The following is a 132139-nucleotide window of genomic DNA, read 5'->3' on the forward strand; positions in this document are numbered from 1 at the left end:
ATAGTCAATCAATTTAATATGTCACATTTATCATATAACACTTTGTGGGTAATTCATCATTCAATCATAGATCGGAAAATTCCTTTTCTCCTTGTTGTACCGTATGTGTGCAATTTTATCATATTCACGTTGTCTTTAAAAGAGAAAATTGTAGTCAATCGATAATCACCAGCAGGCACAGATTTTGGCAAATTCTGAGGATCCACCCAATATTCGAAGCTGTATGTACGGTTCTGAAAATGAGAAAAATTGTTAACATCGCTTAATTTCGGAGATTTATCGATCTAGTGAAAAAAATATCTTCTTTCCATGGAATTACATACACCGTGCGGACAAGGTTTCGCTATATCTTTGAACTTTTCGAACACCACTTTATATGCAATTTCTGAGGCAGGATCTCGTGTTTTTGATGACAAAAACTCACAAAGTTCCTTTTCTAAGTCGAAGAATAAAGGCCGAAAAGTAGTAAATTTGTATTCCAAAAGAAATTTCATTTTGAGAAAATTGAAGCTTTCCGGAACCGTTATTGACAAATTCAGAATAGTTGGTTGATTGCGCCGAACTACAGTTTTGCAGTAATGCAACACGCTTCGCTGATAAGGCGTATCAATGCATTGAAATTTAGTAATTCTCAGATCGTAATCCTTGTCATTTCCAGTTGAAACTTGTTGAATGAACACATAAATTAGTATTCCAAATATCATATACACAGTGTAACTATTCTCCATTTTGCACCAAAACTGACTTTAAAATTTAAACCGTCTACCACGTCTCACAATTGTTAGAGAAGCAGCTTTATTTCTGGTATAGTAATTTGGAATTACTATGGAATAGTAATTTATACCTGTATCAACGATATAAATTACAGTACACACAATTAGAGTAATGGTATAATTATACCTTCATTAACCTTAGCGAGGTTTGAAAAAAGATACAATAACAATTAAAGCTGATGATGCAATAAACGGTAAATTTTTATATTAATAATTACAGCTCCTATACTTTTGTAGCAATATATTAGAAATCAAAACATGTTATCATTGATTCTGATTGACGTAACGATCGACTAGACCGTTACCATCGTGAATTGTATCACGTAGCTGAATAGATCAATCTTTGCAACAGAGCAACTGTATAGATAGGAACTGAGCGACTTTTGTCAGGATTTAAGGGCCTACATATACACAACTGAGCAACCCATAATCCGGATGGTTTTAGAAGTCACCAGTCTTAAGACACGATTTACCTATTCTTGCACCTCCATGAACAACTAATAATGCAAGTTCTTAATAAAGCAAAATATATTTGAAAATGGTAATGCTGATACTGATAGAATTTTTTTCAGATATTCACCGTAATTAGTTTTTCATTAATCTGTTCCAAGACGGGTAAGTAATTGAAACATATCTACATTATTTTTGAGTACTAATAGTTTGATAGATTCACTGTTTAATTTGTTTTTATACATTCATCACTAACAACCATTTAACCGCAATAAATGAAACCCCAATAATCGTGGTCTAGAAATAATTCCACGAGCATTTAAACTTGCATGCCTTCTAGTGAACGGCTATCAATTGCATAGGTTTGATAAATTGCTATATTGCAGCATGTTTGTGACTGGCCGGCCGGCATTGTATGAATCGAAACCAATCACACTGTTGAGAAAATGTGGGGATGCGATCTATAATCAACCACAGTGATGTGGGGCTGGTTGCTAATCTTTAACGTAAATCACGATGCAATCACCAAGTCGAATCTTCAGTTTATTTTTCGTAATCAGTTCATTCAAAGTTAAGCGATTGTAGATTTGCTTTTGGTGATGGGACATCGTTAGAATGCTATCCATCTGACTAGTGTTGGCAAATGTTGTCATCAATTTGCCACCATTACCATCACCAAACAGCTTGACAATGCTTCTTCTTCACACTAATGAGGATCTGGTAGGGAGCTTTAGTACGTAGAGACTCTAGTAGGATTTTTTTCAATTGAAGAAGATCAATTGTAGATCATGATACTGTTTTACCGGTGAGAGGTATAAAGTGATTGAAATTGGAACAAGAACTTCGTATAAATAGTTTGGCGAATGGCTCCAATCAGTCAGTATTCGGTTATTTGGCTGCTAGATAAGTGAAACTAGCTAGTGCAGTATTGCATATTACCTTGTTTCTTACAGGTTTTACTGTGCGTGAACAAATGTGTAAAAAAGTGTACAGCATAATTGAATCTACTCAAAACTAGTTTCATAGTTGTGTGTGGATAGTTCAGCAATAGCTGATATTTGTGATTTTTGGGAAGAAAACTAGTTTAAAATACAATAAACATCATAGAAATGCTAAAATTAATAAAATGTGCAAGTGTGCCAAAGGTAAAAGTGATATAGTAATACTATAGCAAACTTATTCAAAGCATGATAGTATGAATCATAGAAACAATTCCTATTTTTTCATAACTCGTAATATTTTCCTCATCTCGTATCTCGAGGGATTTCGAGGGATAAAGTTTACAAAATAGTTTTCTTTGTTCTGCTACACGGATAGCCCAGACGAATTATTCATAAGAATCGAAGCTTTTTTAAAATTTGGTGCTTGTGTAGGTTGGATCTTATTCCAATGAAAACAGAAATGTTGTATTTCGTAAAGGATTTCTTTGTCAATTGACAAATATATTCGTTTCCTTTAGTAACACTATAAAGATTTAGTACGTAATTTTAGTAAACAATTCAGTGTTAAAGAAACTTAAAACAGATTTAGTGAAACTTGTCTCTAAAAATGTTTTTTTTTTTATAATATCGCATAACTACAAACCAGTTGAGAGTGAATGCAAAAACAGAAAAGATTTCGAAAGTTTAATAGGTACTTTGACACCAATTCTTCTTCTTTTGTTGCATGTCAACCTCAAAAGATCAGGGAATTACTGGCTTTCTTTGACTTATAGTCAGTTCGGCGTACGGAAGTTAGGCCCTTATAGGATTGTATTCCCAGTCCTGTGTTAAATTTAAGGGTTAACAAACGGACGGGTCATTTGTTGTGTTGGTAACTACCAATTAACGATTTTTTTTTATAAAATCAATACAAATTTTGTATACTCCAGTTAATAGACAATTTTTGTCGGACATTTTTTGAAAATTTTTAGTATTTCTCAACCATCTACATTTTTCAAGTCTCTAGCTGGATTTTTTTTAAATATTTTGTGAAAATAAACTCAACAAGAGGAGTCCAAATACGTAAAAAAATGAGTTTTGTTTGTGGCCCTACAATCTCAGGCACACGGGGAACGACGGTTGAGAATTTTCTCAGAGCTGTAAACTTCAGAAACTCACGAGAGATTTTGAGTGATTTTGCATTTTTAGGAAAATCTAGCAACTTTTTAAAAATCGTTTCGTTAATTATAATTTAATGCCCGAATTTGTTGTTTGGTTTGGTTTTTTGTTTCTGCAATTGTAAATTGTTCCTTGTGTGATCGTATACGTTTTAATAACAAACTTATACTTTTTAACCGAAATATTATCCTTGAATCTCGTTCATTTAATTGATAAAAAGTTTATTTACATTCTTTTTCTTAACACAAATTTTTATTGAGCATATTTTCCATTCCAAGATTTCAATTATATAAAATACATAGCATTTGTAGCATATTGTTTGTTGTCGCTGACGAAAAGAGAAGCAGAATTGCCGCCATAAGTGATTGTTTGTGAAACCAAATTTGAGGGAAACCTCAAAAGTCCAAGGACACTTTGATTTTGAGACGCTTTTTGGGGGATTTGAGTAACTGAGGGAGTTTGAGGAAAAGTCTCAACTGTCGTCACCCGTTAAGGCACGTCAAAGTTTACTCTATACCGCATAAAAGCTTAGCAAAGCACATGAAAAGCTTTCCTATAATTGAAAGCTTTGAAAGAAAGAGCTTTTTCCAAGTTTAACTATTATAGCGAATTATACTCAACTTCTCTGTAGCATTGCTGCTATTTTCTGTTGGTTTCTGTAATTATGAGAGTTAAGGCCGAGGCTCCAATCAACTCATACTTACCGCCCGCTCATGGTCATGGTCACGGTGGAGAAGGTGGGCATCATGACGATCACCATACGGATTTAGTACCACCATCGAGCAGCTATGGAACTCCCGATTCAAGTTACGGTCCCCCTCATCATCAGTCTGGGTTTCATCCAGATCATCACGAGTACGAAGACCATCACGATCACCATGATAACCACGATGATAGCGGATCCTTTGAAGATGTAACTAACAATTGTTGTAGTATATGTTGTACACCATTCTAAGCTATGACCTCTATATAATGTATATTTCGCGTAATTAAAGGAACCGGCCAAGTATGAGTTTAGCTACGAAGTCGATGACGAAGATGCTGATCTGTCTTTCGGTCATGAAGAAATGCGTGATGGAGACTACACCACTGGAAAATATAATGTGTTACTTCCTGATGGTCGTCGACAGGTAATGTGTCAGAAGCATTGTTTATTCAAGATATGAATGTCATTAAATACTTTTATTAATTGCTGTGAATGTACAGATTGTAGAGTACGAGGCAGATCACAAGGGATATAGACCGAAGATAACCTACGAAGGAGGAGATGAACATCCGCATCATCATGATCATCCTCATGAGCACGGACACGAGCATGGACATGATGGGTACCCAAAGGAAACTCCACATACACAACTTGGTTACCCTAGGGAATCACATCACGATTTCGAGCATAACGGTATTGGACATGGCTCGAATGAGTACGACTCGCATGGCCACGATAATGGACATAGTCGAGCTGATCACGGAATTCACGACAGCCATCGGGGCTATGATAGCAATGCTCACGAGAACCATGGAAACGGACATGGTCATGGACACGGGCACGGACATAACGGTCACAACAGTCATAATGGGCATCACCATAACGGACATAATGGTCACCACCGCAGAAGAAGCAGCAATATTAACAACCACCAACACTCCTCGAATCACCATAACAGCAATAATCATCGTCACAATGGCTATCACTAGATCTATGAAAGCCTAGAATGCATTGCGTGCAAAATGCTTTGGTGAAACAGAAAATACGGATCAGAAAACGGATTAATGCATTGGAAATAACGTTTAAGAATCGAAGAATCGGATATGATGTTTCGAAAACATGAATCACTCAGTTTCCGTTTCTTATGCTTCACTTCGCTTGTCCCTGTAATAGACACTGAGACAGTATCAAGACACTGTACTAGACAAATGATTTGTATTATATAGGTCATTAACCAACGCTAATGTAATACGAACAGCAGCTAATTTATAAGCTTATAAGCATATGCAATACATGCGTCCTCACATAACGAAGGACTTAAAAGCAACATTAGTGTACGGTGTGTTACTTTTATGACTTGATGACGTTAGCTGATAATGTTGTATATAAATAAGAAGAAGTGTTCACAAACGCTCAAGAAGCTAAACCATTGACCTAACTTGCTGGTTATTCGATGTATGCTATACTTACATCTGCGCATAAGTGGAGAAACATACAAAAATTCAACAATATCTTATGATGCCTAGCTATTCCCGTTACATGGGCATTGGTTCTAGGGAATTTGTAACAATACTTTCTATAGCATGCACGTGATTCAATCACCTATAGAGACGACTCTTTGGTAGGTTTAGCCCGGTTCATTCACCATCCATTGCTACACCTGAATCAAGCAGCATCGAGATTTAGAGTCCATCGTCGACGTGATTCGTGCTGTCAAAACATAATTGACGTCATATTTTACAGGTAAGCGCGCAAAGCAATTCGTTATTTGCACATTCTTTCCAACTGCAATCTGTACGAAACGTTAGAAGCCAAATAGGTTGCACAACTGTGATGATGCGCCAGCATAAGTCGTTCGAAATTGTTCGAACGAATTGGAAAGGAGACTTGTGCTTGTGCATCCGAAGATCATCTTTTACAGGAATAGCGAGTGCGTCATACCTTTTTTTAACTCAGAGCAAATAGTTATTTGCACTACCAAATCAGGGAATTCAACAATTTGCACTGTGCTACAGTAATATGTAATTATAATGTGAAATCAAACTTTTGTTGAGCTTTTTCCTGTGTTACTTTTTGTGATATTTGGCAGTCTGTGTGTCTGTTTTATGTCGTTGGGTATCTTTTTGCCATTAATTAAACTTTTCTAGTTTAAAAACTTACCAAACGATAAAACTTTTATACATTAACTAGTTTACCCGGCATACCCAGCTTTTCTCTTAAACATGCGTTTTGTAATTAAAGTTTTATAGCAAACAGTTTGAATGTTCAATTTTGATCCGTGTGGTGATTAGAGAAAATCGTTGATCAATTGAAATTTTTTAAATAACCTATTATCATTCTTGATCAAAATGATATTACTAAGGCCCACTACAGACAGGCCGCGACAACTTGTGTTGTCAATGTCATACTTTTATAACAGTCTGGCTGTCAAATCGACGCGCCTCCAAACGCGGGTGCTGTTTCGCAGAGCTGTAGATGTTCAACAATTTTGCGTTTCCGCGGTACCGCGTTCGGATGAAATGCCTGTTTGACAGATTTTGTACCGAAGTTATACGTGTTTTCTGCGGTACAGCATCTACCGCGGCCCGTCTGTAGTGGGCCTAATAAAAACAACTTCTTCTGCTTCTGTTGTGAAACTTCTTCTCCTTTTCTGGCACTTCAGGAGGTATTTCTGGCTTTCCTTGACGATTGGGATTTAATATCAGGTCCTTCCGTGCAAAGCGCCAATTCCATATGCAAATCACTACACAACTTTTTTTTTTATTATTCACACACTTATCTCGATTTTTACTTACTTAACACTCACTTTAGGTTTTATTGAATTACTGAAAAGTAAGTAGTATTACTGAAAACAACTATGAATTATAGTTAACGTTTAAGAAATTAGTTTAATAAAGATTATTGCTGATTAATTACTAATTACATGCAAGATTTAACCAGGGAATTTCGCTTTATTGGTAGTTATGGAAAACATTAGCATTAATAATCTGGTCCTGAGCGTGGCCTAAGGAATATATAACTTATATTGTGGTTTAAAGAGTATGTTTGCGTCAGAGTTAAAAGAGTTTTTTTCAATTAATGTATATTATTCGATTCTTACTTCAGCCCTCTGCGGCTGGTAATACGGCTAAAGCTGTGATCATGTAAAATAAAATAAAAAAATAAAATATTATTTGATTCGACAATCAAGGAAAATATAGAAGGTCATTTAATGAAATTCAATTTGTCACGCAGTTCCTTTTACTATGTGTCACAAAGATCAAGGGCATTTTTATGATGCCGATGAGTCCCTTCCATGCTAGTTTATTTCTGATGGTAGCATGAAAATTATGCTCTTTTCAGTGCGCCATAAGTTACATCCATTGATCGATAGAAATAGTGTGTCCGGTCGTTAACGAAAACAACTACTTCCTTTCCTCGTCTTTGGTATTTTCAGTCACCCATCTCAACATTTCAAACCAGTATCGCATTCACTGTATTAAGTGAAGCATTCACGAACGCATTTACTATACTTCTACCGCACACTCAATTCTACCTGTATTAACGATGCGTTGCACAGTCAAAGCTTATATCGAGGGTCAATTAAATTAAAAATAGTTTAAACTAAACGTCTAAACAATACATCAAAGCTGCACGGGTAAACTTCGATAATTTTGTAAAGTGTTTTTTAGTAGCACTGTTCACTAAGCTCAACAAAAAACATTAGAAGGATGGTACACATAAATCATTACAAATCTTCCATTCTCTTCACCTTCACAATGATGAAAAGTGCTTTGAAACATTTGTTTTAGCAAAAAAAAAACATGGCAAAGGAAATGAAGAAAAATATTTCCGGCACCATTTTTAACGGATACTATTTAGATAGTTACCACTAGTTGAGCATGTCGTTATTTTAAAGCAGTAAATATGTTTTTGCATTTACATCAATGAACTCTATACTACTAAAACTATTATTCGACGTATTCGACAATCACAGTTATGATTGTTTTTCTAAAAAAATACTTTTCATTCATACCCATGATTCTCCGACCGCCATCTGAAGCTAACGCTGTGTTGAGAAAAATGATCAATTAACACATTGTTAAGATTAGTTCAGCTTAACATTTTCTTTAGATGCTTGGTATTGTATCTTCTTAGTAACGAAACTGTCTTATATATTATATCACAACTTATTATTAAAAATATATTCTTTAGTATAATTATTTTGTCATGTAACGCATAACGTTACTCATGAAACTTGCGCCATATAGAATAGCCACACCATATTGCACAGTACAAATGGTGAATAGACTGAATTCCAGTATAGGTAAAAAAATCGTTATTTGTTAGTTATTAAATTAAATTCAGCTGACCATATATTTGCTCTCCTGATGCGTTTTTTGTCATTTTTAATATAACTACCTGTCAAAAGTAAATCATCATCTCGTTCAAGAATCATCCATATTGGTTTATTAAACTGTTGAATGTGCTAGAATGGAACTGAGTCTGCGGAATGGAACGTTTTGCGATGACGTCGAGTGATTTCGATTATGACAAAAAACGACATTTACCATCTGAATCAGAGCACACTTCTGTGAACCTTGACCTGAACCGCATCTTTTTCTAGACAGCTCACTGCGTAGCTCCGATTCCTCAGTACGTTACGAAGCTGCGAGATGGCATAGCACGTCTGCCAGACTGCCATAATGGTAATCATGAAGCTTGTAGGAAAATACTTTCAAAATGTGGCTGTTTAAGTCCAACTGAGTCTTCTAGCAAAGGGAACCTTCCGTTCTGTTTGCTTACTTAGTGCATAATTTGGAAAGTTGCTCCATTTGCACTGCCTGCCTTGCAAACGATTGCAAAAATTCACTCTAGTCTATTGCTGCTGACGTTCATTGCAATTTGTTGGTACCCTTAGGGTGGGTCACAAGGTTATGAAAGAAATAGCTTTGACACTCGCATCAACAGCCTATCGAAAACTCATCGTTTTCTGCCCCTGTGTAGCATCTGTTTTTAATGGTTGATGAGCTGATGGTAGATTAAATTGTAATTATTAATTAAATGGGTATAATACATCTGCTTTTTGGTGGCACATCGACGATATATACGATGTACAAGATGTATGTACAAGATAATGCTTGTATGTGCATACCGGTAAATTATAGCAAACAGCGTGAAATGTATTATGATTGAATTTGTTTTATATCGACTGTTGTAAATTTGGAGAACAGTCACGTGAAACCATTACATGATCAAGTTCGATATGCTCAGATTAGGCGAAGATCACCTTAGCTCAAAGACGTAGCTTTTTACGCACGGAGAGACCTCTCACTTAACATCAGGTATAGATTGTTTTTAAGTAATTTGGATTCCGTCGAACTCGCATACCTTTACATTAGCTGGCGTTTTAGCTGATCAGCACGGCATGAGGAGAATTAGAAAGGTGAGAAGAGAGGGGAGCTAGAAATAGACTTCGGCAATATGAAAAATCTGAAAGTATATGATTGGTCAAATATTGGTTACAGCTTCCCTCTCGGCAGAAGTCTACATTTGTTTAAACAACTAAGCACCAAATGAGTACTAATTGAAGGTTGTACAGTGATGATTTTCGCGCGCAAATGTCAGATTGAACATGTTTCGAAACGGATTTGGATTTGGGGGCGATGACGACCGCCCGTGTCGTGGGATAACCCGGTTTCAACCAAACTATTACAGACTTTTCCCAAGCGTTTGACGCCGTCTAAATCCCAAAACTAGTTAAGTTCATGGACACTTTTTGGGTTCAGACGAGCATAATTGGGTGCAATATGGTTGTTTTATTACATGACAGGTGCTGAATTAATAAAAATGGTCAAGAATTGCTCTTTGCATGGTAAATACAACACTATTTGAAAAGGAATATACCATTTTAATCAGAAGAACACCCAAAATGAGACTACCTATATTATATTAGTTTCTAAAATCACCAATTTGAATCATATATCGCACACCAATCAATATTACTGAATGTTTCAATAAATAGTAAGGAAATGAAATGTGTAGTTAACAATCAATATCGTTCTTCATCTCAAGTTTTATTGTGCTTTTTCATATAGAAATGTTGCTATTACTTTGTATGCTCGAAAATACTGTTATTTACGATATATTCGCGTTATTTAGACCATTATCCATTTTTAGACCATTATCCACATTTGGACCACTCCAACAAATTAATAATTTTCATTTTATTTACATTCATGTATGCCACATATCCTTCCTTTGTTTGTGCTTGATGTGAGATGTGTCCATACAATATCTTACTAAACTTACATGAATCGCATATTCGGATCATTCCTTCCTATGGGATATCAGCTAAAATTCAGACTTCGGTGTTACGAAGAGATACGAAATGACGAAAAGACCACCCAGAAGCCTTTGTTTCATATTTATTTTATTGACGTAAACCTGTAACGGCATCTGTCCAGATGCGACTGGAAACTGTTGAAAATGTTGCACTATATAACTGTCTGTGGTTCTCAGTACGAGCGTAACGTTTAACGCTCGTCGTCTTTTATGTTTAAGAAACTCGAATTGAAGTTGACTGGAACCCTTGACCTTGAAATTCTTACTGAGAACATTTGTGCAATAGGATTCCTTAATTTTATTATACTTTTCTCACAGTTGGATAGATTGGTAACTTTCAAAATAGCTTACAACAAATGAACGCAGGACTAGAGTGCATATAGCAGCTAAACCTAATATTTGAAATAATTCATTAGATTGATAAGTTGAATTGCATAAGAATATTACATACACTATTTGCTACATATAAATACTAATTGTTAAAACTTCTCAAATGAGGTCTACAAAACATAGTAAATAATGCAAAAATCGCAAAACCTCTAAGCAACAACGTACATTTTCTGTACCCGTTTCAATTAAAAGTTTTACTTTATTTTGAATAGTTCTTTAGTTATTCACTTTCTTGACGCAATGATGGTGGCTTTTTATTTTACGGCAATATTTCATAGAGCAGCTTGACGTGGGAGTTGCTAGAAACGTTTCTCTGTCAGTTTTACTGAGCTTCAATTTGCTACTCGTTGCATACCACAACCTTGTTACAACAACCTTACCGTCACATTCATAAAACGTTTTCCCTTTCGTTTGCCGTGCCGTTCGAGCAAAAATTTCTGCATTTGTCCCAGCATCACGTCACATCACTTCAACACTCTGCTGTACCGCAAAGTATTAGTATATGGCTCAATCAGATTAATGATTTCAATTCACAGGCACAGGTTTCTTGCTCGGTGCCATCAACTCTATCGCGATCTTGGGCAAATGCAAAGCATTAACAATGCAAGCCAGTGCATCACTCGGGTGAATGAGCGAGAGTGACATACAAATGAAAGACTCCCTAATCTTTTGCTACAATTTTAGAGTGTAAAAATAGTCCAGCAAAGTCGAATCGGATGCTATCGGATGCATGATTGGTCCCATCGCTTTGTGTAATCATTAAAAAAATTGTTTAATAACCTATTTGATTGTGCTAATCGGAACAATGTACACGCTATTATTTATTTATATTTCAGGCAAAAATAATAATATTTGTAAGGCAACCATGTAGTTACTCTTTCCAGAAATTGGTTCGAGATTTGTTATGAACCCATAACCCACGAGATTATCTACTTGCGTGTATGCTGTAACAAAGCACATAAAATGTTCCATGTTCCAAAATAATGAATTGAATACTTCATCCGGCATGAATGACCGTATTGCTTTTTCACATTCACCATTTGATGTATCTAGGGTCAGCGTAGACAGGTAAAAGGAAATCTATTTACCAAACACTCTGAAGACATTCAAATAGCGTACGAACTATTAGCACCGCGAAGTATTTCAAGTTCATTCATACTCTACCACCTTCTTCAGGGTCACGTTCTGTGGTATCTGTAAACCACTTAGAGCCAAAACGAAACAGAGATCTAGTCCTTCGCTGGGAGAAGAGCTTCCTTTCATGTTCAACCTCCAACCATGCTCCGCGCAAGAATATCATCAATTATTGCGTTAACTAATTGTTGTGATCGTGAATGAAACGTTCATTGTGGTAAAGCAGCTTTGATCGATCATTGCAATTGTGTTCATATACCTTACATTTTATAATTTATGTAGGATATCATTGACAGGTTTCTTTTCAGTTTATTTATTATTTATTTTTATTTTTTTGAAAACGTACATATCATGTTTTTCTACGACCATTAAGCGCTACGAGCAACTTCAAACAAAAAAAGATTATACGCAGATTTACGCTGGATGTACATGTTTTGCTCGTAACACTTATAATTTCAGCCCCGAACGGTATTGGGTTGGTTTTTTTGGTATTCGTTGCGGTGCAAAATTGACATCGAGTTAGGTATGCTAGATAGGTTTGTAAATTTGTGATATAATTTTGCTTTCTGTAAGTATTATTTCGTCAAATTAAAAGAATGCCATGAATAAGCTGATAAGCACGGTTTTGATGTACTGCAATACTTCAACGCTTGACTATCGAATTATTTTTATTGACAGCTTCGGCGTAACGAAACAGGAAAATATATCTTTGAAACGCGGAAGATGGAGAAAACTAACTGTACACGATATCGCTATTTTACGATTGCAGTTCATCTGAAGGTCGTGGTTTTCATGTTGATAAAAGTAGGAAAGTTATATGACGATTTTTATTAATAGACCAACATTAATTTAGATCCAAAGTACTTCTATAAACACAACGAAGTGTTCATATACTTTATTTGATGTAATTCTCTCATTACGCTCATTCCTTGTCCACTCGGTGTATAATTAATGTTCATGAGAAACTAATGCACTAATTACACTCGATGGAGTCTCATCCACATCTTGTTTCGCTTCTAATGTAATGGAAAAAAATGGCACAGAGAACAATTGATGAGGCGAACTGTCTTGGAATCAATCCATGCTCCTTTTGATAAATTCGAAGCATTGTGTCATATGACCATACGTAGTTTTCAAGGTCATCTGCATTGTGTGATAGTACCTTCTATGGGTTTCTTAACGGCAACAATCTGTCAATAAAATCATATTCCTTCGAAACAGAGAGATAACCTTACTGAAAATGAAAGTACCTCTTAAACACATGCGCTAGGTAATTGCATTGCAACCATTCCCAACGGACACGGTCTGCATTTTTTCCTGTCTGCTGGTATGGTTTATTTTGATATTTATTAGTCAGTTTGTCGCATCACAGACATCTTTCAATATTTTTAAGCATTTTTCATACGTTGGGCAATGGAAAGAAATGAGCTTACTTTTGTTGTGTCGTTTTTGAATGGATGGACCTCAAGCACGCTAAGGTACAATTTCGATACTTCTATCCCTCCCAATCTCTTCTCTCTTTCTTTTTTTTTTTCTCTCTCTCTCTTTCTCTCTCTGTCTTTTCCTCTCACGATAGGCAATGTTACAAACTTCGTATTTCAAGGAAGAGAATCGACACTTTAGCACCATTTTTGGACAATAAATTATACGTTTCAAAATTAAACGATCAATTAAGAGTTTAGCGAAAGACTGTCCTTCTGACTGAGGTACAATAATTGAACTTCATTATAAACATTCCGTCACCTTACTGCGCATGGCTTGCTTCATACAGGCGCTACGATTAAAAACGCCACTACCTCCTTATAATCGGAAACAAATAATATTAAATGACAAAGGTAAATTACCATCACACTTCTGGCCAGTAGACTTACAATCCTCCTACAAATCTGTGAATTATTAGAGTGGCTATTTTATTGTATTTAATCATAAATGCACACGTTTCAATTAGACAGTTTTCTCATAAAATTTTATATTAAAACTTTTTAACCCATTGTACCGCATTGTACAGAAAAGTGATGTGTCATCAATCTGATGATTTATTTATTTTCAATTTTTAAATCGCATCTATTTATTTGAAGGTGTAAACTACGTTACGTGAACTACGTAAACTAAGTTTAGTTAGTTTTGCAGTATGAACACAAGTGTAATTCACCTACCAAAAACCTCTGATTTGTCAATTTGATTTGTGTATTCAGCCACTCACCTGCCGCCAAATTGTTGATATCATCGATATAGAACTAGTGCTTGTTTCTCCAGCATGTTACTCCACTTTTGATTGTCAGCAGGAATGCTAACCTAGGTTCAGTGATTCTCATGATAATCATCATCAGTATGGTTCAACTAACCCCCATCAGTTCAAATCGCCATGCTTGGGTATCGATTGTTCCAGTTTCAAAACGTTGGTTTCATAAATCAAAACAGAAACACAACAAAGAGTATTACTGAAAGGTCAACTGTAAGATTCGTGATTTCGGCAGTTGTTAACCTGTTGGTCAGTGAGCTACGTTCGGTAATTTATTTATGTTTGCAATAATGCTTTTATGTTTTTTTTTTCTGCTGACATGGCTTTCACAATACATATGAGGTAAAATGAGGTACAATGAGGTAAAATAACTGAAAGATCCTTAGGTGAAAACATTTCAGTTGGTGGTTGGTTTTCATTATTCGAGTAATAATATTTATTATAATCAATATAACTATAATTAATAATAGTAATAATATTTATTTAAATAAATTAAAAACTCGATTTGAAACCTGCAAACATATAATCATTATTTTATGCTACAAAATTGTCTTATTCAAGCAACTTGGCGGTTACAATCACCTTTTACGTTGCCTGTTACTAGATTGTAAAATATCGAGCAAAATATTAATTTACGTTCGAGTAATTGACTAATTCAATGACACCACAAAATGACAGACTTTCAGCCCACGCTGTTTGTTCAAGTTCAACCGGTTAGTGGATGTACTAATAGCAATTGAACACACAGATTTTCGTAACCGTTTATACGCTCCGTTAAAAGGGATAGCGTTTGGAACACCTGTTGCACATTCTATTTCATATCAATTTGCACGTACGAAGATTGCTCCAGAAGATGCAATCAGAAATACGAACCGCTCTTCACGGCTGCTGTTTTGGATGCAGACCATCATAAATTTATGGTGCAAAGCTATGCACCCATTGAGGCTTTAAACACATTAAGCACATTTTACGTAATTTTAAGTTTCTTACGATTCTGGTCGAACAGTTAGTTTTCTGAGAATGGTAATAGTTTTGGAAAACTTAAGTGAACGTTCAACGTAACACTGGTAACCGCATAGTTAGTTATTTGTGAACATTTTTTATTTCACCCTAATGGTTGAAGTTAATTTCAGACGTTTTCTCTGGTATCGCACCGCCGTAATCGCCTTAAATAAATTGCCGCTCCATTTTCAAGCATGAAAGTACAGACTAACGAAGTGGTTCATTCAGTCGAAAGAATTAATTAATAATTACTTAAACATTTGCACGGATCAACACCAAACTGTGCAATGCAATTCATGCCGACGTCTATACTCAAGATTATAAAAACAATAGAGGTGGAAGCGATGCGGATTGTGACTTTAAAAAGTGGTGTCAAACATAATGGGAGTGTTGGTAATTACAAAATAAAATATTTCATTAAATTTCGATGTAACACAAAGTAAAAATATATTATAAGTTAAATAAACATTTTTCCAAGATATTTAAACATTGAAGTCGCTGATAAGTAAATGCCAAATTACCTGCTTATGCTTTTATAAAATATCTCAGTAAGAAAGATGTGTAAAAAAAAGTAGTTGAAAAAGAATGTATTGGAAAAAAAATTAAAAAATGAATTTGGTTTTATAGAAAAATAAATGTGTAAGTTAATGTTTTGCACTTTATATTTACCTGTTTCAAAGTCCTAAAATCTCATAAAATTCTTGTCAAAAACAAATTTCATTTTATTAATTCAGTATTTGAATGTTTGATGTTTTAGCATCAAGTTTCAAAACATGTATGCATTATTTTTAATTAAAAAATATGGATAATATTTTGAATGAATTATTTTTAATCAAGAGGTATTGATAAACATGTATGCAACGAAGAAAAAACGACGGCTGCACTACTGGCTTTTTAGGCAGTAACCATATCGCCTGATCATTGTGTGAAAAAAAACTATATAGAGCGACATAGCTTCAACGTTTTCGTATTGTTCAAATACATAAAGAATAAACTATTACAAAAGAGTTGTGAAGCTTTTCTACACAGTGTCCCATGATTATTACAAGTAAAATGCTTGCTGTACGCCACACATGAATGCTTCATACGAACAGTTTACAGTACTACCTAGGGCACTGTGATGACCCCACAAATAATGTCATATGGTCTACTTTTCCCATAGGCTGTTCTGTGAAAGATTCTGCCAGACCTAATCTTACTGCAATACGTTGATACGGATGTGTGGACAATGAGTGAGAGCTTCGTTAAGGTGTCTGATAATCTCTTAAACTGATGCGATGTTTAAGATGAAAACGGTGAGGTTCTCGCCTTACGAAGCTACCCCAAACTTTTTGTCTGGCTTAGCTTTCGGGTTGAGCTCGGATTCCTTCCCTTTGCGCACGACAAGCGCGTGTTGCGACTAGTGCTCGTGAAGTACTCCCTTCCTTTCAGAGAGTGGTCTGATGAGTACTCCATTCTCTTTTGATCTTCTTCAATCTCTACAGCTGATGTACAGCCGGCGAACGTTCTCTAGTTTTTATTCATTTTTTTAGATATGCAACATTTTTTACTTCTTCAAAAGCGAGATGCACGCGTTTTGCGATGGCCATGCTCGTTTATTCGTTCCTTCCTTCTCACCCAACTCATTTTTCAGCTCAGTTTGGGAAGCCTTTCTCGGCACGCTTTTAGAAGGCGCGAAAATGCCCGTTTCCCGTAGTAACTGCGTTCAACCGAATCTTTTGCGGTAAGCCATTGACCAAAAAGAGACAGCATTTGCAAAGAAGATTCATTTACTTAGTAAACTTTGTTGGACCGAAAGTACACTCAGCTCACATTTTGTGATCTTGCGCCGAAACCACGTATATATACCGCAGATATGATTGTATCAACCCATAAACAAATTAACCATCATCAAGAGCACAAACTCGAGCGCAGTACAAACAGTGCAGACCAGCAAAGTTTCACATTTGTTCTATACATTCGTTAGCATTGTTTTAGTGTATTGTTCTAATTTGCTATACTGATTTCAACGAGCTGTTTGCTCAAAAGTGCAGTGCAACTAAGCCAACGATTAAGTCAATTGACATAGTAGTTATTTTCTACGAATACAAACAAAATGAAGGTATGCAATGAAATTGTACAACGGAACGTATTATATCGAAAATAAATAATACGGACAATTTTTTTAAAATTTGTTTTTAATAGTGATTAGTGTGTGTCAAATTGCAATGAAACATTACTTCAGCAAAGTCTCCAACGTTTTTTTTTTTGTTTGTTGCATGATATTCCTATGCATTTAAAAATTAGTTTTAAAAAACAACTATTTCAAGTTAATGAAACCATATAGCTACTAAAAAGTGATATGAACTATAAACAAATAACCGCAGTGTTGAAAGCGTATTAAAAAATAACTACAAGCATAATGTGATAAATGCACTCTTAGCATAGTGCAATTTACAAGTAGTTGTAAAATTGAATACACAATAATGAAAATTTTTCGCAATTACTTTAAGCAAATCACAACCTCTACCACGTGTTTTGTTGCAGAAAATTAATCAAGACAGTTAACTAAAATTACATTTTTTTTAATTAATCATCTTCATTCATGAAACTAAATAGTATAAGCGAATGCAACCGATGGAACCGAATTTATTCTTTGTTCTTTATTTAAAATACTGCTGGTTATCGATGGTGAAACACATTTAAACTATCGTTGAAAGTAGGTGTTCTGTATAACAGAAGTATTCTAACAAAAGAAAACGATAGTTTCACACGAAACATGAAATGTTTCACGTCAGTCTTGCAAACAATTTTACATTATTCCATACCCACCCATTGATGAACAATGTTGATTAAGTGACGTAAATTGAAGCAGCCTAATGTGTTAAACAACACATACACATGGGTAGATATACAAGCAAAAACAGTTCTTACGAAGCACAAGCGCTCTCAACCATGACGCCAATCGCCAATCGGTGAAGGTGACTGAATCATTTAAAATCTGAAAAATCTTCATTTCATACCGAAACCTACTGAGCAGCTTACCTATCTTGTTCTCTCGGTAGAATAACAAAAAAGTCATTCCAGTTTGTTTAAAGATTGCAAATCAAAAAGTTTTATTTTTTTGCCTACAAATTACAGATCTTTGTTGTCGCTACAATCTTCTTGGCTGCTCTAGTCACAGCCGAACCACCTGCCCCACGCAACGGGTTTTCCTCTCCTTCGAGCAACTACCTGCCCCCCGGTCAGTCGTTCAATGGGAATAATGGTTACAACTATAACTCAAACGACAATGGTTACAACTACCCCTCGGCCTCCAACGGCGGAAACTTTCCTGCCCCATCCCAACAGTACGGATCGCCCTCTGGCAACGGTGGAAACGGCGGATACAACTATGAGGACGCTAATGCACAACCAGCCAAATACTCATTCGAGTACAACGTGCAGGACTTCGCTTCCGGTAACGACTTCGGACACATGGAATCTCGTGATGGCGACCGAACCGTTGGACGCTACTATGTCCTCCTTCCCGACGGTCGCAAGCAAGTAAGTGATCCTGTTGTGTGTTTTACGTTATTGTTTGCCAGTTTACTTTTTTTGCATCAAAATGTTTTTAAAGAGGCTGATTTTTATCGTTAGAAAATGTTAAAAGAAACCAAGCTTTAGTTGATTAGCATATTGTTTGTTTTATTTTTCTTTGTAGGTTGTAAATTATGAAGCTGACCAGAACGGATATCGTCCAACCATTACCTACGAAGATGTTGGTACTGGAAATGGAGCTAATGGTAACAATGGTGGATATGGAGGTAACGGCCAGTTCAACGGATATCAATAATTTTCCGGCAATCCCAACGACGACAACCCATTGGTTATTGTAGATATTTCCAGACAGTATCGCTGTAGTTAAACGAAATTCATAGGTAATAGACAACATTGTAAGTACTGCACTCGTCATTTCATGAAGCACAAGAATGTTGTTATAGGCCCCAGTCATTGAAGTGTCAACTGATATGCGCCAGTTATCCTTTAGTCAGCATAACCACACTTCTACGATACGACCCAAGCGATGTTTAAAAGAAACTTTGATCAACACGTTTAATGAAGGAGTAGAACATAAGCGTTTCAACTCTGCAATACAATTTAAGTGAGTTATTAAGAGCAATGTGAAACAAATCTAAAAAAACCCCCTCTGCAGAGGATGGAGTAAAAAAAGACAAAATATTTAATGAAAGTAGCATAAACTATCATGCTTTTTTTCGAGGAAAAAGAATAACGATGATGAAGGTACTGCCATAACCAACAAAAACAACGATAAACACCATACGTCAACGCTTTCCAAAACAACAACACCATAGAGCATGAAAGAACATTGTCATTAGCAAAACAACAAACACTAAATCAAACACCTATTCTCAGTAGATGCCACTGTAAAAATCATGAGATATGTTTTAGATTTCTGTCAAATTGTTAATATTGTTTCACCGTTTTGTTATCGGATTGCGGCGTCCCTGCTGTAAAGTCTATATATTTGTACATGTACTAGGTTGTAGTAAGTTCATATAAAAGAGGAATGTTTTGTTAATTGTACGTGAAAATAAACTTTCCAACAAGTCTCATGAATGAACTCAACAATGAACTATAATTCAACATTAGACTGTTTTATTTACATTCAGAATCCTTTCACTTTTTGTATATTAACCCTCGTTTCCCTCAACACTTGGCCAATGCAAAAGGGTCAACAAAAATGCCATTAACCTACGGGTTTAAAGAAGTTGATTGAAGAAGTTGAACGCGTTTTAAGTGTTTCACGATATTTTTGACTTACTGTTGTTTTGTAGTCGTTCTGTCGTCCTTCAGTCAAAATCCTGTAGTCGCTCAAATAATTTCGTCTTTTAGTAACACGATGGAATTCCTGAAAAAAAGACATACGCCTATCAAACTAGTGAAACGTCCAAGTTTATTGAATGACTTCAGAGTATTATCATATAAAATAGCAGAGAACTGAACCTATTCGATTTCAGAGCGTTGTTGTTCTACATGTGACTGCAATAATTCAAAGCTCAAAGCTCCAAAAAAAGCTTTCGCCTTTTTGCCGAGAACAGCAACCTCGGATCCGCATGTAAAAATATCAACACGCGTGTTGATTCGTTTCGATTCGTCAATTATTTTTCACGAACTGCGTAACGAGACACGAAATATTTCAAAATTGATCTATGAATTATTTCATTTTAGCGATAATCTTTTGAGTTTGTCGTTTGTAGTAACGATACAGCTTTTCATTATGCGTTATGTTAAGGAATTCAAATTACTGTAAAGTCGATTAAAAACTTGCAGTTAATATTTAAAAGTCAGGTTTTTAAATTATACGTAGTTAATGATGGGCAGAGCCAACTCTTTTCAAATTTGATCAAGAAACGGTCACACAATTTAATTGGTCAAAGCATACTTTTTTGAAAGCTACGGCAGTTTTCGTTACAAGACTTTACTGATGAATCGTTATTCGTGTAGACGATAAACAAACACCATATCTGATTAATAGAAACAGTAGTTTTTCAGTTCGAGGCGGGCGGGTGGTGTATGTGATAAACGGCGCCGGTCCACACGGCAGGGCCGGGTTCAAATCCCATCCGGACCGTCCCCCGTAGCAAGGGCTGACTATCCGACTATGTGGTAAAAAAAAGTCTAGTAAGCCAGAAATGCCCGGCGTCACCTATAAGGTCGTTAAGCCAAGAAGACGAAGTTTTTCAATGATTTCAATGATTCAGTGATTTTGTATTTATCGAGTAAGGTAATTAAAACGTCTTTTGTCACCCGAAGCTATACAAATCAGCAAACTAAAAGCTGTTTAAAAAATAACAATAATTTACACGCACAATTTACATTTACAATAACACACACGCTAACATGAACATACATGAAATGTATGATCTCTCTCTCTTTCTCTCTCTCTCTCTCCACTGCTTAATCACTTTAAGGTCGCGCAGGTCATTTCTGCCTTACTAGACTTATTTTTAACAATGTAGCCCGATAGTCAGTTTTTGCTGAAGAAATGTATGATATCAATGTTGAATGGCACCGGACGACGCAGCGCGTAAAATCCTTTCCAATAGTCCACAAGAACAGAGTAGGCACAGTGAGCTAAAACTGAGAACGATAAAAACTGATAAAAAAAACCGAGACCGTGTTTAAGCGGAAGAGAGGTGCCTTAAGTGGACCATTCCATTCATATGGAATTCTTAAGCCGAGGATCCACGACAGTTGAGACTTTTCTGTAAACTTCTTCAACCATTCAAATCCCTCAAAAAGCGTCTCAAAACCAAAGTCTTCGTGGTCATTTAAGATTTTCCTCAAATTTGGTCTCACAAACAATCACTCATGTCGGCCATGCTGCATCCCTTTTCGTCAGCGACAACGAAGAGTTTGTGACAAATGCTATGTATGTAAATGATAGGGATGGCTCTTTATTGATCGCTTGAGCTTGACTCCTTGACGGTTGTTTCACTACTAATCTTTTTAGCCGTTTCGGGACGCTTTTTACAACCCTGATCGCGAGTGCCGGGCGATGCATTTTTACATGTATTTGATGTAATTGTAATCTTTGTTTAAAAGTGTTTTTGATCAATTCAATCAAAAATCTGGTCAATAAAATGTTGTTTTAGGAAAAGAATGTATTCAAACATTTTATCAATAAAATGCACGAGATTAAATGATAGTATTTTTAAAAAGTTTAGCTTAAAGTAAAACATATACACACTGTGTCACACACTGTGCATAAAATGAATAATTTACCGTTGGAGAAACAAAACAAGTAAACAAACAAATAACGTGGTAATGTGAGTTTTAGTTCTTCAGGAGCGGCCCGGTGGTGCATGTGATAAACTGCACCGGTCCACACGGCAAGACCGGGTTTCAAATCGCATCCGGACCGTCTCCCCGTAGCAAGTACTGACCTTGCAGCTACGTGGTACAATAAGTTTGGTTACGTCAAGAAGAAGAAGAAGTTCTTCAGTAAGTATTTGCATTAGCAATGGCACACGAAAAGTGTACTTTCATTTAAAAAAACGCAATCAAAAATATGTTTTGTTCATATCTGAACAGCTGAGGCATCGGATCTATCGAAACGATTACTTTGTTAAAATCTGCATTTAATGACAATAGCAAATTATAATGGTAGATTATGCGACACGTTAGAAAAACATCTTAATAAATTTAATATAAAATAACACTAGATTAAAAGGTTTTCAAGACATGTCAGTTTTTGTAATGTACATAAAATGTCCACTCTATTGGCCATGGTGCAATGGTTAAGTAACAATGCAAGACGTAAACCAGTGGCTAATACTTGGCAGGAGTTGTCCTAAAAGCACGATAGTTCAAGGAATCGCGATCAAGGAATTATAATCGTATGAAACATGTAAGTTGCAAAGGGTGCAAATTAGAACTTTGATATTCTACAACGAGTAGTTGTAATACAGAAAGCTGTAGATTACCTACTGTTGGTTTTACCCACGAAAAGACACAATTTCTATAATACGTCGTCGGTTACCCAACGGCTGCAGTTAGAAATTGAATGAAACATTAGTTAAACATTAGTTAAACAGTTGTTAGTAACCTTGAAGTAAGTTGAACAGGTTAATAAGAATGGCTTTTGGCTATTATGAATTTTTACTACTTTTCATACATATCTTAAAAAACACAGAAATACGCAAACACAAAGAAAAAATTACACCATAATAACTCCTATAGCTTTCTCCTAATAATGTGTCCTACCTATAGATCGGTAGTGGTGCAGTGATTTGCTCTTTTTTCAAATGTTATGCTCCTAAGAAGCCACTGCATAGGACTCATCCAACATCGTAGATTATGCTCTCATATTTCTCACAACACCTGCTCATTTGTTTGAACATGCTGCCGGGTTCCGATGTCATTTCAATTGCTTGCTCTTGTAAATTCGCATACTCCGTTCTCCCGAAACGTCTCAATTCTCCGTTTACTCTCCGCTGCTTTGCTCTCCTATCGATTTTATTACTCGCCAACATCCCCGTGAGAAAATTCCAACTACATACATAGTAAGTGGCCTCGAAGAATTTAGTTTTTCAATTGAGCTAACACAGGAAAAAAGAGTGATAAGTGAACGCATCGCAGTTAGTTCACCTGAAATATATTTATCCCGGGGCAAATACAGTGCTCCTTGTTTTAGTTTTAATAAGTTGACTCGTTGCAGGGCCAAACAGACGGTAATTCATTTAAATTCGGTCAATAATCCAGTGAACATATACGATTGCACCATGTTCAACATATTTCTATCGCGAAATGTAATTTTACAAGTCAGTTCCGTGCCTAGGACTTGAATAATATTTCTCCCCGGGTTCAACAACAAACGGAAACAATCAAGCTACTCGAGGACCTAGTGTGTTTTGATTAATCAAATCTACATTGTTCGTAGTGGCTACAGTAATACTTTCTTCGTCTGCTTTTTTTCGGCACAACCTTAAGCCAATTTTATGCATAACATTCGTAAAACAATATTGTGTATCACGAATCGATCCAACGACAAATGTCACATGTTATGATGAAAATATCCTTCCGCTAGATTAAGGTTAAACAGATTGAAGATACAAATATAACGCTGGCAGTATTATTTCCTTTCAGCAGACTGATGGTGTAACCATAAATGCAGTGATTGTCAACGCAAGTGCATAGCAAGTGTTGGTGAATTGTCCCTGCATGCTTAAACGATATTTATTAGCGCATTTTGTGAAGTATCCCTAAAGTTTGTGCCAGGTGCACTTGTTTTTGGTCTGAATTAAAACCAATAATTATTCGTTTGTAAATCCGGTGTACTGTGCAAACGATCACATTTAAGCATTTAATGCTCAACACAAAGTGCTTCAAAAGTCCTAATATATCCACACCGTTGTTTGTTAATCATGATAATAACCTATTCAAAGTTATACAAGAAAACATTAGCAGTGCCCAAAAATACAAACAATGAAAACTAATAAAAAAATGCGGTGACTCACTGACACTTGGCGACTTCATTATACGGATCAATAAGGAAATAGTCGGTGACGGAAAATGAATATCACCTAAAAACGACTGGTATGTAGCAAAAACATATCTACATATATTTATATGACTAAAAATATTAAATTATTCAGATATTGACTGACTAACAAACAATGCACAACAAAATGATATTAATGTAACATAAAAAGAAGGGTTTCATGTGGCATGTTTAAACATAAAAGTGTATTAAATAATTGTAATGTGTTGAAAATATACAAAATGTATACTTTTTACATATCGTTTACATTTTTGTTCAGTGTTAATTCCGCTCGATTCGAAACGTTATTAGAAACGGAATCCGGCCCACGTGTACTTTTTTTTGGAATACCCTTATTGCATCGAAGCAAAATGCATATAAAAATAGAGAACCATAAAATGTCACTGCCATTCACTTAATCTTTACATTTGTTCGCATTTCCAATGGTGGGTTGCGAACGTATTTAACATTATTAAATAAACAATGAAAAAAAGTATGCAATCTTAGTTACGAATGATGAGAATTTTTTAAATGTCGATCCATCTTTAGTACCTACAAGCATTCACCGTATTCGTAAAATATCGAATGTTTGCAGTATCGATGTTTTATTCGAAAAGATATTGTCGATATACATACTTGATTCCTTTGAGAGCATAAATCCGTGACGACTCTATCTTTTTGTCTTTAGCGTATTAATCGAAAAACGATCGATTGTTCCTGCTCAGCCTCTTTTATATAGCCAAACATATTTTGTTCTGTTAAATTGCATTTAATATGTTCAATTATGAGCTAAAATTCAAGCCACTTTACAAACCAAATTTCATATATGTGATATTGTATACATGATTAACGCTTAATCATTCAGAAAAAGGTGGTCTCTTTCGCAAGATAAATAATTCACGCTCTCAGTTTTTACACCCTTTTCATTGTAGGAAGGGCTTACTAGCTTTATAAACAATAAAGTAAAAGCACGTAAGGAGTGATGGCATATTGATTTATTGATTTTTTATGTATCAGCAAATATTATTATTCACTGATGTAGTCGAACAAGGACTGATCCCATGGTTTGGTTGAATGGTGAATATCCCTTATAAGAAAATATAAGAACTATAAGAAACCAGATAGACCCATACTCATTTTTAATTGAATATCAAAAGCTTTTGTAACTACTTAACATGTAATTTCAATTGAACCACAAACTTTAACTACTGCATTCGAAACATTAATAACATATAATTTTACATCACGCCGACAATTTTAGACAGTAGCAAACAAGGACGACATTTTGGTAGTAAAATTAACACCCCAAGTTACGCCAGAAAATGACTGAATAATTGAATTATATAAGAATATCGGGTATCAATCGTCTATCATAATAAACCAACAAGAGGGGAATTTAATAGTACCAAACAATTTTCAACTATACAACTACTACTTTTTACAATATTCGACACGTACCAGGTAGACAGTAGAAAGGCAGTAAAAAACTATTACTTATTAATATAAGTACTTGCTTTGGTGAAACAGTGGAATATGTGTCCGTTTCACAGATTAGAAAGTCCAAACAAACCTTGGATTATACATAAACATTCATTTATTCTTGATAACCGTCGTTATTCATATCACCAGCTTATTTCATTCGGGTGATAACAAAATAATAGCAGACAGACTTTCAGTCGCAATCCAGCAAACTTAGTTGTAAAAAGTCAAGTGCCATGTACTGTCGTTTAAGTTTTAGGTCTGTAGTTGCGTTCATTATTAATTTTGTTTTATAATCATGGTGTTTTTATAACAAACGGAATATTCAGAGCCATAATGTTTAATACTCAAACAAGATTCTAGGGCTGAAAAAAGTAGGTAAGGTTGGAGTGTTGTTATGGTCAATCTTACTTTTTCATGTACACAATTACGCTTTAGCCAGTTCTACTATACATCACTACAAATGTTTACTATTCAAATACTTATATTGTATAGTAACGAGACAAATGACAGTGGCATAAAGTGTGTTAAACAGTTAAACTGTATCTGGGTGCCTCTTCCGATTTGCTGATAAAGTGACTCGAGTGGTTTAATAGCAAGCGAATCAGTTCACGAACTGTAAGATAGTTTCCGGATTTTTTTAAAAGTCATTGGGGTGTCAACTTTACGCTACATATCAACAAACAATATTAGTACTATTTGATAATGCTACTAGGATCCTCCAACAACCAATTTTTGGGCGAACGGTCCAATACATCAAGTATCTAGTATTGAATTTTACTAGAATCAGCTGTTCCGGCAATGACAAGCCAATACGTTAGTTATGTCTAATAAACGATTATATATGACAGACATATAACATACTTAGAGCACGGAAAAGATGTTTCAATGGCACTTTTACAAAAGTTCGAAAGGTTCGTTTATCGATTGTGTGTAGGCACCCACTTATGTACCCTTCAAGACACTAAACTAAATCGATGCTAATTTAATTTGTTTACCGATGCACATAGCAAGAAACATGTAATCTAATATTACTAACTAATGACATCACACACGTACATATGTAGTAACGAATTAGAATATACCTGAACCTTTATTCTTTTTTCAGATGTACAGTACCATCAGCAGGACTCAGTGGCACAGTCGATTGGTATAGAGTATCGCACAAAGAATAAATTTGCATTGCGGTAAGTAATGAGCATTTGACATATACAGGAACTGCAAGCATGGTGAACTTTATCTCTCCTATTTTCAGATATACAGAATGCAGTTCAGTTGGGCGTACGATGGCGTTAACGGGTCTGTGCCGCGTAATACTGGGCCGGAATGTGCAGATTACCTATTACCGAGCCGAAAACTGATGGAAACAATCGTCATAATACCGCTCTGCCTGATCGCAATCAAGTGTTCTATAAGCAAGTTGAAACCGATCACATACCGACAGCTAGATCGAGCGACTGGTAGTGCTCTCGGTGTGAACAGATCACTTAGTAGCAGCAACCATAATCTACACCATTTACACTACCAGCGAAATCTAATTGACTCAGAACCGCGAGATTTACTGATGCCTCACCATCGAGAGCGATCTTTCTCCTCTGCTTCAATTGCCAGCGGAATGCTAGAGGATCTTCATTGTCAGCGATGTGTTCAAACGGTATCAGGTCGCGGTATGATTTTCCCTGGAGACATCCTTGCACCTAGCTGGGGAAAACAATTGCTGCTTGTTACTATGACGCTTACGTTAGGGGTTGAGCTAGGCTTTAAATTCGCTACTAGAACAGTGATTTACATTTTAAATCCATGTCATATAACTACCATCATACAGGTAAGTGTTCTTAAAAGTGAACGATGATTGCCTCATACATATTTTAATGTCCTTCTTTACTCCCTTCTTTAGATATATCTTTTAGCTTGCAATAAACCGACCAAGAGCAGTACAGTACTCTTTCGACTACAGATGAACTTTTTAAATGGGCCACTGTTAGCTTTCATGTTTCCGGAAACCGACAGCCGACAGTTACCATTAGAATCATCTATCTACTGGATTCAACACGCACTTATGTGTATAATACCTGTATTCCTATTAAGAATTGGAGGTACGCGCTTGGGTTTTTTTCCGCCATACATTTGTTTTACTGTTTATCTTTCTGCATTACATTTCAGGAGTATATAACATGGAAGCATTAAATGATTTCACTTGGAATATTATTGGCTACGCTACTTTAATAATCTATCACTTTGGAGTCCTACAAGTTGTAGCAACTGTAAGTAATTTACTTTTCCGATATAAACAATTATTTCATTTTTTTAAGTATGATGCGTCCAACGATCCAGAATTAGGTCCTATAATGTAATTCAATTTAAAAAATTAACGATAAATCGGACGAATATATGGTTTATTGGGGCGGCCCGGTGGTGTATATGATAAACGGCGCCGGTCCACATGGCAGGACCAGCGATCAAATCCCATCCAGACCGTCCCCCCCCAGGAAGGACTGACTATCCGTCTAGTAAGCCAGAAATGGCCGACATGATCTCAGAGGTCGTTACGCCAAGAAGAAGAAAAAATGGTTTATAATTTCAGATCTATAACCATTCCAACCCTTGCTAGGACGAAATATTGTTGTTGATATAGTATTTACAACGTCGTTCGTGATTCTTTTAGTTCACGACCATTGCATGCGATTTTATTTTTTTTTAAATCGTGTTTCTTGCAATCGAATCCCGTGTAATGCCTTTTTCTATTCAAATGCTCTATCTATACAGATAATTTATATACCGTTATACTTATGCCTATACATATTCATCACGTTATTTTAACTGCAGCAGTTGCACAAAGCATCGCTAAACAAGAATGCTTACATTGTTTACATTCGTTACGGATAGACAGATGTATTACACAACATTCGACCCTATTCTACATTAATGTATTAAATATATATCGTTACTTTTCAAGATACTTATCTCAATTATTTTCGTTTACAGCCAGTGCAAGTTAATCTGAACCACATGCTGTGTCCCGCACTAAAAGATCCGTTTGAAGGTTCCAACTACCGCATATTTGCCGTTTTTCATGAGGCAATTTTGTGCACATTACTGTGCAAACTAGTCACATTTTTGTTTAGTCCGTTACCTTTTTCAATTGTAAATCATCCAACGTTCAAGAACGGAAAGCCCACGGACTCATCACCAATTGTTCCTGCGAATACCATAGGATCCTCTACGTCTCTACCACCACATATAATCTCGTCATCTCGTCCATCTTCACGTTCATCGTCGCCAGCAAAATCCACTTCAGTACTGCAAGAAAACAATATAATTATAAAGACTAGTAAAATCGATTAGTGCAGCTTGCATCTTTCCAAATTTCTTCCTTCATGTTAGGACTAGGGACGATGGTCAATACTAGTTAAAAATTCTTCGCGTCAATACATATAAAGGCTGTTTGTAGATAAAAGTAGATACATTTTCAATCTTCTACCTTCCCCATTAAAGGATTGTAGTAACGTAGTCCAGATCAGTAACACTGACTAGTTCAATAGGTGATATATTTTTAATTGCAATGGAACATTCATTGAAAAGTTAGAGTAAATATTTGCAGATGACGGGCCATCAGCTGATCTCTTGATAAGAGAATAAACCGATCGAAAGCGGCGCAGTATCTCTTCTGTAAGGATATAGTGAAACATGTATTTATATGGCTTGGAAAATTACCTTTATTTCGTTCATTTATTTGGCGTATCGAACTACTCGATTTTAAATGCCTTATATTTGCTTCATAGTCTTATTATGCGTGCTACACGGTCAAATAGTCAGTCAGGCTTAAATAGGGTGGTTCCAAATAGGGTGGATTTGAACTCATGAACCTTAATCGACTAAACTAAACTAAAATAAATACTTAGCATAGTAATATAGGACAACTTCCGTGAAATAAACAACGCAATAAATCTAGCGTGTAGAAAACGAAATTTCGTACTATTAGAAATTTCTTAACAATTATAACAACAATTGATTTCTGTTTCGAAATAATCATTATAAAAAATTGTCCTAGTTACCTTTTCACAATTTATTTTCGATTTATTATAATAATATTATAAGGTTGATTACTTCATGCTTTATCATTATATCGGTCCGTTACCTGAACTCAGCAATAAATGAAGAACGGTCGTCTTGTTTGTTCGAAAATGAAAATATTTAAAAGATATCATCTTGAAGAGATAAATTGCAAGTCGCATTTAAAGAATAAGATATATATTTAATTTAAGCCAATCATGATTTACATCCAGGCTAATTTAAAACCAGCCATACCTTGTAACTAATGCGATACGCATTGATGAATTCTCTGAACACACTAGGTTTAGATCATCTTTATATTGTAGTCCTAAAAAGTTAAACAAATTTAAATAAAGCAAAGAGTAACACAACATCGTAGCCAACACACACGTAAATGTGATGGATGTGCAACTTGTGTTAAAAAAAGATCAAATAAAAACCATCAAAACCCCAATCATTTCACGTCGTCATTGACGAAGGTTCCCCAAAACTAAAACAATTTCAGTAAACGAGTTTATCAATGATTCGTAATAAATATGAAATAATTATTATGGATATTTTGACACAAGCGTTTAAATACATTTGCCTAAACTGCTAGGTAATGTGTGATATTAATGTGCTACAGCATAACTACAGTCGTTTGTTGATATTCCTTACCGTTTTCATATTTTGCATCAGCCGTGCAATGGCTCAGAGAGCCTATGAATTGAAAATAGATTTAAAAAACTCAAATATCTTTGCAATAAAAAAATCTCAAAATATAATCATAGTATCAACTCAATGAGTTAGTGAAAGTTAACACTCTTAAACTACACACAATATAAATCAACTTTATTCAATATTTCGCATTTCGTAGGAATGATGATTTTAAGTAAATTATTATTAGAATCACTATTTTAAGTAACAGTTATTTACAATAAAAATAATCGGCCTGACACCAGACAATACCATTTTAACGATACATGATAATCCCACTATTAATCAAGTCTGCGGCTTTCTGTTAACACCATTTACACACCAGGAAAAACGAATGTATTCAAGTTATTTTAATATTATACAACATTTTATTTTTGAGGTAGACGATTAATGTCCCCTGTGCTATTGCGTGTACAAACAATAAAAATAAATTACTAATGCAAGAGTGAGACAAAGCAGCAGTTACAAATAATCTCTTTGAACAAAGTCAATTTTATTTCAAAAATTCTCTGTATAAAATAGGGGAAACTTTTACTTCCTAATTAAACTGTGCCATAAGAGCTGTTATATCATTTTTGCAGATATAAACATGTATTTCAATCAAATGTGTACTATCATGTAAATTCATTTCATAAAAGCTCGAATTGTTTTAACAGGAAACTTCTATCAATTCGGCGTGCCTTCAAAAAACCCGTCTAATATTCAGTAAAGCGTTAAAAGAAATACGTGTAGCATATGTGACATTTTGCATGCATTTTACACCCACAATCTTCTCTTCAAAAACACATCCTGATAACAACTGAAGACGTTGAACATAATCATGCTATCGTGTATGGAATTCATTTAAATAAAACAATAACTACTATGTAAAAGCTTTTGAACTGGCCCCACTATGTTCACTTGTTCCTTTTTGTATAACGCCATGTGCATATGAGAGACAATGTTATGTAATATATTCCGCTACAATATTGAGATTGTTTTACACATTCCAAAAGGACAATTCTTAACATTAAAATCAAACAAATGTAACTTCACTGAAAACCTAAGTCAATATACAAGAAAACTAACAACACTAGACGTAAATCTTAACTGAATCAAAGGAAAAATTGGTTACTTCTGATAAAACACCACAGAGAACCAAATGTTGATGAATAGATGAATTATTGCAGCATTTAGCGCTACTATAGCACACTCCAATTCACCTAATAAAGAGCAACCATTTTAAACCCAATATTTTATATTAGTTTCATTGAACCAAAACCTGGTAACGAGCGTTTCCACTTAGCAAATGTTAAACGTATTAAATTAATGTTGCTTCTATTCATTTGATTAGTGAAAGGTTTGTTTTTTTTTATTTAATGTGTTCTTAATATTTTTATTGTGAACCTTCTGTTTAAGAAGCGCTGTCTGACATGAGGCGTTAGAATAAGGAATGCTAGTTTGGGCTTCACTAGGATTGTGCTGTCGCTTTAAGACGGTATAAGACGGTGTCTGATTTCTGAACAGCTGGCCGCGTGGGATCATTTATTTGGATGATCCAGTTTGAGGTAATAAGTTTGGAGGTAACAAGTTTGAGGCTCCCTGGAATTATGGGGCCCTGTCAATGTAATCCACAAAAATAAAGAAATTGAAAAAGCCGAAAAGCAGAAATCGGAACACACAGATCAAAGAACAGGAAATTTCCGGTATATACGCACTTTGAAAATGTTGCACAAACTCGACACCTTTCCCATGTTTATAAGCTATATTTATTTTAACAAAGTATAAAAGATGTACAGCACTAAAAGAAGTAAGAGAGATTTCAATTTTTTCCGCTGACTGGCCCATTTAACGATGAAGTCCGAAAAAAGGTCTATCTCTCCCGTTTTCCACCCGTAACATAGTCTGGTTTGCGATTTGTGCTACTCCCTTTCCAGTTCTGGAAGGGTACTGTGGTGTGCGCAGAATTGCTTGGCACAAGTCCTCATGGAACTACCATTGGCACGTTGGTTTGGCTTATTTCATCGGGCATGCATGTATCTCAACAAAGAACTTAGTTCTTTTTGGCGATTGCTTTTATCGATCACTAAGAATGTTGCCACGGTTCATAGCGATCCGTAAACAAACACTGACAGCACAAGACAGATCGCGCCAGGTTGTGATACCCACCGCTATAGGTCAAGAGGGCACAGGTTCGTGTCTCGGGGTCGATTATCCTACGGCTCGGAACCTGGCGATTTTGGATTTACGCCATTGCTTTTAGGCCAGTACGACAGGCGAAAAGTGATTTAGTTAAAAGGGGTTTTGTAACAATAAAAAACGACAAAATACAAGCTTTTGTAAAAAACCCAGCAACAGTTTTTTTGTACTAAAAGAACGGAGAATACTCCTAAAAAAACTTATCGGAACGTTAAAGTTCGGGTGCTTACAAAGGAGAACAAAGTGCTAACAAAGGCCATTTCTGGCTGACTAGCCTTATTTTTACAACGTAGCTGGATAAGCAACGGGGGATGTTTGGGGGTGGAATTTGATACTCGGTCCTGTCGCGTGAAACTGGCGCCTTTTATCACATACACCGGCCCAGTAGTTATTATTATAACTTAGCTAATAGTGTCTTCTTTTCAAACAGAATGAAATGCGACCTAACGAAATATACTGAACAACGATAGACGCAACGGTAGACGCTTACGAAACACAGACTGCGGCATTCCAAATTCGTACATGTTGTAACATTCTTCAAAAACGAAACACGATCAAAAACGATGCATTTAAGGGATCACAATGTCAAAATATTATCGTGTACCGATCGTCCGAACCGTCCCCCGTACCAAGGATTGACTATCTATCTACGCGGAAGATAGTCTACATACGACCCAGCCGGTCCTAAAGCAAAAAAAAACAACTGTTTCATCTGATCCACGAGGCTAACCATACTATACTTGCATACAAGCACGAATGCCAAAAAAATATCCTGCGTTTCGTACCTCCGTCCCTAAACAATGGACGCACTTCGTTTTTACACTGCTTTTTTCACCGCGTTTTAGCTTTGATGCTCCTGCGTAGGTTCTGCAGACAACAAGTGCGGTACGCATGTATTCAAACAACCAGCATCCGATCAAATGAACAATTTCATTAAATGAAAATGTTTGCACAAATTTTCAGTTAATTTTTAACATATAGTACGAAATCTCAAAGTAAATGCGTATATGAATTTAACTTTGACACAACCACTAGTATAAGATCATACAACATTAAGCTATTGTAGAATATTAGCGCCGATGTAAACCGCTTGCATATAACAAAGATCTAATTCAATCCCGATAGGAAAGATTAAAAAAATCGGATATTTAATAAAGTACTGTTTTTGATACGGTAAAGATATATTGCTTCAAACTTATGAGTGGACATATGGGTGTTGCAATTTTCGACGGTCACGAAGTAATGATGTGCTGTTTTGAAAATAAAATTAATAATTGTTAAATAAAAAAAGCATAGTGCAACATAAACAATCCTAAGTATAAACACGATATGTTGTCCCAAAATTTGAAGACACCCCCATAGACGATAGATAATAAAATACCTATTATTTTAAGTCTCGTTATGATTTTCTGTGGAGAGGATTGTTCGTTCACAAAACAAACAAAACAAATGCCTGCTTTCCGGCAGATACTTTATTTGTGAGAAAATCAATATATCACCTATGATTGCACCTACAAACGTAAAGCTGCCCAAGAGAATGAGCAATGGTGTATAAACATATCATTGTTACTACAGCAAAACAAAAAAAACAGATACTAAATTTTATTAAACAACTGCTGTTCTAGAGAAACGACCTTGCCTTTGTCAAGTCCACTCATGAATACTTCTGAGTGCTTTATCAATGTTATTGCCATGCATTCAGATTAAACTAATAACCTTCTCTTTCAACTGCCATAGATGCGTTTAGGTAGTTGGTCGTATACTGTCGATTGGTACTGCGAGGAAATAGAGCATTTAATAACTACTACTTGCCATTAAAGCACGCATCATTCGTGAACAACTTGATCTAATTGCAACTATAATGAATGTCCCAATGGATATATGACCTGTATCCACAACTATACTGTTTTTCTAATTCCGGAAGCAATCCACAATAAGAAAAAAAATATGTTTAATAAAGCTAAGATGTTAATATATTAAAATATGCGTACCAAGAAGATAAATAAATGTATATCGTTCTAGAAAAGCCACTATAGCAAAACAACTCACTTGCCGGGTGTATACTATTAAATCACTATACGTGTTTAACACAACACATGATCACTAGTGAGTAGGCTATTTAAGCCCTAATGTGTTGCAAAAATGTTCTTATCTTGTTGCACTGTGCTTGTATTTGTTTGCTGCATCGTACACGATCCGATATGATCAAAGTTATGACAGACAGCTACGACGGAGATCATCAACTCTCGATTGCGTGTATCGGGAACAGTCGGTCAACATGCCTAACCCCACTGGATGCCACTTATTAGTTTGTTAGATGACCTGTCTGTAACGTATGGTACAAAAACAAGGAAGTTAAAACAAAGAGAGTGAGGGTGACGGAAGGGCTTGGCAATGCATCTCTAACTATAAGCACAACTGTACAATATTTATCGCATGATGTGCACGGCAATGTTCTTTCATTAGTCTGAGAAAAGTAGCGCTCAAGTGTACAAGCATGGCAAGCTATGGTGTACTGTAAGTGACCGGTGCGAAGCTAAATGATCTTAAAGCATCTGAAATCATTTTTGCTTTTATATTAGTGTACAAATTATGTATTCTTTCTTCGAAGGATATTAATGATCGTTACATCACTATGTGTGATTGTGCAAGGACGCTACAGTCACGTTTCCTGCCAGGTAGTGGAAAACAAATGGTGCACCGTGCAGCGGTTACGAATCACAGCCCGAACAGATGTGCGCGGCTTAGTGTTTCCGGATGATCGATACGAGAAAATCCGCATCGGACAGTTCTATGATTTCGTCAACACAGACAGCACGATCGTAATCTTTTCAGGCGAGTTATTCTATCGTATGCGCCGCGTTCGATACCTACAGATGAACGGAGTTCGCATGGTAGGACTTGATATGCCCGACACCGTCATCGAACTGGATGTGGCAGACAACTGGCTCTCCCGGGTGTACATAGACCCAGAAAAGAGCTACACCGTACGAAAACTGATCATGCGCAACAATCTTCTCACCAGTATTACTAGCTTCAACTATCTCAACATGCTGGAGGAGCTAGATCTCAGTGAAAACATGCTCCACACGGTGAACTTTGACGTGTTTTCATTCATGCCTTACATCCGACTCATCAATCTGGCCCGGAACCGTATTTTCAGTACTACCGCTGGTAATGGCGTCATTTCACTTGGTTTCCTTGAACAAGCAAATTTAGCAGAAAATATGCTAACAAAATTGGAAGTTGGAGTATGGCTGTTCCCTGCACTAACGACATTAAACCTCACCGGAAATCCTATTAGACGTTTATCATTGTCCAGTCAACAGTCCTTTCCAAGATTGAAAAACGTTTTATTATAGGACAATTTGCGTTAATGTGCAACTATCAACGCGACCCAGTAACACTGAAATTGGATTAACAGACTGCTATAAACTAAAATAATAAAATTTCGTATAACGTGCAACTAGGAATTATTTCCATAACGCAATGCTTCGCAATACAATCCACCGGGTATTACAACCACCAGGTATACAATACCATAAAGGTATTTTCAATTTTGTTAAATTGATAATATGAATTATGTAATCGGCACACGAAAACATGTATCTTACCAACATATACAATAAAACTAATTCCACCTCATGATTTTTGAGTTTTGTTCTATGAAAAAAAAAATCTGTACAATATGGTATCATACATTGTAATTGTAGTGTAAGGCTGTGTAATAAATGTTATGTATTTTCATTACAAATATAACTTTTGTCTCAACAGTACCATCGATCATAAAAACATTAAAAAACACTCACTCGTTGAATACGTAGCGTAAAGTAAAAGTAAATTTCCACAAATTAACATATTTATTGGCTAACAAGATTTGTTGGAACGAGTTTCTCCATGCCGTTATGTTCGTAACCACCGCCTAAACTTGGAATGGTTACATAATGTCCATGGATTTTTTAGGTAGACTTTGAAATTATTATAAATTTTTACAAGAAATTTACTACACATAACACAAACAATGTGTACACAAACACTGAAATATATATGCTCTTATATTATAGATATATAGTTCATATGTGCGCTGATCTGAGCCTCAAGCAATTATAAATGTGATTTAAAACATGTTAATATATTTAACAAAGAAATTAATTATACTATTTCATAAATTTCCAATGTAATATCTGATGGTCTTAAATACATCAATGAGATGTATTTCACATCCGCCGCACTGTCGCCGAGACTATGCTATTAACGAGGCTATGCGGAGAGATATAATTTAATTTCGATTTGTTAATTAAATCATCAAGTCTCTGCGCAAAATTTTGCTAGATTTCTTCCAATGCAAGAAAATCATTTGGGCATGTGAATAAAGATATATTTGCCTTGGACATATGAAGATCTGCATGCAGATATTCAATTAAGCGAGATACGGCAGATGTTAGGAAAACCAAAGTATGAGGGAGAGATTGCGCGGGAAAATTCAAAATGTTTCTCACGCATACTGCGTCATTTTGACTCCTCCCGGATGTGACACAAGACCAAATGCAACGATAAGAGCGCGCAATGTCGCATATTTCTTATCATCAATCCAGAGCAACATTTTGTGTATAAATACCACACACTTTACTGAAAGGATTGTAGTTTTCCGTTAGCCACACGAACGGCAGCAACAACAGGTGCGGTAAATATTCGAACATACGAATATCAGTCGAAATGGGTGACGATAAATAAATGAAAAGTTACCAAACAGTGAAGGATCAATGTAATAGTGTGCCAAATAGTAATCTTGTTGTATGGTGTGGTTTGAATCGTATTCAACATTCCTCAAACATCTTTTAATAAAAGCAACCGTTAGTGTATCATTATGAATTCTGCGGCTTATGTATCAATAATTTTAGGATGTAAGTATTTCCAAGCTAATTACACATTAGCAATACAAATAAATCTTTTACAAGTTTTATATGAAAAGTAGTATGCAGTATTTTTTGTTTTGGTAAATTAAACGTGAAATAGAAAGTTACATAAATGTATGTAGGTGAATAGATTTATGTTATTCCTTAAACATTATATTAAAGGCCCTCAACGACCTGCTTTAAATTATATTGTTATATGTGTTATTATTTATGGCTTAAGTGAAGTTATTTTTCCGATATTATTTTGCAGTAGTAGGACGTTTCAAAATACTATGTGCTAAATCCGGCCGTGATTCTACCTAAAATTTGCTTTTTATACATTTAACATGCATAACAAAACATATAATTTAGATGTATTTCTACTACTGATATTGTTTCTAGCACAATAGCCACCAAAACTATCTTCGTGGATGATTAATTCGTTATTAATCCGGATCGTGGATTATGTAAAATTAGAATACATTTGTACATGCCATAGCTTCGTTACAACAAACAGCAATACAGAATTCGTTTTTATGTACTTCAAATAAGAATTTGAACTTCTAGTCTATCGATGTAGAAGTTTTTAAGATAGTACACCAATTTCCGTTTACTTTTGTTCCTTTAACAGCAATGATTTGTTCGCAATAGATTGAGCAGTATAAAAATGGTTTGGTTTTAATACAATTCTAGTAGAAGTAATTATTAAAAAAAAAAAATATTTATACTCAAATATTATGCTTTTTACAGTCAGTCGAACAATATGCTCAAAATCTTTTATTGATTTTTAAAATGAATGCGGTTTAATCACAACAACTTTTGGAATAAAATTAAGACATTTCTCAAACCTATTCCTAAAGTGCTAAACCTAACTTTTATTCCTATAACAACGGCCAGGCCAGTCCGTACATTTGCAACCAAATATATCATCAATCATGTATATCTGGTATGGTTATCATGAATTAATAGAAATCCCTACTATATTCAAAATTTACGACATAAAACTTTTATCCAATGTTAAAATTGAGGATGGACCAAATAACGATAGGCAAATAACAACTAGTGAAATAATAGCATGGGAAAAGGCTGTTGTACAGTTAGTTTTCTTACTATCTTTTTTTTTAACTTTAGCTTTATAATCATATTTCGGTTGGCCAACTCACCCTTTCCGAACTCACCCTCACCGAAAAATCCTTTCGTGAAGTACGAGAAGCGACACAGACATGTCAAGGTCTGAAAGAAATTATACCAAAAAGCTTCGTCTTGCGTGTTTAATACGTTACACAAATCAATTACAGGTGTCATAAAATTGTATTCATTCATTTATCTTACATTTACGTGCAGTTGTATAAATTGCTATAGTTAAACAACAGCCATATCTCAATCATAAATCATATGTATTCATGATTATCGCACAGTTTACCATTCTGATTCAGCGTACATTTGTTTCATTTCGTTATTTGCAGGCTGTGTTTTGTGGGTTGCCTGCTCGTTCCCGGTAGCACTGTCGTGCGATTCGTGTGGTCGAGAATGCGCATCTGCATGTGGAACAAGACACTTTCGGACGTGTTGTTTTAATTACCTTCGCAAACGCAGCTCACCACCACCGCGGGATTCTGTTGGAACCGATAAGCGATTGGAACTATGGTACGGGACAAAGGCAGCAGAACAGAAGCCCCAGGAAAACATAAGGAATTTCAATAATTTCTTACTCAAAAATGCTGAGGGAGATATAGACTACGAATATATACCGATCGTGTCGACAAATCATCTTGCACATGGAATATCCCAATCTGCTGCACGAACTACCTTACAGAGAAGCCCATCTATTAGTACACCTGAACATGATGAAATTAATGAGAAGTCTTCTGAAGAATCACAATCAGGATCATTGCAATTGCTTTATGAAGCTTAAATTACACTAATTATGTGATGGATTAATCACTTTTTAAATTTTTTTTTTTTCAATATGCATATACCATTATTATCTTAGTTCCATTCCGATGATTGATAATTTACAATATAATAATTAGCATACTTTGGCGATTAACTTCACGCTCGACCACAAACTTACATTTAGGCTGGGTAGATGTAAGCTTACGGTCGATAATCAAATATTAGATTGACTCACATATATGCTCACCTTTTTTACCATTTTTTGTGTTACCTTCAAACGTTTGCCACACAACTAAACGTATATCTCCTTCCTGAAATACAAGAAATTCAAAATCGAATTGAAGCCTCATAAAAACATTGTTCATGCATCCTTCTGAAATATTCAATTAACCCCAAAAATCGATTATCCAAGTAACCGGTGCTCGTCATTCCCTAATCACCCGTCCCAAATGAAACACATTCACATTGTGACAAACGGGTGTGCTTTATAACCGTTTACTCCGTGGGATTTCACAAATTTACGTACTTCAAAGCACAAACACAGAGATACGGCAAAAGGGTTTCATCGCAGAAAATATCATTAGGACAACAAAGAGAGCAAATAATTGCTACCAGAAGTTATTAATAGTTAACTCAACAAAACGCTTGGATCGTGACGTGTTGAAATTCGTAAAACAGTTGAAGTGTATACTTTAAATGAAATAATAAATGCAGACATCTGTAAAATACTAAACAACGCGTTTTAATTGCCAGTTAATATTTAATATTAGTAGTTATTTTACGATTCGAGCTGCGCTATACTGTCCCATAAGAATTACTTATTATTATTTATATTTTTGACACTGTTATGTTTTACTCGCGCTAAATGTTTCTTTTCAATCTTCACTAGGTGCATCTATCTGTTTCATGTCAATTTCAACTTCAAATGTGGAGGACCAATCCAAAGACCAAACGTATATCCATGCAAAAACACATATCATATTTAATGTTAAAAGTCATTTGTCTCTAATCAACATTTTGTAAGTCGCTACCTAGAATTTCTTGGAGACCTGTGAACCTTTTTCTTCTTATGTGGGAGTACAACCTAATAGCCTGTATTTCTAGCGCTATTCGACTTTATTTGCCCTTAGTAGTATAATTGCTGTAATAGCGTGGCGGTGTACGGTCGGGATGGAATCTGATATCCGTTCTTCTCGTGTTAGTTAGTTTAGTTAGTTAGTTTGTTTCTTTATTGAAATGATTTCTATTATAATAATTGCCTTAACATTGGTGCCGATCAATTGATCTCTACTCAATAAGGGAACGTTATAACGCATTGCGACAGTGGAAATTGTGCTGCTACGATATGAAGTGAGTTTTCTTATATGTATCGTATAGTCTAATGCCTTAACCTATTTTACTATCTAACTATTTACAAGTACATCGGTATATGCGTTATGGATATTATGTTGGAAAAAGTTCAAGAAAGAAAGTTTTTAACTAACTGAATTCCTGAAATTCTATGGATTTCATGTGTGCTATGCCATGGAGGAAGATTCAATATTCTTTATAAATACTTATTTTGCAATATTTTTTATTTCTTAATATGGACATTTGCACAATTCGCCCATATCTTAGGTGAATGCATAATTTTTGGTCTAATAACGGTAATGTATAACAATAGTTTGTTTTTTAAATTTAATTTGGAATACTTGTTAATGAAGCTATATAATGTTTTAAGTACTCTCGATCCACAGACAAGTTTTTCATCAATATGTTTCTTGTATGTAAGCCTCTTATCTAAGTATATCCCTAAATATTTTACATTGTCAGTCCAGGCAATATCCCAATCACGTATGTATTTTCAATTTGCTATTTGGAAGTTTACTTGTACTTGTGCACCGGGAAAAATAAATGGCTTCTGATTTGTCACGATTGATTTTTAATTTCCAATTGTTGCAAACATTTTCGTAATTTTTGATTCCATTGTTAAGGTTCTTTATAATTTGTGTTGGATCCGAATCTGAACAACTCATGGCAAAATCATCCGCAAAGCAATACTTTTTAACCGACTTAGTTTTGGGTAAGTCACTCACGAAAATTTTGAACAGGACGGGTGACAATACACTTCCTTGTAGCAAACCGGAAAGTGGAAAAAATATATCAGATTTTGTGTTATTTAATTGTACAGAACAACTCCGTTCGGATAGGGGCGGCCCGGTGGTGTATGTGAAAAACGGCGCCCGTCCACACGGCAGGACCGAATTCAAATCCCATCCGGACCTTCCCCCCGTAGCATGGACTGACTATCCTGTTACGTGGTAAAATAAGTCTTGATACGGCCAGGCCGTTCTAACCGAGAAAAAAAAAAACTCCGTTCGGACAAAAATGACCTAATAAGCAGAATAATGTATGGTGGAAAATTGAAACTAATTAGTTTGTGTAGAAGTCCATTGTACCACACCGTATCGAATGCTTTTTCCAGGTCAAACATCACAAACCCAGTAGATTTCTTTATTTTACGCTGTGTTTTGATAGTGGTAGTAAGTCTATGGATTTGTTTCGTGGTTGAAAGGCCAGGTTGGAAACCATATTGATATTTTGGATTTATTTTGTGTTCTTTAAGGTGTTTGACTATTTTCTGTAATAAGATTTTTTCAAGGACTTTTCCTATGCAGCTGGGAAAACTTATTGGCCTGTAATTTTTGGGGTTGTTTTTGTCCTTTTTGGGTTTAGGAATCGGTATGATTTTGGCAATTTTCCAGACATAGGGGAAATAGTTAAGTTTTATACAAGCGTTGATGATACACGTTAAATAAATGATAGCTTTGTTGGGCAAATGCTTCAATAAACGATTGCTGATTTGATCAAAGCCTTGAGATTTTTTTGTTTCCAAGTTTTTAATGATGTTTTTAATATGTTTTGGTTTTGTCCAGAGCTTTAAGTTGGAGTTTGTGCTAGGATGAGTTTTGTGATAAGTAAAGAATCGATCGATTGTGGATTGGACATGTTTTTCTATAGGACTTTGGTCATGAAGGGTGGTTTTGTAGGCCGATTCAAAGTGATCTTTAAGAATATCGCATTTTTCTCTATAGGTAATAAGATTTTTGCCATTAAAAGTTAAAGAAGGGACTGCAGTAGAACCACTTTTAATCATTTTAATAAATTTCCATAACCTAGACTTATTTGGGTCATTATTCATTTTTTTAGGTTATCGGACCAGCAGTTGTTTCTAAATAGCTGAATCTCCAGTTGTATTTCATTTTTTAATCTATTGTATGTTAATTTTAGTTGATTATTTTGTCTGTCACGTTGCCATAACCGTCTTGTGACAATTCGAAGTTTAATTTTGGAAAGTATGCTTTGCGGTAGAATTATTTTAAAGTTGTCAGGTCTTGCCAGTGGAACACATTTTGTATAAGCGAGGTCAATGGTTTTGTTGAAATACTTTATCATTAGGTCTATTTTTTTGGTTGTAGTTATATTTTGAGTATTTAGATTAATTGTGTTAAACGAGGAGTTTAAGATTTCTTTAAATAAAGTCTAATTAGCCTGTGAGTAGTTTGGAATCATAAAATTATGGTTGTTTTCTACTTATGTTGTGCTACATTCAAAGTAAATGGGTAAATGGTCGGAAGTAAATTTTTCCATACATTTGATATTACAGATTTTCCCTGGTTTGTTAGTTAAGGCAAGGTCTAAAGTTGATGGACTACGGTTTATATCGCGAAGGTAGTAAGTGTGCTCTTCTGACTTTCCCCATCTGAGTAGCATTGTTACAATTCCAAAAACGGTGCCGTGCGTTGAAGTCACCACAAATGATAAAATGATTGGGCATATTACCTAGTTTTCTAATGTCTTTTTTAAAGTTGGCATGATCAGTATTTGATCCACGGTTATAAATTGATATTATATGTAATTTACTGGTTGTAGTGCTTTTCTAGATATCACTAGTGCTACTCCACCTTTTTCTCCATGCGATCTATCTAATCTATAGGTGTGGAATTTTGGGTGAGAGAATCTTGTACCATTCTTTAGAAATGGTTCACTTATGGCAGCGATATGTATATTCTTTTTTAAAAGAAAGTTGAAAAATTCGTCTTTTTTATTTGAAATACCGTTGGCATTCCAGTACATGATTTTTAATGAATTATTTAAGGTGTAGAAAGCAATATTTCGCTGAAATCTGCACGATGACTGTGACGAGATCTTTTTTTGAGCTGCAACGGCTCAGGTTTGAAAAAACGTCTTCTACGATTTGCCCTATCTCGTTTAGGTCAAAATCTACATTCTGACTAAAGTTTCTTTGTTGTTGGTTGAAAAGGTTTGCGTATGTGTGTTTTGGTTGATTAGGACGATTTGGTGGTTAGGGAGGCGGGGGAACGCAGCTTCGTTGTACGTAAATTCAGCACGAACACGAGGTAGTGTTGGAGTTACCTTTTTAAGCCTCAGTCTTGCTGAGCAGCCTGAGAAATTTGCCGTATGGTGTTCACCACAATTCGCACACTTCAATTTGGTTGAAGCTATTTTGCCATCTGAAGAGGTAGTAGTTAGGCTTAGCGGACATGATTTTGATGCGTGGTTATCAGCGCATTTAACGCACACAGGGGAAAGGTAGCAGTTTGCATTACCGTGCCCGTAGCGCTGGCAGTTTATACACTGCTTGGGACCGTTTTTTAGAGAAGCACTCAAAGTAGACACGATGATGGTCTACTGCTCTAACTTGTTTCAGCTCGCTGAGGGTTATTGATCCTCTAGGGAAGTGGAGGAGATACATACATTGGTCGTCGTATCTCTTTTTCTTTATCTCTAGCTTTTTAATCACGATTGGTGTGATGTTGACTTCGGCAAGCGCAGCTTTGATGGATTCTGTATCCTGTTCAGGTAACCCGAAGATTACCACCTTCGTTGTTTTGCCTTCTGCTAGTTGGTGCGTGAAGAACGATCTGTTATTCCGTTTTAGAACGTCCACTACGAGTTTGAAGTCGCTGGATGTGGTCGTGTTCACGACAATGCCCTTACGTGTACTGTTAGTGGTATAGTTTACTACTCCAACGGAGGTGATTTTTTGATGCACATCTCCTACTTGTGTGACGGTGACGATAATTGGCGGAATTTTTGATGTTGGCTGTTTTGATGGTACCGATGTAACCGGCGTCGATGGCGCTTCTTCGTCTTCACTAAGGATTTCGTAGTTATTGCTCGTCGGGATACTCGACGGAACGTTGAAATATGAACACGAGGGCACTACGTCACCTGGTGCTATTTTTTTCTTGCTACGGCCCATGGCTGGGCCCCGAGCTAGCTTTCTCTTTCCCCTCACTATTATTGTTGTTTGTATATGTTTTATCTCAATATCACTTGTCGCAGATCACGGTTAGACACGTCATATCGGATCGGAGTCTAATAGAGGACGTTCTTCTCGTGTAAAAACTATGCTATGAACCGGTTAACTTGAAATTTTCGGCTAAAGTCTGAAATAATTATTTCAGACTTTAGCCAAAAATAATACCATGAAATGGGGCGGTTTGGTGGTGCATGTGATAAACGGCGCCAGTCCACACGGCCGGACCGGGTTCAAATCCCATCCGGACCGTTCCCCCGTAGCAAGGACTGACTATCCGGCTACGTGGTAAAATAAGTCTAGTAAGCCAGAAATGGTCGGCCGTGACCTTTAAGGTCGTTAAGCCAAGAAGAAGAAGAATACCATAAAAGGGGTCGATGAAATAATATATGGTACGCTCTACATGATTCTACATGATGAGATGGCAGTCAAAATCATTAAAGAAATTAACGACATGTACCGAGAGGGACAGGTACCACATAGATTACAAATACTTAAAATCATCGCAATCGGCGAAATCGGTAAAGAATTAACTGAAGTTATAAACTTTAGACCGATAGCATTAGTGATAACAGTTTTAAAAGTAGCAAACATAGCCGTACCTTAAAAAACGATCACAGATTATCTGGAAAAACATTTACATCTGCCTGAGTCCAGTTTCGGCTTTCGTGAAAACAAATCAACCACAGACATGATTGATCTGTTAATCAACACCATTATGAAAAACAATAGGAAAACGGTGAAGTGGATTTTATAGACGTGCGTACAATAGTGTATTAACAAATGAGCTAACAGCAATAATGCAATCCCTGTTGATATCCAACGAAGATATTGCTAGGATAAGCAGCGTCCTTAAGAACAGGTGCTTAGAAATATCCGTTGATAGCGAAATAATCAAAAGAAGTGCGTCGGACGGGCTCCCCACCGGGCAGGCTCTCTTCAACATATACACTACCAGATAGCGGAAAAATCAAAGTGCTGCAATATGCAAATTAATTTGACATTATAGAAGCGGAACTTACACCAAAATCGGTTGAAAAATCCCTTCAAAGGGACTGAAAACAACACTCAAAAATGCACATACATACATGAAATTCCTAAAAGATAACTTAAAAGCGAACATACACATAGCAGGAGTTAACATACAGAAAATCAAAGAACATTGGTTGTTGGGAGTCACAGTAGACAGCCAAAAAAATTCCATCAACATTCCGAAAATCGAAAAACTAAAGCAGCAAAGCGAGTAAAAGCCATCAAAACAATTTGCAATTTTAGAAACCATATAGACCCTGAAAAGACCATGCAACTTCATAAGGCACTAATCCGAGGTAGTATGAAATATGGTATTGGTTGTAGCTTAAAGGCCACACAAATAAAATTAAAAACCATAGACACCAGTTTGAATTGTAGGGCTTGCGCGATACCTTTTATTGCGTGATGGGCGTAATATCTGGTTACATCCGTGCTGGTCGGCGGTCGAAGGATATGAAAGCGACGATCGGCGCATCCGATCGCTCGTGTCTTATGCGTAGTACTGCTAACTATTATTTACATAATAACGCTACCTACACTAACTTACATTATGGGGTCGAGGGTGATACTCCAAAGTGGTTAATTTGGCAACGCCGCCAGTAGCGTAGCGTTTGCTCATCAGATGACACTGATCAAAATGGATTACAAATGCTCATCAGATGGCACTGATCAAAATCAATTACAAAATCAATAACTAAGAAGAGTAGCAGGTTGCTGAAGACCACCGCCAAAAATACGCTTTAAGCCATTGCTGCAGAAATACCATTTTCAATCAGGAGTACATCAGGAGTACAAACAGCTCATCATAACGATAGCATACACTTTAAAACTTACTTTCAAAAACAAAAAATCACATCCTAACTAAAGTACCTGAAATCGTACATGCACTGAGACCTTCACAACACTCAGCTGATAAAGATTATTCGAATTACATCATATCAACAGAATGATAATGGTTCAAACATTAAACGCGTTTGAATTACAAGATATTTTGTACGAAAAAAAAAACAATCTTGAAGCTACAAAAAACAAACCCTAAAAAAATAGAAACTAGATAGAAGAACTAGATTAGACGAGCAAATGTTAACATCCCTCATGAAGGAATTCTTTGAACCGAGCAAAAAATTTGGAGTTACTACACGACCGAATATGATCGACAATCTCTACACCAATACAACTGCAAGAATCTCCTATCCCAAATTTCCCATTCGAAATCATACATTTGGACATTTACCAAATCGAAGCTCAACTTTTCCTAACGAATATTGACAAAATTTCAAAATATGCACATATGATATCCAATACATCAAAACATACAATTCACCTACGTAAAGTTTTCCATAACACAATCACTTCAAATATAATTCCATCATCAGTTGTAATGGACAATGAAAAAGCTCAGCTCCTTTCCATGTTTTCACAAGTTTTCACACACCGGGCTACGTGACCAGCATGGACCATGGGCATCATAATTTCCAGTACCATGGTATTAACATTGCTAAACCACCAATCAATCGCAATCTCTACCGAAACTGTAAGGAACAACAACGAAGAAACCTTGAAATATGTACTTTCAACCATCAACTCTGGCTTACGCTCATTAACCACGTTAACCAGGAGGTTCAACGCTCTAAAAGGGGAGCAGTTACCACGAAGTTTTAACATGCTGACAAACGCATCTAACTACAGCGCGTGTGCAGTCCGATGACACTACCAGTACCAGATAAAATAAGGTAAAATTTGTATCTTGTATAATTGCAGATCCTCTTTTTTATGATGAAAACGTTCAATCGAGTTTAAAACTCTTCATCTTTATTATGATCATTTTGTATGGTCACCGCTAACTGAATAAAAAGTATGGGGAACGTTTCTACTAGGATTAGATGCCGGTCGTATAGCGCTCTACAGTATAGCAAACCAAAACAAATAAAAAACGATAATGATATGAGACACAGGTACGGATTACAAGGATATTATGGAACACATCAACCGTAAAAATTATATTGCAAAACGCCACGTGATTCATGAAACCATTTCGACTCCAGAGTCGAAAAACCGGATTTGACTAAAAAGAGTCGTTCAAAGTTCCGGAGAGAAGTCAAAGTCGACTGCGGACTAACCTGGATTCCAGGCACTACTTCGACGCCTAGGGAAAAATAAGGATTTAAAAAAAAATCTTTCGTAATATTTTGGTTGAGGTAACTAAATGTCTTTTCAAAGCATGATATTATAGTCGTTAAACCAAGAAAAAGAAGACTTCAAAGAATCAACAATTTAGTCAACTGAACGTGTGAATATTCGATTTTTACCTTCAACTTTGTTTATAAACATACACAAATTAAACCAACATATAACAAATCATCAAATGCTTGTTCCTCAAATTTATTTATCTATGTCACAATCAATTTATACATGGAATGATTATGTCAACTTTACACCTCAGTTGAGGATGCAATAAATCACGCTGAATAAAAACTTAAACAAAAATGTAAATAAACATTTGCAAGACATGTGTATTGCTCGAATAAATAATTATCTATACTGAAACTAAACAATGAAATCGGTACCGAAGTTAAGTAAGTTAATCGCAGTTATTTAATTTTATTTAAAAAAAAACAATATTCCTATCATCTATAGCACAAACAAACGTATTCGTGCCATTGTCTTTGGTCAAGTTATAACAGACACTTCTTCCATGTTATCTGCTTATAATACTTCTCACATTAAACGGAATTATTTTATGGCTAACAAATAATTTAATTATTATAATAAATAATAATTATTGCTCTATTACCGAGCGAGCGTCGACTAAAATCAAATTATTGTTGAGAAGGAGGAATTATGCGGATAAGAGTTATGAGTATTCTCAGACCTCATATAAACTTCGTTGAAAAAGCTACACAACACAGCTGTTGTTTTCTGTTAACTAAGCCAGTCTACCCGTCCAATGGTGGGCCTAAGTATACCATCGAAATTTCCGTGTTTCCATACACTGCGGCCACAGTTGGATAGTACATTTTATCAGGTAAATCTGTTACGTTGAGTTAAAGACTTAGGTTATTACACATTTCTTCACAGTGAGATATGTAGGACAATTACCTGTAAAAGCTACTCCCAGAAACTCATAATTCTTTTCAAACGACAGAGTATTATCATCGCAGTCTAATATAACTCGTATTCTTTCTCCTACCTGTTAAAGGTTGTTTTTTTTAAACAATAATTATTAACGTTGTCATAACAATTTCTATCACACTGTACATACCTTATACTTTGGGGCGTTATTTAGCAGAGGATATATTCCATGGGCATCTCCATTATGAAGTAAGAGGTTATCTACCAGATTCCAACCCCAGCTTTGATCATCGGCACCTGCTCATAAGGAAATCAGTAAGATTATTTTATGTTATGTTATATATGATATGTTATATTTTCTTACCAAGCAGGGCATAATATCCATGGCATTGGATTGCTGCGTCCTTAGTAGCAATTCCAACGACAGCAACTGTTCCAAGGGGACCTTCCCATCGTACTTCCCAGGCATGTCTACCGTGTTTGAAACCAATTTTTCCTCTGGATCCATCGGTGCTCTGTGCCACAGGATTCCTGAACAATTATTTGCGAGGAAAAATAGTTTATCATTCTTCGAAAATGAAAATTACACCGTCCACTTATCTGATTATTCGCTAACCATACCTGTGAAGAGTGAATCCGTTTGGTTTGATATACACATGACGACTACAATCGAAAGGATTCCATGCATGGAAAAACGCCCGCAACTTTGCTTTGTACGATGGCACTACCGACAGAAGGTCATTTTTGAACGCCTCCGTCGGAACTTTTTGTAGACATTGCGCTCGCCAAACCTCATTGTTTTCATCACACAAAAACCGGTACCAATTTTTGCAAACCAAAGCACAGTTTCGTAAATCCTGCAGTTTCAGGTAGGAGAATATTAGCTCCAGCACATTATCCGGAATATTAGGAGCATATTCGACTAGATCCTCATCCATCGCATTCGTCTAGAATAATGGATGTACAACTAGTGCACTCCAGATTTGCGGAAACAACTATTTTTTAGTAAAGAGCGCCACAATAAACAGTACTTGTAAAACAATAAGAAAAAATCGGTAACACCGTTTATCGAGACATCCGGGAGTATTTTTTTCTATCTTGGCTTGTTTTGACATCGAAAATTATCTACCAAATGTCAGGCGTACACAAAGGTTGTTGCTTAGGTCAAACGTATAGAATTTTGTAAAAAGTACCCAGTAGGCAAAAATATTTTCCAGAACAGAAGCGCGATGAAATTCGATGCATTTAGGCTGGTGTCATTGCTCGGTCGTATACGACTAGTTGCAAGGCAAATGTATGGGATTTGACAGATAAGGTTGCACGACCAATTTGGTCGTACGACCAAATCAAATGATTTTGATTTGGTTGCACGGCCGCATGCAACAAGTTGAACTCGCTTGTATAAACGCGAAATAGGTGTTATTTTCTCGGCGTTCATGTAAACAAATTGTTTTAACTGCCAATTCAAAAAAAAATCGTACGACCAAATCGTACGAGCAATGACACCCCTTGCAATTTGGTCGTACGATAAAATCGTATACGACCGAGCAATGACACCAGCCTTAACCGTAATGTCCAAAGTGGGTAAAGAGATTAGGTGGGCTTATAGCTTTGACGCGGTAGCAAAGTCTGTAGAGTAATGAGGTCTCGTAATAGAGGGGTTTTGGCAGCTCTTGGAATAACAATGAAAAATAAAACTGACAGATAGGTGTCCGAAGCTCCTACACGATGTTGCGTAGTTGTATGTGTACGATTGTTTTGGAGGCTGCTTCAGCTGCTCGTGTAAACATGATTTTGTTTCAAGATATCCTACGATTAATTGTTGTACATTTTATTTTAAAACGATATCTTTTAATAGTGTAATTATCGTGTAATACAATGCGCAATGGAAATTTATGGAATAGTGCATATATTCCCCACATTTTAACGTTGTAAAGACTGTCGCCAAAACTACGAGCGCTGAAATTTGCTCAATAAACAGTTCACCAATGCATAGCCAAAGACGTCTAACTGTCAAAATGAAAATCCAAGATGGCAATGTCAACAAAGCCTATTCCGAGACCTCATTACTCTACAGACTTTGGGCTTATCCCTAACGATTTGACAGCTGCGCTGTAGAAAAAAGAATTAAAATTTGACGTTTATGGGTTCGATTTTTTGTCAATGTATGTGAGCGAATCCTTTTTAATGTGCTATGTGTGTGAGTGAAAATATATGTATCACAATCGAACCCACAAACTTCTAATTGGTTTTCAATATGTCTACCGCGTCAAAGCTATAAGCCCACCTAGTCTCTTTACCCACTTTGCTACAGACTTTGGGATAAGCCCACCTGACATCTGATAAGCCCACTTTGGTAATGTCTACGACCGGCCTACCCGGGTATGCCATACATTTTGTCTTAAAACTGAAATAACTCAGGCTGTATTGAATATTAAAATTTTTTCGTAAATTTCGACACATTCGTACACAGCTACATACATTAATTTTCTTTATTTTGGCAAATAATTGGATTTTTTCTAACTTGTTTATTACTGCTTTTTTCAACTTTTTTTAAATGACAACCACGATTTTTCGTGGTTTTCTTTTAGAAACTGTATTCTGTAAAACTGTATGACATAGAAACGATATGACTGGGACTGCGCGGTGGTGTATGTGATAAACGGCGCCGGCCAACGCGGCAGGACTGGGGTTCAAATCCAATCCGGACGTCTCCCCGCAGCATAGACTGACTATCCTGCTACGTGGTAAAATAAGTCTTGATACGGACAGGCCGTTCTAACTGAGCAAAAAAAAAACTGTATGACTGTACAGTAATTACCCGAGATACGCGGATGATGCTTTCCAGAGAAATCCGCGTATCTCGAAAATCCGCGTATCTCGAATACTGGATGACATGTAGTTTATACCTCCTATTCAGGGATCCAATGTGTGCGCAAGAAGAAAAGGTATTTTTTAAAAACACAAAACAGACCGTTATTTAATCATATTTAACACGTTCAACGATTTAAGATATACGGCCTGGCCGTTGTTAGGTGAAATAAAAAAAACATGTTCAACGCCGTGTCAAAAAATGCAACAAATCTACGGCGATGAATGTGTTAAACATAATTTTCAATAACATTTTATTCATTACAGGGTATCCCGCAATTTTTTGACACTTTCCCAGAGATTTTTGATTTCGTCCCATAATCTTTTGACACTTTCCCAAATATTTTTGATTTCGTCCCATAATCTTTTGACACTTTCCCAAATATTTTTGATTTCGTCCCATAATCTTTTGACACTTTCCCAAATATTTTTGATTTCGTCCCATAATCTTTTGACACTTTCCCAAATATTTTTGATTTCGTCCCATAATCTTTTGACACTTTCCCAAATATTTTTGATTTCGTCCCATAATCTTTTGACACTTTCCCAAATATTTTTGAATGTTACTTTATGGAGCTAATTTCTTCCGTAAAGTTCTTAGCACGCATAGTACTTCTGAGTAGCTATTTAAATATTAGATTGGAAAAACTCAAATAATCAGGGTGTGTATAAATATAGGTAAACAAAATCATCTCTATATTTAAAAAAAAATTATTTCAAAAGAACTTCATATTTCATTTTCTGACACGTGCAACAAATCAAAACAAGTACAAACAATTTTTTTCGGGGATTTTGTTTACTACTACTGACTTGATTATTTTCCTGGTGGTGGGTCATGTTGCTTCCATGCCCTAAGTAGAATGATAGTTAGCGAATCACCCCTAAGTTAAGGATCTTAGGGAACAAATCGCCAAAGAACTGATCGGGTTGAGGCTCATGTATGGATTTCAAAAGGAGTGACCAGGGGTCAAAGGAGGAAGGGAGGTGATGATCTTGCACAATCGTGTGTGACGATTTTGAAAATGGCGAGGGTCCAATTTGAATGCAATGTTAAAAACTAGTCTTTACTTTTTAATGAACTTTTTCCCGTAAATTTTCTTTAAAATTGCATGTTAACGTATGTAAAACAGTTGTCAATTGATGCAAAAAAGGTACATAAAAACCTAGGTTAAACAATCTTAGGGCATGGAAGCAACATGACCCACCACCAGGAAAATAGTCAAGTCAGAAGTACTATGCGTGCTAAGAACTTTACGGAAGAAATTAGCTCCATAAAGTAACATTCAAAAATATTTGGGAAAGTGTCAAAAGATTATGGGACGAAATCAAAAATATTTGGGAAAGTGTCAAAAGATTATGGGACGAAATCAAAAATATTTGGGAAAGTGTCAAAAGATTATGGGACGAAATCAAAAATATTTGGGAAAGTGTCAAAAGATTATGGGACGAAATCAAAAATCTCTGGGAAAGTGTCAAAAGATTATGGGAAAGTGTCAAAAAATTGCGGAAAACCCTGTATGCATGGAACGAAAAATTATGTTATTGATGTAATAAAAGTTTACAAATAACTAAATTCATAAAGAAACGAATAAAATATAACTATAAAAGATAAAGTATAAAGTATAAGTTATAAACTCCTCTTTCTGTCAAATTTTAAAAACCGCGTATCTCCAAACCGCGTATGTCGAGAACCGCGTAACTCGGATATTTACTGTATTTTACGACAAATACTTTCGTAACTCGGGGGACGCCTGTACGTTATACACCTTGAGAATTTTCATTGGTTTGATTAGTTGTAGGTGTCAAATAAGATTTGGTATCGTTTATACTGTTCGATGTACTTCTTAGCAAAATAAAGGTTTTTGTATTTTACTTTTGGGTTTTAATCATTATTTCCATATTTTCATGTCATAAGAATCTCAAACTCTTTCATATCTTAGATAGTGACGTAGTAATTCTTTTTGTACGTAATTCACAAGTTGTTAATGAAATGCATTACATAGAATGTCATTTTTATGTTACCAACAACGCATAGTTATCCCATTGTTGCCAAAGCGAAGATGAAACATCGAAACTGAAAACCCGCCGAACTCGGTGCTTCTAGCATCGTTGTGCGGACATTTTTGCATAAGGAGGTGGTTTTTTGTGAAGTTCTGGGGAGTCTCATGTTTTACGAATCACAACGCAAATTAAATCAAATGATTGCCTAAAGCGTCTTCTTTCTACGGGTGTTAAAAATACAATAATCGTGTGTGAACCCGATTGTCTACGCGGCGAGGAAAACTGACCCGCTTAGCTTGCAGTGAGACTGTCTCGAATCGCCATTTTGAAGTGTGGTATTCATCGTTGTTGAGGCGCATATTTTAACGAGGAAAATTTTCACAACACCAATTGTTTATCAGTAAGCAGTAAGGCATTACTTCAGAGACTTACCATTTAAAGCAAATATAGCCTACAGCGCTTGGTCTGGACTGTAGGAATTTGGGCAGTGCATGATGGCTCAGCAAACCAAACCGGTTAATTTTTTGTTGCAGGATCCAAAGCCAGGTATGTTTTACATGCGTTATCCATATCAGTATTTTCATTACACTGAATGCATTGCCGTTTTCACAGTTCATCGACCAACCTGATAAATGTGATCAATGTAATCAATTGTAGAAAACTAATTTTATATCATCCAGCTTGCCACTATATGGCCGAGAAGCGCTGTAAATGTTGGACTCAATGTCCTTGAACATTTGTCGCTTTAATCAAAACTTGACAACATTTCAGGATGTATTGCGTGAGAAAGCAGTGGACTTCATTATAAGCAATGCTGTTATAAAGTTTATTTTTCGATTTATCATTACCGTTTCATACTACTTTCAATACATGCTGTGGGCTGGCTATAAATTTGATATAATTTGCTTTTCCGACGTCCTCTCGGTAAGCAACCCATTAGGCAAAAAATTATATGTGTAAACAATGTATAATTTAATTTTACTTTGCCATATCTGCCATTTTCGTGCGACGGAGAAAAAAAACCTAATCGTGTGATTATTTAATGAAACGATATATGTAATTACCAAGCCTGGTGTATCACGCATAGTCTACATACATAGAAAAAAAATAATATAACCATGTTTCTATTGGGTTAACAACATTATATGTTTTGGATATCGGAATAAAGAGATGGAATAGAAAACAATTAACAAATAGTTATAACAAGAACAACAAAATAAAATAAGAATGGTTTGATCATTGTTCATCAAGCTTATGACAGCTTTAGCTATGGTACAAGTAAGAATAAGAAATTTAGTTTAAATAATGGATTTATTATTTCAATTGAACACATTTTACGATTGTTTGTTTCAAAAGCTTTTGTTCAAAAGCGATCAAAAAATGTTCTGCTTGTTAATATTATTAATTTGGTGTGAATTATATTCTCCAACACTTCCGAAACATGGGGATGTTTGCGAAGTTATTAAACACAGCTATCGCCCCGAAATATAGAGCGAACATATGATTTATAGAACATTTAGCTAGAAGTTATACACGACATGTACTTGTTCGAATGAGATAATTGGCAGCAAAAATAGTAATATATTTAAGTCACACATATTTTGTACATATTTTTCCTTTCGTCTATGTTTCGTTTTTTTTTGTCAGTTTAACATTTGGTTTTGGTCTGACATTTCCACTGTAAGTAGTGTAATGAAGTAGATTTGTATCCTGCAATGAATGATTTTATCCTGAAATTTGCAATGAACGGGTTCCTTGTAAAGAGCCGCTATCAAAAAACGTCCTTTCCAAATAATCCCAGCAAAAATTAAATCAATTGTTTATGGGTTTTATAGGCTTTTTAGTTAAACAATTCCAGCTATGAAGAAAAACAAAGTTGCAACAAAGGTAAAAATTCGTCATGCTGCATAGCTATTTAACAGTAACAGTAACAAAAAAAGGAAAGGACTTTCTTCATGTTCATAATATTACATACTTTGCTTCACCCTAACTTCCTGTTATGGTTGATATTGTATACATTCCTAGCTTTACATATAATAACTTATATATAATTTATCTTTTATTTTGCCACAGGTCAAACGCAAATTTTTCATGTATTAAACACGACCACAGGTGCGCGTACACCATTACCCGCAGGAGTGACCACGATGAAAACCATTGTCACAAAGGATATTAACATAGCCGGCATGGCAAATCATGGACCGGATGCAGTAGGCATAACTTCCGAAAATGTCGGAATTGTAGGAGCAGTGGGAACTGCCAATACCGCGACCGTTGTTGGTGGCCAGGTAAGCTGCCTTGCTAGATTTATTTTTAGCCCGTAGCCGGATAGTCCGTCCTTGTTTGGATTGTCTGTTTCAATACCCAGTGCAGATTTTACAGCTTATTCGGCATTTTGATAAATGTAATATTTTTATTTGACATTCAAAATATATCATATTTACTACACACGTGTAAGTAGCGACACCTACTATATATTTTGTAAAATGATGTACATCATATTAACCATGATAGCAATACGGTCAGGCCGTTCTTTATGAATATAAAAAAAAATATTAACCATGATCATGATCAACGGAACTGATCAGTGTACGGTATCGGTCTGCAATATCCCATGAGTAAATAGATCGTTATTAATTGTTTTTAAATGTTATGCCCAAAAATATAAGGGGTTTCTTATACAAGAGGGTATCTCCATACCCTGCACTGCAGATGTCTAAGTGATATTTGGAAATCAGTGCTTTTAACAAGCTGAACACGTAGCAAACTTAATCTAGTCAATAAAATCAACTAATTGCTTATCATTGTCATTTATACAATCAGATTAACTTAAATAACTCATTTTCAGTAAAGAATTATAGGCGTGATCTGTCTGTACCAAATGTTATGTTTATGACATCACTAGGATAAAGATCTCTGTTTATAACATAAATACTCGAACATTAACAGAGGGTCATTTTTGTCGATCTGAATAATCATTTACTGCACTGAATAGTGTGTTCCTATAGTTGCAAATGGAACGGAACGGCGCAAAGATTGCACGGGTTTAACTTAACATTTTATTTGTCTCATATTTCTATCAGTAATTTGCGAATATTTCTCACGTTTTTGTCCCATATGGGATAAATAATAGCATGGATAACAGAATTAGAAAATAAAATACATAAACCTTACTAATTGAGATCAGTGTTGCTAAGTTTGTTTGAAATGACAATTTGCAAATTCCATACCTTTTTGTGTCTCATTTTCATGTAAATATTCAAACATGTTGCAAAAAAAGACACAAACCCCGAAAGGTTACAGGTTTATGAGTTGTTAAACATTTTTGTTATCTGTATCTAAACCAAAACATATACAACTGGAGTATATTGATTCGTTTAAATATTTTCAACTTGAACATCCCTCCAATCCTTTGTCAAAAAAAGCAGCGATTTTGTCTAGCAAAATCCTAAAGAAAATAATCGCAATTTAAATAAGATGAACATAATGAATATTTGTTTCTGTTATGTTATGTTATGTTATTATGAATTTCTGTTATGTAAACGAACAAGGCACACGTTATTTAATTGTTATGAAATTGTGTAAATACGAGTTTTTGTATTGATTAATTTTTGAACAATTATCTAATACAATACAAATCCAAATTCTGCATCGAATATTTTCAGAGTTTTACAATGCCTGTGGTGCGTAAACTTTCTCCTGGACAAAAAATAATCCCCATCGCCAAGCACAGTAAGTTATACTTCTTTACGTAGTGTATTTTGTGACACTGATTTTTTTATATCTCTGAACAGAACTATTTCTTCCTACATCGGCATCTAACAAAAACGTTAATGGAAAAGTTGTTATATCTCCAAAATTGGTAAGCGTTCATTGACGATATTACGATATTGTTCACGTAAAAACATAGTGGTTTAAATATGTTCTACTAATATGGTATTGTATTATAATATCCCATGTAATGTGTTATCTTTTTAGTATAAGGTTATCTCGACGACTTCATCGCATTCCGTCAGCAGAAATTTAACCTTTTCCCCTCCTGCTAACAATTCAACTATAACAGCAGTTTCAGCAAATAATGTAACCTTTGCTAAAACATTAGGTATCGCTACAACTAATGCAATTCCATCTACTTCGGTTATGACAAAACCGCCGTCATTGACATTACCCATCAGCGCAACTAGTAACAGTGGCCGGTATAACACCAGCAGCAAAACGCCCTCAGTTATGAACAATTCGTCAAATACGATCAACGAAATAGTTTCGATGGGCAATAAAGGCATCAATAACGGAACTATTACTAAAAGTTACAATGAAAGCGGCAATGATTGCTCAACCTTCCCTCAGGTTTCTTGTACGTCTACTCTGCCGGTGGTTGTGAAAACCTTACAATCGAATCACAACAATAAAGAGCATTCTCAACAGCAATTGCATTCATACAGTAAAAAAACACCCTCGAGCCAGATACATACGCCTGCGTCTCGTCGCCAGAAAACAGATAAAGCTGGTCGGGGTCTTCGGCACTTTTCAATGAAGGTATGTGAAAAAGTGAAAGCTAAAGGCACTACGACTTACAATGAGGTGGCCAATGAGTTGGTTGCCGAGGAAACCCAAAATCATCATCCGGGAGTGGATCCAGCAAGTTACGATCAAAAAAATATTAGACGGCGCGTATACGACGCTCTAAACGTGTTAATGGCCATGAAAATAATTTCTAAGGAAAAGAAAGAAATACGTTGGCACGGCTTACCGACTAGTAACACACTGCATGAGTGTGAAGAGTTAGAAAAAGAAAATGAAAAGGCCCGTCGCAGGATTGAGCTAAAACAGCAACAACTCCTCGATCTGGTACAGCAACATGTTGCACTAAAGTCTCTAATTGCACGGAACAAATCAAACGAAGAACGTGGTTTGGTGCCCAATCCCAGTTCTGCCGTGCAGCTGCCATTTATTATTGTAAATACCGACCGAAAAAACAACATTAATTGCAACATTTCGAACGACAAGTAAGTTGCAATCGATCAGTCAATCGTGGATGATAGTGGTGTAGTGAAATTTATAATCACATTGTTTAAACATTGCTTCTTCTTCTCATAGATCGGAATATTCTTTCAAATTCGAAGATTCTTTCGAGATTCACGATGATGTACAAATTCTAAAACGAATTGGATTATCATTAGGTATGTATATTATTAACCCACGTATATAGTATGTAAGTTAAACTTATTAGGAACTTTCAATCATTTATTGTTGTTTCAGGTTTGGAAAAGGGTCAGTACTCTGAAGCAGACCTCAAAAAGATAAAATCTATGGTTCCGAAATCTGTCGAGAAGTACATTGACGGTATGTTGTTGTGTCATACATAAAATGAAAATGATTTATCGATCTCTGAAGGGTATTAATTCGAATGTATTTCTATTTTTGTAGCATATGGTCTCGGGTTCGAGCACGACGATATGGATGACTGGGAAATGAGTTCATTATACAACGGTCCTGATAATGACGACAGCTTATCTACTCAGGATATGCTCGGTTTTAACGATACCACGAACGACATGCTCGATGATGACATGAAATTCGAAGATGACGAGGATGACTAAATTGTTTCATTGGGAAAATGATAATTTTCAAATTTTCATTACAGTTAGTATCACAGCAATGAGACATGTATAACCTAGAAAGGGGCCATCTTGGCTACTTTTATTTTACATAACGTTTAAAAAGGTATCAACATTCTCCAAAATCGGAAAATTTATATTTTTATTTTCTATTGTTAGAGAGAAGTATAATATAGGGCATGATTGTATGGTTTCTCAACCAGGATCATATGGTATCGTAAGTTTAAGTTTACTTATTTTATAATTTTACTTATTGTATACAAATTTGAATTGTATTCGAAAAGTTAAATCGCATACATATACAACATTGTATTCAAAGTAATACCATCAGTTGATACACAAAACACACTGATTTACAACTGTTTGTTGTCGATTTTAAAGGAAAAATGATTAAGTTTGCTAATTGAGAACATGTGAGAAATGTCTATCAATTGATCACATAGTATTGATTAGGGTTTGTATTCTTCCTTGTGGTTCTTTTACGCGATTGGTGAAAGCACTGGAAATGATAAAAATGTTGTGGATAGTATTCTGCCGTAGGGTCACAAGGGCGTATAATTTAGATAGCCATTTTATGAATGCACCAAAAGTACAGAAAACAAATATCGTTCATCATAATAAACTATCCAAAGTTGATTCTACAGTAGCGGAAAAAGAACAGCTTTTCTACGACAACTGCAGGCAACAACTCATCTCTTGTTTAGTTTCCTTGTTTTATTTTTTACAAAGTGGCTGTACATCGGTTATGTCTCGTAACACTTTTTAGTTGATTCTTCTATTGTTTTGTATCATGTATCATATGCCTTCGGAATCCTTTTTGAAAGATGCTATTCGATTTTGGTTTCGTCTATTTGATTAACATTTGGTGTCATTTTTATTTTAAAACTATGTTTATTGTTTTCAATAAACAGAGATGGTCAGAGACATGACCAATTTTACTAATGTAGATATACTCTCGAAATGCAGCGTTCAATATCAATCTACGATCGCTTGTAAAATACAACTACATATTCTTAGAACAGATTGTGAGATCGTAAGTCAAAATACACTATTATGAAATTTAAAACGCTGTTGTATAGCAATCAAATAACCACTTTTTAATTTAAGTAAACAACAGTAGATTGTAGACTTCGAATAGGATTTCTTCTGATTTCAAAATAAGAATTTAATTAGGAATCCAAAATTATAGTTTATCGCAAAAAAAAGTTCAATGGCACTTTTGTTTTATCTCAAGTCCTTTGGTAAGCAGTGATTCGCTCCACGTGCTATTGGAGGTTCAGACACTATATTATAAAATCATTAAATCAAATTATGTTTGTATCACAAAAAACCGCCTAACGATTTACATAATGAAAAGACAGGAGTATTGCGTATGACACAAATTAGCAAAAATTTGGAAAACTAAACAAAAGAATATGCAGCAGTGTATATGATGCATTCAACAGTGGTTTAATGTTAAAAAAATGATTGTTTACACATACAAATTCAAAACCGCTGTACTGAAATGTATGATTTCACAAGCTGTACAAATGAATGCTGGGGGTTAATCTGAATGGAATACTGGATCACCTTTGAATGCGTCCGTAAAGCAAACGTCTTTGCAAAGTTTGGCTACATTCACAAAAAGTAATGAGTTGATTTTGTATTAGAATGTGGTATTAACATTATCGTGCATAATATGTAACTTACATTTGCATAAAATAATTCGTTCAATAACGTCATAACGAAGACAATTTAAGAAATAAAAAAAAATCATGTCTAACATATTCTTAACTGATTTGAAGTCCGATTTGATTACTTTCTTATGGTCTAAATGAAACAGAACGAATCTCGAAGAAATCCAAAATGATTTATGAAGTAGCGTTGTCCTTCAAAATTATTTTCAATTCTGAATGAAAAAATCTTATCTTGAAGAATCGACCTACCAAGTCATATGTTTGATGTAAGTGATTTACTAATTGTTCACCACGTAGTTAAAACAAGAATTGCCAATCCTAGCTGTTGTGGGGAACGGTACAGATCAGTTTTGATGTCGATCCTGTCTTGGTAATAAAACAGCATTCGCTAACCATCACTAACCAACTGTACCGCTCTACAATGCAACAAATAAATACCAAACGGAGACAAGAAGTAAAATAAACTACACCCTACTTAGTTTCCATAACATCGTTGATAGTTTATGCAGAATATCATAACTATTAATATGAAGTTAATGGCAATGGTGTGAATCATAATTTTTTTTAAACCCGTGTGCAGAGTCTAACTATCGAAATGCGCAAAACTGTGAAGAACGTATTTTTTCAAAATTTTCCTAGAATTCCAAAAGAAAATTCAATTGTGCCTCCATGCCTATTTATAATTATCTGTGAATTACAAATGCGGCAAACTAGATACCAAATACCATTTGTTATATAGAATTGATCAACACATTGGGATCTGTATACTGATTTTTCAGTTCAGAAGTAGGCCGTAACCCTACAATGCTCTATTGGCTTTTGGAGAGGAGCGTGAAAAACAATCTTCATGTTACAGCGACAAGGATTCTGAATACACAATAAATCTGTCATACACAATTAGAACGATGTCATAATGAAAAGTGTTTTACCACTCTCACTCAATGTTTTAGGCTGTCATCATCTTCAAACAGTTGAACATTTAATTTTTAGCACAATTCGTCATATTTTTTCGCAGCAGCAGCAAATCTCACAGTAGGTACAAGCTCACCATCGTCTACATTTGTGCCTCTTCGTCTTCATCGAATAAATCTTCAAATTCTGCAATGTAATAGAAGGATGAGCGATATACAACCCATTTTGCATAACATTGTTATTGGTCTGTAATAATGTTACCATTAAAAAAATCAGCATGTACATCTTTCTCGTTCGCCGCTAGATCCATTAGCAAGCCCGACGATCCCCCTGCCTAACAAGAGAGGAAAACCCTTTATAAAATCACAATTATTCTATCAACCAAAATATACAAATCACCTCTTCAAGGTCCATAAACGGTCCTGGACCTTCTGGGAACATTTCATCGGCAACTACAATCGGCTTCATAGTATTATTATATCGCAAGCACACTCGACCTTTATATTGTTAATCTCAGCGTTGAAATTGTTATTATCAGCTGTATGCACATTTTCACTGTTGCCTGCCCAAACAGCATATAGATGACGCTTCCCAATAAGCAAATTTTGACATTCAGTTCCCTATGAGAACATTTTTTCAACGCTGTTCGACGCCAAAGTGAGTACGCCAGTCCTTCCAAAGTGAGTACGCCCCGGTGTGCAAAGAATGAGAAAAACGGACCAAAAAATGAAGGGGAAATGGTCCGAATTGCCATGTAAAAAATGGTCCGATGGAAGACAAGTTTGGACCTTTTTCCGTGTGCTAGCATAGGCCAAAAAAGAGAACCACTACTAGCATTCATAGCATTCCATTGCACCATGGAATGCACACGTACGAATGATGTCGAAGAGGATGACGAAAACACGATCCCTCGCTGCACATAGGGTTAGAGTGCGCAAACGATGCAGACAAACAGCGTAAGAGGAACACGTACACACGATCCTGCACTGCACATAGGAATACAGTGCATACGATGCGGGCAAAACCCACAAGAAGAAGACACGATCCTTCACTGCATGTAGGATTGAGGTGGGCGAAAGGCGAACGTCGCCGGCAAGAAGCACAAAAGGAAGACAATCCTGTGCCTGCGCGTACAGGATATTTGACATCATTTTTCATCAAAAAAAGGAGAAAACTAATTTGCGGCTTGTTGATCGTACTGCACTAGATCAACCAGCAAGTTTCCGCAACATGTACCAAAAGTTTTTTTCCTCACTTCTGTTTAATGCGCTTGCCGAAGCAAGCACGTAGTGCAAGGAAAAAATTAACATCACACATTAATGGTTTGAAAAGGCACATAAATTCTACATAAATCGCCACACTTGTTTGAATATTGCACTGCACAAAACAAATGCGCACATTTCCAATCCTCCGCGCATCATACACGCACAAACAGATTCAAAATTTTCTAAGTCTCACAACAAGTCCGCCCTGGACTTAGCGCACAGCAAACTGAGCTCTTCACAGTGTGGGTTTTACGCTAGAGGAAAGAGGCAGGATGAACAATTCAGGACGAGATGGAAATAATTCTAACTTGATCAAACTTTGTCGGCTTACACAAACAATCAAAGAACCCTTCTTTTTACACGGATCCGCTCTAAAAATAATCACGTTTCGGAGAGGAAAACCGTCGCGATCAACTTTTTCCGAAACTTTTACCGAAACTACATTCAACGGACCAAAATGGTCCGTTTCTCTCGCTCTTTGCACACCGGGCGCAGTCATGAATCCACTCCGGAAATTCCAGAGTTTACTACGGAGTTGATACCCGATTATTCCGGAACTACGATGCTGCATCCAGAGTTAACTCCTGCGTAATCTCCGATTTGACCTTCGGATTCATCTTTGGTTAGTGGATAGTCTCCGGTTCCGAAATCGGTTCCAGTTCCAGAGTCTACTCCGGAACTATTGGTTCTCGCTCCGGCAGTTTCCTTGCCGGTTCCAACACTTTTTGGAAACTTTTTTACCATCACTAGTGGGCACTTTTTTCCTGACGGCATTTGTGAAAAATATGTTGCGTGGGTAATTTACATATTTGTCAAATTGTTGACTCGCATTTTCTAACGTCATGAGTAGCATAATGGTGCGATCCTCCCTGGTTGGCTTGGATGAAAAAACTCATCCATAGTTTACAATCGATTTTCCTCCCAAAAGTTTTGTTATTTTCTCGTGCTCTTCGTCTTATCTTGTGAAACATTAAACCGATACAAAGTTTTGCTCTGTGAGACCCCGCGACAAAAATGAACCGAAATCGAGGAAATTTTAGTTTTCAGATGCGTCGTAATCGAACAATACAGCCGCAAAATAATACAAAGGACCAAAGCCGCAACTATTCCCTTAACGCTGTTCCCCCACCTAGTTCTTTATGCGGAAGATCATCAGGAGTACCTCCGCCTAAGTCGTTCAATCAAGGTCCAGGCATTTCAAAACATGGTTATCATACAATAGAATCCATGCATCAGTTTGCGAGCCCCTCTCAATATTCGGTAGGAAAACGCCGAGGCAGAACTGAAGACGAGTAAGCAGTGCCATTATGAATTCAAGATTCTCATAATCTCGACTAAACATTTTTTCAAACATGTTAAGGTATTTTGACGAGGAAGATGAACCTGTCGGACAGCATTTAGAATATATACCGGCACCTGGTTCTCCATCGGCAGTCGATACAAGCGTAAGTATTCGAATCACATATATATTACAACAAATTTTACTTGCCATGAATGTTAATGTTACGAATAATGTCTCTCTTATAATTAAAAATTTAGGCAAAGGCCAATAATTCATCCGACGAAGAGGAAGATCCGCTAGACGCATTTATGGCTGGCATCGAAGAACAAGTGAAAATAGAAAATAAGAAAATTCCTCAACCACATGTGGACCCTAAGAAAGGTACCCGCGGAGACATTGACGATGAAGATGACGAGGAAAGCTATTATCGGTACGTCCAGTGAATGAATGTCCGATACCAAGGACCACGAGTTATGTTTCTTTCTTGTTATGTTTCTCTTTAGCTACATGCAAGAAAATCCTCATGCCGGTTTAATGGATGAAGGATCCGACGCTGAACTGGAATACGATGAAGATGGTAATCCAGTGCCTCCCCCCAGACGCAGGGATATTGATCCCTTGCCCGCCATTGATCACTCGGAGATTGAATATGCGAAGTTTGAAAAAAATTTCTACATCCCTCACGAAGATATTGTCAATCTCTCGGGTGCCAAGATACAGGAACTTCGCCAAACGCTTGGTGTTAAAGTAAGCGGCCCAATGCCACCACACCCTGTCACGAGTTTTGCCCACTTCGGATTTGATGAATCTTTGATGAAAGCAATTCGGAAATCGGAGTACAGCACACCGACACCAATACAGGCTCAAGCGATTCCAGCTGCATTAAGTGGAAGGGATATCATTGGTATAGCAAAAACTGGCAGTGGTAAAACAGCTGCTTTTCTGTGGCCGATGCTTGTACACATTATGGATCAACGTGAATTAGGTCCCGGAGATGGTCCTATAGGGTTGATTTTGGCACCGACGCGAGAACTGTCACTGCAAATCTACAGTGAAGCAAAGAAGTTCGGAAAGGTGTACAACATAAGTATTTGTTGCTGCTACGGTGGAGGTTCCAAATGGGAACAGAGTAAAGCACTCGAACAAGGAGCGGAGATAGTAGTTGCTACGCCGGGTCGCATGATAGATATGGTAAAAATAAAAGCAACCAATCTTCAAAGAGTAACGTATCTGGTGTTGGACGAAGCTGATAAAATGTTCAACATGGGCTTTGAACCGCAGGTTCGTTCAATTTGCAACCATATTCGCCCAGATCGACAGACACTGTTGTTCAGTGCTACCTTCAAAAAACGAGTGGAAAAACTTGCTCGTGATGTTTTGACGGATCCGGTGCGCATTATTCATGGCGACTTAGGAGAAGCAAACTCTGACGTGACGCAGCATATCGTTATATTACCCAATGTACCAAGCAAGTGGAGCTGGTTATTAACCAATCTGGTGCAGATGCTTTCTGAGGGTAGCGTATTGATATTCGTTACGAAAAAAGCCGACGCTGAGCAAGTAGCCAACAATTTACGACTTAAAGAGAACGATGTCGTCTTACTACATGGAGATATGGACCAGTCGGAACGTAACTCTGTCATCACTCGGTTTAAGCGAAGAGATGTGGATATAATGGTAGCTACCGACGTTGCAGCTCGTGGTCTCGACATTCCACACATTCGAACCGTGATCAATTACGATATTGCACGAGATATCGATACTCATACCCATCGTATTGGTCGTACGGGACGCGCTGGGGAGAAAGGTACGGCCTATACATTAATTACGGACAAGGATAAAGAATTTTCTGGCCATCTAGTGCGTAATCTTGAAGGAGCAAACCAAGAAGTACCAGAAGATTTGATGAAACTGGCCATGCAAAGCTCCTGGTTTCGGAATAGCCGATTTAAACAAGTGAATAAAGGTAAGAATTTAAATGTGGGTGGAGCAGGATTAGGATTCCGCCAACGAGCAGTTCATCGTGGTCCGATGGGTCGTTCTTTGAATCCTGCCCCGGTATCGGAAGATGTCGAATCTTCTGAACCTACTCCAGGATCTTCGAAGGGTCCAGCAACCGATCGTTTGTCTGCAATGCGGGAAACATTTCGCGCACATTACAACGCACAGTTTAAAGCATCGAGCGATAGAACATGGGAGAAAACAGTACCGGAGGGTGGGGTATTCGTTAAACCAACGCTTTCACGATCTGAACCGACAGGTGAAGTTGAATCATACGAACAAACAGAAGACAATTCAACCCAAAACGATATGGTTCCACGAAAGAAAAAAAGCAGATGGAATTAGACGCGGCAATTAGAGTTCGATAAGGTTTCGATGCAAAAAAAAACAAAGAAATCTATGTAATTATGGATTATAATTTCGTTTCAAAATAAACTGTCTTATTTTCAGTACCTACTGAAATTGGAGATTCTTCATTTTTTTAAAATAACGTATTAAAATAGAGCGCATATAAATTTTAAGCATCGATTCCGATCACTGCTAGCGATATATTGAATGTAATGGGGACCAAGCAAGTTAATACATGCGATTGTTTAAAAATGGTCACTCTAAGGAACAGTCATGTACAATTGCCATGCAAAGCAGGTTTAGGTTAGGTTTTTACGAATTCCCGGGGAGGAACCCTATTTTTATGAGTTCTAATTTTAGGCCCCACTTTGCCCCATAACTCGGGCGGTATCCAACGGATCGCCCATCTTTGACCTGTGGTCGATAGATGGCACCGATTGCTACATTTTCTTTGACGGCCATACCCTCAGGTGTCTGTGCCTCGGAACATTATATAAAAAACACGCAACCGATTGCGAACCACCCTGCACGAAAAATAGTCACTTACGTGAGTGACCGTGAGAGGTTCTTTATTTCAGACTTTAGCCCTCACTTGAGTGACCGTGAGAGGGGGAGTCCTTATTTCAGACTTTGGCTAAAGTCTGAAACACGACCCCCCCCACTCACGGTCACTCATCTGCGTGTCAATTTTTCGTACAGGGTGGTTCGGAGACTATGCAATGTGGCCTGAATTTGATTTTTTTTACAATTACTATTAAATTGTAAGGAGGTTTTCGCATAGTGAAAAGTGATTTATTCATCGAGGAACCAAGTTCCATACGCTGTTTGTGAAACCATAAAATTTTCCTCATTTTTGGCCCGAATTTGCCCCATAGCTCCGCCGGTATCCAAGATATCGCCAAACTTTCTTCTGGCCATGGCTAGATGGCACTTGTGGCTAGATTTCGTCCATGCACCACTAATCGCTACCATGTCTGTGGCCGGAGCTATTCGCGAATGTTACGAATCTAGTAGGTTGGCATTACAAGTGTTGCAATCGGAAAATGTATAAGTAACCGTTGTGAATGGTTAGGAAGTTAGTTGAGCTCCAACCGTGATCCTTACCACAAGTTAAAATATATTGAACTAGAATACTACCGAACTTCTACAGGTTATGGGCCCAGGACACAAAGAAGTAGCCGCTCACGGTATTCCCCAGTTCGCCGGAACTGGCTACGATACTTGGAATTTCCGCGTTCAGTGTGTTCTTGAAGCATCGAAAGTATGGGATGCTGTGGTAAAGGATGTTCCGGCAGAGGCCGGTGAAAATGCCAAGTTTAAGGAAATGGATGCCAAGGCCAAATCCTTACTGGTAAGTCTGATTTCGGATGAATACCTCGGTTGTATTAGAGAGTGCGGCACGGCAAAAGACATATGGAAAACTCTAGAAGATACCTTTGCGAAAAAGTCAGCTGGAAAGCAAATGGTTATTAGAAAACAGATCGCTCGTCTTCATTTGAAGGAAGGGACATCGTTGCGTTCCCACCTTCTACAATTTGAAGACCTGATTCGGCAGCTCCGAGTGGCCGGTTCAAAGTTGGAAGAAAGCGATGTTTGTGCGGCCTTAAGTTTGACTCTTCCGGAGTCGTACGATCCGCTCATGACTGCCTTGGAGAATCTTCCGGAAAGCGAATTAACATACGAGCTGATGAAAACCCGTTTACTGAGTGATGAAGCTAAGCGTTTGGATCGACAAAATAGTAGTGACGAAAAGCCTACTGCGTTCGCTAGCAATCACCGAAAAATAAATGTGAACTACAAGTTTTCCGGGAAATGCCATGGCTGTGGTAAGAACGGTCATATGAAAAAGGATTGCTGGAAGAAGACAAACGCCAACGTTGCTAACGTGTCGAAATCGGTTGCATTCATGGTGAATGATGCTAGAAGAAAGAAACTATCTGGTGGAAAGGTCGAATTCTTACTGGATTCAGGCGCCAGTGCTCACATGGTTAATTCGAAGCATCATTTCATATCTGTGAAAGCCCTGAAACAACCGGTATATATAAACGTAGCAAAAAATGGAGAAACTCTCGTGGCTAAAGAAGCTGGTGACATCAGTGGATTGAGTAATAGAGGCATACCGATGATTGCGAAAGATGTTCTATACATTCCATCGCTAAGAGAAAATGTCATGTCGGTAAAGAAGCTTACTAAGGCTGGTGTGGAAGTTTGCTTCAAAAGTAAGGAAGCAATTTTGAAGTTGAATGGCGCAACGATTGCAACAGCGAATCAGCTAGGAAATCTCTATGCTTTAGAGATGAAGATCCATCGTGAAAATGCTTGTATGATTGAATCGGAATGTGTTGACCTCCGGCATCGTCGTCTTGGACACATTAGTGAAGGTATCATGAATATTCTGGTGCGTGAAAACTCAGCCCTCGGTGTGAAATTCAAGCCAGAGAAGCTCAAGTTTTGTGACGTGTGTGTTATGGGTAAGCACTGTCGTGAACCATTCAAAAGTGCGAGAAACAGAGCAATCCGAAAGAAGTCGGAAGTTTTTGAAAAATTTCAAGAATATTGCGCAATGGCGACTGCTGCATGTGGTACGAAAATTTCAAAACTCACTGTGGATCAGGAACGCGAGTATTGTTCGAACAACCAGAAGAAATTCTATAAAGCAGAGGGAATTCAGGTGAAGCCAACAATAGCTTACTCGCCTCAACAAAATGAAGAAAATTTGGTGTTACCATGGCTCAACGAGCAAGAGGGGGAAGAATGTCTAGAAGATGTCGTTGAAGAAGAAGAAGAGTACGAACAACCTGTTGTAGAGAATGCCCCGGATGAACGTTTACGATTACGTGAAGAGGAAGAAGTCGAACCGTTAGATGAATTCGAAGATGCAGTGGATACGAATGATTCCGCGCTCCCTTCGCGTTCAGGTCAGGACTTGCCTTCTAGTTCGTATGATAAGCAGTTCTTGAGGCGCTGCGAACGGGAGCGCCGTTTTCCAAGTAAGTTTCGAGATTACTTTACTGGATTCAGTGCTTGTGCTGTCGGCTTTCCCTTCTCATCAGACGTTCCTGAAACATTTAATGATATCGACGGTCGAGATGATCGTGATCTATGGTATCAGGCTGTGAAGGATGAACTCAACTCAATGAAAGTTAACAATGTGTGGAAAATGACCCCATGTTAGGTACAAGGCGCGTTTGGTAGTAATAGGATTCCTGCAGCGTACCGGTATCGACTTTGAGGACACGTATGCACCTGTTGCGAAGCTGTATACGGTTCGAGTGTTACTGGCCGTTGCTGTTCATCATGGATTTCACATACACCACATGGATGTAAAAACGGCCTTTCTCTATGGAATTTTGAAAGAAGATCTTTACATGGAAGTTCCTAAAGGAGTGGAAGCGAGACCAGGTATTGTTTGCAAACTTCAGAAGTCGCTGTATGGTCTGAAACAAGCTCCACGATGCTGGAACGAACGGTTCAATTTGACGTTGTTGAAGCTAGGTTTTCGACGATCGAACAGAGACTACTGTCTGTATGTGTCTACTGTTGAAGATGATGAGATGTACTTAGTACTATATGTTGACGACCTGTTGGTAGTTGGAAGAAATATCCGAACAATCGAGAAACTGAAGAGTAAACTTGCTGATGAGTTTGAAATGACCGATTGTGGACCAACAAAATTTTTCCTAGGGATGCGAGTAGAGTATAACCGGGACCATGGTTTACTCAAGTTGTCACAAGAGGCAGCTGCTTTAAAAATTTTAGAGAAATTTGGCATGACTCAATGCAATCCCACGAAAAATCCAATGGAAAAAGGACTGAAATTGAAACGTGAAGGAAGGTATACAACGCAACCTTACCGGGAGTCATTAGGCAGTTTAATGTATCAAATGTTATGCGTGCGACCTGACCTGTACTACCCTATTGCCTATATGGGAAGATTCCAGCATTCACCAACGGAGGATCACTGGCAAGCACTGAAACGCATTATGAGATACCTGAAAGGAACATCTGCAATGGGACTACATTATGAAAAACAAAAGCGTTGGATGTTACCAGTTTCCAACGTATTCGAGCAGAAATCGGAGTTACCGATTGAGAGGGGGTGTTACGAATCTAGTAGGTTGGCATTACAAGTGTTGCAATCGGAAAATGTATAAGTAACCGTTGTGAATGGTTAGGAAGTTAGTTGAGCTCCAACCGTGATCCTTACCACAAGTTAAAATATATTGAACTAGAATACTACCGAACTTCTACAGCGAAAGCTCCAACGGATCGCCAATCTTTGACCTGTGGTCGATAGATGGCACCAATTGCTACATTTTCTTCTTCGACGGCCATGCCCTCAGGTGTCTGTGTCTCGAAACATAATTAAAAAACACGCAACCGATTTCGAACCACCCTGCACCAAAAAAAGTCACTCAAATGAGTGCCCGTGAGTGGGGGGGGTCGTGTTTCAGACTTTAGCCGAAAATTTTACGGTTTCCTAATTTTACGGTAGCCCCAATTGCTACATTTTCTTCTTCGACGGCCATGCCCTCAGGTGTCTGCGTCTCGAAACATAATTAAAAAACACGCAACCGATTTCGAACCACCCTGCACGAAAAAAAGTCACTCAAATGAGTACCCGTGAGGGGGGGGGGTCGTGTTTCAGACTTTAGCCTCTTTGACCTGTGGTCGATAGATGGCACCAATTGCTACATTTTCTTCTTCGACGGCCATGCCCTTAGGTGTCTGTGTCTCGAAACATAATTAAAAAAACACGCAACCGATTTCGAACCACCCTGCACGAAAAAAAGTCACTCAAATGAGTGACCGTGAGTGGGGGGGGTCGTGTTTCAGACTTTAGCCAAAAGTGGTCCGCAGTACTAAAAAGGTTGGGGAACACTGGTTTAGACAACCGCGCGGATTGCACACGATGGTTGTGTACAGTAGTACAAACATGACTTGTGCGAGCAGGACAGCATGTGTGGAATGAGTACGAGCGAGAGGGCATAACGCAAGAGAAGCGAACAGCATGAGAAAACTTATTAGAGCGGCTTTCGCTCAGTGTAAGTGCGAGCAGGCACGGGATACTGTTTAGAGGGAGACATTCCGCCATTTGCTTTTGACAAGTCGAAACTTTTTGCTTGGGTTATATTGTTTACAACTAGCGCCGAATTGCTGCATCAGTCCAGCGAAGATCCCAAACAGTGCGAACTATGAAGTGATTAAAATTGAAGTTTTAAAACAAAATAGATTTCAACTGTGTAAACGAATGCAGTTCTGACAAACCGGAGACATTGATAACTAAGTGGTTCCAATTCTAAGTTAAGGTATCGTTATGGCTGCGAGAACGGTGCATCGAAAACTTTTACTTACTAAATGTACAAACATAACTAACTATACTCCCTCAGCGCAACAATTTGCCGAAGAAAGAAAAAATAAACGAAAGTCTATCGTTCAATGGATAAACCGAATTGCAAATATGGAGCCGATTGTTATCAAAGAAATCCAGCCCATAAAGAGAAATATGCACATCCCTCGAAATCTACAAACGGTGCCTCGACAATCGAAGCGTCTTCGGCACAACCGACCAATAGCTTGATTAACAAAAGAATGAAAGAAGAAACCAATCAACATTTGGAAGACATCAAACGGTGCAAACGTCCTCCGACCCCTGAAAAAGATGTTCACAATCCTGAGGAAAACGATGCTTCTTCCGAATACCATGGTATACCTCGTCAAAGCTACACATTGCCAAAGATTCCATTAAGCGTTGGAATGATGAGCGATTTATACGATCCACAAATCGAATATTCCAAGCAAGCAGAGTACAATGAACTGTGCGATGATCCTAGAAATTTCATCAAACACAAATTTCTTGTTGAAATGGCGCCGTGTTTCGATAGTGTGTGGGAGTTCTGCACCGAACAGGGAGTAAAAGGAGACATTAAGGCGGAAGATATATTTTTGCCATTTGGACTAAAACTGGTCGGTCCTTACGATGTGCTAGCTGGAAAGTTTAAGAATGTCAAAGTTCATGAACCGGGTGATTATTTACGGCATTGGCGTTTCTACTATGATCCTCCAGAGTTTCAAACTGTGATGGTACAGAAAGGGACTGGTGTACATTACGGATACTGGAGAGACAGCCCAGATGATGTGACTGGTTTGGTGGCATGGAACGATGTCAATAAGGGGTGTGAGTTTAAAATTGTTGGAGAAAACATGTTCGATGCACTAATGTAAGTATATATAAGCAGAGAAAATATTGTTTTTATTAATCTAATAAAAAATTTCTACCAACACTATTAGGCACTATTTGGAACACGTTGCCACTGTTACTCCATTCAACAAAAACAAAATAACAGAAATGAAAAAGCATATCAATGAATGGACACGGGAAAAAGGATTATGCTTGAACGCTAACAACGAACAAAAAGCTCGTAGTAAACTTATTGTTTGTAAAACATTTCACAAAGTCGGGTTAGTTGTGCCTTACGATAGAAATACCGACGTGGGCTACAGACCACTACTGGAGAGTGATGCTAATCTTCGTACTATCCTGTCAAAGTTCGACAGACTCGATCGATCGGCCAATGCAAACAAATATCAGGAGGCAATGAAAGAGCTACAACCCGTAATAACTGCTGCCAATTTGGCGGTAGATGAATGTGACTTCGGAACAATTCTTGAACTTGCGACGGATTTATTCTGTTCCGGAGCGAAATGTTTAACCGAAGTGATGAAACCACTATTTTTTACTGGCTACTCCATGGCTAAACGTCCACAATATATAGCAATCATTAAGGTAAGTAAGTGATTGAAAAATATAAGTAGATTTTTTTTCAATTATATACAATTTTTACACTTTATGATTCCAGTCTCATTTAGATAAACGCAATGAAGGAATTTCTTTGGATTTGTTGGCGAACAATTGAACAATGTTTAATATATAATGTTTTCTTACTACAATGCCTCAACATATATTAACAGAGGCCTAATAAATTTACTGTTGCTACTTAATTGTATCTTTAATCTATATACGTATATAAACTTCTCGTGGCGTTATGTATGTTACCGAATTTGTCCTAAACGGCTGCACCAATTTGTTTGAAATTTTCGCTACACATTCGGTAGATACTAGAATAGGTGTTAAAGTATTTTTCGTATCGCTTGGTGACCTATGGCTTCTATTTTTATAAGAGTAAGTCTATAATGAAAATGTGGTGATGTGTGAATCGCGACATGTACATGTGGCAGGGGAAGCCCGGTGGTGTATGTGATAAACGGCGCCAATTCCACACGACAGGACCGGGTTTCAAATTCCCTTCGGATCATCCCCTCGTAGAAAGACCTGACGGACGAACGAATTAGCTATCCTTTACCATGCCAATTTTCGAGAAGGACATTAACATTCTTCTTCGCCTGCTCATGGTCGAGCACGTTGCGAAGACATGGTCAGGTCACAATCCGTTTCAAGGAATCTCGATCTAGGGCTGCAGTTCTCCATTCACGGCTGCATCCGATCTCCAATAGGTTCGACTCCACCTGATCCAGGCAACCAGCTCGCTGTGCTCTTCTACGTCTCGTGCTAAGCGGTTCGCTGACCAGCATCACCCTGGGGGGTGGGGCATGAGTCCAGTATCCTCATCATGTGCCCTAGCCCTTCTTGAGTTGGTACCTGCCAAGACGGACGCGTTGATGATCTCGTCAACGAGGAAGAACAACGAACACATCCCACGGAACACGGATGACTTCCTCCAAGTCGATTCGGTACCTTGGAGTCATGCTTCACGATCACTTTTCCAGGCGGCCACATATTGAGTACGTCACGGAGAAAGTGCTTCCCCTCTGAAACTATAGTCGAGGGAATTCCGAAACGTGCAAATCAAAGAATTTGATAACGGAAAAGTTGACCATTGATAGGACCAGCAAAATCGATATTCAAAATTATTTCGGAACCATTAATACTAACGAAACTTTCAAGAAAGATGGGTTTTTTATTTGTCCAACTAATACCATTTAGTTGAGAATATTAAAAATTCTGTTTTTGTTTTTTTTTTTTTGCAGTTTTTACAAAACTAGTTAATAGGCCCGGTTACAGGGCTACGCAAGAGATCTACGTAATGCCGATTCTATTGAGTTTTCGTCACATGTAGAAGGATATCATTGCGACCTGTTATCGGCATGGATTTGCCTGGGTTCTAACCTCAAACGCGTTCCCCAAACGAAACACTTAGTTAGTTATTAAGCATCAAGGGCAGCGTTTTCAATACTTGACCAGTGTTGTGTCGATACAACGGTAAACTTTGACGATACTACGATACTTACAGTTAAATCCAGCCTTACAGACTGAGTATGCCAATTTACTTCGAACATCATATGTTTTTCATCTGCTATAACCAAAAGAAACGATCCGATTTGAGAATTATACGTTCTTTTTGCTGATTTGAAAGTTGGTCACGGTCAATTTCAATCCGGCCATAGTGGAATTGCATCTTTTCAACCATCTAAAATTTCCAATTTACTATCCATTTGCGCAACGGACTTGGCTCCGTCAGAATTGCGCACAATAATTCTAATACAATCGCCAAAATAGGGAAAATTCAAGTATGAAAGATTTTGTTAGAAACCTGCGAAAACTACATTTGTGGCACACTGCCCGTCTCTTCAATCCTGATTTCATGGTGCGTCATTGTAGGATCGACCACGGAAAAGGAATATTTTCGTAGCGCAGACATGTATTCCGTTGTCTACAACCAAAAAATATAGAAACTTGTTGAATAAAATGTCTAAGGAGATTCCAACATTCCTTACCCTTACCGACAACGCATGAGATCAGTTTAACTCACTATATTAATGGATGTTTTCGCTGTTTTTCAAAATTGGCTGTGGTCAATTGCGGCCCGGTGGCCCGGTTCCCCGATCCTAGTAATTTTATCAACATCTTCACCAGCTACTGCTTTCATCCTGGACAGGCAACACGTGTTATTGATTTCATTCTCCTTCCTTTTTAAAATTCCTTACAACTTCAACTGGTCTTGGCCTGTCATTGCTGCCTTTCCTTGACTTCATTTACCCGTAGCGAGACTGTCAGTCCTGCGTACGGGGCTTTGGCCCGGATAGGATTGGAACCCTGGTCCTGTGGTGTAGATACCGGCGCCACAACCATTCTACAATTCCGCTGAGTAACTCAAAAATGTAAAATCTTCGTGTAATTGCTTCCAAATAATATTCTGGTGATAAAATGCGGTTCATTTTGCGTTCTAGAATACTTTCACTTGGCCAACACTCTCTGGAAACCGCACCACTTGTACCATTTGTTGAGCCAGCCTACTACGGAATATTAAGCATCGTCCTACCTGAAACCATCGTTCTGAGCATTTAATCGTATCGATTCACATTTCGATAAGTTGAAGTAGGCTTAGGACCTGTACAAAAACCAAAAACTACATCAATCTAGTGGACATGCAGGGTTGGTTGATTGAGCTTTCATATTGGGCAAATTATAGTTTTACTACAATGACTTGGAAAAACAGCTATGCCAACACTGCAGTAACGCTGCGTTACTGCACGAGTAGAATTTATATAGCGATTTTCTCCATATATCTACGACCGCCTACTCTGATAGGCCATGCGATTTTTCAGTTTTTGGATTCTAAATCATGTATAAAGCATATATATCTAGTTTTTCGGGGTTAATTGTAGCCAATTAATCATATTTAATCTTTGTGTATTATTTTCACAACTCTGCGTTATTAAAAAAAATAATAAATCCATTTTTTCTATTTTATAATTAAGAGCTTTCCACGTAAGCTATTATAAACCTCAAATGTTATCATGTTACTAACACTAAGTGCTAATATTTCAAACTATTTACATTTGGAGAAATATGTTTTAAATTCAGAACGCGAAGAACAAGCAGGTTTTTTGACATAAATAGCAATTTCCAAACATAAATGTTTGGTTCTTCCTGAGGTATCTCGGCTGACGGTTGTCCCAGAAAACTTCCGAAAAAAAATGAAAACTCCCATATATCCTATAAATCCTTTGGCATACCCGGGTCAGGCGGTCATAGATATACGGAGAAACATTTATAAAAAATTAAAAAAAAACCAGAAGTTTTTTAAATTCTCAGCTAAATGGTATTTGTTGGACAACTAAAAACCCCATCTTTTTTAAAAGTTTCATGAAAATACAACGAGCAGATCAAAAGATATACGCTTTAAAATCCGAAAAAAATTTAAACCCCAAACAAATCGTATGGCCTACCCGGGTAGGCGGTCGTAGATATAAGGGGTATTAATCGAAAAAAATATTTTAAAAAATGGTAAACATATTTTTTTTTTTGCCTGGTTAGAACGGCCTGGCCGTATCAAGACTTATTTTACCACGTAGCAGGATAGTCAGTCCATGCTACGGGGGGACGGACCGGATGGGATTTGAACCCGGTCCTGCCGTGTGGACGGGCGCCGTTTATCACATGCACCAACGGGCCCTGGTAAAAATAGTTTTAAAATTTTTCTTTTTGTACGAAATGGAGAAAAACATGTTTTTCTAGGCATTTTAAAAATTTAAAGTCTGTACGACTTTCCTATAAAAAAATATTAAGAAATAAAAGTGCAAAACTTACTCAGGTAGGCGGTCATTGACAATAGGGTTAATGGAAAACAGACCACAATATTCTATTCAAAGTCCAAATTGAAGATTTTGTCAGCACGGCCCAAGTTTATGCGCCGTTTAAGATCATGCCAAGATTTACATGCTAACTGTGTACTGGGATTGTACTGTCAAGGTTTCTGTGTGCTTAATATGTCATATGTCAAAACTAATTCGTCATCGAGCCTGGCTCTGCACGCACTTTTTGTTTACCATTGGTGTAAGGCGCGTTTGTGATCGCGGCAAGAAAGAATTTACTGACTCCAAAACTCCATTAAATATAAGGATGGCATCAGAGCCGACTACCGCAGAGTTTTCTGCAAGTTCTGCAGGAAATAAACCAGCTAAGAATGGCCCCGTATGTATCATTGTTCTTGGAATGGCGGGATCAGGCAAAACTACTTTCGTACGAAAATTAGCTCAACACCGGCATAGGAATGGTTCCTTGCCTTACTTGATTAATTTGGATCCTGCATGTCACGAAACACCGTATCCAGTAAATATTGGTAACAAACGCATGGACATTGTTTAACCTAATATTGAACTGAAAATTGGCTTTTCATTTAACTAATTTTCAGATATACGTGACACGGTAAAATACAAGGAAGTGATGAAACGCTACAATCTGGGACCAAACGGAGGAATCGTGACAGCGTTGAACTTGTTTTCCACCAAATTTGGAAAAGTGGTCGAGCTGATTGAAAATGCGAAGGCAACGCATGAATACTGCGTCATAGACACACCAGGACAAATTGAAGTATTCACTTGGTCGGCATCAGGTACTATAATTACCGAAGCGTTGGCCACCGCTTTTCCGACCGTTATTGTATACGTAATGGACATTGTTCGTTCTACTAGCCCTACCACATTTATGTCCAACATGTTATACGCTTGCTCCATCTTGTATAAAGCGCGTTTACCTTTTATAATTGTCATGAACAAAATAGACATACAAGAGCACAATTTTGCGGTGGAGTGGATGCAAGATTTTGAAGCATTCCAGGAAGCACTTGCAAACGAAACAGCCTACGTGAGTAATCTCACTCGTACGATGTCGTTGACGCTGGATGAGTTCTACCGAAACTTGAAATCTTGTGGTGTTTCGTCAGTATCTGGAATTGGTTTCGAAAAGTTTTTCATGCTGATCAGCGAAGCAGTAAATGAATATGAAAAGTATAAGCTGCATGATTCAATTTTTTAAGCAACCTAACTGTATCCATATCTCTTTGTTTGCAGTGATTATAAACATGAGTACGATAGATTGCGTAAAGATAAATTGAACAAAAAAGAACACGAACAACTAACCACAAACGATGGCATGGGCGAAGAAGTGGCTCTGGGTAGTGAGAATACGGTTTCTTCTGTTCCAAATGATCCAATTTACCTAAAACACCCGGCAAATGAAAGCTCTGATGATGATGAAGGACATGAGTGTGATAGTTCGGTTGTGGCTGTGGGTAAGTCTATTAGATATAATTTTTCCTATAAGGAATGACGTTACACGTAGTATATTGTTTTTATGCGTATAAGCCAGGGGTCGGCAAAGTCCGGCCCGCGGGCCAAATCCAGCACGCTAGACGATTTGATTTGGCCCGCGAGAAAAATGTTATAGGGCTCACGAAGAACAAAATATTCAATTATCACGATATCAGATTATTTGTAGTCCTACGAATCCAAATCAACACCAACTATGTCGTATCTATCTACATTTTTTCGAAAAAAAAAATCATCTAATCTCTTGGGCAGAGACCCTGTATCCACATGTTTCAAGTATTTGGCCCGCAGTTTCACGTTAATTTTTACTGCGTGGCCCTTTTGGTGAAAACTCAGCCGACCCTTGGTATAAGCCTACCAGATTTTACCGCTACAACAAGTCGCATTATAAGGCAAACTAAAGAAACTGGACTAAATTTATTTAATTTGATTCTTGACCGCTAATGACAAAAACAAGAAGGTTTTACGATCAGTAATTTGTATTTAACCTTTTTTTTTATTTGATACATATTCCATAGGGGACGATGAAGCTGAAGAGATTAACTTCAATAATTTTATCCTTCAACACCGTCGACAACAGGCCGAAAAGCACCAAAAACAAAATAATAAATAAAGCCACAACACGAAGGTTCGACAAATCATCGCAAACATCTGGTTTAGCTTCAATTTTCAACACTGAAGTCTATTTTTGCCATTGTGTACACCTTTAGCTGCTCTGCGAAGGTGTCGATATCTTTTATATACTGGCAATTGTCATCTAACTGAACTTGAGAATCAATGTACTTTAGATGAAAATTCGTACCATCATATGTATCCATCTTGCTGGTAGGTAATGTTACGTTGTCCTCAGTAGGATTTTCATTTTTTCCAACGACCTGTACGCAAAGTTTTCTTCTACTGCCTGAATCCACCACTAAACGATGAAATAGTTGCGAAACGTCCACTTTTGATAATTTCTCGATTTGCTCTACTTCGAGCTTGTTGCGGTTGAATATGTACTCCTCCGTTGTGATTTCTCCCCAATGACGAGAAGCTTCATTTTTCAGCTCAGTATCAACAACCTGTTTTCTGTGCTTTAAGGATGTTTTCACAAGTTCAAAATCTTTCTCGGTCATTTCATTCAACACTTGCACAAAATGGTTATTGAATAATTCGATTCGCTCATCTATGTAACGGTAACTGAATTTGTTTTCTTGCGAATGTACCGTTATCGAAAATCCCAATATTCCAGCATTATCGCGCAGCGTAGTTGACACATCATAGCCCAGTTGTTCTTTGGTGCGCAACACATCAAACAGTGGTTCTTCCAACAACGAAACTAGTAATTCTAGGCAGGCGTGTAAAAATGGTGTAACTGGTCCTGCTTGATAGAAAGTTGTAGTTACAGTATTTACATCCCGTTCCCGGAAGTTGGAAACTCTCAGATAATTATCACCGACAGGAATTTCACGTGCCTTCGATTCAATGGTTTTTAGCTACAAAAAAATAACACTGGTGTTAGCAAAAATTCATAGCAGAGTGCTATTAAACAAGCTTACATCTTGAATTGGAGATCCGTTAAAATTGTTCAAAACTTTGTACATCACTTGTTGAGCCCCCTCTTTATGCATATTACCCTGCACAAGGGCTTGGATTCTCAAGCCCTTGAAGAAATCTTTTGCAAATTGACGTACATCGCTGGCTGTGAAATTTTTCATATGCTCAAATTTCTCCCACGTTGTCCAGTGGTTCAACTGCACTAGCTTCAAACGAACATCCCTATCAGGATTAAAGTTGAGAGAGTGTTGAATTATTCCGTTTTTAAGCGACTTCCAAATTCCAGCGACCGCCAGTACATTACCTATTTAGTTTATTAGGCTTCATCAGCTCGTTGTAGTATGCTTTCTCCAGTTTTACTTTAATCACATCGAATACGCTTTCTCGGAAAATTTCTGCAAATCGTCCCATCGTGGCCGAAATCTCATCCACTATGATGGGCAATTTTTCATTGTATCCATCAATTTTTAGCACCAGCCCCTTCTCAGCTGGATATAGCTCATAATTCAAACCCGCTACTTCGGCGGGGTACAGTTCCTCTGCTATTTGAAATTTAACCATCGATATAAAGAATCCTGCCAAAGCTGAGCTAGTGAAATGGAATAAAAGTAAGGATCATTAATAACGCCAAAAACAAGCAATTCTGAACAGCAATACCCAAAGGCTAGATTATCCATGGCTATCGGTGGGTATTATTACCTTCTTGGATTGTTGAATGGCAATGGAGAAATAATATAGAAATACATAAGCGCCAAAGGCAGTCTGAATTTGGTATCCTGGCGGAACCACAGTTCACACATATCATTTTCAACTATTTTCTCCGGATACAGTGGCACCTAAAAAGAAAGAAAAATAGTACTACTTTCAAATATGTCCTACCGATCCAATCCTTCATCCTACTTGTATTGAATCGTCTTCATCCGCTAGTATACTGAAGTTAGTCGAAATGTATTGATTTTTTTCCTGTAGTTGTATTTCTGGCATAGGTTCAGCTGTTTCCCACAACTGCTGCCATTCTTCTGGAACATCTGTCACAAAAAGGAATTACTATCTTTAATTAATAACCTGTGTGCATCAATTATTTAAATCTAGGGGAAATCTGTTGCACCATACCTAGTTCTACGTATTCAGTTCCAAACCAAGTCTCTGTACGGTTGTACGTAACATTCCTAAACGGTTTTGTAGATGATATCATAAGATTAAACTTTGGCTCATTCAAGTTGTTGATAATTGTCCATATTTCACTAGGATCATATTTGAAGTAAAGTTCCGAACCAGTGATAATATGTTCCGGTGGGTAGTATCGCATGTTAACAACCAACTCTTCTACATTATCACTTGCTTCTTTTTCTTTACGGTAACGAAAGGACGTTGCTTCCAGTTCTTGCAATTCTTTGAAAATCCATTCAACAGGTCCCTGGAACTTTAGTAAACGTATGAACGAGTAAACGGCTTTTAAAATTTGCTCGACATTTTGCAATCCATGGTCGGTCATAGTTATCGAAGTGGTGAACAGCGTGTAAAGAGAATTCTTCTCGAATCCTGAACTGGCACCCGTGTGCACATCTAGAGCTAACGAGCTGAGGAAACAGGCAGACAAAAACGGATTAATTTCGAAGCACGTAATTACCTAACGTGTTCGTGTACTTACTTCTTGCGAAGGTAGCTAGTTAAACTGTGTTTTCCCTCGAAGCCCATAACATACGAAATGTAATCAATTGCTTTTACATGGTAATCCTTTTAATCGATGAAAGAAAAATATATAAGTTATGCATGACGGTAACAAATTATTTCATTAATTTACCTTTACACAAGGCGGTAAACACCAGGTTATATCCAGTTGACACACGTCTGAAATGGGCTTGACCACATAAAGCTTATTGTAGTATTCCATTCTAAATGCGTTTGTTTCGTTGAACATTGATGATAAATTATCCGCCGGAAGCCAGTTCGAAGGAATGGCCGAAAAATACTTCACCGTTAGAGCCTCAAGTTCGTCTAGGCTCATCCGTGCTTGCACCGCAAAATGCATACGATGCGCAGAATAGTGTCGGCGTTGAAAGTTATGTAGTTCGGTATACAACTCGTCATCTGTGATATTTTTTTTCAACGTTTCCAAATTGCCCCACGAAAATAGACTGATCGGATGATCGTCGCGACCGAGCGATGCTACCAGCTGTTCGCGGGCTGAAGAAAAGCGATTTTTGTTCGTTTGAAACTCACTTTCTACGGCATCGCGTTCACGACAAACGGAATCGCGCAACATAAGTGGTTCCGTGAAAAGGCTGGCGAAACGGTCCAAAGCACCGTCTAAATGTGCTTCGTCAATTTCAAAATAGAATGTTGTTTCTTCCAAATCCGTTACTGCATTGTCAAAGCCGCCACATTTCTATAAAAATAGGAGTTTTGAAACTATTAGTTATGTGAACACCACGGGGAGGCCCGGGGGTGTATGTGATAAATGGCGCCGGTCCACACGGCAGGATCGGGAATCAAATCCCATTCGGACCGTCCCCCCGTAGCAAGGACTGACTATCCAGGCATGAGCCGGCATGACCTTAGAGGTCGTTACGCCAAGAAGAAGAAGAAGTGATGTGAACTATGTACGTACATACATACATATACTTACACTGATGTACGAATCGTATTCGTTTTCCCGGGGATACTTTTTGCTTCCCATAAAAATCATATGTTCCAGAAAGTGCGCAAGACCTTGTACGTGACGGGGATCGTTGAATGAACCAACACCAACGCACAGGGCGGCTGCAGCCAGTTTTTCGCCTTCAACTTCATCTATAATTATTGATTCATTAGCACTATTGCTGCTCTCATCGTCCGATTCGGTACGAAAACTCGTTTCACTTTTTGGCTGCTCATCATGATCCGCCTCATTCGATTCTTCAACATCAGATGATGCAGAACTACTTGCGGTACGAAGCCTGTTTCCATCAATTTCATACTGTTCCTGTTCAGGCTGAGCCACTGATTGATCCGTTGGGTCAGCTATCAACAGTGCGTGTAATCCGTTCGCTAGCAGTATAGACCTGCGATTGAATAATCCATCGTTATTGATTCGTCAATATGGTCATGTACATAAGTTGTGTAAAATGAATCAACCTGGTTGCCTACCTGTATTGCTTACGATCCGAAAATGAAGTTTCTGGCGGCAGCAGATAACTTACAAGAGGATGTATCGTTCGTGCATGGTCTTGTCTGTGGTCACTACTAGTGGAAGTATCACGCGAAAACATTTTGCTCGATGCGCTTGGTAGAAGTTGCTCGGTGTCTAACGCTGGTCGTTTGCGAGTCATTAACGATCCTCGTGGATTACGGCAAACCACACGTGCGAATAATAAACTTACAGCTACAACCAACAACATATGACCTGAGGAAGAAACAAGATAAAATAAATGTATAGCCTACATAGCCTTATAACTGATTTTGTCTACACATTCGTTCAAACACTGTTGACAAAAAAGGTTTGAAATTCATTTTCGTAAATATTCGCACATTTTTTACAAACCACCATCGTTTCAATATTTCCTTCCTCTCCGTGGGAAGACTAACGCACGAAACTTATGTTTTCTTGCTATTTTCCGTGACCAGACTGTGCGTACGGTAACCAGTTATGGTTGGTTTCTGCACAGCTGGTTTACCATATCTAACTGCCACTATCGCGAACGCCACAACTCGCTGCCTGTTAGCTATTGAAACACAACTACATCGCACGTTCTCTTTATTCGTGCCCAGTTTTGTTTCCCTTCACAGTTTTGCTTTGCGCCATCGGCACTTCCGCTATGAACAGCTGCATACTTGGCTACGTCCATTGTCGGTACCATATTTTTATTACTTATTCGCGATTTTCTAAGCTAACGGCAAAACTAATAAGTGAAAAGGGTAACATGAAATAAGCGCTATCGCAAATGGAGAATGTAAATACTTTAAGTTGATAGCGTACTATATAGTTTAAGCATATCTCTGATTCAATTCAAGCTTAATTTTCCAACCAATTCATGGTTTCGAACTTGGGCATCCAATGTGCGGTCGTCCTTTCGAGTCCTTGTATCATCTATTTAACTGCAACTGATCAGACGTCGTGTTGCATTACAAAAAACTAACGACTGTACAATCACTTTCCGAGCGAAATTGATGATAACGTTAAGGTGCTATACTCCTTACGATCCTACAGGTACGCTATCAGGTGGTGAAATTTATTACTAATTTGACAACCATAATATCACCATCGATTAATAGCATATGTATACAAAGCTCTTCGTTTTCCCTCTCCTTCATTTCAACTTTGGCATCATTTTGGAACCGCTACTTGTTGTTGCATTGCTTACAGTTGTCTTACCCGCAAGTCCACGCTTTCACTGTTCCTTTTCGATTACGCACAGTGAACTCGTGCACTGTGCATATCGTAAATGATGTGCAAGTAGAATTATAATCAGTACACAACTCACACGATGAATTTCTTTAATACGGAACGCAGAAATACGCTAAGCAAAACACATGTTTCCACGATCGACACACGCATTGCTATTCTGACAGCATCATTCAGTCAAATCATTGTTTATATTATTCTTAACCCTATTCTTGACAACCGGAAAATAACCCCTATTGGTGACAACCAAACTACCCGTACGCAGCTGCTAATTTTAAATTCAAATAAATTGAGCGCGCGTGTGACAATTAAGCATTCTGTTATTGATTAACTTTTTTGCTTCTAACTTACCTCGTTTGTTGAATTCATCTATTGAACTTTTTATTGGTATTAAGCGTTAACACGTTGTGTGCCACGCTTATTTTGGTGATGTTTCCTAGCAGGCCACGGCGTTTTTGTTTACAAATTGACTGTCTATCATTTTTGATAGACATGGCCCCCCAGGAAATGTAAATTTCAAACTGTTATTTCTCCGCGGAGATACCACATTTTTACAAAAAACCTTCGGCAAATATGCAGATTAGACTTTAATGAACCTAATTATATAATTGGTTTTCGGAAACCCTTAGTAAATTAATTTATAAAAATATATTTTTGGGATGCCTTTTTTCGAAAATTTTGACGTTTTGTTCATATTGCTATCTCTTGTGAAGCGCCGTTCCATCGTCTGTTGTTCAAGCATATATTTGTCTCACTCGCACTGCAGACGATCAAACGGCGCGACATAAGAGATAGCAATATGAACAAAACGTTAAGATTTTTCGAAAAAAGGCATCCCAAAAATATACTTTTATAAATTGATGGACTGAAGATTTGCGAAAACCAACTATGTAATTAGTTTCATAAAAGTCTTATCTTAATATTTGCCGAAGGTTGTAAGTAGAAAAGTGCAGCCACCGCGGAGAAATAACAGTTTGAAAATGATGACTACTGTCTATCAAAAATGATAGACATGGCCCCCCAGGAAACTTCACTGTCTATCAAAAATGATAGACATGGCACACAACGTGTTAAAGGTGATTTATGTTTTTTTTTTAAATTAAGAAATACGGATTGATTTCGTGTTGAAAGCACCTACTATTTTGCGCAATGACAGCTTTTAATTAAACTTTTAATTGTTCTTAAAAGTATAACGTCTTATATGAATTAGTATATTAGCCAGTATTTTGAATTACGGTCAAATACAACCTCACGCGGTAGTTTATTATTTGATTATGTTTCGTTTATTTGACTATCGGATCGACTCGCCGGCGCTGCTCTCTGCAATACACATTTACATCCCGGCAAGATCTTTCCGTCCAAATCACTACTTGACGTAAGGGAATGTCGTACTCGTACTCTGATCCGTTCGCGGGGTTCGTTGCCGGGAATTCAATGCCGTTTGTGAACGTTTTGAGCCGGACATGTGCCTTTCTACGTTCCTTAATTGTACATGAGCAGTGCGGTATATCAAGTGTTAAAAACTGTGTAAAACTTTATGTAAGAAAAAAATAATACGCTTCAAGGGAGCCGCATATGATCCGTTGAGTTGAAATAAATAACAAACAAAATTAGTTACTTCCAATAATGCATCGAAATCAAACCTAGTGGCATTATATCAGATAAACACAAACCACATTTTACATACAAACGTTATACATTTTACTTCACAAAAAAATACAACCTTTTCTTCATCATGTATATGCCGACCAGCCAATGTACATTTGCGCGAGATTGTCTATGTCTGTGGCTTCCTTAATCAGATGATCTACCTGCCCTTCAATCGATAGTGGCATGTGTGATAATTTTCCCTTTATCTTAACGTAACCCTTTAATCTTTCCTCAATGTTCAACACATTATGCATTGCCTGGGGGTCCGTTCGTTCCAAGTGACAATCCCGGCTGTTCGGTTCACCCTGACCTATATTTGCATTCCCAATCTTTCTCCAGGATACCATGGGATCGTATACGAAAGGCTTTAGGACAGACATGAAGGTTGACGCGTGCGTCTGTAATATTCTCAAAACTATTTCACAACACCGACGATACAGTCCTTCTACTCCAAGGGGTCCCATTGCATGGACCATATTGTGCGTTAAGCGAAACGGTACCAACTCTGGGATCGTAAACGTTTCTCCTCGATTAAATAAGCAATTAAAATCCACGTGCACCGTGTCACCATTAGTCGAGTCAAATAGAATATTTTCGCCATGTCGATCGCCAAGTCCTAGAATGTAGCCCACCATCGAAATGACTGCTGTAGTTTTTATGTACGATGAACGAGCTTGAAACCAGTTATTAGGATTGGGAAAACAGTCCCGAAACCATTCTCCAAACATTGGTGGATGACTAGGGACAAGAGTGGATTCAAATGCTTGCCGTTTTTTTGCCAGCGGTTCTGAACGTTCAAACGCGAATTTTCGTAACTCTGTCACTGTCATTCCCAGTCCACGCTGTTTGTAGTATGTACACACAATACCGCGAAATGGGTTCAAGTTCGATATCCATTCTATTATGCCGCACTCTTCATTCAACGGCAACACTGCATACGTGCGTATGTACAATCTTCGAAACTTAGCGTCTGGGTCTTGTGCTAGATATTGCTTAACAACCGCATTGAACTCCATCAATCGGAAGTCTTTTCTTAGATCATCTTTAGGTTTCAGCATCATTGTATACAGTTTTCCATTATGTCCGCGAAGTGCAATTTTACGAGGCTTTTGCAGGGAGAATAACACCGTCAGCTCCTCCTCAATTCCTGCAATATATATCGCATTCGTAGGATACGGCTGAAAGTTCATTCCACTATTTTTGTTCAGCACTAGCTGCATGCATTTTTCAATAGGAATTATAACGCTGGAAAAGTTTTTATCAGCCAACAGTTTGGGTAACGCTTTTACTAACGAAGAGACTGTAATTTTCATCGTATTACTATTCCGAATGCCACGCGCAGGTCCTGCGATTTCTTTGTTAGTAAGCTCGATAAGACGTTCCGCCAACTCATTGAAGTCTTTTATCAACTTTTGCATATTTTCCACCTGGAGTAATTGACGATCGTTAAATATCTCTACACATCGTCGCACTCGGTTGGTGTAGGATGATTTATACACACTAAGCATCATCCATAATGTTTGCTGTGGATAGTTGAGTAGTAATTTAACAATAATTCCTTTTAGCACGTGGAATGTCTCCTGTGAGGGGTGGGCAACTCTACTTATTAGCTGGGAGAAAGCGGTGAAAAAGAAATATGGCGACAATGTGTCTTTGAATTTGTTGGCCAACTTATTCATAGACTGTGCAATCTTGCGACTCATGATGGCACCAGTACTAGAAACCTCTTCAGATTTTTGGACAGCCTTAGCAGTAGAATCGAGCCAAATACTTAGAATTCGAGGCATAGATTGATAGATGTAGCTTGATCCAAACATCATCGATTTCCCATAACATTTCATTACGTCAAACATCATTTCCCAACAGTTTGCCGAGTTCTGTTCGCCTGCAGGGCTAGAGCTGTACAATTTATCAATATACTGGCCTAACTGCACTAATGCAATTTCACTTTCCGGGTTTACATCTAACGCTTCTTTGAAATAGCGTCGATTCAGAGTTGCTGATATATTCGAAGCTTCTGCATTGTATGACGCAATGAGCCGTTTTCCTTCTGCGTATATCAAACGAAGATCTTTCGGAATCGTTTTCAAATTATTCGTATCTGTTGAACAAGAAGCAACATCGCCAAGTATTTCATTAACTCCTCGCTCAAGAACTTTCAATGCACCTGTCATATCGCGTCGGTCCCACAACAGCTTCGCATTTTTTATGAAAAGATCAGGAGGGCGATAACTTTCCGCGTGTAGAATGTATAATAGCGCCTGCTGATACATATTGGCTCGCGATGCTAGTTCGGTGCTCTTCATCCAAAGCTTTCCGATTGTCTGATCTATCAGCTGGCGAAGTTGTTTCACATTGTTCTCATTATCGTTTGGCTTCCAACTGATTGCATCTATAGTTTGCCTTATTTCCTTCAGCAGTATACGCCTCAGGCTAATGATTGGTTCTATTGTGGTTGCATTCGGTTGCAATACCTCAAGTCTGGTATTCAGATTATTGACAAGGTTCTGGACATCGTCATATAGAGTGGCTGCTCTATTACAATCATCGGCCATAGTGCAATGTACAGAGCGTAGATTCTGCATAATATGGCCACACTTGGCGAACTCATGAATAATGTGTAGCTTTAACACCTGATCATAACGGCTTTCATATGTACCCAGCTGTTCATCGAATGGTCGGGAGCTGATACGTTCACTACAGCTACCTTGCACTACATGCAGCCTTGCACGTTCTATTTCGGAGCAAAATCTTTCATAATTCGTTTGCCGGAAAGCAATTATTAATGAACCACAAATAACTCCCCAATGTCGTTCCTCACCATCGATAGCTCCGCTCAACTGGTCAGCCTGTCTTTGAACGATCAATTCCTCGAGCTCTTCAAATCTTCCAAGTCGGTACAGTGGTTCCGCTTGTATGTCCAGCAGAGGCTTATGCAGAGCTGTATCATGATATCGAACAAGCAAACTTTCCGCTAACAGTAATGCTGTTTCCGGTTGGTCGAGTCTTAGATAACACTCAATCATACTATTCACATATTCGAGACTAGGGGCTTGCTCTTCAACACTAGTTAACTGCAACAATCGTTCATAGCAGGCCACTGCTTCTTGTAACCGTCCAGTAGCGTTGTGATAAAGAATCAGCTCTTGCAGCGTTGGCTCCGTTGCTTTCAAGGCCATCACACCCTCCACTGAATCAGTATCACCGAGACGTGAAAAAATTTCACTCAAGAATGATAATTTATCCTGCAGTTTTTTACCCTTATCTTCACCCGTCAAGCTGTACTCTACATATTGCAGAGCTCGTGCATATTCTTGGCATTTGAAATTCACTTGCGCCAATAGATCGCTATCAAATGTCTTCAGAAACGTATCAACTAACTCAAACTCGTGTTGATTTTCTGGAAGGTTATCGCTGCTTGCTATCACTTCTTTAAGGTGCTGTCGTTTCCATCGTTCGAGAAAATCGAACAAACCAAATGCATACTTCGCGCATTGCAACGCTAGATCTTTGCTAGAAGAGTCATACTGCTCTTGAGTTATGCAGACGACCGATTCTCCCACAGTATTGGTTGCCACATCTTCTAAGTCGTTTCGTTCGTCCACTGCAGATATGGTGGAAACACTTTCGGAATGAGCTATGGCTGCGAGAAATACTGTATGCAGTTCTTCTGCTATTCGATTCCTTGATTCGTTTCCACTGCTGAGTTGTAGTGAATGAAGTAGTACGTATGGTAGCATCATCAAAAGAGTTGCTCTATCGCAGCGCAAGCTTGGCTTGAAAGCTCGCAGAAGATTGCGAGTGGATTCACGTGTTATGCTTTCTATCATTTGTGACGCCCATCGGTAACACCATTCATGGCTCGAAAGAATATAGTTGAATACGGGATGGACCATCGATAGTGACGCTCGTGATACTGTTGTATAACAGGACGTTAATAATGGTTCCATGATTGGACGCAATCGTTCTGGTATAGTTTCCCACACTTCACGTTTTTTTTCTGCTGTCGGTGAAACACCTCTTTCATTCAGTATTTCCTGTATAGCGAGAGAAAAACTGTCGACGAATTTGGAATCCTTTTGGCGTTGATATGCTCGGCACAGTTCGCGTAGCGCGATGATGGCAAAACTATCTGAATGAATGCTTAATGCGAACCCTAATCCCGTTGGAGCATAATTCGGTGGTAAATGACTCGGTGCAAGAGCGCCCAGCTCGCCCAGACATTCTGCAGCTCTTTGTTGAAGGATCGTGTCCTGCTCACAGAGTCCGCGTATAAACGTATCTACCATTGTAGCTATAGTGTTAAGGCCCATTGTTTGGTGTTGACCCAAAATAGCTTCATTTATCTCAGCACGGCTGGTTTCACAAAGTCTGCATAGGTAGGCGAGAGCGTATGCTCGTATCTTTAAATTTTCATGATTGCAATGACGAATCAGCTCCTCAAGGTGAAATACAAATTGATCGCTTCCATCTGTATGATCATGCTTCTGAGTACGTGATGCTACAATTTTTTTAATGTCATTCGCGACATTCGTGTCTTCAAGAAAGAATAGATCGCCGAAATGATTCCCCAGCAGACTATTATTCTCTATAACCAGGTACCGAAAAATATATCCAATATCTTCCGGGTACGAAAGAAGCAATGGTTCCAGTGTCACAAATATTGTACTTAATAGTGAACCTAGCTGACGCACATCGACTGTGCATATGAAAATACGCCACGTATTTACGCAAATTTTAGTCAGCGCCGTTGCTTCTGGTAGCGCTAATGCAGTTCGTAGCACAGCAATTATTTTGAATCGAAATGGTGTTATATGTTCCCCGCCTAGTAAACGTATAATATCGCCAAGACTGAGCAGCGCCAGACGTTTGAAAAATTTCTCTCCATCAGGATTGACAAGAGTTGCCTCCAAGTTGGTCAGTACACCTAGAAATCGCTCTGCAATGTATTCTGCAATTCGTGCTGTTGATACCTCATCGATTTCGCTGTCTTTGGATAGTAAACTACGAAATGCGTGCATAACGCATTCTGCGCTGATATGATAGTATATCAAAACTTCAGATACCGTCCGCTGCAATGAAAAGAAGAGAAAAGAAGAGTAATAAAAAATATATATCATACTCACGAACATCACAGGATTTACCCCCACAGGATTAGGATATTTTATTCACAGGATTGGATATTTACGTAAAAATATGATTATATATAAAATGTTATACAATCATTAGAGTGACACACACGAGCTTAAATGAAAAGTTTCTTATTACTCACCTTAATATCCGAATGAAGCAAATGGAAGAAACTGTTGCCGGTAAGCTTCATGATGTAGTCGATGCATTTGTTCGTAACTTCCACAGATTCGCTAATAAACAGGTACGTGTAAATCGTCAAGAATGATATAGATAATATTGCCACCAAATCTTTCCGCATGATAATCGCTACTTCACGCAAAAGAGCCTCACATTTTGGCAGTCGAAGACACCAAGGTAACAGCATCGCCATGATGATTTTATAATGCTTACCAACAAAATCAACCGGATCTCTACATTCGAATGTATGGCTTACAATGTTCATCGATTGGTGCAGACTAATTTCTGCAAGAATATAATTGCTAACGGCAATGCCAATCATTTGTTTGATGATATCATGGCGATACCATGAAAGAATTTTCCATGGACTTGTATCTTGTCTTGCGCATATTTCTGCAATCGCAAATGAGGCTTCATGTGTAACATGTGATTCCGGATGCATCAATAGAAAAATCATCATTCGCACGCAGTGAAATAATACTTCCTTAGATTCATCCGATACTCTATTGATTGTAGCACGGTAATGGGCATCTGCAAACTCCACAATCATTCTTACTACGACCATTTGATGGGTATGATCCGTTTTCGTCGTGATGCAATGTTTCGTAGCAAGCAATAACTGCTCGATCAATCTGGTTACACTCTTTTCATACTGGTCCGGTTCGTTGTTCAGTTTGGTGGTGAGAGTTTGTACGATCGACGGAATGTGCATGCCGATTTGTTCACATACTTTTGTTGAATTGCTTCTGAATAAACACATCCAAAATGATACTAGCTTCTCATCCATCATACATGCGAACGAATGTTTCAATGCACTAGGAAGGAGATTTGCCCAGGCCAATAAAATTGATTCTTCATTTGTGTTAATTGTTTTCAATAGTGCCATTCGCATATGGGATTCCACATCAATAGACTTCCCTTGTGAAAGCAACTGCTTCGAGTCTGCTTTAAGGTAACAGCCATTACAACGTGTGATAGATTCTGGTGGCTGACTACATTCACAACATTGAAAGATACGATTATTTTCCGTTGTCTGGTACACATGGAAACGTTGGTTTTCATCGGAACGAATGCAACAAAGCAAATTCCAGACTGCGAGCATAACCACTAATGCTTCTGTATCATCATTATTAGTGGGTAATAGCGGAACAAACACATTTTCAAATAATACCTTCAAATCAAGTTTGGAGGACAATACTAGCAAATTAAAACCCTGCAGAAGTGTTCGTTTCAATGCAGTGCAATCATTCGACTTGACGATGAACATCAGCAGCGACGTCAACTGTTCTTTTAGGCAACTATTTACTACTTCATCGTGAAGATTTTTGGCTTGCAATTTACATAGCTGCAACAGTGCGTAGTGACAATGTGGATCATCGTTCATATGTGGGTTCCATTGTTGCTGTGAGTTCCTTGCATTGTTAATAGTTTTCTTGAATGGTTCAAATAGAACTTGAAGTAAGGTGTGTTGTTGGTTTGCGGTTAGCAATTGGCAATCGCTTACATGAATTATGTCAACGATTGCATTGAAGAGATCCGTTGGCCTATCGCCGATTTTTTCTACCACAAACGCCGCATCCAAGAGCGATAGTTTCGATTCAAAAAACAGCAACTGTTGATCATTCATTTCATTATTATCATCACTGTTGGAGGATATGTTCTGAGTGCTTAATTTATAGATAACGTTATTGGCTATCGTCAAAGCACGCTCCAATAGGTTGATGTTATGTACCATTCTTTCCAACAGGATACTCCATATGCTGCTCACCAGACGTACCGATATTTTGTGAACGGAAATCGTTTTCGGTTCGTTTGAATTAGATTGTGCGTTATGGATTTGTTTAAAAATTTGTTTCGCCATGATTTCTTCAAAATCTTTGTTTTTGATACATTTAAGGAAGTCTGCATAACTAACACCGGTATCGAATGATGGACTCAGTTTCTCTAGGAACGTCAGCATTTGTCGTTGCAATTCAATAATTGTTGTTACATGAAGTTGTTGGAAATCTTTACTTTTGTTCAGCAACTCTGTTGTAACCGTGCTTATTTTGTGCGACCATTTTCGTTCAATCGGCGGCGAAAGTTGTTGGCTATTAATAGCGGTATATAGTTCTGTTAATACTTGCAAAAAATGTTCCACTTCTCGATTATTCACAAGTCTACCCGTATACCATGTATTGATTCGGCTTAACGCAACAGCTATCAAGCTCATCATATGGGAAGTTTGCTGCAAAGATAATCCGCAGTATAATGCCTGATTGTTGTGGTGGAAATATCCTTGGAAAAATTTGACGCACAAATCTTTCTCTTTTAGGTTGCCCAACGACAACGTTTTCAGCACTGCATTTATGCTATCGTTTACAGTTTGGGTTGATGCTTCGTCTTGCTGGGTAACTATCATGGTCATGGATTCAGTTATGGCATGTAAACAATGCATACGAATCATACGACAGCGTGCCTTGGTGTTGATTTCTATTTTTTCAGACTGGTAGTCACCGCCATGTATAGTGCTGTTGCTAAAAACGTCATAAAATTTGTGAATCGTGTTTTTACAACCATGCTGCTGACCATCGTTCATTTGATCTAATAGTTCAATAAATTCCATAGTAATTTCTAGGGCCAACCATCGCTGTTTAATAAAACATGCCTTCATTATTTCCTTTTGTAAACTTATGTAGCTTTCAGATATGCTGTAATGGAGAAACGAAGCAATGTATGTTAGTGAACGTCCGGGCACAGTATCACTTGAATGTTTCACAGTTTTCTTCCTACCTTTCATAGACTTCCAATGACGCTATCCTGAGCAACTGGTACATAAGCCAGTAAACAAAACCACGACATTTCTGTCGTTCAGCCTCCGTTAGCAGTGTCTTCGGGAACAGACCAGGATCATCGTACGTAATATCCGTTCGAATCATGTTCAGAATTTTCTCCAGATGTGATCCATGATCATTTACGATGTCGGTAAATGTAACCACTAACGTTTTCCACATACTTTCTGTATCTTCTACCGAATATCGCTTTTCAGGCGTTGTCTCCATCTTGCTGAGTGAGTTTTGTAGATGTGCTTAAGCGAACAAAGGACAACACTTTTAGCCAAAACAGACGGGGATTTGGCTATTTGGTAGACGATTTGTATCAACAACGAACAAACATTCATTTAATCACGCGCGGGAAATGTTAGTTGTCACAATTCCGATGGTAAACAAGCGCGTTTTTCCTGTTGTCAATTGTGACATATGTCACATCCAACATCGATGTCCGAAAACTGCTGGAAAAGGATAATTGCGGAATGGGGAGCTGTCATTTTTGCTTCTCGCAGAACAGCAAAAGTCCTAATTGCATCTTTTCATAATAATTGTGTTTGAACAACTTACTACTAACCTTCGCGTTTGTTGGTATTGCATGATGACTGACGTTCTTAACAATGTTCACAACTCCGATAAAGTTTCCGCCCTCATCAAGGAAGCCGAATGTCTTAAGACAAAACTGGAAGAGGAACGGCAGAAGTTAAACGATGTGGCTCGTAAGTTGTCGCTTATTGATCGGCCGTGTGGTTTTGATGCAGAATCAACTCTCAATATTTTATTTCTTTCAGTGTCATCTGTGGCCGAACGTTTGGAAATGATAAGTTATTTAAACATTAAACCACGCCGTGTTCTCAAAGGTCACCAGGCAAAGGTGCTGTGTTCAGATTGGTCTCCGGACAAAAGGCATATCGTTTCTTCATCACAAGATGGCAAGTTAATTATTTGGGATGCTTTTACTACCAACAAAGAGCACGCAGTTACGATGCCTACCACATGGGTCATGGGATGTTCATACGCACCTTCTGGTAATCTTGTTGCGTGCGGGTATGTATATTAAAGAAATGGTGGTTTTTTTTCTAAATTATGGTGACACTGGAGATCCATCGATTATCGAATGGTTTGTTTTTAGTGGACTAGACAATAAGGTGACGGTTTACCCAATTGCACTCGAAGAAGACATTTCATCCAGGAAGAAAACAGTGGGAACTCACACGAGCTACATGTCCTGCTGCATTTTTCCCAATTCGGATCAACAAATTTTAACTGGTAGTGGAGATTCTACATGTGCTTTGTGGGACGTAGAATCTGGACAGCTGTTGCAAAGCTTTCACGGCCACACAGGGGACGTAATGTCAATCGATTTGGCTCCTAATGAAACGGGAAATACCTTTGTATCGGGCAGTTGTGATAAGATGGCATTTATATGGGATATGCGATCAGGCCATGTTGTGCAATCATTTGAAGGGCACCAGTCTGACGTGAACAGCGTAAAATTTCATCCCAGTGGCGATGCCATTAGCACTGGATCTGACGATAGTACAGTAAGTTATGCAGAAGTTTACGGATTCAGAATACCTATGACTAGTGGTTAAATTCTATTTTTCTTTTACAGTGTCGTCTGTTCGATATGCGAGCCGACAAAGAAGTCGCCGTTTTCAGCAAAGATAGCATCATTTTTGGAGTAAATTGCGTCGATTTTTCTGTGAGCGGTCGTCTTTTATTTGCCGGATATAATGATTACACCGTAAACGTTTGGGATACTCTTAAAGCGCAGCGTGTATGTCTGCTGTATGGACACGAGAACAAAGTTTCTTGTCTTCAGGTATCTCCGGACGGTACTGCATTGTCCACAGGCAGTTGGGACTACACACTGAGAGTAAGGTGGTCATGCAAATATGACTTGGAAACTAGGTATATGATCTCTTTTTTCTTGTTGCAGATTTGGGCTTAAGCTGGATCTCATAAACAACAAAATTACAGTATTACTATTTAAAAGCGCTCTGATTGTGAAAAATTATGCCACATCTATGCTTAACATAAACCAAATCCTAATATGATACAAAAATTATTCGATGTTAGCCAAACAGAAGAAATTAATGAAATGGAAAACCAAATATTAGCTATATATTGGATATTAGCTATATTCCAAATATTGGATATAAGGGTAATTTCGACGTTTTCGTGTTGTGTCTTTTAGTTTCATATTTAATTCGTTGCTTTTCAAGATAAAGTTACCAGTGTATTGTTCAAGTTATCAAAAAATAGATCATGGTTCGTAAGATCGTAATAAATCATAATATGATTGACATTTTCAAACATATTCCTTATTTTCCTTTTGATGCGGTTCGAATCTACAATTAACAACACATAAATGAGAGTTGACATTTTTATTCACATTAGAATGACCTTTTAGGGTAAATAGTCAGAAATCTAAAAAATAGAAGATAACAGCAAGAACATTATCGAAAGAGTTAATTTAAGTCGTGTAATATAGCAAATTGAGAATAAATCGATTTATAGCTTTTATTGTTTAATATAGCTACATTTTAAGCAACTCCATATTTCTACTATTTTTCTTGCCATAACGACCAGGCCATACCTACTATTTTGCTGCCACATACATCCCCGAACCTCACCTCTAACATTGCATGTCACAAGTATATCTGAAATCATGCCAACCCTCAATTTTAATCCTACGAACTACATGGAAAGGCTTAAGAAGTACACATCACACATGTATGCCGACGAAAACAACCAAATCCAAGATGTCTTGAGAGTTGTAGAATATAGGAGGACTGTATTATAAAGAAACAAACTAAACATACGTTTAATTGTTGGTTTGCTACCAATATAAACATCGTCTCAGTGACGTCACACTGATGAAAAATTACTGCAGCTTCGATGTTCTGAAAAATATTATCAAGCGCCATCTATTGAGTCCTATGATGCTAAATTTAATAAAACAAAATATACCTACCTGCCCATATAAACATCGTCTCAGTGACGTCACACTGATGAAAAATTACTGCAGCTTCGATGTTCTGACAAATATTATCAAGCGCCATCTATTGAGTCCTATGATGCTAAATTTAATAAAACAAAATATACCGACCTGCCCATATAAACATCGTCTCAGTGACGTCACACTGATGAAAAATTACTGCAGCTTCGATGTTCTGACAAATATTATCAAACGCCATCTATTGAGTCCTATGATGCAAAATTTAATAAAACAAAATGTACCTACCTGCCCATATAAACATTGCATCAATGACGTCACAGTTATGAAAAATTACTGCAGCTTCGATGTTCTGATAAATATTAACAAGCGCCATCTATTGAGTCATATGATCGCAGAATGAATCAGCGGTACTGCTGATCATATCAAGAAAAGCATAATTTCAAGATGTTTAGTGTTTATATTCGAAATTGCACTTGATATGTGCAAAAATTTTGCCAATAATCATGGACTGAAAGAAAACCTATGCAATACCAGCTGTTTAGCTACTGCTAAACCCCCTAGAGGAGTAGTTATAAATATGTAACGAACTTTGAACTGCTGGTGCATTGGAGATATCTAGCCCGATAAGTTGACGAAATTTTTTATTCACAAGTGCATTATTCGTTTTTCGCAGATGTACAGAAAGGTGACAGTGGATTTGTTATGTCAAAAAACATGATAGAAATGGCTACCATGAAAGCGTATCCAAAGATCTAGCAATGCAAAACAGTTCCCAAATAGCCATATCCACATACCTTCTCGTTCTGTTTTATGAACAATCAAACCTGCCAAAGCGAGAAAGCATGTTGGTTTGGCTGGTTGGGTTGTGTATGCATGTGTGTTGGATGAAGTGTCATTGTCGAAGCAAGATGTATTTATCTGGTTAGTTTATGTTTCACGAGCGCGCAAACAAAATTGATAAAACGCGATATGCACATAATAATGTATAAAACCAACGAGGCCTTATTCCGCACAGGACATCTTTCTACCCGTGAAGTTGAGAAAACAAGGTGTACGAGAAGAAAGTACGGGCTGAGTGGCTGAAATAGTTGAGGAAAATTGATAAATCCTAAATCTTTGTGTTAACCTTGTGCAGTGTTCCGTGTGTACCAGCCTTAACTATTGTAATACGAAACAGAATGAAGGCAGATGTTAAATGCATTGGTATGTGTATGGACAGTGTAAGGTTGCAGACTCGCAGGGAAGTGCGTTAGAAGTAGTTTTGAGCTGTAATTTGCGTTAAAAGTGAGTTTATTGTTCAAAAACGATGTTAAGAATGGCATTTTAGCATGTGCGTACTATTTGTGGAATCCAATCGTGGCTAATAGATGTTTGCTTCTGATGAAATCGATTGTTCCGCTACCTACTTGACATTTTGCATTGGTGTATTGGTGCGCTTGTAGGCTGGTGTTTCCGGAGAAGATACGGAATGTGAAAGAAAATAACCGAAAGAAATGGTGGAACAATCATCAATGGTGTGTCCTATGTATTACTTGTTCATATTTCTCCGGAAATGCACGAGAACCGTCGAATCTGTTAGGGATAAGAACCCTTCGGTTTGTGTGCACTTGAAGTAAAAAAATTGCGTGCAGTTTCGCAAGAGTGATATGTTTCACCTGTTTTTGATATATGTGATGTGAAATATTAGATAGGTAGTGTTGGCAGCATTATGTAAAATAGTTTTTAGTTACGACAATTAGACCCTGGTGGTATATATTATACGAAAACTGCATTTGAAGTGCTAAATGTTCTGACCCTAAAAGTGAACGAAGAAATTCTGCAGTGAATTTTATTAAAAAATATTGCTAAAAATACGAAGTGCAATATATCATCTTCAAACATAAGGTTTAGCTAACTGTTCTGTTGTCTGTGTTATTTCTTTCTGTAGACGTTTTCGGTACATATTGTGCCATGGTGTTTAGTGGTTGTACCATACATCGCCTAACAACAAATCTGCATCAATTCTAATATGACAAATGTTTATAACATGTTAATGTATGTCGTTTCTTATCCTGAACAGTACGTTTCATGTATTGCAATTGATTATCTTTTTTACAACCGTGTATGTTGATATATATTAGTGACAAACGTGATAAACGACTTGCATCCAGTCTTGATTGAAATAGTGCAAATTTATTGTATCATCATTTTTGTACGTTTAGAATAATTTACCTATTTTTCGCATAATTTTGAGCATTTACAGAACGAATTGGGGACGAAATATTTCATCGTTTTAGAAGCAGTGAGAACGCTGGAAAAATAATGTACATTAAATTGTGACGAACAAAAAATATATGAACAACTTATAACGTTAGTTTCTGTTACAAAAGCTACTTATTCTTCATGTTATGTCATGAAAATGTTCAATTTGAAGCGTAACAAAATGCTTTATGACAGTGTTCATTTCATATGTGAGATTTTAAATGTATCGTACGTATCGAGTTTTAAAAAATAAACGAAACGAGTGAAGAAACCACCGACCACAAATGGAGGATTCATATACTGTGAATAGCGCGCACAGACTATCTGAGAGGTCTGCATGCAAAACTGTCGTTGGCAAAGTAAAATGCCTTAAAGATTGTTCAATTATCGAAGAAAGTGAAATAAACAATCGAATTATGACAAACTATTTGAACAAAGTTTCGGCAGAAGTGACCTACTCTTCCGCACACGTAATTGAATTCTACAAGTTCCTGACAAGAAATTCCGGTGAGTTATGCCACATCATCATCGTGTGATTATTTAATACGATATTATTTAATTGATAATGTAGATATTTCGCACATGCACATAACTTTTATTTGAATTTCACATAATTGCTTGGCCGTTATAAATGTTTAAGAAAAAATAACTTAAATCAAGAAAGAATAATTTTGTATAACTAAATAATTTACCAACTTTAAATTATGATTTTAATTCATAATAGGTGGTTTTATGATTTCTGCATATTTCCCAAATATGCACAAAACAAAATTTCTCTTGATTTCATTAGGCGTATCGATCTGTTCTATTATGCAATGCGAAATAAGAATCATACTACTGTGTCCGAAAAGTAAAGTGACTGCGTTTTTTTCTTAAATGGTTTTTTTTATTAGGCCAAATGAAGGTCATCACCTTTGAAGTAATCCCCTTCCGATGCAATGCACCTCTTTCACCTCTTCTCCCACTCCTCGAAGCAGGTGGAAAACGCGGATGCTGGGATGTCCTTTAGTTCCGCCGTCGCAGCGGCTTCTATCTCCTCGATAGTGTCAAAACGGTGTCCCCGGAGCGGCCGTTTTAGCTTGTTGAACAGCCAGAAGTTGGCTCAAAATGATGGCCGTATGGGAGGGCGCATTATCGTGGTGCAAAAACCAGCGGTTGTTTTTCCACAAATCCGGCCGCTTTCACCGGAAGGTTTCGTATCGTCAACCGACGATTGTTGACCACCAAATCCGGACGACGTGGGCGTCGTCGGTCGAGGTGGATGGTCTCCCCGGACGGTCCCTCACGGCCATTCGGCCATTAGATTCTTCCCCGAAGGCTTTTTCTAATATCCGCAATGTTTCCGCAGCGTTTATTTCATTGCGCAAACAAAAATTGATACATGCGCGCTGCTCCACAAACTTGGATATGGTCAATATGGACAAAAACACTTTGCGCAGCTCCGAAAACAAATTGTCACTCCTAGCCGTGGTCTTCAAGTCTTTCTTTGGCCCTTGGAGAAGTCTAATTTTCCATTCTCCAGCAAAAGTCTGCTAATTGCAACAAAATAACTTGGCCCAAAGAGTGCTAGGGAACATGGGGTTGAATCTAACATTTCTACATTTTTTAATGATTAGAACCGAGGTGCCCCTATAGCTTAAAATTGAAATAGCGATAGGAACCTAATAACTGATAACTGAAGGGTTGGAATTCATTTTCTTATCTCTCCTTAGAAATTCTTTTTATTCTGGGAGTGCCTGATGATAAGCTTATTATTCAGGGAACTACCACTAGAACAAGAAAAGGTGTTCATACATCGTTGGTCTATGATAATTGTTTTTTTTTTCTTCAATATATGTGATTTGATGGATTAAGCTTTTCGTTTAAGAATTCGTTTAACTAGCCAATATAAAATCGTATGCAACGTATTTTCAATGTTGTCAGATTTCGTAATTTCACCCACCACCACCAAGTAAAATTTAAAATGTCGATGTCCTGTCCTCTCCGTATTTCATTTGGCATTTCACAAGGCCACATTCTTAAATCTTAGCTATTTGTTCTCTTCGTCATTGATGTGGAAGCAGTGTTTTCTAACAAAAATTCTCGACGATATAAAACTGTCAATCAAGACATACTTCTTCTTCTTATTCGTGGCTTAACGACGTATACGGTCACGCCTACCATTTCTGAGTTACTAGATTTATGTTTACCACGTAGCCGTAGTCAGCTCTTGCTCCGGGGGGACGGTCCGAATGGGATTTGATACCATGCCATTTGAGACCATTTTGGAACTTCCTATATCACTTGTAAACATTTTTATAGATATTGCTGCGCCACCAAAGGCTTTCGGCACCATTCTCAAGTAATCTGTTGCAGAAAATTGGCTATGCAAACAAAATTTTATGCACATAATTTGTACAACAAATTTGGGCATCACGAAAAATGTGAAATATTCGTGCAAAAGCACCTCACCAAATAAATCTTATCTCCTATCCGGATGAATAATTTGACGTGTAACTTGACAGCTAAATCAAAAACACTACTATTGACAAACAAATTACCAATCCCTCAATTCCTTTGACGTGCGCAGTTTGAACTCGAATGTCACCTTATTTATTTCGTAAAGAAATGTCTCCTTACGTTAACTATACTTTAGAATAATGCAGTTCGAATCCTTGCAGATTTGAGGTAAACAAAATTTAAATTTACAAATTGGCACAACTGTAGTAATATAACTTAGTTCCTTAGTCATCGTTCACTTTTTTCTGCCAAAGAGACGAAAACAATGCGCAAGAGTATTCGAAAAGAAACACAATTTTAAAAATTACTTGAAACCCTGATTTAGGAAACTAAGCCGACATCAACCAAAAACGTATCGTAGAACTCATGCTAAATCGCCAATATGACTCATAAAATCACCAATGTTACTACTAGAGCTATCATAGACTACGGCAGGCAGTTCAAAATGGACAGACGAAAGAATTTTTATTTTAAATACATTCTTCTTCTGATTCTTTCTAAGTGGAGAGATTTTCCGTTTAAGGTTTTCATTAAAAAGCCCTGTTGAAAGTATTGGCGATTTTAGGTAAAAAGTTTTCCTTAATCAATTGAAAATCCTAAGAAATTTCAATAGTTCCTTCTGGGAAAAAACCTGCTGCGTAGTGGTCACGAATGACACTTACGTATAATAAACTGCACAGCGAACTCATATGGAAAAATGCAACTAACTTTTTCCTGTCAATGGGTTTGAGATGGACCACGTCGTATTAAGACCCCATACTCGTATAATTAAAAAGAAGATGAAGAAGACAACAAATCTATCAAACGAGTACACAATGGTTTTAGTAAAAACGTGTTAAAACTTGTTTAAATTGTCTTAATCCCCAATTCCCAACAGATTGTTTAATTAGATAAACATAACACTGTTGATTCCATTATGTGTTTAAGCTCCGTAAAATAATATACTGTTCGAATCTATTCGGGTAATCTTGGAATCTTATTTGATTCTACGTTACGGTTTGGTCCGCGTTTAAATCTTGATTGAACCGAGATTGTCTTATTAATTCTCTATTAATGCTCTATTAATCAGTACAACGATTAATCAGTTATGCACAATACTTTCGTCATGTAAGGTATAGTAGGGTAAAATCAATAACAGTGATAAATCGATAATTTCTCGAGGTCCCACAATCTAAAAGGTCGTGAAAAATGTTATTGTAAAACATTTTTTTACAGGAACAAGGAAACTTTTCTGGCAAACATTTATTGATGGTCATTGGAACCGAGCAAGAAGAAATTGAAACCCACGACCGAATAACCGCCCAAATAGCCAAATTATCTTAAGCAGCTAATTTGAGCACGCTAAAGATCGCTTCTTTAATACGACTTTTGCAGTAGATAAACAGCTTCAAAGTACGCCGTACTTTTAACCGACCCTTAAAAACTAAATGAAGTGTGAAAAAATGACTCATTTCTGCTTGGAGTTGTATTTGTACATCCTCCAGACATCAGTCACAATCACAATATTTTCTCTGAATGTCGAAAACGCCGTTTAATATCGTTGAAACTGTGGACGCTTGAGGGCGTAAGGAACTGTTAGCAGTTAGCAATCAAGGCAAAACTTATCATTTGAGGTAAAATAACCGACACAAGAAACGTTTACATTAACGCACAGAAGACGACAGCATTTTCATTTGATCGCGTTTACGTTAAATTTCCCCCGATTTTTTATACTTTGGGAATACATTGTATTATTTAATTCCACTTTACGGAGCAAATGGCGTCGTTTTGCGATGCCGACATTTGACAGATTAGCGATGGGATTGTAAACAAAATGCCATCGATTACCGTGTGCTTCTTGTGGAACCTTGTAGTTCCATTGCGAACCACTAACCGACCAATAACAAGCCCCATAGTTCCTTCTAGTACCGTGTTCTTATTGATGGACCTTATAGTTCCAAAGCGAACCATTAACCGACCAGTAACAAGCTCCATAGTTCCATCGAGTACGGTGTGCAGTTTAAACGACCCCAAGGATCGGGCAAGGATCGTTTTTTCGTTAAGCAGCAGCCTGCAAGCAGCGTTATGGTTGCAATTTTATTAATTTGGCTACTTGGGCGTTGTCGTATCAAATAAGATGATGGTGTTTAAATGTAACTTCATTGTTCGGGTTATAGGGATACACAACGGAAATGCGAGATGTACGCAAACTCGTGGTTAACATAACCACGGAAAAGGAATAGTCGTTGGGATAACGTCTTTTTCAAACGATGAATTTAATGTGCTTATCCTCGTGGCTTTGTTGGCGTGTTGTGGGGTCAACGGTTGCAGTCTAATTTTTTGTCTACTATTATTCTAGCTAGCTCATACGACTCTGTCAATTGTTTGAATCGAGAACGCTCGATTCGAACTCCCGTGTTAAATATGAAGCTCGTATGGAAGGTGTCTCCTATACTCGTACTATTCGACTGGTATTGACCTGATAGGGAGTCGTGACTGCTCCACCTATGAATAGCGAGAACGTCGCCTGTAGTGTGAGTCAATCAGAAAATGGATCATATGACAAAAAATCTAGAATGAGTATGAATATTTTTACATACGACACGCAAGAAGATTTTTGCAATTAAGCAACTTGCCGACTGGCCCGAGAATCGTTTTTGACACTGCTCCAAGAGGTTGTATTAGGGCGTCATTCGACTAAGTGTGAACTTCTTCAGTTGCGGATGGATCGTTGCATCTAAAGCGGATAATACACACAGGTGGAGAATAATGAAGGTACTCGTGTTACAGCATACTGTTTAACAAAGTCTTCCACACATCGGCCGGCTTATCAATATGGAAATACAAATGATATGTAATCAAGTTCAATGATTTATTCCATTTATATAATATTCCTATTCGTTCTAATCGAGCAAAACAAATAATATTCCTATTTATTTATAATTTATTTTTTAACTATATAGATATACGGCATGACAGTTATAATAAGAAAACAAAATGTTTGTGGGTGTTATGATTGAACTATTAATTAACTCTTTGATGTTTTGTTTATCTTTTTTTTCAGGAAGGAGACGAATGTATTTGCTATTTAAAAAACTATACCAGAGATCCGTGTATTGTGTTGTTGTGTTTTTAATTGTAAGCTCTATTTTTCCAATGACAGGTAAGTTAAAACACCATGTTAGTGGGACTCGTAACCTGGCCTGAAACAGGTTAGGCCTTGTTTTCCGAATGTGGATGTAAATTAAGATTTAAAACAATAAAGAAATTTAACAATGTAGTTTAATTATTCCAAGTTAAAAAAAAAGAACAATATAAATTTTTACTTGTGCTATAACAATTCTTCTACAATATGATTCAGTAAAATTCTTGCGTTTCATAGCAATATGGCCAAGCCGTTCCTCATGAATAAATAAAACATGTTTGTTACGTCTTGTTACTAGGTTATTTCAAATTTCTTTTTGTACAAATAAAAAGAATTCTGGAATGGCATTAGCACTAACCCATCTAATACAATCATATGAAATTAATTTAAACATTGCATAGAAAATCAATATACATCTCACCCACAATATGTATCGATACACAAACGCAGTCTGCATAGTTATTTTGCTTTATGTATCATTATAATCTGTAATCTGTGTAATTTGAATGATATCTTAGACACCAAAAAAAATGAATTTCGAAAACGTCAAAAGAAAGCTTTTTTCTATCATGTCTAACCACGATTCGTCCATGTTTTTTATATTTTCTAAATTTGAATCAAACTTTAGAAATGTTTGTCCCAACAGTTATTTCCTCTCTCTCTTCTTGGTTAAACGACCTGTAAGATCATGCCGGCCATTTCTGGCTTACTAGACTTGATTTTTTAACACGTAGCCGGACAGTCAGTTACGGGGGATGGTTTGGATGGGGTATGATGCTTGGTCCTGTCGTGTAGACTCGGCGCCGTTTATCACATACACCAGTGGTCCCAAACCTGTAGTGCGCGGACCACTTGTGGTCTGTGGCTTATGTGGAAGTGATCCGCAGAAGACATTTTCGGCTGTTGGACCGATTATTTTAACACTTTTTGTTTACCATTTTTTTACGTGATAAAATCATTATACGCCTCTCGATGTGTTAGATTGTGGATAATTATAATTTTTGCTAATGTTTTATTTAAAAAATCGCCTTAACAGCGGTACAGGAAATTTAAAAAGATTTAAAGTGAGATAAATTTAGCCTTACACAATGTTATTTGGGTGCAATCTGTTTTTTTGTGAATATTTTTTTACAGACAACAATATGGACGGTTGGAACATCTGTCCCAACTATATACAAAGTATTAGAAAGAGAAAATCGATTATTGCTTTCCTTTTGCGCCTTTTCTTATTGAAAGCTACAAAATAGAGCACATTCACTGAAGAGAGCGAAACATATTTGAGCATGAGCGTCACTAGGCGGATTGTTGGTGTGATGCTGCTGTTCTCGTGCCTTAACTTGCGTGCTTCGTTTACTTAAGAAAAATAAAAGAAACGATCTGCCAAATGTATGCCTTTCATATCTTGCTCTTGCACCCGGTCGTGTTATGCTGCAAACTGAGAAGAGCTAAGGAATGAATTAGAAAGAACGAAACCCAAAACGAAAGGTGCACATAAATCCAGTGCGTTGGTGCATTGTATGAAAAAGCAAGAGACATGCTGGTTGTTGTTTCGTATTATTTCTGAATAGACAGATGACTGCTAGCAAACATATGCGCGTCTGTATTTTTGTGGCTTCTTCTCCTTTTTTTGGAGATATAAACTACACCATCGTGTTATACCAACTGTTGATTTTTCATGTCACCTGCAATACCTTCAACCGCATTTACTGAACTAATGGCTAAAGAAACATTGCCACTGAAATGGTATAATAACTTATAACTTTAAGGCCATCTTATATCTTCTTTAACGAGATTTTAATAATACTAGCACGGTTCTCTTTTAATGATGCGATGGCATTGTTTAGTTTTGACGTTTTTAGTACATAAAATTATGAAACTTGAAATATTCTTTTAACTGATGAATAATAAATTTATAGGATAGGGGGATAGGATACAAACCATTTAATTTCATAAGAAGTACAATTTATGTAACTATTGCTATTTACTCTGTACTTTCTACAAATAATTGACGAAACTAATACGATGTGTATGTTGTTATGATATTTGGGTCTTTGCTCAGAGAAGTTTGCAAATCACTGGAGAAGGTTACACACGATTCAGCAAATATGTTTGGTTTGGGTTAAAAAATTGAACTTAAATCAAGTACAGTGCAATCTGAAATTCAACTTTGTTTAGAATAAAGAAAGTTTAATCGAAGACAGGACCTGTATGTATGAATGTAATGTATGAAGATAAGCGTAAAATGTATTTTATTGGTTGCACAAATTAAGTAAATGTTGCAACCAATAAATGCAATCATTCGATTGATGAAACAAATGTTTTTTTCTTATTCCAGTGTTCGTATTTTTATATCTTTCGTTTATCTTTTGTTTGCCTAAAGCCACTTTGACAAGCTAATATTTGCTAAACATGTAGTGCCTTTCACGGAATTTTTAACTTTCTCAGTTCAACTGAGCGCATTTGAGCAATAGTTGCAAAGTAGATACGGAATAGTCGACCACTGAAATGTACTCTATATTGATAAATATGTGTGACACAAAGTAAAAGTGAGTGGAAAGCAACATTGTAAAATATTCATTCTTTCCTGCCATAAAAGGCTTAAAAAAAACCTATGCAACTAGCACCAGGGGTGTACGCTTGAAGTGTGGCTAACACAAAATGAAGCAAAAACATAATAAGAAAAGTTTCACATTCCTTTTCATTAACCAAATCATCAATTGCCTGAAATTTGGCTCAAAGTAATGTATGCCACGTAGCCGGATATTCAATCCTTTGGAACGGTCCTAGTTCTACGGTGGAACGGTGGTCCTAATCTTAATTAATAGAACATACAACATTTTGCTCAAACGGATTTGCAGTTTTTATTAGTTGTGAACTGTTTCATGATCTATTTTCGTTATTCTCATCCTTACAGATGCTTGTTCGAGTAGAACGACACCAAAGCCTCGGCCACCCAGTCCGACACCAAGACCAAATATAACGTTCCATACATATAAATGTCCTCCAGCTTATGCGGCTTGGTATTGTCTTAACGATGCTACCTGTTTTACTGTTAAGATTGGAGATTCGTTGCTGTACAACTGCGAGTAAGTTAATATGGGCTGCTTTTGTATCAAGGCGTTTTTTAAATACAAAATTACATTATTTCAGATGTGCTGATGGATACATGGGACCTCGTTGCGAATACAAGGATTTAGATGGTTCATATTTGCGTGAGTACTATTGTCATATTGAGTGTGCGTTTTTCAGTATAATAATATATTTATCTACGTTTCTCTTCAATATAGCCACTCGTCCACGAGTTATGCTGGAAACAGCCAGTATAGCAAGTGGTGCCATCGGATCTTTAGTCTTAATCATGATTGGATGGTGCTGTTGGTGTGTTCGAAGACATCAGCAACGTAAATTGGTCAGTAAAGAACATAGCGTCGACACTGTCGATTCCCCAGGTATTGTACACGTTGTCCATAGCGAAAGGTTGCTTCGTCCATTCGGGACACACCATCTTAAAACAATTCCTATGAGTGATTCATTTAAGTGATAAAAAATTGCATGAGATTCAGTAAATCGACAAAATAAAAATCAAAACAGCAAGGCAAATTACAGGCATGACCACAAAATAATCATAAAGACACTTAAAAATAGAAAGCTTGCATTACAAAAGTATTTACATGGAGCCGTTTTATGATAATAATTGTTTGTGCTTGGTATTTCAGGATTTAGCTCTTTCGTTAATTTGTCTGATAGAATGTAAAAACTATTTTGATTTGAGAGCAAAATACCAAATGTACCTAGTTTTCTTGTTCACACGATTAAAGAATGTAATATACCAATTTTAATAAAGGTACGAAAGTATTTTGAGTTATTCAAATTAAATAGTAGACGCAATTTTCTACTTAGTCTCTTCATCATACAGATAACAAATTATGTTTCAAGTAACGCAAAAAAGTTATCTATTACTATTATATTGCATTTGCGTATTTTCAATTCCACAATGTAGAATAAAATCCGTAGACTTATCTTTTACGCACAAATTGTTTTCACATGTTATTTGATGGCTCAATAATAGTTTCATCAAATCGATGTATACATTTTAAAAATAACATTCTTTGACCCGATTTTTTGTTGTCATTATCTTTTGTGGTGCCCATTGGTTAACTTTCTTGAATAGTTTCATATTTATTTCATATTTATTGCGTTACAATAAATTAAAATGGCAACATTTTTTTTCCATAGAGTAAAATTGTTGTCACAGGCGCCTTATGCAAAAATGGGATATGACTATGAATAATGAATCTTATTGGATTTATTTTATTAAGGAATGTATTTAAGTTATGAAGTGATTAGAAATAGTGTAAGATGAAAATGGTTATGACAAATATTAACATTGAGGCAGAGGTTACGTAAGGAATAGAAAAACAAAATGGAAGAATGCAAGTATTTTTTTAATACAGCCGAGTCTAATTTTTAAACTTTAAAAAATTCATCTAGCATACACATTAAAATTATCAAAAATTTGAATTTATTTATGTTTAGCAAACATTTACTCGTGAAAAATAATAAAATATGTAAAGACAGAAATAACACTCACAATAAAACAATATCATTTCATTTATTTTTCTATATCTGAATACTAACGAAATTTAAATAAACGGCAAACAGAAGAACAGAATAGAAATGAAAAGCGAATACGAATGATTTTAAGGTTGCATGTTATCTATAACAATTGTTTATTTAGTTATGTTAAGGGAACTTATATTGAACTCTGAAACAAACAACGATTTTTACAAAAATAAGATGACGAATTATGGTAAACATTCAATAGCTATACTTTTGAAAAAAGTTGATTTAAAATGGAAGTTTTAGAATATGCAACGATACTGAAATACATACACATTGCACTTAACACTGCCAATTTAAAAAAAAATGAAAGGGCTTAGCGCATAGCATAGGTCGCCTTATAAAATGAAGTTTTTTTTAAAGATAATATGCGCCTGATAAACATGCAATAATCAAGTATCCTGGAACGAAGCGCGTAAAGAAGACGTTAATATACCGTATTGTATATAACATTTTATATACTTATCGTATCACGAAAGTGTCTTAAAATGAACGCAAATGTACATATGCCTTTTAATTTATAGTTTTTATAATACAATAAATATATTATTTAAAAAAGATAAACACAAAAATATAGAGTTTTAATCCTCTAGACAACCCGTATTTCTAAGGTTTACATGATTATGTCTATTGTTTTCGAAATTATTTTAAATGCAGTTCAAAATGTTTCTTAGCATCTTAATATCTATTTCAATAAGTAACGCTTAATTAATATATTATTTTAGGTTTCTTATTTATAATCTATTGTAATATACTCCGAGCTTTAATGAATCAAAAAGAAATGTTGCTGCTAAACCGAATGCAACTTGAAGATAAAATTGCATAAAAATAAAACTACTTACAAAAATATCTCTTTGCGTCTTGTTTTCGTTACGTGTCGTTTCCTAACCCTTCAGCACGAGAGGGAGGGACTCGATTAGCGTATTATTCGCGCGAGTGGAAGGAGCGAGTTATATCGTACTAGTACACGAATTGTTCGTGAATGTGGAGAGTAAAGCAGAATAGTTCACTTGTCATACTGGTTTAAACCGAATTTTATTATTAAATTAAATTTATAATCTTATTTTTATTTATGCAGGATGATCAGGAGGAGGCAAGAGAGAATGGAACAGAACGTGGTTCTTTTTTAAAAGGAACGGAACGAATCTAGTAGTTTAGTTGAACCTACTTTTACGAGAAAATTACAAAAACTAAGCAAGTAAAAAAACTATTATCAACACTAGTTTATCAGAGTTCTGAAAAATTCAAAAGAAATTAATAGCTTATAATTATATATTATAATCGGGTATTCTTGTTTCTTTGTTGTCTTATTATCGGGTAATCTTGTTTCTCTCAAAAAATAAGACGAATAAAGAAATATGTAACATATTCTCCTAATGCAAGATTCGAACTTATCGCAACTACAACCATTATAAAGGTTTTAGGAACATAATTTGTTGAATTCTGTTGAGACCATAATTTATTACGCCGTTCTGCGTATATTACCTGCCCCGTAAAGCCTCTCTGGCTCCGGGGTTTTGTTTATAAGTGCTAGAAACGGATTATGGCCGGTTGGTATTCACTGACACGATCCTGGCCTCCCATAAAATATCTTCTTTGGAGATGAATACCATGTCTATCGTTGCTATAGAGATGTCACTAATAGCTTTCACTCTGGCGGCAGGGGATTGTTAACTACGTGTAGATCTTATCCCTCGAACGATAACGATTCTAGTATCAACACACAGCTGAATTCATACTCATATTTGGATCCAGCTACCCAGGTACCCGATTATACGTCGCAGAAACTAACCTTCCTCTCTCCCGTAGCATAGATAGCATGAAAATTAATGTATTGCACGATTGCATAGATGACATCTTTAGCTCCCTTGGTCCGGATGCCAAATTCGTACTCATCGAGGATTTCAATCTCATTATATAATCTCTTCGTCGTCGTCTCTTCGGTCGTCCGCGCAAACAGATCATGAAAATCCTGTGAAATTTTTCCATGAAATTCCATGAAATTTTTCGATCCCCAAACTCGCTCAACATGTAGCGCACATATCGTTGATGGATTAAATCTCAACACGCTGTACCGCTCAACCGCAATAAAACATACCTTTGGGGGGGATTCTTGATGTGGTGTTCATTGTACGCTTATTGTTCAATCGCATTTAGCACTTCGGCGATAAGTGATGCCTACCGATTGCCACCAGCCTTCGCTCGAATTTGAACTGGACATCAGAGCTCCCGTTACGAACGTTATCCTTAGCACTCGTGAAAAACGATTCATTTTCGCCGGCGCTCACGAGTTTGATCTCATGCTTTGACGAATTCTTGGAGCGCTTTAACTATTCAATTATTGACGATTTCTCTTCTTCAATTAATGACTATGGGACTGACGATTTCTCTGACTTTATGCGTACTGCGTCGAATGAATGCGTTCCTATAAAAACACTCCACCGTGGACCACCATGGGATGACCGTACATTGCCTACACTGAAAAGAGCGGGACGTAATCGTTATTTGCAATTATCATAATTTGCAAGCCGGTGCAAGCAGTGCTGCACAGCGTCACGGCTTTGCTATCTGCACCGAACCGAATTCAATCTGCGGAAAAATCCTCACTGTTTCTGGAATTACGTCAACAATAAACGCAAATCCACCGGCTTCACTGGGGCTATTCACTATCGGCCGCCTGAAGCTCTCTTACACCGCGCGCCCAAACGGCATTTCAACGATGATGCTTAAAAAGTGCGCCACAACTATTGCTCCTATATTAGCAAAGATTTTTTAAGAATCGTTATGCACTAGTACCTTTCCAGCCTTCTGGAAGGTGTCATGGCATACCAATATTTTAACACATTGACAGTCACGGTACATGTTCAGTGAATTGCCCGTCAGGCAACGGAATAACTCTTTGACCCGATTTCATGATGTCGTTTGTTGTGCTAATTTCTTGGTTTTGTGTTCTCGTTAAAGACGTTACAATAAAACAGTCTCACTAATTAAAACTTATTAGAACACATTTATTACACACATAAAATAACGTGTAAGGGCAAGGCACGAACTTGTCCCTTTGGCGGACGGCGATGGAGAGAGTTTAACGATGGTGCGCAAGCCGATAACTGCCGAAGCAATACATCGGCCGAGTAACGGCGTTACGCTTAGCGCCCATGATTAATACACCCGCACACATCACCTCCCCCTTTTAAGTCAGCTGGTACGTCTCAAACCTACGAGGCTTTCTTCTAGGCCTAGAAGAACGTCGAGGTAGCCGTGTCTGTTGATGGATGTTGCTGTCGATGGTCGCGAGTGCTTGCGGCGCCTCTAGCACTGCTGGCGCTGTTAGCGATGATGCTCTCGTTGAATTCTCCTCTATTCGTGCCGGTGCTGTTATCGATGATGCTGGCGTTTGTTTCGTATCTGCCCGTGCCAGTGCTGCTAGCGGTGATGCTGGCGCCACTGGCTGCGTACGATGGCTAACGGGACGAATGATGCGGCAAGTTCCATTCATCCAACAGGACATGAAGAGGCAGCTCGGCCTGATCCGATGGGTCAGCAATACGATGGCGGAGCTGATTTACGTGCCGTCGATGTCTTCGCTGGCCCGGCGTAACTATCTTGTAGCTGCCGAGATCTTTGCCGAGATCTCAGTTGTTCAGATCTCGGCAGTAATTAACCGAGATTCGGTTAAATTTTTTAAGAGTGTACTCTGCGAACGATTCTCCCAGGAGCCCGTTTTTACTATTTCGGGCTACTTAGAGAAGGCATCTATTATAACTAGGAAGTAGTCACCAGCCACGGGGCGAGCGTAGTCGATATGGACCCGGTGCCAAGGACCAGATGGTTTTGGCCAGTATGATGGTGCTTCCGATTGAGGGTATTTGGCTGCAGCCTGGCACCCTCTCTCCGAAAAGAATGCACCCACCGACGGTCGTAAGTGCTTCCTTCCGGCTGTAAAAACGGGCCAATTCCGCATCATAGGTAGTGTTTCGAAAACAACCCGCCAGAACGTACTGACGTACCTCACGCAGTAGAGCATCGTTTTCCGTAGCTGATGCAACTTCTCTAAGATGGATAGGGTATTGTTTTAGCGACTGTATGGCTACGGAACTTACAACCCCTTCGAGCTCGATACTCGCGATCATGTACTCTGGTACCGGCTTTGCGTACTTGCTAATGAGATGTATTCCCTGTATTCCCGAATTTGTCCGCGGGTATGTACTCGATCTCGAAGTCGTACAGCTGGAATGTTAACGCGAACCGTTGCAATCGATTCGCGGTACATACGGTAATGCCCTTTTTTGATCCAAAGATCTGCAGCAATGGCCTATGTTCGGTTTGCATTCGGAAATGCCTGCAGAACAGCATTTTGTGCAAACGTGTTACCGCAAATATGATCCCATATCATAATATGATATAAGCCAGCCCCTCGCGGTCTATTTGACTGTAAGCTTCTTCAGCTTTTGTTAGGGCGCGGGACGCGTGCTGCACCACCTTTATCGATCTATCCGCGAATTTATGACTAATGGTGGCTCCAAGTCCCACGTAGGAGGCGTCCGCTGCTACTACGATTTCGGCTCTAGGGTCATGGTGCGTTAGCAGAAGGTTCGATTTTAGTATGCCTTTAACAGACTAAATGCTTTTTAGCACTGCTCTGTTCAAACAGATTGACCTTCGTTTACTAATAATCTGTCCAGGAAATACCTCAAACCCCGCACCCTAGGAACAAATTTGCCGTAGTAGTTGATAGCTCTTAAAAATGAGCGAACTTCATTCACATTAGTCGGCGCAGGAAGCATTACAATGGCTGCGATCTTCTTTGGATTTGGAAGGAGACCTGTACGGTCAATCATGTGTCCGAGGTATTCGATTTGATGCTTCTTTAATGCACATTTTTCGGCCTTGATGGTAAATCCAAATTCTTTAATACGCTGAAGCACCTAGCGTAGGTTATCATCGAGATCTTTTTCCGTCTTGTCTCCGATAATAACATCGTCCATATAACCAGACGTGTCGCGCAAACCGGCAAGCATCGCATCCATGATTTGCTGAAATGCGGCTATTGCTATTTTTATTCCGGGAGGTAAACGATTGTACAGGTAAAGACCTCGATGCGTGTTTATCGTCAAAAAGGGTCAATTCGTGTTTATCGTGGCAGCGGGTATTCATGCGGTTGCAACCCAGCGTTTAAGCCGGTTGAATAGTCTCCATATATTCGAATTTTGCCACTACTTTTGCGTACGACTACAATTGGCCCGCCTAATCTGAATAGTCATCTGGCGTTATAACATTCATTTTTATCAACCGGTCCAGTAGCGTCTAACTGCAATCGGATGCCCACTCCATTGATGGAGATTTGTACAAATTTACGACTGGCTGGTACACTGCACACACGCACGGTTTTAGTGCAACGCGACGGGTGGTACCTTCTTCGACTCGCGCGAGGCTTTTACATCCTTCACCCAATGTATGCCACCGCATAGCCACCAAGCTACTTGGCTTGTCGCTCCTTGACTGGTCATCGCGATACACGCGACGCGATCGCGATCCTTTTCCGTTCAAGCTGTAATGGCTGCGATCTCCATTTTTCACTACCAGCACACGCTCTCCCGTCCCCCCAACGATCATCGCATTTTCCTTCTTTAAATTAGCAATGCGGTTACACTCTTCCGATATCTGCTCTAATGTTTTGTCAGCCCGCCGTTCAATTCGAGTTAGTAGTTTGGCTCGAAAGTCTTTATCGGATTCCTCTATCAAACCGCATACAAAAATTAAGCACTTAAATTGCTCCTCGGTCAAGCGGGCTAATTTAAAATCCTCGCGCGCCCGATTCACGCGACATGCGTATTCGAGGAAATTTTCTGCTTTGGTCTTCACAAGCTGCATACATTTGTGGCGCTTGCTTAAAAAATATTCCGAATAAAGATTTCAGCCGCCCTACAGCTGCCTCGAGTGTAAAATCACTCGGATTACGGGGTAGGATACGGGGTAGGGGAGGAGCAAGCGGAATGACAACACAATTTTTGTTCTGATGAATACAAGGGACGGATTTTTGAATGTTCGTGTGTACTTTTCTTGTAAATCTAATACACAGTTTTAGATGATAGTTAATAAATATACGCTATACATAAACACGTGGGGTGGCCCGGTGGTGCATGTAATAAACGGGGCCGGTCCACACGACAGGACCGGGTTCAAATCCCATCCGGACCGTCCCCCCGTAGCAAGGGCTGACTATCCGGCTTACGTGGTAAAATAAGTCTAGTAAGCCAGAAATGGCCGGCGTGCGACCTGTACGGTCGTTAAAGCCAAGAAGAGAGAGAGAGAGAAAGAGAGAGAAAAGTGCTAAGTTAATTATTTATGCTAATATGAAAATTAAAATGGCAACCGTCTAGAATTTAAGAATTAATAAATGTAACAATATATTATGCCCGGGATAAGGTAAAATACAAGGAGGAAATGCCTTGTGAAAAATGAACTTCTTCAGCTTCAGAGGCTGACAATACGGCCGAAGCCGTAATAATTAATTATAAATAAATAAATAAATGTAACAATATAATAATTTGCGGTGTTATCGTTGTTGCTACCTCGGGAAATGAACATAAAACCTGTACCGTTCGTTCAGTTCTTCAAAATGAACGAAATAGTTCGCTCAAGTTCAGTTGAAAGTAGGAACTTTACCAAACTCTAATTGACTAGAACAGGGGTCTCCAAATTAAGGCCCTCCCAAGAGATCCCGGGATTAGCCCTCAGCTGTTGCTATTCCACTCAAAGCGTCCCGCCATTTAAAAATTTTCTGGGGCCGTGAACTAGAATCATGATAATAATAATAATAAAATATGCAAAGTTTGTAAGAAATATTTTCGGTCGTATAAATAGTCTAGGAAATCAAAGAACAAACGTGAACACGGTCTTACTACTTTGAGCGTTGCTTTCGTTCCATTATGAAGCAGCTCTGAGTACAAAAAATCGAAGAGACCGCTAAAGTTCTACGTTAGAACTTCTAACTTGCTTTAGTGGTGGGTTCCGAAAACAAGAAGCGGTTTGAGTTCGTTCACTCCTCAAGAGGAGCGCAACTGCTCCATCATGTTTTTTTCAACCTGGTTTGGTAGAGGACGTACGGCATGGGATATGCACAATAAACAAAGTAATTTACAAGAAGAATTGGGTCCTTCTTGGACACGCTCTGAGCGACTCAGGTGCACACTGCCTATGATTGTTAACTTATTTACAGCTCTTTTATTAAATTTTTCTTAGTGTTTTCGTATTTGTGGTATTTGGTGTAATCGTTCATAGGAAAATTTGAACAATAATTGCAACAAAGAACAAACGAATCTTCCATTCCATTGCAGCATTTCGCAGCTCCTGGATCGCATGAGTTTTGTTGATTTCCCTGAACAATGCGCCTTCGGATTTCGTTGCTCATGTTGTTCGGGTGTGCCGCACACCGCCGTAGAAGTCTGCAGAAGAACATTCGGGACAGGATCTTATAGGCACCTTTCAAGACTGTGATGGCTCGGAAGTTAGAACAGTCTAGCCTCTCGCCCTTTTCTCGGCCACCAGATCATCGTCGTTCTCCTCGGATAGTGCTCGCCTGTACTCATGATCAAACCATTCCTTCCTCTGGTTACGTGTTACACGTAATCGCGGTCGCAAAATACCTCAGATTGCTTCAACTATCAGCCTGGATCTATAGTATGTTGATCTATGCTGAGCCTTGGGGTGGGCTGATAGCGCAGCTTATTGCCTATGCATCCTAGTTGTTTGAAGTCCTGTAGGATACCAGGACCGAAGAAACTCCTAAGATGGAGAACAGATCCTGGCTATCCCTCCACTCAATTTGTGAACTGAGATAGTTGGAGAGATCTACATATATTAACAATTGAACTCCTGTTTAGTAATTATGGTAAAAAAATTCGTTTATATTCATTTTAAGTTTTTGTTAGCAAACGATGTCATGTCGGAAAAATAATCTTTTAAGATAAATCTATTCATGGGTTATATAGTATCCACCAAGGGAATCCACCTGATACCTAAACAACCCTCTTTCACTGCTGCAGAATTTATCGATACCGCCTGCCTGACAATTTTTAAACACATACAACATATGAAACTGATAATTTATTTTAGTTGTAGTAATATTATCATATTGAAATATCAAAGTAAATTTGGTGAGCTTGCAATCCATCATAATGCAACTTAGCTCTCTGGTCAAGGCTTGATAATGTTCTGCGTCATGTAACAGAGAAACAATTATGATCAAAGAGAACGAAGATTTAAGCACCTTGGCAAAATACCATATAATAAAAAAAGAATTATTTATTGGAAAGATGAATTAGTACGATGCTGCCGTCATGATTCATGCGTAGCGGTAAATAGGGACAATAAAACATAAATGAAACCTGATACACTAGAATTAGGAACGAACACGCGTAAGAAGTTAAGGATGAGTTGAAATTAAGATGGTCGGAAAAACGGTTAAACCATCTGAAACAAACAAGAAGTCGATCGTTGTAGCATTAGCGGGTGTGTCGGGTGTGTTTATTTTTTATAACCCCGATAAAGAAACGTGAAGTATCAAACGATATTCGAATCCACAAATTTTCAAGCGAGATTTGGTAATAGGTAACTGCGGACGATTTGTAACGTGTAGAGCTGGCCAGTAGCACACCAGCGCCACGAGAAAAGTTGCTGTTCATTACATTCCTATCGCTGCATGGCTATCGATTAGCAAGCCTGGTGTAGTGGAACCGTTAAGCCATCGTTGAGTGCAATAAGATCAAATTCGGCTTTGTATACAGAGAGACGCAGTACTTTAAGCTTAGTACGCAGACCGTGCAAGAGTTTGATAGTAGACAGGAAACTGATCTACTAATCGGATGCTAGTTGTTGGGAGCATGCATTACTGGTTTGGGAAGATGTGATCCGGTTGCGCAGCGCGTAGTGTGATTGAAATGGCTAATACATTTAAAAAATGTGTTAAAATAATGAAGATGACCAATATTCTTTTTCGAGTCATTTTTTTGCTAGGAGCATCCCACCCCTGTGCTGTAACACATGCTTGAGACGTTGTCCAAAAGAATCACACGCGACACGCATCTGGTTCGTCGATATCTCCGTGGTATCACGTTTTTATTCGGGCCTCTAGGTAACATGTGGCCAGCGTTATTCGTTCTTTACCGCTGTCATGTGCCTAGTTATTTGTGCTATTTTATAATGATAAAGCGGTGTGTTGTGACTCACCGCCTGGTGATTCATGTGGAAGCTGCGCCAAGAACAGAACCGAATATCAAATCACATCCGCAGTTGTACACTGCACTCTGGACTGACTATTTACATCCGCTTCCTTTTTGTCCCGCTTTCAAGTATGAGCCAGATGTTGATTATACGGAAAAGTGTTCATCGGTGTAATCGACGACAAATGTCCATCAATCCGATTGTCATGAAACAGTATGTTTTACGAACCTCATTCAAATAATCAAAAATGATCAATAATCAAAACCGAATATCTTATTAAATGTCAACATTCTCAGCAGGAAAAATTACATTAAATTTTACTCCATTTAAGATCTCTATTATTCTCTCTATTCCATTCTATTAAATCCTATTACAGCATCTCAGGTATCTTTTGGTAAAGTTTGCATTATTTGCACTGGGCTTGTAAGCATTTTCATAGGCTAAAAAATACAACCATGTAAATATGATCAGTGACCGTATGCCATTAACATAAATATTTCAAGACGATATCATATCACAGTTAGCAAGCCATTGATCAAGCCTAGTGCAACACAGCGCTGCAATACAGCGCTAGATAGAGAAAAAGGAAGGTAAATCACTCTGAAAATATCCCTCAAGTATACCGGGAAATATTGCACTCTATTTGTGCATGTACGTAAAGTATACTTATATCCTTCGCGGTTCTGCGTGAAATTTGCTTTCGTTCGGTTTGCATGTATTTATTGTTCATAAAAATGGTAACATACTACGATTATGTTTGTTAGCTTACGTTATTTATTTTCAACTTATATTACCGCTCACAAACTGCATGATGATTAACGCTTTTGGGAATTAGTTCTATTTGAAAGCTTTATAACTTAGATAAAAGAAATGATAAGACAAGGTGCTTCCACAATGTACGAGATCGTGGCTGAGAAATGCAAATTTAACAATTTTTTTTCGACATTTTTTTCCAACACTAAGAAGGTATCACAGCCAAGATCTCATAATGTATAGAAAAAGGCAAATAAAATCAAATGCTGAAATTACTTTATGATACAGAAAATCAAATGATTTTTACAATTAATCTTTACGAAAGTTTCTATACGAAAGTAAAATAAACTAAACCAAAACATCAAAGTGAAGAGATTTTGTTTGAAAAACATTTCACTACAAACGCGTGTTTAAGTAATAAAGAAAACAACGGTTTTAAATAACGATCATGGGCACCCACAGAATTCTATAAGCTCAAATGGAATTATGGTTATCTCGGTTCAAATCATGATTTAAAAGAAATGAGTTAATTAAAAAAAAGTGTAAGGTTGTAACAACAGAGCGAAGCTATTTCTGATAGTGTAGAATCTAAAAATACGAAACTGTCTAAAACTGTATCAGCAGACTCAATCAGTATATGTGTGGATCAGTAGACACAAAGTTGTAATTGTAGTTTGTAGAAAATACACCTGTATTTATAGTGCGTTTAGGTGTTATTATATAATATATAAATGATCAACTTTTCACAACGGGACATCAACGTTGCTGAACAGAATAATAATATTCACGTATATTAGATTTGTCTCCATAAACTCAATTCAGACTTTTAAATCGGTCTGTACTTCTGTTTTTTTTTTATGTTTGACTACAGGAACTCGCCCATCGGCTTGATAATCAGCTCGTGAATCTAAAAATAAAAGAAAAAACGAACAAATAAAATACAAAGTAGAAAATTTTATAAAACGTGCAAAAGTTAAAGAGTAAATAATTAACACTCGTACTTGAACATTTTCTGGTGTAGTTATAGCATAAAGTACCGCTTCGGCCACATCTTCCGGTTTTAGTTTCGGCATGTAATTAACAATTTCGTTTTCCTTCGAGGTGTTTGCCGAAAGAATGTCACCTTCCACTAAGCCAGGACTAATACTCTGTGAATTATAATGAAATTATGGAAATATTGTGAGACTATACGTGATTTTATTGTAATTGCTATCAAGCCCGAGGCCTGGTGGTGTATGTAGTCGAAACGAAGGTCTGGAAAATTCGGTTATAAGTGTTTTCAGAATAACTTAAGCTCTTAAACGCAGATTGAAATATGGTACTGAATATACAAATATATGTTTAGTTAACCACTGAATGTCTGTTGTATCGCCAATAGCCACACATAATTTCGGAAATAATCTTTTTACCTGCTAACCGGGTAGATATCGTGCCCAAAGAGGTGATAACGATTATAGAGCCAAACAAGAAAGTTTGGTTAGGCTTTTTTAACGTTGAGTATGACTACCAAAATTATACTCGTGATTTTAAGCAAATCGAAAGGATAGAAAGATAGTCAAAAAAACCTAATAGATTTTGGTATGCCCTTGATGCCTTTGTCGGTTAGAAAGGAATTCAGCTCTATACAGTTAAAGGAGCTAGAGGAGCTCTATATACGAACAATGCAAATAGGAATTATCAAATACCTCAAGAGGCTTTTTTTAAAATATTTTGTTTTGCTCGGTTAGAACGGTCTGGCCGTATCAAGACTTATTTTACCACGTAGCAGGATAGTCAATCCATGCTACGGGGGGACGGTCCGGATGGGATTTGAACCCGGTCCTGCCGTGTGGACGGGCGCCGTTTATCACATGCTCCACCGGGCCGCCCCGCTTTATTTAAAATAGAAACCGTAACAAATCCACTAAAATGGATGCCTGCAAAAATAAAAAATTAAATAGATGTAGTAATGCCTTACCGTAACTTTACAGCCCGTGCCTAAGTAAACGAGTTCTTGTCTAATACACTCCGTAATGGCCGTGACTGCATATTTCGAAGCCGGATACATTCCATTTAATGGTCGCGTTCCTGGGACGGCTTGGTGCACTTTATGGCCAAATATGCTGTTAACGTTAATTATGTGACCCTTCACATCACGGGCTTTCATCGATTTAACAGATTCCCTGGTGCATAACGTTAATCCAATAATGTTCGTCTCCATTGTCTTATACAGATCCCTTGTATTGTTTTTCTCTGTTAGCAAGCATTTTGTGATGATCCCTGCGTTGTTCACCAGCATATCTACCCCACCGTATGTGTTTTCGATCCATCCAAACGCATACTTAATATCGTCCTCAACGGTAATATCACACTCAACGTAATTCAGCGTACCGGCTACATCAAACAGGCTAACGCGTAGTTTTTCCACCTTGTCACGCCGTCTTGACAGTGCGCATACGATCATTCCCGCTTTGACGAGTTCTACCGCGATGGCCCCGCCAATTGCACCGCTGGCGCCGGTTACGACTGCAACCTTGCCATGCCAACGTTTCATTCGGTCTGCTATATCTAATCTAACTGATGGCGATGGGGCTGGTGGTGTGGCCTCATTACTATCATTATTTCCGTTGTTACCATTGGCTGACATTTTGAATTAGGCGTTGCTAAAAAAAAAAAACAAAAAAAAAAACATATACAGTTAAGACATATCCCATGTTTCAATTTGCAACAAAGCGTAGCTTGTTTGGCTAAAAATATTGCAATTTTTGCTTATTGGCAAAGTATCAAGATTAGATGCGCAATTGCTCTAATCAATAATGCATTGTTAATCCCATGAGCATACAATGCCATAGTAATTATGGGTGTCATGGCCAATGGATGAGGTAGATAACAAGGTTTACTCCACTTTGTTTGTATTTAAACTACTTTTAATTTGATCACTATGTTTGGCTTTAAACAAAAATCAGTTTTGCTTAACGTAATCCAAGCATTTACACATGAGGAATTGTACATCAATTGATTGTTCATTGAGTGTAAAAATTATTCGTTCTTTACGCAAATCTCAAAAAAATTATTACATCAGATGAAGTAAAACATAAACAACATATATAAATAAATATATATCACATTGGAAATTTTTGGCAATACTATGAAAAACCATCATTCTTAAACATACAAATATCATAACATGTAATAATATGATCAAATGAATTGAAATTCCATTAAGTTCAACCAGAATTTAAATTAAACTATTCAGAATGGTATATAGTCACCCATGTAACTATCCTTCTAAAAGACGCTCATCGAGCAATACTTTTTTTAAGATCAAGCTCACTTTACTGATTAACAAGCATTACAAGTTGCTGTTACACTTTTTTAAATAAATTGCAATATATTAAAAAAAAGGTATTAGAACCCGGTTAAGTTGCATCAGTTGCATCAATGACATTGTTCAGTACGGGGGGGACACAGTAGTAGAAGATGATAACGGCGCCGGTTTCTACAAGGCAGGACCTGTTACGGGTACATAAAGTCGAGGAAAATCAGTAATGGCAGGCGGAGACCTGCCTTAAGGTTGTAGCGCCGCAAAAAAAAGAAGAACTCAGTACGGTTTGTATGAAATTCATGAAATACACATACGAAATATATATTGTATTTCCATTCGCACTTCATGTACATGCACACATTTTAAATATTATACCACTTTCTTGTAGTTAATATGACCACACTTAGTGCTTGGTACGGATTTTTTAAAATTATTTACAACTACCTAGTTCGTATCTTTTCACTGTTTAATTAAACTTACTTCAATTGCTGTAGTCAATAGCTTCGCTTAACAATGTTTAACTGCACTCGCGAAAATTAAATCCTTGAATCGTCTGTTCAACTATATTGATACAGAAAACCTATCAAGAGCACAAACCATTCCACTAATTGTTCAGAGGGGTTGATTTCAAATAATCGGTTTAAGAAGAAAATGAACACCAGTCTTCACCAAAGCAATAGTACAAAATGTCGAACGAGGTTTTAACCACAACCTATTTATATAAGCTTTCCCGGCTGGCTTAATGATTTTGATTTGCATGATCTCTTCTTCACTAGTACAACTTCACCTTGCCTCAATACAATTACAAATTTAATACCGCTCAGCACGCGGCTAGATGAATTTATAAAAAAAGATGCGCAGAAAAATATACTACTCCTGTACGCCTTTCGCTCATTGGCAATCACTTTTCAATTTGAGAAAGCAACAATAAGTGTGCGAAGAAGAGAATAAATTATTCAGACTATGTGCAACATTTTTCTCTACAACTTGCTGTTTGATATGTTTCAAATATTCTTCTGCCATTATGATGTTGTACTTTTTCTAACTTGCCGCATAATATACATATATAGCGGTCCGTTCCTTTTTAAATAATACGTACCTATGTAAAGCTCGTAGATTGACAAATTAAATAAATATTAATAAATAAACACACAAGGCCATTTTCATTGTATGAGCTAATTTGTCACCTCCTTCGACATATTTGCATAGGACAATGTGCAGCACACTTTCAAAAATGTAATAAAAAATAGAAAGGAGTGGTTAAGTAAAATATTTTGCCTGAAAAGTTATGATAGTGATTGTTTCTTTTTTTTTGCAAAAAAAAAAAAAAATAGAATGTCCATGTTGAGTCTGCTGAGCTTCGTTAGCATCGATTTTACACAGCAAACATAATAATCTCATCAAGTTGACCTTATATCCCACTCAGATTTTCCGTTTAATACAAGCATACTTTTCGTGGAGGAAAAAGATATAATTAAGTTAGGAGTGTTTTTCAGTAGCATGAAATTTTAAAAATAGCTATGGAATTAACTGCAGCCAAGTGCTGTGTGGAGTACGATTGATCAATTTCCTATCAGAATAAGAATGACTGTTGTTAAGCAAAAGTTTATTATAAAATTTTAGACATCAATGAGTCTAGGTACATGTGCAATTGTGTAGTTCAGGCACTATCTGCATATACCAAATTGTATTTAATGCAACGTGTACATACAATGTCTTTAGATACACGATTTTTTTTTTATACAAAAGCATAGGCATCCAATCATTCTAGTAGAACGAAACTGTACATAAAAATAGATTTTTTTTTGCTAATAGCAAACAGTCACAAAAGTGTAAACAACATCCTTGATTATATTTATTCCACCCTACGCATCAGCACGTCCGTCATCGTTTTTTTATGGTTTGATTAATAGGATGGCTAACATACGCCAATTGAAATACGCATTTTTAACGCGAAAGTATTCGGAGGTATTTCATACTGCTACTTGCTACTGTTCTCTGCTATTTGTGATCGTTTCTGACATACGTCCAAACATTTCACTCGTCAGTAACACACGGGAAATGCCGCACATGTATACAAATACTTTGTAAAAAGCGATTCGAGCTAATTATCGTGTTGATAATGCTATTCTTTTTCGTAAACACATGCGTTTGTGTTGGGTTTGATTAGCTCTGAAGGAGCCACTTATTTATATAAACTGTTACCTGTTGCATGATATTGCCGTATGAAGTTTAGAATTAGGTGAGGAAATTTAAATAAGTATGTTGGTAAGCAATTAAGCAAATAAGAAAGTAAATGAATACATATTTACATAAAAAAAAATTATTACGAAAGAAATAAAGCAATGAGTAAACAAGTATAGGAATTAGTAATGTGAAAAAATGTAAATTGGTAAATAAATCCAGAAGTTCATGAAAGCTATCCGTAAAGTAACTAAAAGTAGCTTAAACATATAAGTAACCAATGTCGTGCATAATATTGGAAACAACATGGTATATAGGAATGGTAAAAAACAATGATTAAATCTCATCTTCAATTCATGCTAACATTTGAAGCACCAATACTAAACATGTTACAGTTAAAAAAAAACTATAACAAAGAAACAAACTTCATAATAGAGTTTTTTTATCATAAAACTAACGATAGTTTTATAGCTAAATTGTTAAAGCTTAACGGCTATTTGCGGAAAATAACTGTTTTCTAATGATTGTGTACTTTCCGATTACTACTTCATTTTCACATTCCTAAGCACGTCGAACATGGAGCAAGAAATACTAATAATAAATACTCGTGAAAAAGTTGGGGTGGAATATATAATTTGAATTGTTTCTAGGGAACTGGTTAAACGTCGGAAAATAGTTTGAAAAAATTTAAACAGTGTGGTGTGTTGTGCAAGTGTGAGAAAATTGTTCGAAAGGCGAAGGGTTACGGTAATTTTTCACTTTTTGCACATTTCTCAAACGCAAAAAAATATATAATTAAGCGTAGTGATTAATAGATATTAGGGTTAAATAACAGTAATGATAACGATCTGTCACTCCAGTATAAAAAACGATGCATAGTGAATGACATCTTTGGTTTTCGAACAATAAACATGAAGCTAAACCATTCTTCAAAGCATATAAATTACATCTAAAGCATTCATCTGCTTGAAGGTTGACAAGATGCAATAAATTATTCATCCTGACACGCTCTTTTTTGTTTATGTTGCTCGCATTTTCTCACAGCATCGGGTAGAACTCGATGTTCTGTCAGGAACACTTACATACTCGATTTACATATGTATTTTCCGGATGGCAGACAAAAACAGAGAATAAGTCAAACTAGACAGCGTGTGGGACAATTGTTTAACCACTACTCTTTAGACAAATCCGCTCGATTCGTACTGGCTTTGCGAGCTAAATACTGACACGATTTTTAATTCATTTAACTCCGAACCAATCCATACGAAACATGCGCGTGGCAACCGTACGCGCTACGGTTATTGATTGGCGAAAATGTCATATGTATTGAAAATTAATTAGATTTAGTTTGTGATACAATCGGTTTGACGATAAAATTGAATAGAAATAAATAGCTTAACGCAACACAATTCTTAGGTTTCTACTTATAAACGTAGATAAATAAACTTATTAATGGAAAAAAATAGAAAACTGCTTACAATTTGACTCTGCACAAATAATTCACTGAAAGCAAACAAATAAGTAGTACTAAAGCCTATGAAGAACGTGCCATAGTTGGAGTTTTCGTGAATAATAATAAAAAAAAAACCTTTGGAAGAAAATGTATTTCAATTTTCTTCACTAAAGATAACTTAAAATGTTAACGAATTTCAGAACACACAGTCGCTATCTATAAATTAAATGATTTAACGAATATTAAACGCAAGCAAGAAATTGGTTAAATAATCCTTCATTTGTGCGTATCGTCAATCGCGATACGCGTTTAGAAATACTTCAAACAAAAGTAATAAGTTTAATTCGCGAACGGGTTTTGTTCTGCAGCTGTGATCACATCATTTTTACACCACCATTTCATCAGTAAGCGTAAGAAAAAAGCAAGGAAAATCCAAAAATGTCACGAAGATAAAAATATGAAATTGGTGATTTTTCTGTGACAGGTGTTATTAATGGTGTAGCAGGAAATAAAGGTGGCGTTTGAATTTCTACGTATATAAAATAGACTATTTCAGTCCATTAGTCTAAAATTGCAAAGGAATTCGATTTCTGCCGCTTCATTCGGAGTTTGATGAGTAAACCAGTTTTATTCGCGTAACTTTTACACGTTTAACTGCAAATCATTATCTACCGCTTCTATCAAGTCACGTTTGTTCACGCATTGACGTGTTGTCTAAACTATTTTTTTGTACATTAGCAGTGAGATTGGGCAGGGCAAATAAGTTGTAGCGAAATAACAGAAGAGCAGAAAAGATGCAGGAGAATCTAATGGAGTGTTGGTTATGTTCGGATTTTTGAGCTGGAAGCTGTTTATGTGTTAAGCAGATCGTTTATCGATTGTTCTATTAAATTACCATAGTTTTAAGTAGCCCTTAATTGTGTTCGCTTACTTCGTACCTCGTAAAAGTTCGTGGTATTTATATTTCGTTTGCACACATTACATACAGCATCAGTGTATCAGATAATTAACACCTCAAACGATCTTGAAGTCGGACGATAATGTTTGCTGATGTGACGAACGCAGAGACCATGAACTTGTCTGAGTGAAAAGTTGTTTTTGTTAATAAAAATTTCATGAGACCTTGGATGTCAGGCAGTAAGCCGCCAGCTGCTAGTTAGATTTACTTTTCACATTCATGTTGTATAGACCTCTTTAATAGTGCTTAAAAATAGCAGTCGATAGCTATAAAACAAATGTACACGTGGTGGTTGATAATGTACCTATCTAGATTGAGCTATGCGTAAAGTAAAAGAATGATTTGGTTTATGGGTTTCAATCATTAAAAGGTGTTCCCAACTTCGTACACGGTTAATCGGTGGAAAACAAGATTTAAAAAACGCATGTATTTTTGTAATGCACGAAAGATATGGAAAATCTTTCGACCGTAGAAACGTTATTGATACGTTTATGTTTCATGCAAGATAATTTATAGCACACCAAATCATTTGACGTGATGCGGTCATAAACAACAGAATTTATAAAACGAACTATTTACTATATGCTTCAAATGTGTTAAGTCTTGTAATACAGCAATAACAGGGGCATTAAGATGTTGCATAACGTCTACAAAATATAAAATACAGTAACCGACTTGTCTCATTCGTAGATGATATAATTGCAAACTATCATAGAGGATTCCGAGTCGGGAAATCAATCGCGGATCAGAACTTTGAACTCGCCCGGTTCCGGTGGATTGGCATGTCATAAGAAAGGCACCCGAACACCAACCTCGTAATGTCTTTTTAAGTCGTCTACTTAAACAGACGACTTAAGTCGTCGGACAGAGAAAAAGTGATAGGACCAAACTGAGATGGAGTGATGCGTCCGCCAGCAAGGCCAGGATCGACCGAGGATCGATTAACCGTTTCTCATTTACCATATTTCGGATAGAATCGCTGTTAAACACCACCTTTGGTATCCACAATTTGATAAAGAAAGGTTGGAATGCTGTTATACATGGAGATTTTGTTCAGTGTACTTAATTTTTTCCGAAATATGCCTCGGAAATACTGGGGTGGTGTTATACCATGGTGGTGCTATAGGTGGGAAAATACGCTAATTCTTGGTGGATGTGAATGGTGGAATGAAAGTTGCTTCCTCGTGAAGGGCCGAAAGATTTTTAAATGCACAATTTAATTTTTAACTCTCAATGAATATACTGTTACAATGAAACTGATTTTAAGCATAACAAAATTTTAATATAAAGACTTTGGGGAATGTTTCCAGTTATTCTAACGGTTTTAAGCGAGACGTTGCAGAGGAGGTAAGCAAATATATAGCTTTTGAGAAAGACCGGACGGGTACTTTACCGTCTTAATATTGGGAAGACACATCAGTGACGATAAAACTGATACTGTTTAGATGATTCTTAATTATATGTTAACTGTGGGATTATAAAATCACTTAATTCTCAACGATCTTCTGGTTTGAATCATATCCCTATTTTCTCTCTTGCCCCTTCCATATCCACCTTATTGTTATCCGTTGTGTTTGGCTGCATATGTTTTTCTGTAGTCCTACAGTCAAGCCGTTGAGGAAACAGCTGCCTTCGAAGATAGCATCAAAGTCGCAAAAGGGAGGTAGACATGAGTTGGTGTTTTGTGTTGTCTACAAATTTGTAATGTTGTTTGATTTTATTACAATCGCCAAATTAGGGAAAATTAAAAATTGTAAGCTTTTGATACAATCTTTAGAAAATACCGTTTGAGGCGCACTGACCTTCTTTTCAATCCGGGTTCCATGATGTGTCATTGTAAGATCGATGATGGAAAATGAATATTTTCGGAGCGCATGACATTTATACCAACCAGCAAAATAGTAACCTGTTGAATAAAATGTCTAAACAACTTGCAAAATTCCTTACCCTTCATTCACTGTTTTACAAAAATGGTCTCAATGCACAGAGGACAGTTTCGAACAAATTTCGGATAATATTACCTTTGGGGGAAATTTTAAGTTTTCTCAGTGTCGAGTAATGATTACGCATTTCTCAGTGTCGAGTAATGATTTTATGGATTCGAGACCTAGTTTTACCATGGTGAAAAGTGTTACCGGGTTCGAGTTGGATAAACAATTTTGGATACACATTTTACGCTGTGCAAAAGTGATGTTATGGTGTTAAGCTGTCCTGAGAAATCCTGTACTGATTGCTATCATGGATAGAAATTAAAAAATGTATCTTTGGTTTAGTTCAAACCCAAATCACCAGGTGGCGCTTAAGAAAATTTGTATTTTTAGACATTTTTCATAGCGAAGCATAGTTTGCTTCGGTCAATAATACGTTTTTCCATTATAAGGGGTTCTAGTTTCGGTTTTTTGTTTTAATGCTTTATTGAATAGCAATCGTTTGCTTTGGTTTTTCGGTGCGACAACTGTTGGTAGTTTTCGGTCATCGGTCACCCATCATTAAAACCACACCAAACTAGTTGTATATTGCTTCATGGATGGAGTACAAGGATCTATTAAGGTAGGCTAAAACAACGAGATCCTAGATACCTTGCCAAAAAGCTTGTTATCTACCGTCTCCCACCGCCTGAAGTAGTGGAGGTGCATGGTCCTTAGAGTTAGGTATTGTAACAATATCTAGAGATGTTGTTCACTAGTTCAATCGTGTTAATTGGATGAAGACTGAACTGAATGCAGACTTATGTTTAGTGTATCTAATAAAGCCATAACTTCCCCAAATCCTGCACTGTTCTATGAATCGGTATCAGACCATGTGCGCAAACTAGAGCTTGTCAAAACAGTTTCAATATTCGATGTAGCAAAAAAAACATTTAAGGCAACATCTGGAAAGTCATATTTGTTCTGGGGTTTTAACCTTTTACATAGCTGTACTTCCCAAATTAGTTTCCAGTTTTCCTTTCTTGAAATAAATAGAATAAATCATGTTCTTCAATTAATGCGAAACTGTTTTTATCTCACGTTCTTAATGCTAACTTTACTCTGAATTAATTTAAGCCCTTTATTAAGTTTCTAATCAAATGTTTGTCACTATGAAAATAATGTTAGATATCATTGTAGCTAATCGACACCATCTTTACACTTTAATGAATATTTTGAGAATGAACTGCGTAATTATTTATGCATTTTTATATAAACGAAAACTAATGCAACATACATACCTTTACAGGTATTCAGGTAGAATGAAGCTTTGTTGAGGCGCTGTTCATCTTCTCCTACCTGTGCGAGATACAGATTATACTTCATAGTTTTAATAGAGGCACACTTAATATGGAACTCCTTCAAATATATTTTATCATCCTACTGCGGCCAACCAACCAACCTTATGCGTTACACGAATGTGTGGTTCTTTCAAAACAATTACTTTCATGCACCTATCGACTGCCAGAACAGAGGTAACCACACCAGAAACACACATATCAAGGTGTAACACAAAGTACACAACGATAGTGTAAATGCAGTACAATTTGATAAAATATCAAGAATCATATATTAAAAAAGGAAAAATAAATAAATATTTTCTTATCAAACCGCTGTATCAAAATCAAGGGCTTATGGGGACGCCCAGTACTTTACTTCTCCCATTCCAAAAGAAACCCCATTCCCATTCCCCATATTAAATCCTATTGATTAAAAAACCGTGTTTGGTTTGTCACTAATTGAAAGTTGATTTTTGGAATTTCAGTCCAGTTTTTGTCGACTGAAAATTACGTAAACCTTCACCCGATTGAAAGCAAATTAGCAAATAATCAATAACGAACTCTCTATATATACAGGATTCGACAAAGTAATAGGACCACCGATGTAAGGAAGTATCAATCTGAAGCAGTGGGAAGGATTTTCAGCCATCGAGCTCAATTATTTGCAAGTGGCAGCGTTTCAGCCACGGAATTTTGAGGGGACACATGGCAACCAGGTTGTTTTCAACCAGGATACGCTGAACCGTTTGATAACTTACCGACAATTCCAGCTAGTCCCTGATTGCTCTGGCCGACTTGAATGTCTCAGCCTTACACAATCGCGTCATCCGAACAACGTCTCTCGCAGTTGTTTTGCGAGGACGCCGGGACATCTTTGTTCACGCGCGTATTGAAAACAAAAGTTTTCGAACGCCCTAGCATAGCGGCACTCGCTCGTTGGGATTCTCCAGCAGCCGACGAACGCTGGATCACCAAACGTTGTTCGGCAGTTGTATGTATACAATACA

General features: G+C 37.3%; 16 protein-coding genes across 29 annotated transcripts; 10 read left to right on the plus strand and 6 right to left on the minus strand.

Annotated features, from left to right (window-relative positions):
• Positions 1-1913: 1913 nt before the first annotated feature.
• On the plus strand, positions 1914-5355 carry LOC125768091 (histidine-rich glycoprotein-like). Its single transcript, XM_049435305.1, has 4 exons — positions 1914-2368; positions 3954-4235; positions 4318-4452; positions 4529-5355. The coding sequence occupies exons 1-4, from the start codon at positions 2333-2335 to the stop codon at positions 5015-5017; spliced, it is 942 nt and encodes a 313-aa protein (XP_049291262.1). The 5' UTR covers positions 1914-2332; the 3' UTR covers positions 5018-5355.
• A 10906-nt stretch (positions 5356-16261) lies between these two features.
• On the plus strand, positions 16262-19741 carry LOC125768098 (pro-resilin-like). Its single transcript, XM_049435312.1, has 3 exons — positions 16262-17221; positions 18241-18645; positions 18803-19741. Exons 1-3 carry the CDS (start codon positions 17216-17218, stop codon positions 18932-18934), a joined length of 543 nt encoding a protein of 180 aa, XP_049291269.1. The 5' UTR covers positions 16262-17215; the 3' UTR covers positions 18935-19741.
• Positions 19742-23056: 3315 nt separating this feature from the next.
• Positions 23057-31604, plus strand: LOC125768084 (uncharacterized). 6 transcript variants are annotated; one of them, XM_049435288.1, is made up of 7 exons: positions 23057-23336; positions 23752-24201; positions 26733-26811; positions 26880-27449; positions 27522-27720; positions 27788-27888; positions 28610-31604. In XM_049435288.1, exons 4-7 carry the CDS (start codon positions 26889-26891, stop codon positions 28967-28969), a joined length of 1221 nt encoding a protein of 406 aa, XP_049291245.1. In that variant the 5' UTR covers positions 23057-23336; positions 23752-24201; positions 26733-26811; positions 26880-26888; the 3' UTR covers positions 28970-31604. The 6 variants fall into 6 exon arrangements, with proteins under 6 accessions (XP_049291245.1, XP_049291248.1, XP_049291251.1 ...); XM_049435291.1 differs by having other exon boundaries at positions 23755-24201; XM_049435294.1 differs by lacking the exon at positions 23752-24201.
• A 102-nt stretch (positions 31605-31706) lies between these two features.
• Positions 31707-36199, plus strand: LOC125768095 (leucine-rich repeats and immunoglobulin-like domains protein sma-10). Its single transcript, XM_049435310.1, has 2 exons — positions 31707-35068; positions 35163-36199. Exons 1-2 carry the CDS (start codon positions 35049-35051, stop codon positions 35911-35913), a joined length of 771 nt encoding a protein of 256 aa, XP_049291267.1. The 5' UTR covers positions 31707-35048; the 3' UTR covers positions 35914-36199.
• Positions 36200-43265: 7066 nt separating this feature from the next.
• Positions 43266-47932, minus strand: LOC125768110 (uncharacterized). Its single transcript, XM_049435333.1, has one exon. It carries the CDS (start codon positions 44606-44608, stop codon positions 43949-43951), a length of 660 nt encoding a protein of 219 aa, XP_049291290.1. The 5' UTR covers positions 44609-47932; the 3' UTR covers positions 43266-43948.
• A 116-nt stretch (positions 47933-48048) lies between these two features.
• On the minus strand, positions 48049-49974 carry LOC125768109 (F-box/SPRY domain-containing protein 1). The gene is made up of 5 exons (XM_049435332.1): positions 49391-49974; positions 49134-49300; positions 48960-49066; positions 48797-48887; positions 48049-48728 (listed from the first exon to the last, which is right to left on the minus strand). Exons 1-5 carry the CDS (start codon positions 49705-49707, stop codon positions 48634-48636), a joined length of 777 nt encoding a protein of 258 aa, XP_049291289.1. The 5' UTR covers positions 49708-49974; the 3' UTR covers positions 48049-48633.
• Positions 49975-53550: 3576 nt separating this feature from the next.
• On the plus strand, positions 53551-59618 carry LOC125768104 (transcription factor Dp). Its single transcript, XM_049435323.1, has 8 exons — positions 53551-54187; positions 55715-55929; positions 57307-57373; positions 57436-57503; positions 57620-58647; positions 58739-58821; positions 58901-58984; positions 59069-59618. Exons 1-8 carry the CDS (start codon positions 54133-54135, stop codon positions 59239-59241), a joined length of 1773 nt encoding a protein of 590 aa, XP_049291280.1. The 5' UTR covers positions 53551-54132; the 3' UTR covers positions 59242-59618.
• Positions 59619-61946: 2328 nt separating this feature from the next.
• Positions 61947-62427, minus strand: LOC125768112 (COP9 signalosome complex subunit 9). Its single transcript, XM_049435334.1, has 3 exons — positions 62247-62427; positions 62109-62181; positions 61947-62033 (listed from the first exon to the last, which is right to left on the minus strand). Exons 1-3 carry the CDS (start codon positions 62313-62315, stop codon positions 61990-61992), a joined length of 186 nt encoding a protein of 61 aa, XP_049291291.1. The 5' UTR covers positions 62316-62427; the 3' UTR covers positions 61947-61989.
• Positions 62428-63920: 1493 nt separating this feature from the next.
• LOC125768103 (ATP-dependent RNA helicase DDX42) lies at positions 63921-66857 on the plus strand. Its single transcript, XM_049435322.1, has 4 exons — positions 63921-64404; positions 64473-64557; positions 64652-64824; positions 64898-66857. Exons 1-4 carry the CDS (start codon positions 64127-64129, stop codon positions 66738-66740), a joined length of 2379 nt encoding a protein of 792 aa, XP_049291279.1. The 5' UTR covers positions 63921-64126; the 3' UTR covers positions 66741-66857.
• A 4910-nt stretch (positions 66858-71767) lies between these two features.
• Positions 71768-73761, plus strand: LOC125768105 (histone PARylation factor 1-like). The gene is made up of 4 exons (XM_049435324.1): positions 71768-72052; positions 72134-72964; positions 73035-73530; positions 73604-73761. Exons 2-4 carry the CDS (start codon positions 72183-72185, stop codon positions 73658-73660), a joined length of 1335 nt encoding a protein of 444 aa, XP_049291281.1. The 5' UTR covers positions 71768-72052; positions 72134-72182; the 3' UTR covers positions 73661-73761.
• Positions 73762-77566: 3805 nt separating this feature from the next.
• On the plus strand, positions 77567-79516 carry LOC125768106 (GPN-loop GTPase 1). The gene is made up of 4 exons (XM_049435325.1): positions 77567-77887; positions 77960-78554; positions 78618-78838; positions 79394-79516. The coding sequence occupies exons 1-4, from the start codon at positions 77668-77670 to the stop codon at positions 79486-79488; spliced, it is 1131 nt and encodes a 376-aa protein (XP_049291282.1). The 5' UTR covers positions 77567-77667; the 3' UTR covers positions 79489-79516.
• On the minus strand, positions 79337-84987 carry LOC125768102 (nardilysin-like). 5 transcript variants are annotated; one of them, XM_049435317.1, is made up of 12 exons: positions 84370-84733; positions 83922-84292; positions 83541-83796; positions 83041-83455; positions 82216-82800; positions 82063-82148; positions 81525-81991; positions 81312-81439; positions 81111-81247; positions 80716-81000; positions 80414-80633; positions 79337-80350 (listed from the first exon to the last, which is right to left on the minus strand). In XM_049435317.1, exons 2-12 carry the CDS (start codon positions 83938-83940, stop codon positions 79538-79540), a joined length of 3411 nt encoding a protein of 1136 aa, XP_049291274.1. In that variant the 5' UTR covers positions 83941-84292; positions 84370-84733; the 3' UTR covers positions 79337-79537. The 5 variants fall into 5 exon arrangements, with proteins under 5 accessions (XP_049291274.1, XP_049291276.1, XP_049291277.1 ...); XM_049435319.1 differs by lacking the exons at positions 83922-84292; positions 84370-84733 and adding an exon at positions 84766-84987; XM_049435320.1 differs by lacking the exons at positions 83922-84292; positions 84370-84733 and adding an exon at positions 84755-84987.
• Positions 84988-86472: 1485 nt separating this feature from the next.
• LOC125768101 (serine/threonine-protein kinase ATR) lies at positions 86473-94963 on the minus strand. Its single transcript, XM_049435316.1, has 3 exons — positions 94528-94963; positions 91718-94445; positions 86473-91517 (listed from the first exon to the last, which is right to left on the minus strand). Exons 1-3 carry the CDS (start codon positions 94794-94796, stop codon positions 86529-86531), a joined length of 7986 nt encoding a protein of 2661 aa, XP_049291273.1. The 5' UTR covers positions 94797-94963; the 3' UTR covers positions 86473-86528.
• An 81-nt stretch (positions 94964-95044) lies between these two features.
• Positions 95045-96881, plus strand: LOC125768107 (guanine nucleotide-binding protein subunit beta-5). Its single transcript, XM_049435326.1, has 5 exons — positions 95045-95281; positions 95354-95609; positions 95695-96106; positions 96178-96441; positions 96505-96881. The coding sequence occupies exons 1-5, from the start codon at positions 95161-95163 to the stop codon at positions 96514-96516; spliced, it is 1065 nt and encodes a 354-aa protein (XP_049291283.1). The 5' UTR covers positions 95045-95160; the 3' UTR covers positions 96517-96881.
• A 1735-nt stretch (positions 96882-98616) lies between these two features.
• LOC125768108 (uncharacterized) lies at positions 98617-110860 on the plus strand. 5 transcript variants are annotated; one of them, XM_049435329.1, is made up of 6 exons: positions 98617-98857; positions 99770-100275; positions 105311-105409; positions 108306-108477; positions 108542-108603; positions 108679-110860. In XM_049435329.1, the coding sequence occupies exons 2-6, from the start codon at positions 100053-100055 to the stop codon at positions 108930-108932; spliced, it is 810 nt and encodes a 269-aa protein (XP_049291286.1). In that variant the 5' UTR covers positions 98617-98857; positions 99770-100052; the 3' UTR covers positions 108933-110860. The 5 variants fall into 5 exon arrangements, with proteins under 5 accessions (XP_049291286.1, XP_049291285.1, XP_049291284.1 ...); XM_049435328.1 differs by having other exon boundaries at positions 98617-98811; positions 99761-100275; XM_049435327.1 differs by having other exon boundaries at positions 98617-98811.
• Positions 110861-119984: 9124 nt separating this feature from the next.
• LOC125767778 (farnesol dehydrogenase-like) lies at positions 119985-124458 on the minus strand. The gene is made up of 4 exons (XM_049434672.1): positions 123771-124458; positions 121944-122628; positions 120988-121134; positions 119985-120893 (listed from the first exon to the last, which is right to left on the minus strand). Exons 2-4 carry the CDS (start codon positions 122610-122612, stop codon positions 120852-120854), a joined length of 858 nt encoding a protein of 285 aa, XP_049290629.1. The 5' UTR covers positions 122613-122628; positions 123771-124458; the 3' UTR covers positions 119985-120851.
• Positions 124459-132139: the final 7681 nt, after the last annotated feature.

Source organism: Anopheles funestus, chromosome 3RL, assembly GCF_943734845.2.
Source record: "Anopheles funestus chromosome 3RL, idAnoFuneDA-416_04, whole genome shotgun sequence".
Classification (NCBI taxonomy): Eukaryota; Metazoa; Arthropoda; class Insecta; order Diptera; family Culicidae; genus Anopheles; species Anopheles funestus.

Excerpts from the sequence above, each read along its gene's own strand:
- LOC125768101 (XM_049435316.1), bottom strand. The coding sequence starts at position 94,796 with ATGGAGACAACGCCTGAAAAGCGATATTCGGTAGAAGATACAGAAAGT. Across the intron at positions 94,446-94,527 it reads TCATTGGAAGTCTATGAAAG|CATATCTGAAAGCTACATAA; the intron begins GTAGGAAGAAAA and ends TCTCCATTACAG. Across the intron at positions 91,518-91,717 it reads TGCTTCATTCGGATATTAAG|CGGACGGTATCTGAAGTTTT; the intron begins GTGAGTAATAAG and ends TTTTCATTGCAG.
- LOC125768104 (XM_049435323.1), top strand. The coding sequence starts at position 54,133 with ATGATGGCTCAGCAAACCAAACCGGTTAATTTTTTGTTGCAGGATCCA. Across the intron at positions 57,374-57,435 it reads AATCCCCATCGCCAAGCACA|AACTATTTCTTCCTACATCG; the intron begins GTAAGTTATACT and ends ATCTCTGAACAG. Across the intron at positions 57,504-57,619 it reads TTGTTATATCTCCAAAATTG|TATAAGGTTATCTCGACGAC; the intron begins GTAAGCGTTCAT and ends TTATCTTTTTAG.
- LOC125768112 (XM_049435334.1), bottom strand. The coding sequence starts at position 62,315 with ATGAAGCCGATTGTAGTTGCCGATGAAATGTTCCCAGAAGGTCCAGGA. Across the intron at positions 62,182-62,246 it reads CGTTTATGGACCTTGAAGAG|GCAGGGGGATCGTCGGGCTT; the intron begins GTGATTTGTATA and ends CTCTCTTGTTAG. Across the intron at positions 62,034-62,108 it reads ACATGCTGATTTTTTTAATG|AATTTGAAGATTTATTCGAT; the intron begins GTAACATTATTA and ends ATTACATTGCAG.
- LOC125768103 (XM_049435322.1), top strand. The coding sequence starts at position 64,127 with ATGAACCGAAATCGAGGAAATTTTAGTTTTCAGATGCGTCGTAATCGA. Across the intron at positions 64,558-64,651 it reads CATCGGCAGTCGATACAAGC|GCAAAGGCCAATAATTCATC; the intron begins GTAAGTATTCGA and ends TTAAAAATTTAG. Across the intron at positions 64,825-64,897 it reads GACGAGGAAAGCTATTATCG|CTACATGCAAGAAAATCCTC; the intron begins GTACGTCCAGTG and ends GTTTCTCTTTAG.
- LOC125768109 (XM_049435332.1), bottom strand. The coding sequence starts at position 49,707 with ATGGATGAGGATCTAGTCGAATATGCTCCTAATATTCCGGATAATGTG. Across the intron at positions 48,888-48,959 it reads ATAACGCCCCAAAGTATAAG|GTAGGAGAAAGAATACGAGT; the intron begins GTATGTACAGTG and ends AACCTTTAACAG. Across the intron at positions 48,729-48,796 it reads TCTGGGAGTAGCTTTTACAG|ATTTACCTGATAAAATGTAC; the intron begins GTAATTGTCCTA and ends TCAACGTAACAG.
- LOC125768106 (XM_049435325.1), top strand. The coding sequence starts at position 77,668 with ATGGCATCAGAGCCGACTACCGCAGAGTTTTCTGCAAGTTCTGCAGGA. Across the intron at positions 77,888-77,959 it reads ACCGTATCCAGTAAATATTG|ATATACGTGACACGGTAAAA; the intron begins GTAACAAACGCA and ends ACTAATTTTCAG. Across the intron at positions 78,555-78,617 it reads GCAGTAAATGAATATGAAAA|TGATTATAAACATGAGTACG; the intron begins GTATAAGCTGCA and ends CTTTGTTTGCAG.
- LOC125768107 (XM_049435326.1), top strand. The coding sequence starts at position 95,161 with ATGATGACTGACGTTCTTAACAATGTTCACAACTCCGATAAAGTTTCC. Across the intron at positions 95,610-95,694 it reads GGTAATCTTGTTGCGTGCGG|TGGACTAGACAATAAGGTGA; the intron begins GTATGTATATTA and ends GTTTGTTTTTAG. Across the intron at positions 96,107-96,177 it reads CTGGATCTGACGATAGTACA|TGTCGTCTGTTCGATATGCG; the intron begins GTAAGTTATGCA and ends TTTCTTTTACAG.
- LOC125768091 (XM_049435305.1), top strand. The coding sequence starts at position 2,333 with ATGCTAAAATTAATAAAATGTGCAAGTGTGCCAAAG. Across the intron at positions 4,236-4,317 it reads ATAGCGGATCCTTTGAAGAT|GAACCGGCCAAGTATGAGTT; the intron begins GTAACTAACAAT and ends GCGTAATTAAAG. Across the intron at positions 4,453-4,528 it reads TTCCTGATGGTCGTCGACAG|ATTGTAGAGTACGAGGCAGA; the intron begins GTAATGTGTCAG and ends GTGAATGTACAG.
- LOC125767778 (XM_049434672.1), bottom strand. The coding sequence starts at position 122,612 with ATGTCAGCCAATGGTAACAACGGAAATAATGATAGTAATGAGGCCACA. Across the intron at positions 121,135-121,943 it reads GCACGGGCTGTAAAGTTACG|AGTATTAGTCCTGGCTTAGT; the intron begins GTAAGGCATTAC and ends TATAATTCACAG. Across the intron at positions 120,894-120,987 it reads CTACACCAGAAAATGTTCAA|ATTCACGAGCTGATTATCAA; the intron begins GTACGAGTGTTA and ends TTTTATTTTTAG.
- LOC125768084 (XM_049435288.1), top strand. The coding sequence starts at position 26,889 with ATGCAGTTCAGTTGGGCGTACGATGGCGTTAACGGGTCTGTGCCGCGT. Across the intron at positions 27,450-27,521 it reads ATATAACTACCATCATACAG|ATATATCTTTTAGCTTGCAA; the intron begins GTAAGTGTTCTT and ends TCCCTTCTTTAG. Across the intron at positions 27,889-28,609 it reads TCCTACAAGTTGTAGCAACT|CCAGTGCAAGTTAATCTGAA; the intron begins GTAAGTAATTTA and ends TTTCGTTTACAG.
- LOC125768110 (XM_049435333.1), bottom strand. The coding sequence starts at position 44,608 with ATGGGCCGTAGCAAGAAAAAAATAGCACCAGGTGACGTAGTGCCCTCG.
- LOC125768095 (XM_049435310.1), top strand. The coding sequence starts at position 35,049 with ATGGCAAGCTATGGTGTACT. Across the intron at positions 35,069-35,162 it reads ATGGCAAGCTATGGTGTACT|GATATTAATGATCGTTACAT; the intron begins GTAAGTGACCGG and ends CTTTCTTCGAAG.
- LOC125768102 (XM_049435317.1), bottom strand. Across the intron at positions 81,992-82,062 it reads ACTAGCTACCTTCGCAAGAA|CTCGTTAGCTCTAGATGTGC; the intron begins GTAAGTACACGA and ends CTGTTTCCTCAG. Across the intron at positions 80,634-80,715 it reads AAGCCTAATAAACTAAATAG|GGATGTTCGTTTGAAGCTAG; the intron begins GTAATGTACTGG and ends TAATCCTGATAG.
- LOC125768108 (XM_049435329.1), top strand. The coding sequence starts at position 100,053 with ATGGAGGATTCATATACTGTGAATAGCGCGCACAGACTATCTGAGAGG. Across the intron at positions 105,410-108,305 it reads CTCTATTTTTCCAATGACAG|ATGCTTGTTCGAGTAGAACG; the intron begins GTAAGTTAAAAC and ends TCATCCTTACAG. Across the intron at positions 108,478-108,541 it reads TCGTTGCTGTACAACTGCGA|ATGTGCTGATGGATACATGG; the intron begins GTAAGTTAATAT and ends ACATTATTTCAG.
- LOC125768098 (XM_049435312.1), top strand. Across the intron at positions 18,646-18,802 it reads TTCCCGACGGTCGCAAGCAA|GTTGTAAATTATGAAGCTGA; the intron begins GTAAGTGATCCT and ends TTTTCTTTGTAG.
- LOC125768105 (XM_049435324.1), top strand. The coding sequence starts at position 72,183 with ATGGATAAACCGAATTGCAAATATGGAGCCGATTGTTATCAAAGAAAT. Across the intron at positions 72,965-73,034 it reads AACATGTTCGATGCACTAAT|GCACTATTTGGAACACGTTG; the intron begins GTAAGTATATAT and ends CAACACTATTAG. Across the intron at positions 73,531-73,603 it reads AATATATAGCAATCATTAAG|TCTCATTTAGATAAACGCAA; the intron begins GTAAGTAAGTGA and ends TTATGATTCCAG.